Source organism: Schistocerca nitens, chromosome 1 (genome assembly GCF_023898315.1).
Source record: "Schistocerca nitens isolate TAMUIC-IGC-003100 chromosome 1, iqSchNite1.1, whole genome shotgun sequence".
NCBI classification, from domain to species: Eukaryota; Metazoa; Arthropoda; class Insecta; order Orthoptera; family Acrididae; genus Schistocerca; species Schistocerca nitens.
In genome coordinates, this window is record NC_064614.1 from 394,515,192 (window position 1) to 394,659,370 (window position 144,179).

The 144,179-nt window shown below is 39.3% G+C and overlaps 1 protein-coding gene and 1 pseudogene across 1 annotated transcript; both read right to left on the reverse strand.

The window, feature by feature from the left end:
• Nucleotides 1–5,651: 5,651 nt before the first annotated feature.
• LOC126249428 (4-aminobutyrate aminotransferase, mitochondrial) lies at nucleotides 5,652–102,657 on the reverse strand. Its single transcript, XM_049951083.1, has 10 exons — nucleotides 102,472–102,657; nucleotides 96,181–96,314; nucleotides 82,345–82,512; nucleotides 81,211–81,291; nucleotides 75,182–75,380; nucleotides 56,675–56,847; nucleotides 51,038–51,175; nucleotides 44,967–45,124; nucleotides 41,596–41,864; nucleotides 5,652–7,768 (listed from the first exon to the last, which is right to left on the reverse strand). The coding sequence occupies exons 1-10, from the start codon at nucleotides 102,548–102,550 to the stop codon at nucleotides 7,647–7,649; spliced, it is 1,521 nt and encodes a 506-aa protein (XP_049807040.1). The 5' UTR covers nucleotides 102,551–102,657; the 3' UTR covers nucleotides 5,652–7,646.
• LOC126212295 (5S ribosomal RNA) lies at nucleotides 97,920–98,037 on the reverse strand (annotated as a pseudogene).
• Nucleotides 102,658–144,179: the final 41,522 nt, after the last annotated feature.

Below are 144,179 nucleotides of genomic sequence, written 5' to 3' on the forward strand. Positions count from 1 at the left end.
CACAGCTTATTATAGTAGCTGATTTTTTATCCTTTTATGATCTGACACCTGACCTCTGACGCAAGTAGCTGATCGATTCCACTACAAACCTGCACACTCCAAGGGAGCTGTGTTGCATCACTCTGATGACGGTACGTATGCTAGAGGAGATACGCCATACACTGATTACTAAAAGAATTTCCTGAAATGATGCAGCAGTCATCTACTCTCCCACTGGTTAAACACACAATGGTGCATAACATTTTGACCATGCCAGGCCCGCCATCTCACCCTAGGCCTAGACGTTTGATGCCAGAAAAGTTGCGAGTGGTGAATCAGAATTCCACAGTATGCTGTCAATGGGCATTTGCAGAGTTTTGAGTAGCAGTTGGGCAGCCCCAATCCATGTGGTACCAAAGAAGAATGGATGGCATCCGTATGGCGATTACTGACAGCTCAATGCGAGGACCATCCCGGATCAGTACCCAGTGCCACATATAGAAGGCTTCTCTGCCAACGTTCATGGAAAGGCTATTTTTCCACTATTGATCTAGTCTGGGCATATTATCAGATTTGTGTTGCTGTAGAAGATATCCCCAAGACAGCAGTGACAATACCATTTGGTCTGCTCGAGTTCGGTAGGATGCCTTTTGGTCTGTGTAATGCAACACAGATGTTTCAACGTTTCATGGATGAGATCAATAGGGACCTACACTTCTGTTGTGCTTACATAAATGATATTTTGGTGATGTCTGTTACAGAAAAAGAACACTTACATCATATGGTTCAGACATTTTATCATTTACACACACAAGGCTTAATAATTAATCCTTCAAAGTGTACTTTTGGAGCGAGGGAAATGCAATCTCTGGGTTACACAGTAGACACGCATGGTATTCAGTCACCGCAAGATAAAGTGGAAGCCTTAAAAAGGTACCCTCAACCATTTCAATCAGAGAGCTACACTGGTTTTTAGGGGTCATAAATTTTTGCCAAAGATCTGTGTACAATTACACATCGATAACTGCGCCCCTGAATGAATTTATTAAGGGTACACCAAAGCCAAACAACAAGTTTCATTGGACAATCGAAGCAGATGACACTTTTCAAGCTGTAAAAATAGCTACTGCAGAGGCTGCACAATTAGCACACCCTGTGGCACAGGTTCTACTCACACTTATGGTTGATACCTCGTCTAAGGCTGTTGGCGCTGTACTGCAACAAGTCGAGCATTGTTGGCAGCCCACAGCATTCTTCAGTCAGAAGTCGTCACCTTCACAGCAACGTTGGGCAGCTTATGACTGCAAACTGTATACAGCTTATGCCACAGTCAAAAAATTCAGACATTTACTAGAGGGCCAACAGTTCACTATTTATGAAGATCACAAGCCTGTAACATATGCCTTTTCTGTAAAACCAGAGAATGCATCACCGAGGCAACTATGCGATTTAGACTGCATTAGCCAATTCACCACCTGCATTGTTTATATACAAGGGAATCTGAACATATCAGTGGATGCACTATCGAGAGTAGAGGCTATGAAGGCGAAAGCAGACACGTGCTCACATGTTTAAGCTGTGTACAGGATGGCAGCCAGTCAAGGAATATTTTAGGGAATTGGTTTAAGAAATTTATTTCAAAGGTCCAGTGGAATCTTTACAAGTTTTCACCCAGAGTAATTCACGCCGTGTCTACGTGACACAAGTCGCTTGTCTTTCAAAACCGAGGCAGTTCTGTCCAGTTAAAGCTGCTGACAGGAGACGCCCTGAGCCCTCTGCTGAAACTGCTAGCGAATTCACGCCATTGATTTTAGCCAATAGCATGCGCGGGATACCGATCACGTGTGTGGACGCTGGAGCATCCTGCGGTGCAGAACACACATGCTTCACTCTCCTGTAATCCAGACCTCGAGCAGAACAGACGTTTCTTCAGAAGGCAGAACCTCTGGCTCTGCTTTTCATGAACGGCCACCAATGTACGTTAACATGAACCGCTCCCCTTCCATTGCCCATTTCAATTAATTGTTCGACCTCCTAGACTGGCCTAAAACTGGTAACTTCCGACCATAGGCGTGCTCCTTATACACCATACATTGAAATACATCCTCTTTATTGTACCTAATCTCCTATTTTGTTATTTAACGGCAGCCCTGGATGCCCACTCTCTAATCCTGACTGCTCGACCTGCTGCACCCTGTCGTCATGAGGCATATGTAACAACCAGCTCCCCCATTTCCCAAACCCTATATACATTTACATTTGGTGTCAGGTGTGGTATAAACTCTACAGCTAACGGCTACCATTGATTTTGATGGCCTTGCACAGGTTCATCAACGTGATAATGAGTTACAAGATTTGTTGAAACAACCAGGATGAATTAATTTATAATGTGTCATGATGCCTGAAGCGAATGTTGAATTGCATTGTGACCTATCTAGAGTGAAAGCATGTCCATTTGTGCCGCAACACTTTTGAGCACAAGCAATTGCATCACTACACAATCTGGCACATCCAGGAATACAAGCCACTATTAGATGGTCAAAGTTTCACCTGGCCTGGAATATACGCAGACCGCAAAACATTTGTCAAGCAATACATTGCATGTCAGAGGAATACGATTAGACAGCATGTCAGAGCACTGCTAGGCACATTTCTACTGCCGACTCGTTTTGAACATACGCATGTTGACATTGAAGGCCTGCTCACAGTCTCAGAAGGCTACAATTATCATCTTACAGTTGTGAATTGATTTAACAGGTGTCCTGAAGCACTCCCCTTGAAGGATATCACTGTCAAAGCTGTGGCATAGATATTTCTTTATGGTTGGATCACTTGGATCACCTGATTCGGCATACCACTACGGATTACCGCAGACCAGGGACGACAATTTGAAGCCTACCTTTTCAGAGCATTTGCTACATTATTAGGCATGAAGCACATACACACCACAGCCTATCATCCTGCGTCAATGGTATAGTAGAAAGCGTGCATCGCCAACAGAAAGCAGCTGTTACACGATGCAGAATTGGATGGAGGCACTACCTATTGTACTCCTCTGACTATGGGCATCATTCAAAAGCAATTTAAAAACTACGGCAGCAGAGATAGTGTATGGGCAAACATTACGCCTGCCTGGAGAATTCTTGAACAGCATGGCACGCTAGATTACGAGCGCACGTACGCCAACTTACACCAGTGGCACCAAGAAGTCAGGCTGGGAGACACTCCTTGAGAACTGCACACACATTTTCTTATGCTCTTACTGACTCAAGCCTGCATTTTTTGACACATTGGATGCAGCAAGTACTGCAAGAGGTGAATGAGAAGATACGAATGTAGCACCAGAAAATGTCCCCATACCCCACAGCCATCACGAGACACTACAGACGCCAGGCCCCTCGGAGAAGGAAACTACACCGAAGACTGGCACCTCACATCTGTCTCGAACCACTGGTTCCAGTGGTACAATGCCAGGTTTCAAGAAAGCAGTGGTAACGTGTGCAGGATGATGTTTGAAGTTTAACCTGCGATATCGTTAACACTAGGAGGGGAGTCATGTAGCATCTCATTCTGTCCCTGCAAATACTAGTGTACAGTGGTGCATTAACATTCCCTGTAACTAGTATTTGTCATTATAGTTACTCTTTGTCGTTAGTGATATAGACAATTCCATGGCTCTCTTAACAGTTAATTGCTTAACCTTCCACCCTTGCAAGCTATCCTGTATAGAGGTGTTTTATATGGAAATAAATGTTCAATTCTACCACATACCACATATGTATATAACTTTGTGTAATGAATGTGTAATTTCAAAAATGAAACGTTCACTTGTGGGTGTAATTGTGATAATTATCAGTGTACTAAAGTAGGATATTTTCTTTGTTTTCCTTCCATGTGTAATGATGTAGGGTAACCCCCTCCAAGGGCACTAATAAGATCACATAACATAGCCCAACAATTTGGACCTGTGAGAGATGTGGATCAGTTAAAACATGTTGTCTTTCCAATTTTGTTCTCTCTTGCTACATAATTTCTGATTTTCAGAGACAACAAATTAAAATTAACTGAATTTTAAAAGAAATTTTAATAAGGAGATATATTTTCTTATATGGTGTATGATATTTTTTGCGAATATGTTTTGAGCAGTTTGTATTTTTTTGTATTGTAGGTTTAGGGTCAGTTTCAGTAAACTAAAATAATCTTGAATCTGAGTGTGTGATATGTTTTGCAAATAATTTACAGCTAATCGTCTACACAATGGACTACATACTCAGCTATTTGGCAATATCTATTTACATAACACAGTGTGAGGGTGATGTGACAAAGCAGCTAAATTGTTTACATATGTTACATTAACCCCCCCCCCCTCCCAATCCCCCAAATTCTTTTTTTTTTTTTTTAATTTTTACAAATTTTGTGATATCTTCAATATTGTCATTTATAATGCATGTGCACAGTACCTTAAAATTTCAATAATTTCACATTTTGTTATCATTATTCATATGTAAACATATACCCAGTTACTGTCTTCCTGGTAAGGTGGATAAAAAGCTATAGAAATAAGTAACGTATTTATACATTCAGTAAAGAAAATATGTTTGTGACAATTACACTCAATTTCAAGATCATTAATGATTGTAGGTAAAACATTGTTACTGAAATAGAATAACCAGCATAAACCAACCAAATATTATTACTGTATCTGGAAGTTCATTTTGAAGAGATCCATTATTTAGTTACTCAGAAATGTAATTTTGTAAATTATAATTTGTGAAAAATATGCATGCAAGAACTGACACATTCAATTTCTGCTATTGTAAACTTACAAAAGAGGCACTGTTGGTAGCCATTTTAGTTATCTGTGTGGTGAGTTACGGAAAAGCAACATCTGTGTCCAAAAATATGTACACAATTTAGAACAAAAGTAAGCACATGCACTGCATGCTACATAAATTTTGCATCCTTGAGTTTGTTCCATTATTCAATGACTGTTTTTAATGATTGATGGTGAATTTGTGATTATTTTCCTTGACAGTGTTTTAAACTTCAACAATGGCTAGTGAAAATTGTACAATAGGATCAAACTATGAACTGTGTTATTTCCAAATGATAATTACTGTGTACATCATGTTTGTACCAATATGACTGTAACATTTGAAGAATAGTGCTTTAAGAGTTTTATTCAGTGACTGTTAATTATGTGTGTTTACCACTTATGAAGGTCTGTAAATAATTACATCAGTGTTAGGTTACTGCACTCAAACAATATTTCAGGACATCTACGAAGTGCAGTAAATGACTTCTCATTTATCTGTACTGTAATTAAAATAGATTACACTCCGATCGGCCACAAACAGTTGTTCATTCAGCATCCACGAGAAATTAACGTGTTTGAACTTCAGTTTTTGGTGTGAGCTACATTAGTGACAGTAAATTATACCTACCACCAATTTTCAGCCAATTTTGATAGAGGCACTGCTACTGAGGATAACTGTGCAGGTAAAAACAGGTAGGCTACCAGTTTCACCTAAGTATATGAACTTTTAAGTTGAAGTTTTTAGTACCAATACCATAATTCTATGAAAAGTGTATGAGATTGTACTTTAGCTACAGCTTATATTTGTAACAAACATACTTAAATAATTAGGAAATTCAAAATTACTGTTAAATAATTTACCAGCAAAATGTGACCTTTATTTTTCAAATTTTTTTTGTTAAATATACAATGATGTTACTGTATCATATAAATATATGGCTGTGTTTGGAAGACTTGATGAACACAAGCGTTTCATATTCAGTCTACTAAATTACTGACAATGATTGCTGATTAAGCTAACAATATCTTACTTTCTTTAAAAGAAAAATTATAAAAAGCACAGTTAAAATAAATTCAGTCCTATACAGTGAAACTACCTTAGACAAATTAACTCAGCATCATTCAATATACAACCAATCACTAGAATATGAAATCTAAGTTTCAATTAATATACTGACTTCATTAACTGTTTCATGCAGTCTGCATATTATGTGTCAATTCTAACAATTATTTTGATATTTTTCGATAAATACAATACCATAACAGAGAGTAATAAAATCTAGCTATCAGAAGTAATTACAATACTTGGGAGTAAATAAACTTTCTATATAATACAAGGCATTTATGTGTGCTAATTCTCTCTCTCTCTGACAAACAAAACATGACACATGAATTAGTATTGCTGAAACATCAGTATTTTGGAAGACTACCATACTTAATATCTATTGGTGACATATATGTATAGTCAAAACAGCTTATTTTCTTCATTTACACATGGGAAAGCAAATAATGTGCCAATTGACTGCTCCATGGTAACTAAAAAAAAGTTACATTCATTTTGTACTTTTCTCATTCAGCCTTTTCTACTCCTTTCATTATTTTAATTGTTTATATCTCCATAACATCAACATTTGGAGCACCATTGTGAAGTTGGAACAGCTTAATGACACATTCTTGAAACACAGAAGGAAAAGTTATGATATTGATTTTTCCAGCAGTCTATATTAGATATCATTAGCTGCCAATAAATAATAGAGCTACTGTCTCTAGGATGTTTTACTTGAATGTTTAAGACTAGTAATCAGTTTCATAAACAGGTTACAGAGAAGCAAAAAGTGATGATCTTTATTTCAGAATGTGAACTGTGGCAAGGAAATAAAAGAAAATTTTATCTCAGGATTTTGTGAGGCTCCTATATATTTTTCTTTTGTACTTTTACTTCTTCAATTTTGTTACACAGTTCAGCATTCGGCATTGGACAGACCATGTGTAATGACAATAGGAAGGTAAAAAATATAAAAGTGGACCAATGGAAGAACACTAATTCATGCGAAATATATGTACAACATAAATGAACTAAAGCACAACATTAGATGCTAAACAAAAAAATGCATTCATCATAAGAATTTTGTGCAACACACAAAATATGAAAAGTACAATGGGAAAAAATAAAACAAAATCAGTAAATGCAAATTACAGTCTTTAAATTGCAGAATGTTATTTATGATATAAGTGAATTGTCAGTTTTTAAAAGTATTATCAAATGTTACACTATCTTACACCATCTCTGTTTAAACAATCTTCAGGAATATTGGCAACATATCCAGAATTTTTTTTTTTTTATTCATTTTTAGATGGCTTTCACTTTTAGTTGCACTGGTTAATCTCTTTGGTGTCTTCAACAACATACTCTTTGCAAGACTGAACACAACAATCTTGCAGGAGTTAAAATCTCACAATCATAAAAATCAATACAAAAATTTTACAACACAAAGACATTATTATGCCAACAAAGCAGCAAGTGTAAAACAGTTTAAAAAAATTAATAATAAAAATAGTTAAATGTTTGTCGTGCCAGTAAATAAAGCTCTATTAATGTAGTACACATCAACTTCAGTGAATTATTAAAATTTTTACTAATAATATTAGGTAAGTATTAAAAAATTATTTTCAGACATGTTTTTTCTTCTGTTTTCCAAGAAGATAATGTATTACAATTGTTTGCTTCTCCGTGCTGTGTATACAGCTTATTGTTTATGTAAAGAAATTTAAAAATCCAATAAATTTCTGTAGAGAAGTCAACTATTAGGTTTTTAAAATTACGCCCCAGAACTGATCTCCACAACTGGGTTTATTTAGTTTCACGTAGAACTTGTCGGAATTGGTCCAGAAAAATTTCAGCATGTTGGGTCTGGAATATCAGAGCTGGTCGTATACGAATGCTGTACTCTCCGCATCCCCCAGATTGTATTCCTGTTAAAAAGAAATCATACATTTGAAGATAATAGCAGCTTGTACTATCAATGAGCAAGAAGTTCTGATTCTAAGTTAAAAGAAAAGTTTCAATCAAGACCCCTAACAGATTATCCTGGTGTTGAAACCAAAGACAACAGATAGACCCAAATTATTAAATTCCACATTTAGTAACACATTTGTGCATACAAATACTACTACCATACCAATTTTTGAATGCTACATATAATGATGAATGATAGATATTGAAATAATCACTTCTGGCATTGGAAAATGATTAAGAGAATGTTGATGAATGTGGGCCACACAACAGCATGACCACCATCACCCTTACTGTCAGTATGTCATACTTGTGGGTGGAGGGGATGAAGGCTTTCCCCAAAGGCAGAGTTGTGTATCATGTATGATTATTATTATTATTATTATTATTATTATGGGTTTAAAGCGTTTAAACATCTTGGCTATCAGTCCCTAGCTGCCCTGGTATGGGAAAAGCAGAATTTACAGCTCCAGGGTTTGTGGCCTTGCTGTCGTGATTGAAAATTTGCATGGCAGTAGCTCAACTCGCATGGCTAAAAGTGAGGTAAAACCCTGGCAGCTAAAACTGTAGATGCTCCTGAAGGTTACAGTAAGTAGGGTTGTCATAGTCAGTAGAGTTAAAATAGGGTAGGAAATGATTACTGTACTGACTAGAGAACTAATTAGCTTAAACGGACAAAATATGTACATAAATTTTTTAAAACACACGACAGTGCAGACATAGAAAGTAACTGGAGGCTACTCGGGCCATGCACCTCAGCGATATGTGCTACAACCTCCCCCCCCCTCCCCTCCCCCCCATGCCCCTGCCTAACATTGAGATGCTAAAACCCACTTTTTATCAGGAAATGATGTAGGACTTCATTAGCTAATTCTTACTAATAATATTAGGTAAGTGTGGGTAAGTGTGAAAATCATTTGCAGACATATTTCTTCTTCAAACTTCCTGGCAGATTAAAACTGTGTGCCCGACCGAGACTCGAACTCAGGACCTTTGCCTTTCACGGGCAAGTGCTCTACCAACTGAGCTACCGAAGCACGACTCACGCCCGGTACTCACAGCTTTACTTCTGCCAGTACCTCGTCTCCTACCTTCCAAACTTTACAGAAGCTCTCCTGCGAACCTGCAGTTTGGAAGGTAGGAGACGAGGTACTGGCAGAAGTAAAGCTGTGAGTACCGGGCGTGAGTCGTGCTTCGGTAGCTCAGTTGGTAGAGCACTTGCCCGCGAAAGGCAAAGGTCCTGAGTTCGAGTCTTGGTCGGGCACACAGTTTTAATCTGCCAGGAAGTTTCATATCAGCGCACACTCCGCTGCAGAGTGCAAATCTCATTCTGGAGATATTTCTTCTTCTGTTTTCCAAGAAGATAATGTACCTGCTTCTCCTTGCTTTGGGTACAACTTATTTTTTACTTAAAGAAATTTAAAAATCCAATAAATTTCTGCAGAGAATTCATACTGTTAGAAATTTTAAATTAGGCTCCAAAATTGATTTCTGAAAGTGAATTGATTTAGTTTCATGTAGAACTTGATGTAATCTAACCAGAAAAATTTCAGCACGGTGGATCTGGAACGTCATAGTACCTGAGGTAGGGAGGTAGACAGGATGACTGCTCATCTCACACCAGCCAATAGGATACACAGTGAGAATATGGACTATTGGGAAATGACTAGCACAGCTTCACTGATGGAAGTCCTCTTGGTGAAAGAGGAACTTGTGGGAATATCTGGTGTGGCAAATACGCAATTGGCTCTGTACAATGCCGTCTTTCTTGGATGTCTGGAGGGAAGTGTGCCAACCTTGGTGTTCCCCTTGATTAAACTTTGCTAGTTGAGGGTTATGGTAGCCTGCCACTCCATATCCCATGTTTTCAAACATGGGTGTCACAGTTACAGTCTTATGTCTGTGCCAGTTACTATGAGTTCAAGTTTGTCTCCTGCAGATCTTCTTTAGCTAATTTGTCAGCAAGTACATTTCTGCTCCAGATGAACATTACTGCCATTGCAGCACTGAGGAGATCAACTAATAAGTCTGGGCTGTTAGTAATCAAAACATTTTTGTGGAAGGACTGAGATATGCATTTTAAACAGCTCATGGAATCACTACAAAAAAGGAGTTCTTTAAGGTGAGTTTTAATTTACTGCAGAGCCCATGATATGGTGAACGATTTGCAGCATATACACTGCATGCACTTGGCACAGAATACTTCTTGTGCCCCCTTGCATGTTGCATGTGTCATGGACTTTTGTTCATCCAAGTAGTTGCACATCAAATTTGAGTAGTAGTCGAAAAACAAACAGAAGAGGCATCCGAGAATGGTGGGATTGGCATTTTCTTTAGCGCCAAGGAAGAGGTCCATCTGAATCATAAGCCCTGTTGCACTCCATGTGGGTGCCGAGAGGAAACAATGTACCCAGACAAGAGGGAACAGTCTGAGGTCCTTGCATAGAGCTTCCAGTAATATCTCAGGTGGTCTATCCATTTTTGGGTGATTCACAAACTGATTGAATTGTTGGTTGTGGGGCACTGTTGAGTGATATGGATGGGTAGGCATCTGACAGATTGTGACCGCATCATTCGCCAAGAGTTGCTCAGCCTCAGTGGTGGGATACCAGAAGGATGTCTACAGGGCTCTTAAGGAAAGCTCTATTTGCCAACCACATATCACTGTGGTGAACAGGGTATATCAAGATCAATACTGATGGTGCTGCCAATCTGTAAGCAACACATCCATAGTCCAGGAAGGATCAAATTAAAGCTTTGTAGAATTTCAGAAATGTGCCACAGGAGATTTTGTTGATACATCTGTGGGTATTAGGTTTTCTTATGCAATTTGCTTTCAGCTAGCATACATGGGGTGATCACATAAAATTATTGTCCAATAAAAGGCCTAAAAATCTTAAAGTTACAATGACTTTAAGTAACTGTTTACTGAGGTGAAGTATCTACATAAGTGCAAGACCCAAGTTTTGTGGTAGAAAATTGATATCAATGGTTCAGAGCCCACTTATGTACTTTCTGTATGGCCCTCTGAAGTTAACACACTGTGGTGCACAATGATGAAGAGTGGAACACAGGTGAAGGTCATACACATACAGTAATGTAGAGGGGCGGGTTGGGGGGAGAAATAGACCAAAGCACTAGAATTCAGTTTAAATTCTGATTTTTCTTTCTCATCCCTGTATAGTTTCAGTTTCTGTGAGAATTTTCCTTTTTTTGTCTTATGAGATAGAAAAGGCCTGTACTTTTCTACGACTCTCAGATTATGGCTCTATCAGCTAGTCGTTGGTGGCAGACTGTTACTCTGTTTTGTCCTGAAAGGGAGGGCACCTTTGCAGGCGTTCTCTGGTGAAACTGGAAGGAAGAGGATGAGGCATCTCCAGCTGTGCCAAGGAGATGGTCATTAATACTGCCACGTGTCCGGGGGCTGAGGGAGCTGATGTCCCCTTCCCAGATTGAAAAACAAGCACTGACATGTGGCGAAGGTCAGGAGTTTCTGTCTGAGACCTCATCATCATGCTACTCATGGATTTTGGCACAATGTTGGTAAACATATTGACTAGGTGGAGTCATTCTAACTTTTTTTTTAGCATCTTGATATGACAGACAGTAAAGCATTTCACATTCCTTGAGTTTCTTCTCCTTCTTGAAAACTGAACATGTTGGCAAACAAGGGGCACGGTTATCTGAACAGTTTACACAAGTAGGGGTTTGTTCACAAACATATCCTCATATGTCCTACACACCCCATACGTAGCTTCATTAATACAGCAGGATGACTGCGTCCAAATGTGTGCACCTGAAACACCACACAAGAGGAGAAAAATATTGCTCAACATCACATTATAAACCATGACCTTAGCTTTCTCAGTTAAAACATTTACATCAAAGGTTAGAATGAAATCTCCAGTGACCAATCTATTATCCTTAGGTACTCTCTGCATGTGATGAACAAAATAGACTCAATGCCACTAAGCTAAGATGCATTTCTTCACATGTTTGCAGTGTTAGGTTCCAATGAAATATTACACTTTGAATCCTGCTGAGTTCTTTGAGGAGAGAGAGTAATTGATATATTTGTGAGCTTATCAAAGACCTGAAATGCCTGTGGTTGCTTAGCAAAGTTTCGATCAACAGAGATCTATTTCTCATATTCTCTAGTGCACCAACTTATTCTCAGTATTTTCAATGGAAAACAGTGGATTTGCCATTGCAAAAGTTTCTTCATCTGTTCTGCAGCATACCAAGAACTGGGCGAACTCTCTACCTCCATATTCTTGCCCGACCCTCATCCTATAGCATACCCATAGACAAATGCCATGGGATTGTAACCCTTGGCATTAAGAACTTACTTTCTATCTGCTGAGAAGCCAGTGTTGACACAGCCACTAGTATGGGTGAGTTTGATCCTCTTCATTGCTGATCTTCCATCTTGTTGTTATTCGCTGTGCTCAGAGGCTCTCCTATGGGCATCATTGTAGCATGGCAAAGGCTACCTCACTTAGTAGCCATTGCCTGAAGTCTCAGTGCCTCAGACTGGACAGACACCTATTCCTCGGCACACATGGGGAGGTTACAGTTCTGGCATCAGCAGTGCGATCCTTGCATTTCGAGGCAGGTAAAAACTCAGAGGGTACATGATGAACCATCTCCCCCCATCCCCCCCCCCCCCCTCTCTCTCTTATGACAGTGACTACCACAGTGGTTTAAGTAATTAAGACAACAAGGTTTATGGAGAGGTTGTGAAATGAGATAAAATTGATGAAGTGGCTTCATAAAATCAAAATCCTTAATGTAAAAGTTGGTTCAAGTCTCCTTTTAATTACCTCTTGTGACAAGTAAGGAACAACCACAAGTCTGTTCTAGCCCCCCGATATCATTCGTAGTGCTTATAATGTATGGAAGTCGTCCTAACAATTAAATAAAAAAAAACTGTCATCATGATACACTAAACTAAGACACTGAAAAATCATATAATAAAAATGCTAAACTGACTGCACAAGCTATCCATTCAGAGCATACTGACTTTCCCTTCCCAGCACTTAAGGGGTCAGACCTGACAGTTCACAAAATTTGAAAACCCATGACACACTGGTGTCAGCAACAGTGAGGAGCCAAACTGAGGGTTGTCTTTATGTCAGCATATATAACACATGTAACCACAACATGCTGGTCTGAACGTGGCACACCCAGAAACTTCATGGAGGGATGGATCGATGAGGAGAAAACCGTGGGTTAATGGGCAATATCCTGTACACAGTCTTGTGAGCACATCAGTGTGGTTGTCATGAAATCCATCATACCAGCATCGTTGATTTCACTGTCTGTAGTTTGTTGTTTGCCACTGACACATGATTTTTCTGTCCAACAACGAGATGAAGGTAAGCAATAGGACAGCACATCGACATACAACACCACAATTACACACTTCTCTGGCTGCTTTGTCATTTCCCTATGTCTCAATGTGTCCAGGTATTCAGCACAAGTATGTGTTGATCCATAAACCACAACACCATAAGCTAATTGTGACCTGACAAATGCCCTATAAAACATCAGGAGACAGGACCTGTCAATTCCCAACACCTTTCTGCAGAGGAATTTCAAAATATTCAATGATTTGATGCTCTTTGTATGCAGGTGTTTCAGGTGCAGAAGCTACATTAATATTGTGTCAAATAGTAGGCTACAAAAGTGCTCATTGTCCTTAAAATTTGAAAAAATGTTCCCCATCATGGGTTCTGGTTGGTTAAAACTTCAATAAGCACAGATAAAAATCAACACAGATAGTCATTTCTAGTGACAACCTAAAAACCAGTTTTATTGGCCCAACTTTTCAGTCTCATGATAGTCAACTGTAGCTGCCTCATTGCCTTCTTAAGACTGGAGAAAGAGCAGAAGATTGGACAGTCATCCACAAACAAAGAATTTTTAACAGAACTTGTGACTGCTGTGGAGAGGCCACTGATAGTCACTGCAAACAGTTTGAATTGAGTACTCTGCTTTGAGGGATCCCATTCTTCTGAAAGAAGTGGCCAGAGAAGCTATCACCAATGCAATATGAAAAGCATTGAACAAGGAAGGAAGGAAGGACTGAACAAGAAGTGACAGACACCCATGTAGTCCCCATTATGAAGCTGACTAAGGATGTTGTACCTCAAAGAGGTGGTGTACATCTTTTCAAGGTCAAAAAAACACAGACTATGGGTAAATGGTTTCAGCATAAAACACACTACTATGTCACAGTCTCCAGTAGAATTAAGCCCCACAGCAAATTGTGTGCACTGAAGTCATCCATTCCTCCTCATAGGTGGGGAAATGCCTGGAAAAGCTCTGTCAGTGCACCTGCATCCAGCAGTGGAAGATGTAAGAAACCCACTGTTATGTTAGTAGGCATGAGAACTTCCACTGCAACTGTTTGAATGGTCATGACATGAATGACAGGAGAGGATTGGTATCTCTCATTGACAAAAACAGCCACCCCACTCTTAGCCCTATTTAGTAACATTGTCGTCCCTGTAGGGTAGCAACCCCATAATGCAGGTGTGTTGGTGACTTTAAAATGAGTTTACTGTAAGCAGATGCAGAAACAGTCTCTCCTGGATCAAGGGCTACAGTTTTCCAAATGCTACGATAATGATGGAAACTGAATAAATGCATTAAAATCTGTACTGCAGCCAGACATGTGCAACAGAGGAGACATCATTCATGATGAAGCAGCTAGTGCAGTTGTAGTTTTATAGAATAAACATAAACCATCAGAACAGTAGAATAAAGAAACAATTCCATCACAAGCGCAGAAGTATTGATAATAATATAAATAATAATAACAATAATAATAATAATAATAATAATAATGGCAGTGCCACTGCACATCAGATGTGCATGTTGTGACTAGAGTCTCATGTTTGTGCACAAAAAAACCAATAGGTCTGCAGTTACAATCCATTCTGCATGCTACATGTACTGTTGATGTGCGACATGAATCTGCGGAACATTATTGACATTCTCATCAAACTGTTGCATAGTGTCTTGTGTACGTACAACAGAAATAACTAAAGGCAAGAGAAAGTGTGCAGCATTCCTACTGGACATAATTGATCAATGGAATGCATCAAATGCCATCGAAGAGGAAACATTGGATACCGGTGAGCGCACAACAGGTGGGGCAGGATCTTTTGTTTGTGACCAAGTGAATGGACTAGAGTCAATGCCTTCAATATCACTACCAGAAGGGTCCTCAAGCAATAGAAATTATGAAATATCACAGAAGGAGAAAAGGGTAGCATTTTATTCAAGAAAGGAGAATGTCAAAATTATCAAATATTGCCTCAACATCAAAAAACAGCCTAAGCTGACTCAAAAATTTGCACATGACATGATGCCTGCAATGAGAAATAGATTTTGCACTAGATGTCCTGCATGGTGTATGTTGTATGAATGGAAACATCAGTGGGGAAATGGAGAGCTGTCTGTGATGGAGAAGTACAAACATACTACAATGCATATGACTGACACGTTCACGTTCAACACAGTCAACAGGAATGTCTATGTCTACACAATGCAGACATCAAAATGTGGGCAAAAAAAGACAGTTAAATTTCCCAAGATTTGATGCCAGTGACAGATGGGTCCCTGGCTGGAAGCATAAAAACAACACTGTAAGCTGTGAAGTCGAATCAGTGAAAATTTACTGTAACAGAAACGGCATCCAGAAAATGGTAGAGAACTGGCAACAAGCAACTCATACATTCATGACAGCCTACACAGACGCATATATCTGCAATGTCGATGAAAGTGGATTCAACAAGGAGATGACTGAGATGCAGTCTTGTAACTAGAGGTAATAAAGATATTGAAGGAGTTTCACAGTCTGTTCATGCGACAACCCATATATACACAGTTATTCCATTGCTTTCACAGATGGGCAAACTTGCTCCAAAGCTGTTTGTTGTCCTTCAAGAGCCTTGTCCTTTGACTACTCCTACATGTCAGTCCATATTCCCAGAACCAAATTTAATCATCCACTCTCATTTTTCCGGCAAAGTGACCAAAGAACTGTTCAGGACATTTCTACAAGAAGCAGTTGTAGAACGAATCAGTGGAGAGAAACTTCTGCCAATACTGGATTCTTACAGGCCCCATAAAGACTAGTGTTCTTTGTGGCCTGCATGTACAAATAATGTACCAGAAAACCAAATCACAATTCACACAATTCCAGCAAACACTATCTCCATTTGTCTACCACTTGGTCTTCATTTCTTCAGAATGTAGATGCATACGATTCATAAAATGTCCAATGCCACTCAAGATTCTTTGGAAGAGATTAGTCTGCAACAACAGAGTAATCTTCTTAAGCTACAGTCCCTCACATACCATCAGTTGTGTTCTCCAAGTTTCTATAATTTTACCACCACGTGTGGATAATGGCTAAACTCTTTGATGAATCCATATTCTTTGACATTTTGACAAAGTTTCAGACCCAAGCTTTCATGCTGCAATCTACAGGGTGGATGCGCAAATGTGCGATTCATCAAATGTGCCTGGTGTACAGACATAATTTGATTCACACACTTCTTTGTATGCAACCATTATTGTGAAGCCTTTGTTACTGAATGAATGACACTGTGTGTGTGTGTGTGTGTGTGTGTGTGTGTGTCATACTTATTATTGATCTTATTATTTTGTTTATTATTACTACAGTTAGTTTTATCAAGCATATTATTATTATTATTTCTTTACTTTCTCAGATGTTAAGTCTGGTTAAAAATGGAAAGTGACGCGGACCTTGATCAAACGTCACTTCCTTTTAACTGTACGGTATATGTTATATTGCATTTAGGAACTTTCGGGTAATTGAACATGTATCAATAATTACAGATTTCTGTAGTTGTATGTATAAGTTTGGATGTAGCTGTATTGCATTGATGTACTGGTGGATATTGTGTGGTATGACTCCTGTAGTTGATAGTATAATTGGTATAATGTCAACTTTATCCTGATGCCACATGTCCTTGACTTCCTCAGCCAGTTGGATGTATTTTTCAATTTTTTCTCCTGTTTTCTTTTGTGTATTTGTTGTATTGGGTATGGATATTTCGATTAGTTGTGTTAATTTCTTCTTTTTATTGGTGAGTATGATGTCAGGTTTGTTATGTGGTGTTGTTTTATCTGTTATAATGGTTCTGTTCCAGTATAATTTGTATTCATCATTCTCCAGTACATTTTGTGGTGCATACTTGTATGTGGGAACGTGTTGTTTTATAAGTTTATGTTGTAAGGCAAGCTGTTGATGTATTATTTTTGCTACATTGTCATGTCTTCTGGGGTATTCTGTATTTGCTAGTATTGTACATCCGCTTGTGATGTGATCTACTGTTTCTATTTGTTGTTTGCAAAGTCTGCATTTATCTGTTGTGGTAATGGGATCTTTAATAATATGCTTGCTGTAATATCTGGTGTTTATTGTTTGATCCTGTATTGCAATCATGAATCCTTCCGTCTCACTGTATATATTGCCTTTTCTTAGCCATGTAGTGCCTTCCCCTTCCAATTTACTTTCTTCGTATCTGTTGATGTTATGTGGTCTAAAGGGTTGTAGAAGTGGTTATGAAATTGCAGTGGTGTAGCCGATGTATTTATATGAGTGATTGCTTTGTGTATTTTGCTAGTTTCTGCGCGTTCTAGAAAGAATTTTCTTAAATTGTCTACCTGTCCATAATGTAGGTTTTTTATGTCGATAAATCCCCTTCCTCCTTCCTTTCTGCTTAATGTGAATCTTTCTGTTGCTGAATGTATGTGATGTATTCTATATTTGTGGCATTGTGATCATGTAAGTGTATTGAGCGCTTCTAGGTCTGTGTTACTCCACTTCACTACTCCAAATGAGTAGGTCAATATTGGTATAGCATAAGTATTTATAGCTTTTGTCTTGTTTCTTGCTGTCAATTCTGTTTTCAGTATTTTTGTTAGTCTTTGTCTATATTTTTCTTTTAGTTCTTCTTTAATATTTGTATTATCTATTCCTATTTTTTGTCTGTATCCTAGATATTTATAGGCATCTGTTTTTTCCATCACTTCTATGCAGTCGCTGTGGTTATCAAGTATGTAATCTTCTTGTTTAGTGTGTTTTCCCTTGACTATGCTATTTTTCTTACATTTGTCTGTTCCAAAAGCCATATTTATATCATTGCTGAATACTTCTGTTATCTTTAGTAATTGGTTGAGTTGTTGATTTGTTGCTGCCAGTAGTTTTAGATCATTCATGTATAGCAAATGTGTGATTTTGTGTGGGTATGTTCCAGTAATATTGTATTCATAATTTGTATTATTTAGCATGTTCGATAGTGGGTTCAGGGCAAGGCAGAACTAGAAAGGACTTAATGAGTCTCCTTGGTATATTCCACGCTTAATCTGTATTGGCTGTGATGTGATATTATTTGAATTTGTTTGGATATTAAGTGTGATTTTCCATTTTTCATTACTATGTTTAGGAACTGTATCAATTTAGGATCTACTTTGTATATTTCCAATATTTGTAGTAACCATGAGTGGGGTACACCATCAAAAGCTTTTTGGTAATCAATGTATGCATAGTGTAGTGACCTTTGTTTAGTTTTAGCTTGATATGTCACCTCTGCATCTATTATCAGTTGCTCTTTACATCCTCGTGCTCCTTTGCAGCAGCCTTTTTGTTCTTCATTTATAATTTTGTTCTGTGTTGTATGTGTCATTAATTTCTGTGTAATGACTGAAGTTAATATTTTGTATATTATTGGTAGGCATGTTATGGGGCGATATTTTGCTGGGTTTGCTGTGTCTGCTTGATCTTTAGGTTTCAGATAAGTTATTCCATGTGTAAGGGTATCAGGGAATGTGTATGGGTCTGCAATGTAACTGTTAAATAATTTAGTTAGATGTGAATGTGTTGAGGTGAACTTCTTTAGCCAGAAATTTGCTATTTTATCTTTTCCAGGGGCTTTCCAATTGTGAGTAGAATTAATTGCTTGGGTGACTTCATGTTGCAAAATTATCACTTCAGGCATTTGTGGTATCATCTTGTATGTGTGTGTTTCTGCTTGTATCCACTGTGCATGCCTGTTATGTTGTACCGGGTTTGACCATATGTTGCTCCAGAAGTGTTCCATGTCTGTTATGTTTGGTGGATTGTCTATTTTAATGCGTGTGTTATCTATTGTCTGGTAAAATTTCTTTTGGTTTGTGTTGAATGTTTGGTTTTGTTTCCTTCTATTTTCACTTTTTTTGTATCTTCTAAGTCGTTTGGCCAATGCTTGTAATTTCTGTTTCTTTTCATCTAATTGCTCTATCGCTTCTTGTTGTGAGATTTTACCTAACCTTTTTCGTTTTTTTTTCTGACATTTCATTTCTTATAAATTGTGTTAGCTGTCCGATGTCCTTTCTCAGTTTTTCTATTCTGATCTGTAGCCTGTGTTGCCATGCTGGTTTTGTGGGTTTCTTCTGTGTGCTGGTTGGTTCTGATCTCTGCCTAGTGTGTATATTTAGTGTAGTGAATGCTTCTATATAAAGCAGTAGTTGTAACTCTTCCATAGTTGTATTTTCATTTATTTTGTTGTGTATGATTGTGTTGATAGTTTTTATTGTTGTTTCGACTTGTGGGTTATTTGGTGGTCTATGCAAGAATGGTATAATGTCTGTATTTGTGTCTTTGTATTCTATATATGTCAGCTGAAATTTTTCTTCTATATCTAACATGTGTGTCACTTCGTGTTCTATTTGTGCTTGTTCTGGCGGCTGTCTTAAGATTTTTCCTCTGATTGTTTAATTGATGCGTGTTGTTCTTTGTTTGTTTGCTCTGGGATGTTTGAGTCCATTACTGTATTTTCTTCTTCTTCTGTTTGCACATTATTTTGTTCCAGTATTTGTTGTATTTGTTGTTTGATGTTTTCTAATTCTGACTGGGGTATCCTGTTATTTTTGATTATTACACGGATCTGATCAGCTAGTCGTTGTTCTGTTAAAAATTTTAATTCTGGGTATCTGGTAATAAATGTTGTGTATACTTGTGATCTGTATCCAGTTGTGTTGGTTCCTAGGTTTGTTGCTTGGTAATAACAGAACATGAGGTGTCGATTAACTTCATCTGACCATCTCATCCTCTGTCTTTGTTTTCCTTCTAGGGTGGTTGCAGGAAGCATATCCTGCAAAACACCTCTATTTGGATTTAAATCATTTTCCAGTTGGCTAGCAGTGTTTATTATTATTATTATTATTATTATTATTATTACTTTCGCATGTGTGATGCAATTTTTTCTTTATTTTTCTGCACTGACCGTATATTCTGTGAAACCAGGTTTACCATTTTCAAAGAAGCTAAGGGAAAGCAGACTACCAAGAGAACATTGCTATAAACTCCAAATAGTCCTGGTTTGAACTGAGGTCCCTTGATATGATGATCTAACTTCCCCATGGAATCTCTGAGTACTGGTGACTCAGTTATGCTTTTCCTGTGCTCCATAGTTCTGGTGTTACTTTTAGTTAACATTTACGCCAATTCTGCTGGATGATAGCACATAGTACAAACTAAATCAGTTTTAGTTGATACTCGATTGACATACAACATTTGGTACCGCTCTGAGCATCTGACATCTGGAGGTTTGGGTGTTAGAGGGCCTCTGATGGTGTGCTGTAGTATGTGGCTGATGTTCAAAGTCCTTAAATGATGACTTCTAAATGATTTCAAGGTCAAGTGCAGTTTTCTCCCTGCAGGTACACTGACATGTTCATGTGTCTGTACTTGATTCTGAGTTGTCTGTGCAGATGCATCACTTTCAGTGACAGACTTCTTAAAGATGGGGACAGCCCTCTCTTCTCTAAGTTGTGAGACACTGTTCATCAGGTCCCTCCACTGAGGCCTGTCCAGCTTGGATAGCCCTGCTACCACTGGAATAGCCCTCAGTGTCATTGACGTGTGCCTACAATCAAGCAGTTTAAGCAGTGTCCCCCAGGAGGGAATTACGACAACTCAAAGTGAATACTAAGAGCAATGAAGAAATTACTATTAGATTTAACTGAGGACACTGTATAATGATCCCCTTTCTTAGCTTGCATTTATCAGAAACCTCTTGTATAACAAACAGTCCCAGGTGACTGGAAAAGAGCCCAAGTAATTCACGCGAATAGAAAATATAAAGAGATTGTATGCACAGAACAACAGACTGGTATCCTTAATATCAAACTGTTGCAGAAACCCAGAGGACTTCTATGTTTTAATGTTCTGACACTTCTAAGAACTTGCACAATAAGTAAATATTTTTAAGCCAGCTGTTGAGCTCAGTGAAGTCACCTGTGATTTAAGACCTCTGGGGGAAATTCTGCTTCAAGATGATGTTATTGTGATAATAATAATTGGAAGGATATCAGTAACAACTGTATGCTCAATTAAACAATTTAGGAAGACAAAGGGCACAAACCTGAGAATACTTCTGACACTAATGTGTTGAGTGTGTCACTCTGAGTGAGATGACAAGTCCTGAATGATGTATTCTTTTGCAAGTCTAAATGCAGAGCTTCAGGAGTCAGCCAACAGGGTGTTGTACAAATCTGTTTTAGGGTGTAGCACTATAAATAGCTTTCTTCTTAAAATTGTCACTGTAATCACAGTACATCTTCAACCTGGGATGCTGTCAGTAAGCATATAAAAGTGGAATTGTGTGTGTGCATGGAGATATGCTAAAAACACAAATTTTAATAATATGTGAAAGTGAAAACTGGAAAAATGTCAGGGACACAGATCATGCATAATGTATCATCATTTGGAAGTCACATAAACTGAACAGATGCACCTTGTTGGATTCAAGTTAATATTACATTATGGCATGTATAATATAAAAAAGTGGGAGTTGCAACACAAACAGAAAGTAGAATAAAATTCCAGGTCTTAGACCTAAATGAATACTGCATTGATCAGTCTTTGAGTGTTGTGTTTCAGTAACATGCACTGAAACATACAAGATTGCAGACCTAATAGTGTACAAGGACACACTTTAAAAAAATGTTAGTCAGTTTTGAAGTGTTGTATTTCAGATAATTTGATCCCAGATGTTACCCACTCTTACTCTCAAGCTTCCAATGTAGTTGTCCCTCATACAATTGTAAAAGAAAACCAGATTCACAGTGCTGTCTGAATATTTTTATGAAATATTTGAATTTATTATCTACCACGTGTCCTTGATATACTTCCTCCCATTGTTTGTCCAGTAAATTATCCGTGAGCAATGGACAAAGTCAGCATTTATGGTTCTATGAAACAGTTTAAACTTCAGTAAGCAATTAGAGAGAATAAAACTTAATGGAAACAACTGAAAGACATTGTACGTAGAGATATCAATATTTTCTTCATTTCAGATAGTACTTATCAAGAGCACCTACCATAAAGTAACATTTCCAATAAGAATAGGCGAACACAGTGCAACAGTAATTATTAATTTATTTCTAAATACAATTGAGTTTTATGAAAGATGCATGCACCACTTAGTATGTGGTTCTCTGACCATGTTAGTCAAATGGCAAGAATAAAGGATCCGTGTAAACCAATTTTAACTAAAAAGGGGAAGGTACACATTCTTATAATCATAAATGCTGACTTGGTCCACTGTTCAAGGATAATTTACTGGACAGACAATGAGAAGAAATTTATCAAGGACACATGGTAGATGATAAGAAATTTGAATATATTCTAAAAATATTCAGACAACATTATGAATCCTGTTTTCTTTTACAATGGTATCAAGGACAATTATATTGGAAGCTGAGAGCAAGGGTGGCTCACATCCGGCATCAAATTATCTGAAATACAACACTTCAAAACTGACTAACATTTCTGATGTGTGTCCCAAAGATGTGCTGTGATTACAGTGTCAATTTTAAGAAGAAGGCTATTTATAATGCTACATCCTAAAATATATTTGTACAAATTATGAGAAACATTCAATAGTAAAATCTTCTTGTCTGGTCAGCTGAGTGGTGGTTTCATCTTGTCTCAACATTTGACGAGTTTTGCATCCATCATCTTCCAGCAAAGTGTCAGGATGCTGTGTTCTGTGTATCTATATAGTCGCTCGACTGCTGACCTTTTCTGTGTGTGAGCCAATACATGCTTCCAGAAGAGGGTGCCTTGCTGGTGGTTGGGCAACATGGCACAGCTCTGCTGCAGGCAAAGAGTGCTGACGTCTATCCATTCTGTCCAGGGATGCGACTGCCTTCACAAGAGAGCACCCATATTGTATTTTCTGAATGGTGGAATCAAATGTTGTGCTGAGTTGAAATCCTCCACCCCACTTTATTAGGGTGTTGTGCAGGTTTTGACAGTCAAGCCACAGAACCCACTGACACTGCATAGTTTCTTCATTTCTTTAAAATAGAAGGTGTGTTCCTTCTTGAGGCTATGCTCTGGCACTGCATACTTGTCTGTCTGCTATAGTTGAATATTCCCAATGTGTTCTATATGGAGCTGAGAGATGCATTGCTGTGTCTCTCCAATGCACAACATCCCACATTTGCACTCAGTGCTATAAACACTTGGTGTCTGCAGTTTTAACTGGTCTTTGGTTGAGTCAAGCATGTCCTTAAATTTCTTTGTTGAATAGAAAACAATCTGTATTTGATGTTTCTCTCCAGAGAAAACCTGCAGGAGTTCCAATGCCATCTCAGTGGCACATGACAGCATCAAGTTCGTTATGGAGACTTAACACGATGGAAGCCTACCCTTCTTGGATATTTTGACCGAGTGAAATCCAGACACCAGGTCAGGAGACTCAGTTTATGGGAAGAAGACACATATGGACCTTTACCTTAATCTCAGAGATGTCCGAATATATTGCAGTGCAACTTGGTACCAACCACCTTAGCACAAAGAAACAGGACCATCTGCAGTAGGATTAGCCTGCCACATGAGTTACAGCACCTGCGCAGTGCTTTCCACAAAAATGGTTATGATAAGATACACCTTGAAGGCAGATAGGAGGACAGAAGAAGAAGAAGAAGTCAAATGTGTCATATTCCTGCATATGCAGGACCACCAACAGCCAAGATTGCAAGAATATTGGAGAAAACATCAATCAAAAGCGGTTTTCCGTGCAACGCAAAAATTAAGGACATGTTTGGCTAATCAAAAACTGGCTAGGCCTACAGATGCCAACTGTTTGTAGCCCTGAGTGCAAATGTCTGATGAAGTACATCAGAAAGACACAGTGGTGCATCTTAGTGCCATACAGAACATAAGAAACAGTCAGTTAGGGTAAACAGATGAGTCTGCAGTTGCAGAGCATTGAATTAACGAGGAACACACCTTTGATTTTGAACAAATGAAGCTATGCAGTGCCAATGGTTTCTGGAACTTTACTGTCAAAGACACAGTAGAAATACACCTGCACAACAACCCAGTAAACCAGGGGTGACGATTTCAAATCAGCACAGCATTTGATCCTGCAATTATGAAAATAACATAGGGACACTCCATTCTGAATGCAATGACATCCATGGACAGACAACGGTACTGTCTGTCCACAGCAGGGCCATGCAACATTCCCCCACCACTAGCATGGCACCCTCTTCTGGAAGTGTGTTATTGGTTTGCACACAGAAGAGGTTAGCGTTCCAGTGGCTACATAGATATGCAGAACACAGCAAGACAACACTTTGCCTGAAGATGATGGGTACAAAACTCACCTAAATGTTGTGACAAGATGATGCCACCACACTGTTAATCACCTAAGAAGATTTTATCATTGGAATATCCCGAGAAAGTCGACAATCCCAGAGAAACACTCAGTTTCAGACAGTGATTACATTGATCCAATGAATACATTCTCCAAAGTCCAGTCTCTGGGGCAATCATTCAGTGAAAATTTGAAGTAGTTTTAACATGGGCATATAAATTTGTTATTAAATAGGGACAATGACCATATTATGGAATACATTGAACACAGCAGTGTATGCATGGTAACTTTGGTTAGGAGGCTTGGACCTTTGCTCTCATTCTGATTATTTAGAACAGTCAGTTTCATATGCCAACTGAGAACAGGTAATACTATTCCAAGATTTGATGAATTTATTGTCACAGGCCTAGTTAGCCCTCTGGAAGGATAATCAATTTTAATTTTTCTCTGGCAATTTATTTACATGTTTTAATTTATCGTAAAAGCTGAAGGATTCAGTATATAATGGCATTGGTTACTGGGGTAGAGGAAAAGGTGAGGAGGAGTAACAAGACTGAGCGTGCATTGGTGGAATAGAGGACCATGTAGTTCTGGGATGGGAACAGGGAAGGGGCTAGATGGGTAATGACAATGACTAATGAAGGTTGATGCCAGGAAAGTTACGGAAACATAGGATATATTGCAGGGAGAGTTCCTACCTGTGCAATTCAGGAAAGCTGGTGTTGGTGGGAAGGATCCAGATGGCACAGGCTGTGTAGGAGTCACTGAAATGGAGAACGTTGTGTTGGGTGGAATGCTCAGCAATGGGATGGTCCAGCTGTTTCTTGACCACAGTCTGTCACTGGCTATTCATGTGGACAAACAGCTTGTTGGTTGTCAAGCCCACATACAATGCAACACAGTGGCTGCAGCTTAGATTGTAGATCACATGACTGGTTCCACATGTAGCCCTGCCTATGATGGAATAGTTGACGTTTGTGACTGGGTTGGAGTGGATGGTGTAGAAGTATGGGACAGATATTGTGTATAGGTCTATTACAGGGATATGAGCCATAAGGTAAGGATGGATGAGGATATTGTGTAGGTTCAGTGGGTGGTGGAATTCCTCCATGGGAGAGGTGGGAAGGATAGTGTGCAGGACATTTCTCATTTCAGGCCACAACGAGAGGTAGTCAAAACTCTGGCAAAGAATGTAATTCAGTTGCTCCAGTCCTGGATGCTACTGAATCATGAGCGGATTTCTCCTCAGTGGCCAGGCAATGGGACTTCGGGAGGTGGAGAGATAAGGTACGGGAGATATGTTTTATGAACAATGTTGAGAGGGTTATTTCAGTCTGTGAAGGCCTCAGTGAGACCCTTAGTACATTTTGAGAGGGACTGCTCATCATTACAGATGTGATGGCCATGGGTGGCAAGGCTGTATGGAAGGGATTTCTTTGTGTAGAATGGGTGGATTGCTGATGGTTGGTAGGTTTGATATGATCAGGGGTACTGATGTAGCCATCTTTGGAGGTCAACGAGGAAGGTGACTTTCTGGGTTCAGTAGGACTAGGTGAAGCGAATGGGGGAGAAGGTGTTGAGTTTCTGGAGGAATGTGGATAGAGTGTCCTCATTCTCAATCCAGATCACTAAGATGTCATCAATGAATCTGAACCAAGTGAGGGGTTTGGGATTCTGGGTGGTTAGAAAGGATTCCTCTAGATGGCCCATGAATAGGTTGGCATAGGAAGGTGCCACGTGTGTGCCCATAGCCATACCGTGGATCTGTTTGCAGGTGATGCATTCAAAAGAGAATTCATTGTGGGTGAGGATATAGTTGGTCATGGTGACTAGGAAGAAGGCTGTAGGTTTGGAATCCTTTGGGCATTGGGAAAGATTGTGTTTAATAGTGGTAAGCCCATGAGCATTAGGGATCTTGGTGTTGAGGGAGGTGACATCAATAGTGACGAGCAGGGCATGATGTGGCAGAGGAACTGGTACTTTGGTGAGAGTTGGAGGAAATGGTTGGTATCTTTTATGGACTTTAGGAAGCATGTAGAAGGTAGGAGTGCAGGGAGTGGTAAGGGCAAGGAGAGAAATGGATTCCAGGGAGAGGTTCTGCGATGGGCCTAAGGATTTGACGAGAGATGGGAGATCTTGTTGGATTTGTGGAATCGGGTCACTGTTGCTGGATTTGTAGGTGGATGAATCTGACAGCTGGCAGAATCCTTCTGGCAGCTAATCCTTGTGGTCCAAAACAACAGTGGTGGGCCCTTTTTCAGCAGGTGGATTATAAAGTGGTTCTTTCTGTAGATGTAAGGTTAGTTCGAATGTTGAGGAATTTGGGGAATGATGGAGAGGCTAGGTTTTACATTAAGGAACTCTGAAAAGTTAATGGCAGGTGATTTGGGGGCAGTAGGGATGGATCACAGTTGGATGGAGGCGTGAACTGAGTCAGGCAAGGTTCAACATTGGTCTTTGGCTCAATCTGTAGTGTTGGTGGCAAAAAAGTGTTTCTTTAACAAATCCTGCATGATTGAGTTGGGGAGTGGGGCTAAAGATGAGACCTTTGGAAAGGACTGATACATCTGTGGGCCTAAGGTTTTTTGAGGAAATGTTCATGACTGTGTTTTGGGTTTGTTTAGGTTCTGGATTTGTGTAGTGGTGGGACACAATTTTTTAGGGTAAGGTAAATGTAGTAGGTCTACGAGGCAGGGTTTGTCAGCTATGAGGGGACTTGGGGGAGGTTTGGAGGTAGTTGTTGAGCTGGTGGATAGTTGTAGTCCAAGGCAGGAGTAGGTAATGGAGAGGCTGGAGAGTTTTTTGAGGTGGCATTATGCATCTCGCTCTAGTTCCTGGAGGGCAAGAGCTTTAATGTGTTTTATGAGATTGCATAGTAGGTGAATTTTGCGCATGGAGAGAACGTATTGCAAGGAGGTTTGGGCCTCATTGATATGGTTTTGCAGGACTTAAGTTGGCGAGGGTTAAGGACTGGCGGAATCTGAACAGATGGAGGTCACTGTGCAAGGAAGGGTGGCAGCTGGAGATGGTTAATTTGATGGTAAGGCCATTTGGGGGGGGGGGGGATTCCATGAGCCAAGCAACAACACAGGGACAGTATGTGGGACTGCGTTTTGGCTGGGAATCGGGAAACTTTTCTGTATTGACGCAGATGGAAGGAGCAAGGATCCAGGGTGGTGGATAAAAATGCATAAAAGTATATAAATAACATAGCATTACATCCAAAAAGTATTCACAAATGTACACCCTAACACAAAATGAAGAAATGGATGAAATAAGGGGAAATGAAATGAAATCTGAGGGAGTGGTCAATAGTGGAAGGTGAAAACCAACAAATTGGCTTGAAGAGACAATGAGATCAAAGAAAAAATAAAGAAAAAGATTGTACTGTGGGTTGCAGGTCTGTGGGTGGATAAGTGTGAAGAAGCAGATGGCAGATGTGACTAGATTATATGAAGTTAGTAGATGTGAACTGCAATAGAGAGGAGTAGGAGTGAGGTGATGGGGAGGGAGTGGTAGGATGAATTACAAGCTTCTGTGGCACAGGAAAGGTATGGGAAATAACATGCAAAAATATGCAATAGTGATGCACGAAGAGCGATCAATTTGAAGGTACAGGATTAATGTTATAGGCAGGAGTAATGTGGGACATGAGATGCTGTACCAACTCAGCATAGTACTGTAGCTGTCGGTTGTGCACAGCCAACATGGTTTGGAGGTAGTTGTTGAGCTTGTAAGTAGACCGTGCACTGCCCCATTCCCATTCCAACACTACACAGTCTCCTATTCCACTAAGGAACCCTTTCAATGTTTTTGCTTCACTCCTTTCCTGCTATCGCCCCCTGCTCTTGACAGTACCTAGCTGCCCTACCCCTCTCTCCACCTTGTCCCTGTATGCTTCCACAAGCAGCACTTTACCATTCCCACCGCTACTCCACTAACCCTCCCCACCCCAGCTGCCTCCTTATCCCCACCACCTGGTTGTCTCTCCCATAACTCACTGCTTGCAGCCTGGCTTCAGCTGCCAAGGACTGTGGTTGTGTGTGTGAGTTGCGTTTGCGTGAGTGTGTGCATGTGTGTATGTTGTCTATTTTCCATAAAGGCCTTATTGGTCAAAAGCTTACTTTCCAACAGTCTTTTTGTTTTACATATCTGTGACTCAGCATCTCTGCTCTAAGGTGAGTATCAATATTGTTACACTACATGCTGGATTTTACATTGCTTAAATTTTCTAATTGAAATTTTTCATAAATGAAAACACTGTTGAAGTAACATTACACATTTTTGGAAACACAAATTTAGGTCTAGAAGACAATGACACTGAATTTTTGACAGGATTACATTTCAAAATTAGAATGCTCTACAATTTTCAGCACAATGATAACTTACGAATAGGGGTACCTTTCAAAATACAGAATTTCCAATGTTCAATAGAAACAAGAAACTAAGGTTTTCAAGTATGGTGCATCTATCCTAAACCAAACAGTTATTAGTGGGTTGAATTTTCAAGTGCATATGGTTTTGGATGGCTGGTTTAACAATTAAAGGGACTAAGTATGAGACCATTGGTTCCTCCCGCCTGGAACAGCCAAGTCACCAAAACTGCACATCAAAGAAGGGCCTTTTCTGCAAAACTCAAGAAAAGAAAATCCCAAGGTCTACCAGAGGCCCTCAAAGGCAGAAAATGCAATGGGGGTTATACCCCATCAACTTACAAGAGGACAAGAGGCACCCCATCCAACAATACACAGAAAAAACTAGTGACACGAACAGTGTGATAGAAGCGCAGGAAAACACAGGAAGAACACCAAGTAAAACAGAACGTGCAAGAAGGGGAAGAAGAGCAAAAGAATGTATAGTGTTAGGGCTGGGGCAAACCACCAAACCCAGACAGCCGTTACCTGGTTGGGTCAGAGGAGGTAACAAGGCATTCTGCCAACCCCTCAGTGGGCTGACAAGGCTGAGGCGGCCACCCTCAGAGTGATAAAACCCCCTTCATGAATGAACTGTAAAACCAGGTCAGCCACTAATGCATTGTCCGCTAACAGCAGGGGTAGAGTGTCAGGAAGATCAAGAGTCTGCCACACGGCAGCTAGGTTAGGACAGTGCAGCAAGATGCAGACCAACATCATATGGGTGGGCACCACAACAACAGTGGGGTGGATCCTCATGATGGAGGAGGCGACACTGAGTCAACCAAGTATGGCCAATTTGAAGCTGACAAAGGAGGATGGAGTCCTTCCGGGAGGCCCGCATGAAGGACCTCCAAAAATTCGTTGTTTCCTTCATCACTAGTAGTTTGTTTGGCGAAGTCAGAGTATGCTGTTCCATATTTCAGATCTTTAGAACTTTATGACATAATACCAATCAAAGGTCCGATTCTGGAATACTTATCTCAGGAGGTGGTTTGCCGGTAGCCAATTTAGCCAGCCTGTCAGTTAGTTCATTCCCCTGGATCCCAACATAACCCAGGTTCCAGACAAAGAGCACTTGTTTGAGGGGAAAAAGGGAATCACAGATAGTCAGGACCAAAGGATGACAAGGATAACACTGGTCAACAGCTTCTAATCTGCTCAATGAGTCTTTACAAATGAAGGACTCACCAGTACAGGAGCTCAAGAGAACGACAAATGGCTACCAAATCCACAGTGAAAACACTGCATCCGTCTGGCAAGGAGTAGAGTTCATTACCTCCCACATGAATCAAGCGATTAGTGTAAACTACTTCTGTGTCAAGAATAGAGAAGAATTGGCCCAGGAGGACCTTGGGCAGAACAGAGTCTTTCACGCATTGTAATAGGTCAAGACAGAGCTGTGGACAGGGGTGAACCACAGAGGTTTATGTGAGCTGTCCCAGAGAAGAGATGGTAAGAGGGGAAAGATGGAGCTCTGAAAAAGAGGGACCCAATGCGAATGGCATTCATATCCCCAGACCTGGGCCTTTGTTGAGAGATTTAGACCTCTCTATCTGGAAAGAGGAGATAGCAGTTTGGATACTCTGGGAAGCAGTGCATGCATAATGTGCAAGTGTTGGCACAGAACCTACAATGGTTAAACCTCGGCCGCTGCTAGGATGATCATGGGGCTAATCCAAAAGGTGCCAGCTGCCAGTGATACCCCACAATGTTTTATCAGGCCTAGCATCTGTAATGTCAAAAGTGATGCTGAGCCATGTATGAGACTCCCATAATCTGGACAGGACTTGACTAATGATTTGTAGTGCCAGAGCACAGCAGAGTGGTATGTACTCCATTTGGTATTAGTGAGGCATCAGAGAGCATTGAGTTGCAACCAACATGTCTGCTTTAGTTGATGAAGGTGGGGAAATCGTGTCACCTGGGCATCAATGACCAGTCCGAAAAAATAATGAGAGTCCACTGGCCATCAAGGTATCAAACCTGATGGAGATGCACTATATGATGACAACAGAAATGCATAACACAGGTCTTGTCAGCCAAAAATTGGAAGACATGAATGAGAGCCCAAACCTACACTCCATGTATCTGCTCCCTGCAGTCTGTGTTCAGCATTGCCCATTATGGATGAACAGAAATAAATGCAAAAGTCATCATCACACAAAGAGAGAGACACTGTGGGTCCTACAGCCTCCACGACCATTGACAGCCACTAAAAAGAGAATGACATCTCAAAACAGTACCCTACATAACCTCATTCTGCAGTAGGTGGGAGGTGTTATGGAAGGCACCAACCTGTACTTGAAAAGTCCAACAGGAAAAAAGGTCTGGATAAAAATTGGGAGCAGGCCATGAAGGCCCCACTCATGTAAGGTGGCAAGGATGTGGTGATGCCATGCAGCATTATAAGCTTTATGAAGCTCACAGAAAATTTCAACAAGGTGTCGATGTTGGTCAAAAGCCATTCAGATTGCAGACTAAATTACAAGTATCTGCAGCAGAATGGCCTTGGCGAAAACCTCCCTGGGTCAAAGCCAAAAGGTTCAAGGAGTCAAGAATCCAGTACAGCCTTCAATTCACCATAGATTCAAGTAACTTGCAGAGGGCATTGGTTAAACTGATTGGACGATAGCTGTCCATCAGAAGAGCCAGTTTGCCCAATTCCAAAACTGGAATAACGACTCTTTCTTGCCACTGGGATGGAAATTCCCCCTCACTTCAGGGCCAGTTAAAAAGGGGAAGTGTATGACACTGGCTAGCCATTGATAAGTGTTGAAGAATTTGGTTGTGCATCCACTCCAGTCCAAGAGCTGTGTTGGGGCCCAGAACAAGGGTTCTCACAAATTCCCCACTCACTAAATGGGGTGATGTAAGGCTCGGGTGAATGGGAATGAAAGAAATGGAATTGTTCCAGATGGTGTTTGAGAAGACAGAATGTGGACAGATAGTGGACAGATGCTGAGGCCTGGGTGAAATGCCAAGCAAAATGCTCTGTGACAGAGTCTGGGCTGGTGAGGATAACACCATTCAGGAAACTTCCCAGGACACTTGTTGGAGGACAGCTGGCCAAAAATGCACCTGATCTTTGACCATACCTGCAAAGAGGGAGTGTGCGGCCCTATGGCAGCAACATATTATTCCCAACAAATCCATTTCTGGCATTCAATTAGATTATGGGCCCAGGTACAAAACTGTTTAAAGGCAAAATAGGTGGTCGAGAGATGGATGCTGTTTATAGAGTTGGAGGGCATGATGGCAGTTTTTAACACCTGTAGCAATTTTGGGGATCCAACAAGGGACAGTCTTCCATCAGTGAGAACCCGAGGAAGACAGAATCACTGAAGTAGTTGCCAAAAGGACAGCATCAGTCAAAATCTGTACAGACTCACCAATGCTGTCACATGGTGGATTGTGTGGAATGGTGGCAAGGAAAAGGCATCCCAATCTGCATTAGTAAAGGCCCACTTGGAAGGTCTTCCAGGTGACTGACACTGAATAAAAGATAAGAGTCAGAAAATGATAGCTGTCACACAAATCATCATGAATTCCCCATTGAATGGAGGAGAGGAATCCAGGGCTCTAGATGGAAAGATCAAATTAAATAGGTGTGGGAACTCCACTTTTGAGAAGGCAGAGATCAATCCTTGCCAGCAGGCCTTCAACAATCCTGTCACTGTCAGTGGTCACAGCACCACCCTACAAAGGGGTTATGGGCACTAAAATCTCCAAGGAGACGGCAGGGAGGAGGGAGCTGTCTAAGGAGGGCAAGAAGAGCAGAAAGCATAGGAGGCCAATCTGGGGGGAGGGGGGAAGGAGATAAAGATTGCATATTGCAAGTCTAAATGGACCCAGATGGCCTCTACTTCCAGTGGAGTTTGAAGGGAAATCCAGGAACTAACAATGTCCATATGGAATCAATGTACAGACACCACTGGAGGCTTGCAAAGGGCTGACCTAGTTCTGGCAAGAGGCTTAGAAACCACAAATATTCACTGAATGAGTATCTATTAAATGAGAGTCCTGCAATACAACACAAGCTATAGAATAGAGAGAAAGAAGAGTCTGCAATTTCAGAAAGTGACAATAGTAAGAATAGTTCCATCAGAGGAGAGTAGTACAAGAGACAAGATGGCCACCAAACAGGCCAGAATCGACCATTGTGGTAAGTCAGTGTCCATCACTAATAAGGATTGAGTGACATCCATGAATGTAAGATCTAACCTTGATTTATTGAGAGAGAGAGAGAGAGAGAGAGAGAGAGAGAGAGAGAGAGAGAGTGTGTGTGTGTGTGTGTGTGTGTGTGTGTGTATTTTGAGATGTTCAGATGTTCCAAGGTCGCATTGTGCTTAGACCCTAACCAATTTTCCAGTTTTCGATTTTGTGACAAAATCCACAAATTTTGTCAATATATAGGAACATAAAGGGGGAGGGGGGGGGGTACTCTAAGTTAAAAGAAAAAAAATTCATAAAATGAACATTGTTTATTTTAACTGAGAAATAAACATGTCACGGTCTGACAACAGGATTAAGTGTAAAATATAATTTTAACAAAGGAATCACAGGAAAATCTCACAGCCCAGTCACATTAATGTGACCATCATCTACTTATGTTAGATGTCATTGTGCAAAACCATTCACAGGCAGCAGCAATAGCAGTGGGGGGGGGGGGGGGGTATACAAAGCATGTTGGGGGATGCTGAAACACTGCAGTCATCATTGTAATGCAGAAACATAGCGATTTATCTGATGTCCAGAAGGGCACAAGCATTGGCTTTTGGGCCAAGAGTGGAAGTATTTATGGTATGGCTAAGTTTGTACACTGTGCACGTTTTGCTGAGGTTAAATTATACTGTGCATGGCAAATTGGCGCTGTACAAAATTGGCATTGAGGCAACAGTGGTACACCACCAGCCACAGATGAAAGGAATGAACAATGGCTGCAGAGATGTGTATGGGCAGATAGATGTGCAATTGTGGAGCAACTGACCATCCAGATGAACTAGGGGGCTACCAACAGTATCTCATCAATCACCATTCAGCGAACGTTGCTGTGTATCAGCCCCCAAAGCAGGCTCCTAGTGCATGCACCTATGCTGACTGCTGTTTGTCAGCAACTAAGACCACAAGTTTTCATGCCAATACAGCAACTCAACACCCAATAAGTTGTGACAGGTGGCCTTTCCAGATGAATCAAGTTTTATGTTCCATTGGATAGATGGCTGTTGGCATGTACAGCATGAAATGACTGAAAGCAAACACCCCGCAACAATCGCCAGAAGAGTCCAAGCTGGAGGATTGAGTGTTACAGTCTTGGAATTGTTTTCATGGCATTCCCTGGGTGATTTTGTCTTTCATGAAAACACAATGGGCCAACCCAAGTATGCATCTATTCTTGGGGGACATATTCAGTATTTTGACAGGTGGTCACATTAATGTGACTGGGCAGTGTAGAATGAGACTAGGTTGCAAAGGAAGTAAAATATTAATAAACATTTACATTAGGAACAATCAGTTGTTGGAAGCACATGGAAGAACATTGTCTACTTCGGTTAGAAATTACACCTTTTCTAAAGAGATCTAAGAATATAACCCAAATACCATTTGAACACAAGGATTATGGAAAATATAGTAATACACCAATCTGATAAGGATGCATACATGGACATTAAGTGAAGCCACAAGCAGGTAGTTTTTAGTGACAGAACTACTACTTCAATCTTACACACTGCTTTTACCCCATTGAAGAATGTTTAAATTTATGAAATGTGTTGTATAAATACTTTGTATAAAGTGTATTATTGTAATCTTAAATAAGTATGCCCAGTAATGATTTTCAGCTGTATGCTTATAACTCGACTTGTCCAATGTCTTATGCATAACCTGCTTTGTAGACAACAGGACCAATAAATGCAATACAAAATATAATACACTTCTTTCTCAGGACTTTCTATGAATTTTGTTTTCATACTTTGTAGTGCTATTGGCTTTTTTCTGATCACTTTCTTCTTTCTCTCATTTCCTTTTGAGGATGTCTCAGCTGTCCTTTGCTCCAATACTGTTTCATTGTACCTATCTAGTGCATTTCGGAAGCTGTGTATTAACTGCTTCTGTTAGTTGCAGAGCAATTATCCTAGCATCCTTGACTGCATTGTGAACAGCATTAATGGCTATGATAGTAGTGTCAGACAATTTTTTAACTAGAATGAAGTTTTCAGAGAAAACTCTTTCAAGTCTAGCATTGTCATGGAAGAGACTGCAAGCAACCTTGATGAATGTCTTCACATTTTCATGTCCACTCTTGACTCCAGCGACCCTCCTCCAGAACTTATTGATGCAAACACAGTCTCCACCAAAGGCTTTGAGGATTTCCATTACTGACATGATCTCCATTGGGTTTTGGAACTCAGGGCAATAGCATCAGCCTCACAACCACCAAAGAAAATTAAGGCAGTAAGATGTGTCAATGCTATACCTAACTGTCTCTTCTCATGGTCAACATTAATTACCAAGTCTAAGACTAAAAGAAGAATACCCTTCATAAAGAAACAAGCCAAGAGTGATTTATCCAGGATTTTGGATATCCAGCTCTTCATAGATGTAAGGCACTCATTTCGTAAAGCCAATGTATCTTTCCCCAATTCATCAACTGACCCAGACCTATTTAGGTTCTTACCTGGTGTCCACTTCCGGGGGCTGCAACTGCTTTTTGTTGTCATTCAGATCTGTTTTGAAGCTAGTCTGTTTCCACAAACTTTTGATTTGACGAATTTTCTCATTAATTCTCTGTCTATAGACTGGAGACGAGAACAGAGTAAAGGAGTCAAGGGGGCAACTGACTGAAATGACTTAGCCTTAGCACCCACAATCTCAAAAAATGTGAGATAAGCTATCAGCATCTTTCCCCAGAAAGACACACACTACTTGGTAGCTATGTCTCTTAGGAATTCCAGTAGTGACCTTAAGTTTATGGATATACCTACTTCTGTTCCTTCTCTAATCTTTCTATTTCCTTTAGATATTTTTACACAACTATTAATATCTCCTGCACCAAGACTGACACTATTTTATTTTACACCCATCAAACAACACAAAACCTCTGTGGGGAAAACAGAGGTTCTTGTAATACTGTTGAAATCAGCTTGGCAGGAGGGAAATTTTTTTTTAATTACATAAAGCTTTCATAAAATGAACAAGATTCTTATCAACAGAAGTACTGTCAAATCCATCACACACTGTATATAAGCCACATGTCCCAAAGTCCAAAAGCATGGGACCCTCTAGATTACCCTCAAATTTGGGCTTGCTTTTCAGCTCTCTTCAGAATGTGGTATTAAAATTAGGCCATTCATGGACACCTGAACAACTTGTCTTTTCAGATTTACCTCAGACTGGGCTGCAGCTTGAACTAAATCTTGGCAACACTTTTTCTCGAAAACACTGAAGTGAGATATCTGCTCAAAACTTGGCCCAATATACTATTCCAAAAATGTATAAACACATCAAACTAGCATACCACATCACAGGCAGCTACAATCTCCTGTAGTTGTTTAGTGAAAAACAGCTCCAGTCCAAACACACTGCCATAATTTACTTTGACTTCTGAAGCTACATTTTGGAGACAATGTTACTGTCTGTGGACACATCTGGTAAGAGATTAACAACCTGCCAATATCCCAAAATCATCAGTGCCTCACAGCAGCCAACAGACACAAATGGATCTCTGCATTCCTCATGACATCCCTCTTTGTGTAACTGAGCATAATTGGCCATCATCCAGAAGTTCCTGCAGTAGGTGCTTGGCATGATAGGCTTGGCATAACACCTTGTTTCTGGAACACACTGCAACTGCATGATACATTCAGCAGACTAAAAATACACAGAGGCTAATTAGAAATGCTACTTTTTTCACTGAAACTGGTAATTGCATTTTCCAGTGCTCTTGTGGAATTGAAGACACCATCAAGATTGTCCTCTCCATTTTCGGAGTTGACGATCAGCTGAGTGTGTCCAAAGGTGGTGGGTGGCAACCACATTGGCTATTCCTGATGCAACAGCACTGGAGCTGTGGCCACTTGCAGTGGTTAGCATGGATATAGACACTGTAACTTTCCTAGTATCCTTGAGCAAAGCATGCTTTATCCCTCGTATGACTGGCAAAAGCCAGCATTCTTATATTTCTGAGCGAGAAGTTGGTTGTACACAGCACGAATCAGATAATTTCTCAGACGTGTTCTCTCCAATCCACAAAAATTCTGGACCCTCAATCCTGGGAGGGATTGAATGCAAACTTCCAGTTCATCATGTAAGCCCTGAGGTAATATGAGCTTAGAAAGAATTTCATCTAAACAATGAAGTGGGATGTGGCCAAGAGTTCACAAAGATGGGAAGTCACAAAAAATTTTTGTGACCCATGCTATTTTTCTTTCTTATGAGTAACTTCCACCCCACTCCCTCACCTACATCTCTCCCTGAAAGCAGTTTATGTTGACTAAGACCCGCAGCAGTATCGGAAATGTTAGCCCAGCCCCCCCCCCCCCCCCCCCCCCATGCACCAGGCACTGACTCCCACAGTGCCTACTGACCCTCCAGTGACCTGCGTTGCATTGTAGGTTGCAGCTCGATGTTAATTAAAGCAACAGCTGCACTCCAAAACTCAATGAGACTGATAGCTGTTGGCACATAAAAATTACTGTTGTATGTGCCAACAGCTATCAGTCTCAAATGCACTGTATGCAAACGTATGTCCTAATATCCCTGGTTCAAAATAAATGGATTCAAATAGGCCACAAACTTCGCTAAAAGCACCCATCTTTGTGATAACACTCTGTTAGCAAACAAGGCAGAACATTTAGACAAATGTAAATGTAAAACACATCAAGTACTCACCACAGATTCTTGCTGCTCCTGTGTAAAAAAACACACAAGATCATGACAACAACAAACCAGTGCAGCACAGCCAGGCTGAAGTGACAGGCAGACATGCCATTCCACGCCAACAACAACAACAACAACAACAACAACAATAATCCTTGACAAAGCTTGTCTGGACTCGGCCAGGCTGGGCTAGCAGCTGTATTGGACTAAGTGAGGGAAAAGATTGGGGGATGCCAAAACCTTGGTGGAGGGTAGTTGCACAGTATGGCGTTGAGGGTGAACAGGGAGTGCTGCACTGCATCAAGCCAAGCAGAAGGCAACCAAATGTGTCTGCCCAAAATCAAATGAGACACCATGACTTTTCCAGAATTTTTAGGCAAACTGCAAAAATTCCTCAAGTTTTCCCACAATAAAAAAAAAAATCCCCTAGTTTTCCCTCCCTTCCCAGTTTTTCCAGGACACTGAACACTCCAAGAAGGTTACTTCTCTGGCTGAGGAGAAGGAGCAGTTCTGTGAAGGGAGGGGATGTAAAATGCCACAGAAGAGGAAAGGGAATGGGGACAGGATGGAGGTAAGGAGGAAGGAGGAGGAATAGTAAAGGACACTACAAAAGCAGAGATAACAGGTGGAGATGGTCAAATTCCTTTCGGGCCTCAGAGTCAGACTGTCGAGAGTTCTGAATAGCTGAATCCTCTTTTTCTTTTTATAGATTAGGCAATTTGGCAAGCAAGGAGAATGCAGGCTGAAACAGTTCAGGCACTTGGGGATTGGGGTGCAAGGACTCCCCACATGGAGAGGGCGGCCACAGTCACCGCACATAGGAGTTGTCTCACACTGCAGAAACGTGATCAAAATGGAGACACCAGAAATAGTACATGGCAGTTGGAATAAAAGGCTTCATGTTGCAATGGTAAACCATAACGTTTACTTTCTGAAAGGGTAACCCTCTCAAAAGTCAGGATGAAAGTGCTGGTATCAACACAATTATCCTTAAGTCCTCTCTGGACTTGTCAGACAAAATGGACGCTGCTCCATGCTAGGTTAGTCCTGAGTTTCTCATTAGATTGAAAGAGGAGGTCATATGGAAAATAATGACTTGTGTCATATTTAAGGACTGGGGAGGAGTAATGCTCACCAGGATGTCTCCTAAGCACTCAAAAGCCCAAAGGGAAGTCGACCGATTAGCACAAGAGTTTTTGATCAGTAAGGAATCAGATCACATCTTCAACAAACTTATCTTCAATATTTTCTACAAAAGGGAGTGGTTTGATAGTGGCAAAAGTCCTCCTGACTGTCCTGGAACAAACTAAGTAATAGGGAGTAACCAGGGAGGGGAAGGCTGAGGAAGCAAAAGAAGGAGCAGAGAGAGAACCGTTTCTGTCTGAAGAGATAGCTGTGGAAGAGTGGCCAGAAGTGTGGAGCTTAGCACGTTTCATGTATACAGTGTCTGCCCTGGTACCACTCACTCTGATAAGGAACTAACCCTGTGGGCGCCACCCAGCAGCAGCAAGGGCCGCCTGGTACAGCGGTCATTTCCAGGAGTTCTCATGTCCCAAAAAGATGAGCAACCACTCCTAGGCGTACATGAGGCAGTGACAGCTGAGCTAGGATACACAACAGCTCTACCACACGGACTAGATATTGTGCTGGTGACCTTGTGTGTGTGTGTGTGTGTGTGTGTGTGTGTGTGTGTGTGTGTGTGTGTGTGTGTGTGTGTGAGAGAGAGAGAGAGAGAGAGAGAGAGAGAGAGAGAGAGAGGTGGGGGGGGGGGGAAGATGGTGGTTGCCACGGCAGGGAGGTAGGGGGAAGGAGGGAACGGCAGTGAATCCCACAATGAAGACACTAGAGAGGGGGTTCTTCCACAAACAATTTTGAAAGGGATTTCAAACTCCAAGAGAGACTAGCAAAACCCCAAAGAAAACAAAAGGGAGAGTGGGAAAGCAAGACAAGACAGTAAAGAGATAGCAGGATTGAGTGAACAACCAATTTGTCGTAAAGGGAAACCCCGAGGGAGAAGAAAAGGGGGGGGGGGGTTGCAGGATGGGCAGGAGCTACACTGGGAAGAAGTGGATAAGGAGAAGGGAATGCATCCTAGGAGGGAAGAGAGGTTGCAATAGCTCAGGGGCTCATGCACACCACAGGTGTACCCATGAAAGAGCTGTGGGCCCCATGGGGGTTGCCTACGATTTTCTGAATGGTAAATTTTGAATATTTCTTTCAATAATATTTTTTGTTGAAACTATTTCTACTCTCACCAATACCATGAGGTAAATAATAATCTGAATAATAAGGCTCAGAAAAATATGGTTTGGGGGAAGAAGGTTTAAACCTCCATCATCAGGGGGATTCATGTGAATTAATATGGCGTGTATGTGTTATATTACAACTTTGGAGTAACCTGTGACACTGTCTCTAGTGGTCACAGGCTCCTTTCATTGTCATGATACACCACAACACCATCACACTTTGTTTTCAGTTGCTAATGCTTGCACACACCCAAGAAATTCCCTGGTTCACATTATGAAAGGTATTTAACAAGTAAACTATGTTACAGTAAGTGAAAATTTGTTACAGTTATCAGAATATTTAGAGGTACTGAGAGTATGTTTTGATTGTTTCCATGGAAGATAATGATTTTATGAGTGATCACAAGTTGTTGTAACTCTTCAGACAATGATAGAAGTCAGGAATCCTGTGAGTGAAAGGGTGAAAGAATAATCAGTACATGCTTGTTAACTTGCTGAGTCTATTGAATGAAAATTCAGGTCTGATGCTGTTCCAATTAATTTTACGGGTAATAATAACCCTTAGAGATTCAAGCCCACATGGATGTTTACTGGCAACCGTTCTTTACACATACTATTCATGACTGGAACAGGAAATGGGGAAATGAACAGTGGTACACAAAGTACCACACATTGCAAGTTGCTTGCAGAATATTTATGTAGATTTAGAATAACCAGAGAAAAATTCAGGTACAAAAACAAAGAGGAGGAGAAGAAGAAGAAGAAGAAGAAGAAGAAGAAGAAGTGGAAAATAGTTCAGGTATATCTTATAAGCTTTGAAACACATTTTGGAAATAAATAAACAGTGACTGCTACCAGTGAACTGGTTGCTTCATTTGATATCTACAATAGTCACAGTAAAGCCTTGCCAAAAATATTTGTATTTAAAGGCATTGTGGATAATGCCACATTCAATTACTCCCAAGTTGCGGTAATGTACAGTCACTTGTGGAAAGTTCTAATCATTTCTTTGTCTATGGATTATGAATTGCAGGCATTTGTTCATATAAATTATACTCCTCAAAGTCTGTGTAGCTCACTGATATTTTTTAACTGCCAGTATGTAGTTTACTATCTACAAGTTGATTGTCATCAGTATGTATAGTGGTCCTAAATTTGTATCAAATGAAAATAAAATTCAATGGTGCTATTTGAATTATCTAAAAACTGCTTGCAAAGTTTCTCAGGCATTGTGTTGAATGTTGTCACTGAAGCTACACTACTTCAATGAGGTAACTGCTTGTCATCTACAGATGAGACTGGAGGAGGAGGAGGAGGAGGAGGAAGAGGAGGAGGAGGGGGGGGGGTGGGGGAAGTGGGCTGACTGGTTCCTTCATTGAACTGTATTGTTTCACGGGACACATGGGAACCTTATAAGCAGTTATTGTGCTGGGAAAGTTTCATATAGCATATTTAAACAGTTTTGAAGGAAATAGCAGTCCTTGATTGGACACAATGATAAGATGACTTATGAGACATCAAACTCTGATTACTACCAAACACTTTAAACACAGTTAATTACCTTTCTGTTTTAACCTGTTCACCAAGTCATCACGCAGCTTTGTTGATGTGCAGCTGATAGCAAGAAATGTCCCCCGGCCTCTTGCTGCAAAAAGCAGAGCAGGAAATTCTTTCTGCAAATCATATAATCCATTGAGAAGTTTCTCTCCTGACTTCTGGACAACTGAGAGAAGTGAATCTCTCTTTATAACTGAAAGAACTCCTTGAAGCAGCAGTAGTTTACCAGGGTCACCCATCCACGTATTAAATACTCTGTATGGTTGTGAAGGCCTGTTAAGGAATGAAAACAACAGCATTAGGCACACAGTGAACATTTTCTCAGGGGAAAATGTAAGAAATTATAGAAACAAAAAATATATACAAATATAAAATCATATTAAATAATGAAAATATTGACAACAATGTAAGAGAGAATTCGAAGGACAGTCTTGGAAGTAAAAAAAAAAAAAGTATCATTCCACGTGGGAAAAATATATCTAAAAATGAAGATGCTGTAACTTACCAAACGAAAGCATTGGTATGTTGATAGGAGACAATAAAAAAAAACACACAAACACACACACAAATTTCGAGCTTTCGAGACCCAAGGTTGCTTCATCAGGAAAGAGGGAGGAGAGGGAAAGACGAAAGGATGTGGGTTTTAAGGGAGAGGGTAAGGAGTCATTCCAATCCTGGGAGTGGAAAAACTTACCTTAGGGGGAAAAAAGGACAGGTATACACTCGCTCGCACGCACACACACACACACACACACACACACACACACACACACACACACACACACCCATCCGCACATATACATAAGGTATAGGATCCAGGTGAAGGATGCTGACAATGATAGAATTTGGCTGTGGAGACTAAAGGTGAAACCATGGGGACAAACTTCAGTAGGATTGTTCCGTTGTGATGACACAATGACCACAGTGGTAGTTGTGCATGGTTTCTGGTCTGCTGAGGAGGGGGATCTAGCTCTTCAGCTGCACCACGGTAGTCAGGTAGGGGATGGTGGCTCTGACAAGTTTGTGTAGTAGTCTGATGGAGGTATTTTATGGTCGTGGTGAGCAGGCACAATGGTTTTTGTAGTAGTACACTCAACTGTATTCCTGCCCCCACTGAAGGTGCTATCCTCCTCCTTTCCCACAAACTGACACGTTCCAAGCCAGCATGATGTTTCCTAGCTCTGTCCCCAAATGTTTCTCCTGTACCCTATTTCCTGTCTCTTCCATAATCTTCCCACTCATCTGAGCCAAGACAGTTAACCACCCCCTTGGTAGTTGGTATTCTTGTAGGGGACATTGTGGCACAAGATGAACTTTATGGTAATTCACCAGTTATTGGTTAACCAACAGAAGCAAGAATTTAGGAGTATTGCAGTTTAACATTCCATCAGTGCTAATAGAATACTATGAAACTATACATCACTCCAAAAAGTCATTTACAACTTAGTGGATATATAGGCCACAGTCTGTCAAATCAGCACAAATTCAATACTGGACAACAGTACAACAGCTGGTGAGCAGCATCAACATCTAGCTGCTGATCTACAAGTTGTCAGCTAGCACTGATGGTTCTGGGCTTCAAACTGGATCTGTCAAGGTGAGGCTGCCCAGCAAATTCCATAATCTGAGACTGCAGTTAGTCTCCAAGGGTACTGGGTTCGATGTGGGATCTACACTGCACCAGCTGTCACATGCCACAGGCGATGCACACTGGCTCAGCCACCCAGCATAACTGTGTCACCAAACTGACAAGGTTGGATCAGAAAGATCACTGCCCACTATGTATGTTACTCACTGCCCGCTAACCACAAGTGGCATCTGGCCCACTGTCCTAGAAGTATTGTACGGAAGGTATAGAGTAATGAATATTCCTACTGATTAGGCATTTTTGACTCTGCAGTTGCCACAGTGCTGGCAAACACACCCACAGCTTTGTGTACACACAGCTCCACAGACAAAGTGGTCATCCCATAACACTGGAGTCCAAAGTGGCTGCACTGCAATAGGTCACAGTAATCAATTTGTATGCAATAAAACTGCCACTGGACACTGCAAGCTTAGAAAAATATCACCTGTACTGTTTAGTCATGATTCGCATTGGGACATGTTGATGGCAGGATACAAGTAAGACAAAAACTTCACAAGATTATGGATATTGCTTCTCAAAGGGTCACTATCTGAGTACGTGGTTGAGTTTCTCTCATATGTGGGATGTTTAAATGGGGTAAAATAGGGCTTCTGCTATATGTGCCACTGGTGAACGATTCTAGAACTTTCTGTTCAACCACCTGCATCTGTCTGTTAACCCACAGAACACTGCGATGGCCTGCACACTGAAAGTCAATGCACTATCCACAATGGTTTGAGGAACACTCCACACACAAAACAAAAATGATTTTGTGGTCCTCCAGTCACTTAACCTCAATCCTATAAACCTACTGAGCATGTTTGGAACAGCACCAAGCAATATATATATACCTTGGACACCCTTAACAACCATTTTCCATGAGTTGTGGGTGGCAGGGGAGCAGCTATTAAGTAGGGCGGATCCTCAATACTTTAGATATCTTTGTAATCCATTTCATATTTCATGACATGTTGGCACTGCCGTGTGTGTGTGTGTGTGTGTGTGTGTGTGTGTGAGAGAGAGAGAGAGAGAGAGAGAGAGAGAGAGAGAGAGAGAGAGAGAGAGAGTGTGCACTCCACTCTTCTTAAATTGTGCCTCTGATTCAATTGCAGATTCTATAATTATTCTGTTCCAACCATTACTGGACCAAGACAAATATTTGTGATATCACTGGTGTCATGGTATGATAATCTTGGTGGTGACCATGGGTTGTAAAATGGGTCACTCAACCCTGAATGTTGCATCTGTACGACATGTGTAAGACAGTCAAGAAATACGATTTTTTAAGATTCTAAGTGGAGAGATACGTTTGGTTTTATTAGCTCTAAGAGTCGATTGTGACATTAGGCTTGTTAATGGAACACAAAGAGGTTTCATTTTCTTTACTAGTATTGTGCAGTGGGTTCCGTGGCAATCTAAGACACTATTGCTTTCAATGTATCTAACATGCAGGCATTCTTTCCCACATTTATTTAAAATATCCATGTTTGAAAAATCTCCATTTACTGGAATTGAGAGGTGTATTCCACTTTTCCCGTCCTGTGTCCGGCCAAGTGAATGGAAGAGTGCTTAATACAAACATAGTGCACGGCAGACAAACTTACTTCACTACAATAATGGTGAAATAAAAGCACAAATAATTAGTGTTACAAACTCTCAATTATTCTATTTTTCAGAAAATAGAAGTTATCATTATTGCCTACAAGTTACAATTAAAAATAAAGGGAAACCACTATTCTATTACTTGCCTAAACTCTTCCTTCATGTAGTACCCTCCAAGCTGCATCTTTTTGCTGAAACTCACAATATCAGGTGGGGAATCCAGATTGAAATGTTCATGGCACCACATTTTGCCTGTTGGACCACCACCTGTTTGTACTTCATCCACGAAAAATGCACAGCCATACTGAAAGAGAAGCAGACTGAAATCTAATGGCAGTAATTATATTTGTTCAGAGCACAGAAATGCTTGACAAGAAAATATCAAGTGACAGCCAATGCAGTACTGTAGTCCCAGTTAATTTATAATCTTTAGCGTGTCAGTGAACCAGTGAATCCATCAACACAATGTGAACTTTATTTCTTTTGATAATATACACCACAAAATTCATTCAATTGCTAGTATCTATTAAACAGCCTACATAATCTGTTAAACATGTTTTACTGCCTGGAAAATAATGCATAAAGAAAAGGGGAAACAGAATTCCTATGAACACAGCAACATAACATTAAAGAAAATGGTGAAGAAATAAATGACCAAAAAGAAGTGTGTGAAAAATTTATACAAAAGTTCAGTACAGTTGGTACAAATGAAGTTCACGTCAAGCCACAAAATTTTAGTCTTGGAAAATCTAGCCAGTCCTTTTATATCCACGGTATTACTGACAAGGGAACCTCCCCATCGCACCCCCCTCAGATTGAGTTGTAAGTTGGCACAGTGGATAGGCCTTGAAAAACTGATCACAGATCAATTGAGAAAACAGGAAGAAGTTGTGTGGAACTATGAAGAAAAAGCAAAATATAAAAACTGAGTAGTCCATGTGCAGGATAGGCAACATCAAGTAATATGTGAGCTCAGGAGCGCCATGGTCCCGTGGTTAGCGTGAGTACTTGCGAAACGAGAGGTCCTTGGTTCAAGTCTACCCTCGAGTGAAAAGTTTAATTTTTTATTTTCACACAATTATCAAAGTTCAGGCACTCACACATAATCAACTTCGCTCTCCAAAATTCCAGGACATGTTCAGATTTGCTTGGACATATGCAGGATTTGACGGTCTACACACGGAAAAATTTGAAAACGTTAAAAACATATGTTTTGACAGAGCACAGGGAAAACTGTGCGACTGTGAAACTGTTGCATTCATTTGTTGCAGTTTATGTGACAAACACTTATGTTTTCATCACTTTTTTGGGAGTGATTATCACATCCACAAGAAAACCTAAATCGGGAAAGGTAGAAGAATCTTTTTACCCATTCGCCAAGTGTACAAGTTAGGTGGGTCGACAACATATTCCTGTCATGTGGAGCACATGCCGTCACCAGTGTCGTATAGAATATATCAGACGTGTTTTCCTGTGAAGGAATCGGTTGACCTATGACCTTGCGATCAAATGTTTTCGGTTCCCATTGGAGAGGCATGTCCTTTCGTCTACTAATAGCACGGTTTTGCGGTGCGGTCGCAAAACACAGACACTAAACTTATTACAGTGAACAGAGACGTCAATGAACGAACGGACCGATCATAACTTTGCGAAAATAAAGAAATTAAAATTTTCACTTGAGGGAAGACTTGAACCAAGGACCTCTCGTTCCACAGGTGCTCACGCTAACCACGGGACCACGGCGCTCCCGAGTTCAGAGTAACCTTCATGTTGCCTATCCTTCGCATGAACTACTCAGTTTGTATATTTTGCTTATTTTTTCATAGTTCCACACAACTTCTTCCTGTTTTCTCGATTGATCTGTGTTCAGTTTTTCAAGGCCTATCCACTGTGCCAACTTATAACTAAATCTGAGGGGGGTGCGATGGGGAGGTTCCCTTGTGAGAGGGACGTCCTAGCAATCATATCAGCACTTCAACCAAAAATGTCTTGTGGCTGGGATGACATTTCACCTAAACTGCTAAAGGAGTGCAGGGATGAATTAGTGAAACCCCTGACTCACTTGATAAATACCTCCCTCAGAAATGGAGTATTCCCTGACCTTTTGAAAATTACTGAAATTATACCAGTGCATAAAAAGGGATTAAAAACTGACACTAAAAACTACAGGTCAATATCATTAACCTCAGAACTAGGCAAATTGTTAGAGAGAGTAATACTAAATCAAGCTGAATCATATTTCACCAAACACAATCTGTTAAACAACCTACAACATGGATTTAGAAAAGGGAGATCTACTACAACAGCAGTAGCATCTTTTATACATGAAATATTAAATAAGCTGGACAAAAGTGACAAGGTAATAGGCACTTTCCTAAATATGAGTAAAGCCTTTAATACTGTGAGTCATACCATTCTTCTGTGTAAGCTAGAAGAGTACCGGTTGAGAGGACTAGCCTTGAAACTACTTACCTCACATTTGAAAGACAGGAAACAGTGTGTAAAGCTAACATATCAAAATAATGAGCAGCTCCTAACAACCAAATCAAACTTCAGGACACTTCAATGTGGCGTGCCTCAAGGAAGCATACTAGGGCTTTTTCTGTTCCTTGTTTATGTAAATAACTTATTTGCACCCCAAAATTGCAAGGATGTAACCTATGCCGATGACATATCCTTCATCAGCTGTGGCAGTGATAAGCAGTCTGCAGCTAACAGTACCGAAATCAGTTTCAATACTCTGTCCGCATACCTTACAGCAAACACGCTTCTTGTAAATAAAGACAAAACGGTAATAATGAAGTTCATCCACAGTTATAATGCTGCCATAACTGATACTGTACTTGCATCCCCATTGGGTCTTGCATATGCAAATTCACATAAATTTTTGGGCATCGTTGTTGATGAACTCTTATCATGGAAAGAACATGTAGATAATATTTGCACGAAAATCAGTAGAAATGTGTATCTACTGAAAAGGGTCTCAGCCTTCTTGGACCATGATACTTTAAGGCAAATATATTTTGGGTTAATTCATCCGCACCTTCAGTATGGTATTGAGATATGGAGTGGGGCATCAGCAGTTCATATAGATAGACTTTTTAGATTACAAAAAAAGGCAGTAAGAATGGTAGCCAAGGTAAAGAAGAGAGCCTTGTAGAGACATCTTTAGAAAATATAAAATTCTTATGGTGTACTCCATGTATATACTGCAGACAGTCATGTTCGTGAAACAAAATCCTGAATTTAATATGAGAAACAGTAATGTACACAACTATGATACACGGGGAAGGGAAAATTTTCATAGAATTGTGACCAATAAAAAGTCAACGGACCACAGCCCACACAGAATGGGAGCAATTTTCTTCGATGCACTGCCCTGTGAACTCAAGAAAGTAAATCTAAATATGCTAAAGAGTAGACTGAAGCAATTATTAATAGAGAAGTGTTGTTACTCTACAGAGGACTTTAAGCTGTAGTGCCATCTTGGAAAACAGTGTATATAGACAATGTCTCCGATCTATCAGTGGTCTGAAAGAATGTGTACTGTACTATTATAAATATAAGCTAAATTGTGTTACACTATAGAGGAATCTACTTGTAGTGTACAGGCATTTGTAGTGTACAGACATTTGTCTTGTTATGAAAGAATGTAAATATTTTACTATATATGTGTAATGTAATCTAAATTTTTCTGACAATGTCCGGAAACTTTTTGTTACATGGACAGAAAATAAATAAATAAATACTTAGCTGCCTGTATGATGTTCCACTTCTACACCTCATTCAACTTCTGAGTTCACTATTCTTGCATGTTACAGCCCATCTCACTACAGTGTCCCTTCTTTGGTAAGGGTTTTCCACAGACTACTTTTCTGTTTCCTTTCTAGTGATTCTACATTTCATACCTTAGCTGTCACATTAATTTTCAGCATTTTTCTGTCCACCGTTTCCACTTCTACCTTCTACAAACTTCCTAAGACTGTATCTACATTTCCTTCCCCTTTCAACAGGTTTTTGATATCATCCTAAATTCACCCACCTTGTGTACTTACTTCCAACATTGCAGAATACTTTCTTTCACTTTCTTCACTGCTTATTCAACATATATACAACAGTGCTGAGACTTGTTAACCGTTCTCTTCATGACCAGATGTTGGCTTTCTTGATTTTTCACCTATTACCCTCACGTGGTTTGTGTTGATTTTCTCTCACCTAGACTTCAAGCTAATTATTCTAAAAACTAGCTCCACCTTAAACATTGCTAGGCTTTCTTCAGCCTTTCTCTGCAACAGCTTTATCTTCTTTATTCAGTACAATGTCAGAATTGCTTCTCTACTATCTTACTACTAATTTTATTAGATGCCAGCAAAGGACCACATCTCAGCCACTAAGTTAGCAACTTACTTTCTCCATTGCTCCATATGTTCACTTTTTTTCCTCTTCTCTCTTCTACTGTCCACTTTCTTTCCTTTCTTCTTGAAGCTGTGTTATCTTGAAAACTTTTCAACTTCTAATTTTTTTCTGTCTCCAGTTTATTGCCTCTTTATGCCAGTCCTGTCCAGTCATTCATTCATTCACTTTGATTAGCCAATGTAGTTTGAATTTTAGTGTTTCAAAATTTTTTTACAATATTTTCCTCACCAACCAGGTAGGACTCCCCTAGATCTGCTCATTTCTAGTATATTTCTTGTTTATTGTCAGAAGAAACAGATACTTATCCAATACCTATCCATGTTTTGTCTTATTCATCTGTGTATTACTCTAATCAGTAATTTACAAACGATGCATCAGACAGTATCTGACAGTCCTCACATTTATTCACTCATAAAATAATAAAAATCCCACAGGAGAAACTATTTACATTTGTTGTAAATTTAACTTTTCTATTTGTCAGGTAGTTTATAGATTTTGATAGCAGCATTAGTCATCCATATTTGAACTAAAGTCAACATTAGTAAAGGGTAGTAAACACTACTGCAATATCTCCCCATATTTAGCTCAGTTTATATTACATTGACTCTCTTGGCAGCATTCACATGTGTTGTTTTAAGAAGTATCATAATACACCTTTCATTGATCATCTTTCAATTCCATGCCCTCTCTAAATAAATACATCCTAATTTCAAACAGTTTTTCAAAGAAACCCAGTTCACATTAGAGAGTAAACATGTGTTGAATAACTTAATGAATCCACTTTCTCTGTGCTAAGAGATTATCTTTGAAGTGACATAGTATAATCCAGAAACTGCAGGCGTCAAGAGAAAAACAGATTCTTTATAAATTGATCGTGTAAACTGAAGAGTGTTCTGAAGCAAAGTTCAATGTTATGGTAGAAATTGGCTTCAAACCAAACACCTTTTGTACCCCACATTAAAGTATTGTGGCTCATCGATAGTCTTATCCTCACAACTGTAACAAGATACTATACACAATACATTTTATTTTTGCTTCAGGTAACCTACAACACTATCTTCACAAGTCATTTACACTGAAACAAGCTTCCTATCTGTCTGAATTACACCAATTTTCTAACATAACATTTTCTGTGCCACTTGTACAAAAATCAGTCCAACATTGGATGACAAACTAAAGTGTCAAGCCAGTAGTATCAGTTATTCAGGCTGTCAGGATAAATGCCTTACTTTGCTTCATATATGTTTATGCTACGCCTACTTTTGACTTGTTAATATAGTCTTCATATTGTCATTCCCTGGATGTCTGTTATAGCATGCACATGACTCAAAATTTTGTGTATTAGAGTAGCATCTTACAATGACCATCTGAGGATAAGTTTAAACTGGCCACAGTACATAAAATTTTCCTTGCTGGTATGTCATTCTGCACTTATGCTTGTACCTCAGTAAAACACATGGAAACATTATATTTGTGGAGTTGCAATAGATTATAGTCAAACTTCAGTCACACTACTTTCCATTCAATATTTCATCATTTTCAATGCATACACAAGTTTATAGTATAGGTAATAAACAGAATCAGCATCAAATTGTAAATAATGAGATTCAAGTCAAAACTTGAATCATTTGGCAATGAACAAATCTAATACTTTACAGAGATGCAAGCAACAAGTGCAAAATGACATAACTGCAACTTATTACGAAAAACTATTTTTTTAATGAATAAACATATGAGTTCAGGTACATGTTAATAATTTCTAGATGGTCTGATACTTCTCTGTAAGCTATCTGATACCAACCTTTTTACAAATTCTCTGCAACTGCTGAAAGAATTCTGGAGAGGCAGCATTGTCTCCACCTTCTGCTTGTATTGGCTCAACTATTACTCCTGCTACATTCTTCCCAAGTTTATTATATTCAGTGATACGATCCTCAACCTGTGGTTCATAAAACATTTTTTCACATTGGGGGCAACAATAATACTTTACAGAAATGGCACATACTATGTGGTTACAATTTTTCACATCATACACACCATGGATGTGGAGTTCATGAACACAATCTGGTCCTTCATTTCTAAAGCAGAGAAGATGTGGTGCTGGTACATATAAGGGTCACCACATATTTAACAACAGATGGTGAATCAACCATCTCAGCAGTACCATATCACCACACTTGTTATCATTTATCTAAGTATACTAATTTGTAGATCTCCTACACTACATTGAGCTTTTTGTAAACTAATAACAGACATAGAACACTGTGTTTCTGTATTATCATTCTGTGATACTACAAGAACAATAGAATTCTCCCAAAATGTAATGACTGCCCAGATCTCTCAACTTTTCTCAGATATCCTCCTTCAATGACAGCAATGGTATTTCATGAATTGGGGGGGGGGGTCTTCAGTAAGAACGTCATTAGTACACACAAATTAAGATACAATGATTGTTAACACCCTACATTTGCATGGTTACTATGGGTTTTTGAATTAGAATTAATTGGCACATACACCATGTGATCAAAAGTATCTGGACACCCCCAACAACATACGTTTTTCATATTAGGTGCACTGTGCTGCCCCCTACTGCCAGATACTCCATATCAGCGACCTCAGTAGTCATTAGACATCATGAAAGAGCAGAATGGGGCACTCTGCAGAACTCACGGACTTCGAATGTGGTCAGGAGATTGGATGTCACTTGTGTCATACGTCTGTACGCGAGATTTCCACACTCCTAAACATCCCTAGGTCCACTGTTTCCAATGTGATAGTGAAGTGGAAACATGAAGGGACATGTTCAGCACAAAAGCGTACAGGCCAACCTTGTCTGTTGACTGACAGAGACCGCCAACAGTTGAAGAGTGTCATAATGCATAATAGGCAGACACCTATCCAGATCATCACACAGGAATTCCAAACTGCTTCTGGAGTCACTGCAAGTACTACGACAGTTAGGTGGGAGGTGAGAAACTTGGATTACATGGTCGAGCGGCTAGTCATAAGCTACAAATCATGCTGGTAAATGCTAAACGATGCCTCGCTTGGTGTAAGGAGCATAAACATTGGACGATTGAACAGTGGAAAAACATTGTGTGGAGTAACGAATCACAGTGCACATTGTGGCAATCCGATGGCAGGGTGTGGGTATGGTGAATGCCCAGTGAACGTCATCTACCAGTGTGTGTAGTGCCAACAGTAAAATTTGGAGGCGGTGGGGTTACGGTGAGGTCATGTTTTTTTTGGAGGGGGTTTGCACCCCTTGTTGTTTTGTGTGGCACTATCACAGAACAGGCCTACACTGATGTTTTAAGCACCTTCTTGCTTCCCACTGTTGAAGAGCAATTCGGGTATGGTGATTGCATCTTTAAACACGATCAAGCATCTGTTCATAATGCACGACCTATGGCGGAGTGGTTATACGAGAATAACATCCCTGTGATGGACTGGCCTGCACAGTCCTGACCTGCATCCTATAGAACACCTTTGGGATGTTTTGAAATGCTGACTTTGTGCCAGGCCTCACCGACTGACATCAATACCTGTGCAGCACTTCATGAATAATGGGCTGCCATTCCCCAAGAAACCTTTCAGCACCTGGTTGAATGTATGCCTGTGAGAACGGAAGCTGCCATTAAGGCTAAGAGTGGGCCAACACCGTATTGAATTCCAGCATTACTGATGAAGGGGCACCATGAACTTTTAAGTCATTTAGGTGTTCGGGTACTTTTGATCACCTAGTGTAGGTATAATTCACAGTGACAAGGGCATAATATTTTATTTTAACAAGCGCTATACAAAACAGTTTTAGTTGAACTGATTTTAACCAAAAAGGTAATTTGAGTACCTCCTGTTGTTTTTGTTGTCTCATTACACTCAACACAGGAAATTTCTCTCCCATTTCTTATCATCATCATCATCATCATCATCATCATCATCATCTGTATCACAGACTTAATTAAATGGTAATATAACTCTCACATATTCAAAAACTGATTAGGCTATACAGAACTCAATTGTGAAATCCTGCTTGGACCAAGAATATTTTTTTTCCTAGAACTTTCAAAACAGGTGACATTTTATGCTCTTGAAATAAAAAGTTTGTATTATGCTTTCGAGCCCACATGGAGGTTTACCAGTAATCATTCTTCCCATGAACCATATACAAATGGAACAGGAAAAGGGCAAAGTGACAGTAGTACACAAGGTGCCTTCCACCAGACATCACAGGATGGCTTGTGGAGTATACAAGTAGGTGTATCTCTAATACTGCAATATTGTCACATTGAAAGCAGCACTCTGGCTGAAAACGGATTTAATAACTCAATACTCAAAAAGTGAGGGCATTATGTAAAAGATCAGTTAAGGAGGTTAACTGCATCAATCGATGCAACAACCCTTAGTTCACTTAGGACATGTAATCACCAATATTCCACTTAAGAGTACAATTACAATGTAAATAAACGCTCATACCAGTAATCCCTACCTTTTGAATGATATGAAATGTGTATTATTTTGAATCAGCAATGCACCAAACCTATAGAACTCAATTGATTGGTAGGAATAACTGAAATTACCACATTATGATCTAATAATAGTACAATGAAATCTTAAAATGCAGTGTTTCTTAATTTTCATCCATTGGCATTGTGATAGTATCTTCTTGTGGAATTTCAATCACCAACTTTCTCCTCAGAATATTAAAAAAAAAAAAAATTGTCGTCTCCCACCTACACAGGAAGAAATGATGATCATAATAAAAAAGAAAGACAGAGTTCACACAGAAAGATTTAAGGGTTATTTATTTATTTTTTTTCACATGCACCATCCAAGAGAGGAATGGTAGAGAAATAGCTTGAAGGTGTGTAATGATCCTTCTACCAGGCACTCAATTGTGAATTACAGAGTAATCATGTAGATGTAGATAAGTGTAATAACAGACCATTGAACAGTCATGAAGTTTCACATGGAACTTGGAAAAACTGGTACTGAAACCTATCTTTTATGAAGAAAAGTGTATGGCAAAGACTGGCTATCACATACACGAGCTTTTGAGTGGGTTAAGTATATCAAGATGGTCGAGAAGATGTTGAAGATGACACACACCCAGGATGCCCTTCATCATCATAAATGGATGAAAATATTGAAAGAAGTAGGTAATCTGATTCAATCTGACCCTCTATTGAGTTTTTGATCTACTGCTCGAACTATGTCATTCAACAAAGCATGCGTAAGGCAAATTTTAAATAACCGTTTAACATGAGAAAATGTTATACCGAAAATTCTCACCATCAAACATAAAGAAGCTTGTGAAAATGTTTGCACTGACACTTTGAATGCCATTGGAAAGAGTGATAATATGTGAAAAATTTTGGGTTTTTGCTTATGATCCAGAACCTAAGTGCCAGTCCATGCACTGGAATGGCCTAATTTCACTGACAGCGAAAAAAGCTCTAATGGGCAAATCAAGATACACAGTTTGCTTTTTCAATATTCATTCAACTGTGTATCTTCAATTGGTTCCTGAAGGTCAAAATATTAATCACATTACTACCCTGAGAAAACTATCACCTGAGCTGTGGAAGAACAAGTAAGGCCGGTATTACACTATCATAAGTTGATATGTCAAATATTTATTTCAAAGACATTTGATGGTGTAATAGGGAACTTTGTCAAATCTCACCCATCATCAAATAAATTTATCAAATCTACGGCCTCACTGTCGATTTGATCATAAAAGTCACTTGTCTTCTCTTCACTGCAATGTGAAATGTTACCACTTGGAGCACTAGCATGGCTGCAGCATTCTGTCACCAGTAGTGTCTTTGTGAACAAGGCTGCGAAGTTTAATTCCTGTGTGCCGTCAACTACAAAATTAATAGAAATGTATAAATCTGATGAGGTGCTTTACAGCAAGGCACCCTGAGAACAAAAATAGATTACGAAGAGTTGCCTTCCTCCGACCGTAATGGGAATGAATGATGATGATGAAGACGACACAATAACACCCAGTCATCTCGAGGGAGGAAAAATTCCTGACCCCGCCGGGAATTGAACCCGGGACCCCGTGCTCGGGAAGCGAGAACGCTACCGCGAGACCACGAGGGGCGGACATAAAATGTAATACACAATAAAAATAAAGTGTATTGAACATGGCCCTTTAGTGCTTTATAAATTGCTTCACATGTTTCAGGTATTATTTTAGTTACCGTAATGTGCACTGTGGAATTCGAGTTCTGTACTGTAGGCTAGACTAACTCCCTCCTGTAGCAAGAAATCTGAGTGTTGCTGTGAGCCTGTCTTCTGCAGGTATAGCATTTCTTCTGTGAGTATTGTCCTTTGTGATATGACGAGACCTTCACTGAGCAAATACTGAAATGTATGCTCATCCATTCTTAAGTCATTTATGTACAACTTTACATTCTCCACTAGAAGCTCACGTAACAAATTTTATTGAATGCTTTTATTGTCTCGTCATAAAACCCATGGCTTCACACGGATACATTACTTTTTTGTTCCCTGCTTCTCTTCCAAATGTGCAGACAGTACAATTTGTGAAACAAATTTGATGAATATGTGATCATATCTTTGATCAAATCTTTCTCAAAGAAATATGGTAGTGTAATATCGGCCTAAGGGGTTCTGCATCAACACAACGAATAAACTCATATTGCGCGCACGCACGCACACATACATACATACATACATACATACATTTTCATTTGACTTATGTATTCCCAAAGGTCAAATCTGCATTAAAAGGAACAAGATTTCAGTCTGCTAAACCAGCAAAAGAAAGAGCAACATGTGTCATCAAGGAGCTCACAGAGGAAGAATTCCAACACTGTTTCCATCAATGAAAAATCTGCATGGAGCATTGTAGGGATAGAAGAGGGAACTATGTTGAGGGTGACAATAATTAAATATGTATGTTTTATAAATAAAATGTTTTACAGCAATAGTCCTGTTAGTTTATAGTTACACCTCTTATGTTCTGCTCAAAGCATAAGTAATTTTGTGTGCTTTAACTCATTAAAGAATCTGTATGAAGGCTAGCAAAGTTTTCATTCTTTTTGTGTGTGCCTGTTAACAGCTCAATGCTCCTTCTATGTAGTGGGTTTTTCTTATTTTTATTTTCCCAGAACATATTTTAATCTTCTCCTTCTTCTTCTTTTGTAGGCAGCAATGAGCTAAAGTTTGTAATGTAATTTCTCTTTTTCAGAGGATTCATAATGGTGGAAAGGTGAAAAGTAGTAACACAACACTGAGAAGGAACACTGTTTTGGAACCCATGTTAAGAGAACAGCATTGAAAGCATCTTTCAAAACATGCCAACTGATGATGTCAGACCATTTACAATTTGTTTCCTCAGCAAACACGAGTCCATTACATGTTTCTAATGTAGTATGTATTGTTTAAATTTCAATATATTTACCTCAGCCAGACATCTTCTGTCCTCAGCTTCATTTTCTGACTTGTGTTCTTCTAAAGGATATTTGTACTCCGGAAATGATGCAATTGGCCAGTCAAATGCTGGCACATCAATTTTGTGAATATATTTTGAATGTGTGGTAGATAGTGCACCAAGGGTGCGTCCATGAAATGCACCTGCAGGTAAAAAATGAACAAAAAGTTTAGACATGAGAATGAATATAAGAAAATAGAAACTGTTGCGACACTTAAATGTATTATGAGAATTCTCCAAGTGATCAGCATTAATTGCAGCTTCAGACAGAAACATGATAATGCATCATTATTGCTTGGGCAGCTAGGTTAATGACATTACTTACTAACAGTCCATATCAAACCTTTAAGATTATGGTTTACTGAACAACAGGAAGGGGAAGGGGAAGGGGACAGGGAAGGGGAAGGGGAAGGGGAAGGGGAAGGGGAAGGGGAAGGGGAAGGGGAGAGGGAGGGGAAGGGGGGGAGGGAGAGAGAGAGACAGAGACAGAGAGAGAGAGAGAGAGAGAGAGAGAGAGAGAGAGAGACCAAGCTATCACTTGACAACAACACACTATTATAATTCAAATCATAATTAATTACATTCAGTTACCTAGAACTGTTTAAACTAGATATTCAATGAGAAAATTGATGATGCAACAAAGCAGTATGGCAAAGCCAATAAAATTTTAAGATATGTATAAAGGGACAGGGTGATGGGGCATCTACTATGGCATCTAGGATTAGTAAACTTTATGCTGGAAGGAGTGATAGATGCGGAATAATAGTAGGGGCAAATCAACACTAGAATGTTCAAAATAGACTACAGAAGAGATTGAGTGAGACACATTTATTTTTAATGATTTGATAATTAATTAAAATTTACTGCCAACCGTATCCCTTGTCCAGATATGTCATGCTTCTCTCTGAAAATAAATAAATGGCTTGCTCTGGTAGTAACACTTCTGCCTTTACTTTCATTAGATGGTGCTAATGATTAATCATATTACATCAACACAACACAACCGAAACTGTTATTACCCATCCCTACATAGGGTTCCCACAACATTTTCAAGCAAAGTATTGACTTAAAATATTATATGAAAAGGCTAGAAAAAATGAGTAAAAAATCTGAATGTCATAATTTCCATTAATATAGATATACCATTAATTTATTTTGATGAAATCTTACGTATCACCAGTGAAAGTTAATAATATTACTGAGCATACAGTCTAGATATAAAAACAAATAATGTAGGCTCATTTAGTAACTGAACAGTCAATGCATACACTCTAAAAGCTTATTTTATTGTCATTTTTCAGGGAAACTAACTTGTGTTTTGCTATTGCAATCCAGCTGTTAAGCTTAGCAATAGCATCCAGCAAAAAATTCCCCTGTATCTAAACCAAAGTTGGAGGCACTAGAGTTATCACAGTAGAAAATACTGGACTCAATTAGAAAACTGCTACATTTCATACTATAGGGACTACCCTCTTCATGCCCACAACAGGACTTCCACAGGACACACTACATGTTATGTTATTTGGGAGATGATGATGACAACATTTAAATTAAAAAGTACTCAATATAAGATGACGATACCTTTTAATTTTGGTGTGAGGGGTCAACATGGTCTACATTCTCAAAGTTATGCAATAATTGAAACAATGTAAAGGAATGGGGTACTGTGTTCAGAGACAAAGTATCTTAATAGGATTGTTGACTGGTTTCAAAGTAAAAGATAAGCTACATAGTAAGAAAACTCACAATATTTTATTGTGTTTTATTTCTTGTACTGCAGCCTTCTCTCCATTAAGGGTTTCTGAACATATTATTTTAATATACCCACTGTCCACAGATTTATGCAAGCAAATCTCATGTACCCATTGATTTTTCTGTTCAATCCCTTCCACTGTGAATACCTTACTACAGATTTTCCCCTTGGGTAACAAATAGTCCTCAATTTTAATGTCTCTAGTTAATGCTTTTCTCAAAACATGTAATGTCCTACGCTTCATCTGAAATCTAACACTGTCATATGATTTTCAGTTTGTACTTCTACGATGCACACTTGTGACCATATCTATTTCTGGCATCAGTGCCTTTACGCAAATAAAAATTGTTCTGTGGTTAGAGATACCAGGTGAGGATAGCGGTTCTAAGCGTGCATGGGGTGAGCCTTAGGGGGAGGGGGGGGGGCAAGGGGGGGGTCTAAATGACAGGGGGGAGAGTAAGCCATGTAGGGAGTGCAGGCCACATGCTAGTTGTGTCTGGAAGCATGGCAAGAGTTACAAGGTCGTCTGAATGATGGGTCAAGGGCCCGGAGATTGCTGTTTAGTCAGCAGATGGTGGGAAGTGCATCACATTGGAATTAGTGCCTCACACTCCTACTGAATTGGGCGAGTGTTGGCATTCAGTTTGGAATTTGAACTGAGTCATTCATCTTGGCTGGAACAGTAATTAATCCATCTGTGATCTGACACAGGTCACGAGAAGGGTCATCCTGTAAATTACACTGTTTTCAGTTAGCAAGTCTCGGGAGTATTTTTATTATTTCTTCTGGGACACATCACATTGGACATAGTGCCAAAGAGGAGGTTGGGATCATCATTGACTGTAGTGCCATGATATTTTACGCTGACAGTGTTCTGCAAATTTCTATGTTATGTGTGGCTAATCTGATGCCTTTCCATTGTAGACTTTCTGGGCTGTGCAAATCATGTTCAACTATGTGCAATGTATCATAGAGAAGCAATGTCAGCTTCAGGGCACTTTGTAATTGTGGAGACATGTTCTCAGGTTCAACTGGCCAAAATTTTGCATGAAAGGGGAGTTAATTAATTTTTGTGATTGCAAAGCTGCTTTTAAATGTCCTGCTTCTAAATCACCTCATGTTCAAGAGGCAGGGTGAAAGTAAAGTGCTTAAGATCAATAGTGATAATTTGTTGTTTGCCATTTTTGTTCTTAGCTTGGGACTTTAGTAAAGAGCCATGTACTAATGTATCCGATACTGACAAAACGTTGATTTGTGTGTGACTGCATTAGTGCATAACTTTAAATGCGAACATTTTAGGATAGGTTTTACCATGACAGTTACTGACATTAAATGAAACAACACGTTTACTGTTACCAGTCACTGTTTATTTATCTCCACGACGTGTTTCAAAAGATTAAACCTCCATCATCAGGTGGATTTACATTTGTTAGTATGACATTTGTGTGTGTGTGGTGTTACCATTTTTTGGAGGAACTTGTGGCACTGTCTAGTGGAGAAAACAAAACACAATTTCAGAACATGGATTTGGGTTTCTTTTGACAAATAATTAAATGTATATCTAACGGTAAACTTAAAATAAAAAAAATAGAGTACCTCCAGTGGCCACAGGTAGCTGTCTTAACGCATTATGTGTATACTGTCATACTTTGTAAAGAAATATGGTGTCTGGAAACTATTGGGTGCAAGGATTGTATAGCAGAAGAGAAAACATTATCACAAAGTACAAAGAATATACATCGTAACAACATTATTATAGAATATTTTTAAGGATTTGGAGGTGCTTGTTTTGAGGTGTCGAATACATGCATTGGAATAAATACTTCAGGTGGTATATAAATCCAATTTTGAAAAGTTAAAATAGCTTAAAATTCATACTCATTTATACAATCAGGTGAAATGTTACAAACTTTCAGTACAATAATCATATTGACTACACCGGTAAAATTATACATAAATAACAATTTCGACTGGGATTAATAGATAGATATAGGAGGTGGAGGCAGAGGGAGAGAGAGGAAAGATTGATTGCAAGAAAGAAAACTTTACGTGGCACGTAGTATTAAGATTATATCTGTTACATGTAAGAACTGCCTAAAGGTTGGGGTAATACATTGGTTAATGCTTTAAAATATGCAGATGGATGTACAATTTGTGCCAGTAGTTGATGTACATATAGTTTCAAGCTGACAAGGGGTACAAGCTGTTGGTGTGATGATATATATGTAAATGAGGTCAATCTCTTGTACTCTTGGCGGCTGTCATGGTAACATAACTATTTATGGTAAATATTAAGGTGTGTGTGTGTGTGTGTGTGTGTGTGTGTGTGTGTGTGTGTGTGTGTGTGTGTGTGTGTGTTTGGAGTATTTCAAGGATGTCTAGTTTTCTGCCTCTTGGTTGGATGTGTAGGATGCTGATACTTGTGTTGTTAACATGGTGTTTTGTTTGTTTGATGCAGGTGGGTGGCTATTGCTGATGTGTGGTATTTATTGTTTTTTAGTGCTGCCATGCATTCTTTGAATCTAATTTCAAATGATCTACCTGTCTGGCCTATGTAGAAGCAGTCACAGTCCAAACATTAAATTTTGTACACACCTGTGTGATGAAGTGGGTTTCGTGTGCTGATGTAAGATAGCTTCTGTCCAATCTTGTTGTCCGTGGTAAAGCATATGCTTATGCATTTTTGTTTGAACACATTGGCAATCTGATATGAAATGTTACCTAGAACGGGGATTGTGTGGAAGATGTTATTTTCTCTTTTTTTGTGTTGTGATTGCTTTGCCATTATTGAGTGTTTTAGAATGTCTACTGTGGAGCTGTTATAATCATTTGCAATAGCTGTTTGTTTTATTATTTCAAGTTCTTGATCACATTTGTCTTCAGAGAGTTTTAGTTGGATAGCTCTATTGATCATGTACTGGAATGCTGCCATTTTGTGGGCTGTGGGGTGACAAGAGGAGTTGTGGATTGTAGTGTGTGTTGTGGTAGTCTTCCGATTAATTTCAAACTGATGTCTGTTATTCTTTATTCTAAAGGTATGGTCTAAGAAATTTATAAAGCCATCTGTTTGCTGTTCAACTGTGAATTTTATGTTTTCATGGGAGTTGTTGAATAACTGGTTCAACTCACTGATGTCATCTTTAGTGCCTTTAATTAAAATGATGGTATCATCTATGTATCTGTAGTAGTAGATAATATTTTTGAGAAGGTGGTGATTGGAATTCAGGATTTTGTCTTCTAAGTTACTTAAAAATATTCTTGCTATCAATTGAGAAAGATTCGAGCCCATTGCCAGACCATCTGTTTGTTTGTAGACTTTATTGTTAAATTTAAAATAGTTGTGTGAAAGTGTGAATTCAAGCAGGTCCATTAGTTCAGTAATGTGAGTTGAAGGGATTTTTTTGTGCTTTTGCAGGTTGGCATTGATTATATGTAGTGTGTGATCTACTGGCACAGAGGAATAAAGTTTTTGTATGTCAAATGAGGCAAGTGTGGCTCTATCAGGTACTTCTATGTTTTTGACATGTTGTGTAAATTCTGTTGTATTTTTGCGTGTTCTATCATTATTGAATGTGTATGCTTCTTTGAGAATTCTGAAGAGCATTTTGTTGAGTTTGAATGTTGGGCTGTTCCTACAGTTCACTTAGGCCTCATGGGGGTCCCATTTTTATGTATCTTTGGTTGTGATATAAGGCAAGGTGCTTGTGGGCTCAACCATCTCCTTTAAGAAGCAAAATGACAGAATAGCAGCATGCCACAAAATTAACGAAATCATTGAAATGGAAATTGCAAAACCATTCCCAGCATACAAGAAAAAAAGAAGATGCCCTTACACATACCATTAAGACTAAATGAAACATCAATAATGCAATAATTGTAAAAGCTCACAAGGGTAACACAACTGTTGTAATGAACAGAGCAACATATGTAGAAAACACTTTAGACTTCTTCCAAACCAACAACATAATAGAAATACATAAAGATGCAACAGCCAGAATACAAAGAGAGATTAAACACATTTCAAACAACATCAACTTTCTTCTCACCATCCAACAAGCAAGAAACATTGTAATAATGAGCCCGCAAGCACCTTGCATCAGATCACAACCAAAGATACACAAAAATTGGGACCCCCAACAGGCCTATAGCGTCATTTTAAATAGGTACCCCACTCATACAATTATAGTTGGTGACGACTTCAATCTACCCTCGATATGTTGGTAAAAATACGTGTTCAAAGTAGGTGGTAGTAATACAAGGTCATCCAGAATCATACCGAATACCTTCTCAAAAAATTATTTTGAAAAGTTAGTTCAGGAACCTTCTCAAAGTGTAAATGGTTTTGAAAACATGTTTGACTTTTCAGCAACAAATAATCTCACCAAATAGTGAACATCGAGAGAGAGATACAGGGATTAATGACCACCATAAAATCCAAACTTACCAAAAATTGACACAAAATACATCTATTTAAAAAAGTAGATAAAAATTCTTCTTGACACTTTCCTAAGAGACAGTCTCCACTTCTTCCAACATTACTATTTTAGCATAGACTAGATGTGGTTTAAATTCAAAGAAATAGTATTAATGGGAACTGAGAGATACATACCAAATAAATTAATAAGGGACGGTAGTGGACCTCCATAGTACACAAAACAGGTCAGAACACTATTGCAAAAGCAATGAAAAAAGCATGCAAAAAATATCAAGATTGGCAAAGTTCTACAGAAGCTCCAAATTCAGTGTGAACTTCAACGTGAAATGCTTTAATAGTTTCTCTGTTTTCAAAACTGGCAGAAAACCCACAGAAACTCTGGTCATATGTGAAGTATGCCAGTGGCAAAATGCAGTCAATACCTTCAATGTGCAACGGGTAAAGCAGAATTACTAAACATGGTTTTCTGAAATTCCTTCACACACAAATAACTTAGAAATAGATATGGTCAAGTGTAGCGAAGCAGTTTAAAACACTTAAGAAAGGCAAGGCTTCCAGTCCAGATAGTATACCAGTCAGTTTCCTTTCAGAGTACGGCTGATACAGTAGCTCCATATTTAGCAATCATACCAGGTGTACCGGTATGAAATGAGCGTTTTTTTGTGAAAATGAAACACTAATTTTGAATTGAAAAGTAAAAACATTTTATTCAAAGCACTGACCATTGCTTTCTATACATTTTGACCACCTTTCTGGCAATTTGTGGACACCATGCCAAAGAAATGTTTGTCTTTTGAAGCAAACCAATTAGACACCCAATTTTCGACTTCTTCGTAGGAATCGAAGTGTTCCTCAGCCAATGCGTGTCCCATTGATGAAAAAAATGGTAGTCGGAAGGTGTCAAGTCTGGTGAATACGGCGAGTGGGGCAGCAGCTCCCAGCCAAGTGTTTTGATTGTATCTTGAACCAGTTTTGCTTTGTGTGCAGGTGCATTGTCGTGTGAAGAAATTACTTTGCCATGTCTTCCAGCCCATTCTGGTCTTTTTTTGATCAATGCGTAGTTCAAATTGATCATTTGTTGTCTGTAGCAATTGGCATTCACAGTTTCATCAGGTTTTAGAAGCTCATGATACACCACACCTTTCTGATTCCACCAAACACAGAGCATTGTCTTCTTGCCAAATCGATCTGGTTTTGCAGTCGATGTTGATGGTTGTCCCGGATTAACCCATGATTTTTCCCATTTAGGATTCTTAAAATAAATCCATTTTTCATCCCCAGTAACAATTTGATGCAAAACTGATTTTCTTTCGTGTCTTTGAAGCAAAATTTGACAAATGGTTTTTCAGTTTTCATCTGTCTTTCATTCAATTCATGTGGCACCCATTTTCCACACTTTTGGATCTTTCCCATAGCTTTCAAACGGCCAGAAATTGTTTGTTGTGCAACATTTAGCATTGCTGCCATTTGCTTCTGACTCAAAGTATCATCTACATCCAATATTGCTTGCAATTCAGCGTCTTCGAACTTTTTTTGGTGGTCTTCCACGTTCTTCATTTCTTACATCAAAATCATTATTTCTGAACCATTGAAACCATCTTTTGCATGTTGCTTCTGATAGAGCATGATCACCATATGCGTCGACAAGCATTCGATGCGACTCTGCAGCATTTTTTTTTTTTTTAAATGAAAACAAAAAATTAATGCTTTCCGCAAATCATCACTTTCTGGTACAAAATTCGAGATTGTTAACACGATGAAAACATATGGTGATGTTCGTTCCATGACTTGATGTATACTAAATATCTTTGACAGATGTCATACCAACCAAACAAAAAAAGTTCAAGGCTCGTTCAGAACAAATGTTCCCTATCGACACATTTGTATCTTAACGCTCATTTCATTGGTGGTGGTGGTGGTGGTGGTGGTTAGTGTTTAACGTCCCGTCGACAACGAGGTCATTAGAGACGGAGCGCAGGCTCGGGGTAGGGAAGGATTGGGAAGGAAATCGGCCGTGCCCTTTGAAAGGAACCATCCCGGCATTTGCCTGAAACGATTTAGGGAAATCACGGAAAACCTAAATCAGGATGGCCGGAGACGGGATTGGACCGTCGTCCTCCCGAATGCGAGTCCAGTGTGCTAACCACTGCGCCACCTCGCTCGGTTGCTCATTTCATGCCGGTACTGTTATACAACCACTCAATCATAGAAGGATCAGTATCTAACTCTCTAATGACCTCGTTGTCGACGGCACGATAAACACTAAAAAAGTATCTAACAACTGGAAAGTTGTACAATTCACACGAATACCCAAGAAAGGAAATAGGAGTAATCTGCTTGAATTACAGACCTATATCACCAACATTGATTTGCAGTAGGATTTTGGAACATATTTTGCACTTTAACATTATCACCTCGAAGAAAACAATTTACTGACAAATAGCCAACAAGGATTCAAGAAACATAGATCTTGTGAAACAGAACCAGTTCTTTATTCTCATGAAGCAGTGAGTGTTGCTGATGGGGGGGGGGGGGGGGGCATCAAATTGATTCCGTATTTTTAGATTTCCAGAAAGATTTTGACACCATTCCTCACGAGCAACTTGTATTAAATTGCATGACTATGAAGTATCGTCTCAGTTGTGTGACTGGATTCACAATTTCCTGTCAGAAGGGTCACAGTTCACAGTAACCAATGAAAAGTTATTGAGAATAACAGAAGTAACATCTGGTATTCCCCCAAGGAAGTGTTATAGACTCTCTGTTTTTCCCAATCTACATAAACAGTTTAGGAGATAATCTGAGCAGTCCTAGTAGATTGTTTGCAGATGGTGCTGTCATTTACCATCATGTAAACTTCACCAAATGATCAAAACAAAATGATTTAGACAAGACATCTGTATGGTGCAAAAAGTGGCAACTGACTCAGTCATGTAAAGTGTGAAGGCATCCACATGAGCATTAACAAGAATTCACTAAATTTCAGTTACACAATAGATCACACAAATCTGAAGACTGCAAACTCAACTAAATACTTAGGGATTACAATTCTGAGTAACTTAAATTGGAATGGTCACACAGATTATGTTGTGGGGAAAGCAAATCACATACTGCAATTTATTGGCAGAACACTTAGAAAATGTAAAGAGTCTGCTGAAGTGATTGCTTACAGTACACTTATCCGCCCTCTTCTGGTGTACTGTTGTGGGGTGTGGGATCCACATCTGATAGGGTTGACAGGGGACATTGAAAAAGTTCAAAGAGCAGCAGCTTGTTATGTATTATTGCACAATGAAGCAGAGAGTGCCACAGGCATTCTAACGGTTTGGATGGCTTAAAGTTTTGAAGTATGTATGCAAACTTCCATAGTCATGGGGACACTATTATCACAGAGTTACATAAGTGCACTCGATAAACATCCATGGACTGCTCGACAGGTACTTGTCAGTGCCGTTCGACCACCGCATCTTCATTCTTCTCGCAACCGATATCAAACCTACATAAACACACAAACATGTGATACGCTGCAGGTAGGATTCTATCATCCCACACTCACATCTAAAACATCGTGTGTTCGAGATGGTAGAATGCCAAGTGGTTCTAGAATTTACACTGAAATTCTCGAATCACTACAGTATGATACATGAACTAGGGTGGCAGTCATTAAAACAAGGCAATTTTCAGTGTGACAGGACCTATTCATGAAATTTCAATCACTAATTTTCTCCTCAGTGGGTGAAAATATTTTGTTAGCACTCGCCTACATAGAGAGAAATGATCATCATAATAAAATAAGATAAATCAGAGCTCACATGGAAAGATTGAAGAGTTTGTTTTTCCTGCACGCTGTTTGAGAATGGAACAGTAGAGGAGTACCTTAAAGGTGGATCGATGAACCCTCTTCCAGGGATTTAATTGTGAATTGCAGATTAATCATGTAGATAAAACTTTGTTCGGCTCTTCTTCAATTTCTCTCTTCAGTCTGGGGGTTTAGAAGTATCACTTAATTGATCAATAGCAAGTGGTCAAGTGCAACAATTACAGTATAAGGATAATGGTTTCTTCGAAACCCAAGAAGAATGCATCTCTTTTTGATTGTACTGTATTTTATCAAAAACTAATTTCTACATCTTTAATTGCCTCTAAACTACATTAATCAATTTTTGTGTTTAGTCAGATTTTCCATATTATATAGCAGACTTTAAATGTAAAGTCTCCCACAGTCTTAATTTCTCTTCCGCCATACTACTGGATAACAGTTTTGCTCTGCCACTACTTCTTGATTTGCATTTGGGAAGCTGTTGCTACACTGGGTGATTCACAAAGATATGCAAATATTTTAATATGTTATTCTACAAGTAAAACTAAAGAAAAAAGTTCATATAAACATAGGGCCGCAAATGTTTAGTTATGGACTTATTGCTAATAAAATGTTTTGCCTGAAATTTAGCAACTTCGCTAATATGAAGGCATTGTAAAACTCTATGAGGTTAAAGTAAAGCACGATTTCCATTTATTTTTTTGTTATTGATCTGGTGAATCTAATAGAACATGTCCCAGATGTGTAACTGAAGTAGTTTTCCACAACATCCAGAGAAGCAAAGGCATAATTTTGGAATATTTTTAATTTATTAACTACTTGGTCCAATTTGTTTTTTAAATTCCAGACAATCACACAAAGTTTTCAACAGAAGTTGCCGAGAATTTAATTTTGGAAAACGATGGTAATAACATTAACTGAAACTTTATGAATGTGTCAGATACTCTGCTTTTATTAATACCATAGCACACGTGAATTCATGTTAAACTGGAAAATACAAAGCTTTCGATGAACAATACAGGAAACGAATTCATTTCAAGGTCAGGAAACAACCAAAACAACTCACTAATGGTTACCAACAATGACAAATTTTTCTACATTCTTAATGGAAAGTAAGCAAATTTACTTGTATAATAATCTTTGTTTCTCTGGATGTTCTGGAAAACTACTGCAGATACACACCTGGGAGATGTTTTATTAGATTCACCAGATCAGTAACAACAAAATAAATGGAAATCATGCTTTACTTTAACCTTGTACAGTTTTGTGATGGCTTCATAGTAGCAAAGTTGCTAAATTTCAGGCAAAATCTTTCATTAGCCACCTCCGTAACTAAACATTTGCGGACCTATGTTTATATGAACTTTTTCTTTAATTTTACTAGTAGAATAACATATTACAATATTTACCTATCTTCTTGAATCACCCTGTATACACACTAGCAGAAGAGAAAAGTTAAGCACACAGAAGGACAGGAGGAAATTAAATGAAATTTCTCATGTTGAGAGGATGTGTGATGTTACTTTGGTGATAACAAATCTGAGTTGAACTTAGAAAGAACTTATCAGAATGACATTGCACCAGCTCTGTCCTTGATGCATGCACTGATTTGATAGGGAAAGATGTCAAATCTGTTGCATCCTCTTCTAGACAAGCTGCTCCACACCTGTTGTAACTGGTATTTGATATTCTAGATACTGGCATTGGGATGGGGTTGACGTCAGAGCCGGTCCCACACACAGTCTATCAGGGACAGATATGATGATCTTGTCGTCCATGATAGTATCTCAAGATCATGCATATAGTTCATAGAGGCATATGCCAGTTGAGCACGAGTATTGTTCTGTTGAGAAAAGGCACCACGATCCTGTCACATGACAAATGTCTGCACGAGAATGCAGGAAGTCCATGACATACTGCTGCATCAGATTTTCCTCTGCCACTATCAGCCATGAACTGACGTCACACCCAATGGCTCCCTGCTCCTTGATGCCAGGAGTAACATTGTTGTGCCTCTACAAAACATTGGATAAATAGGGTATCTCCCAAAGTCACAGCCATACTCACCAATTATGGTCATCCAATGTAGTGCAGAACCTTGATTCATCACAGATGCCATTTGCCAGGCATCCATGCTTCCTGGACATGGCATCACTCCAAACACAGCCATTTGTGTGGCAGTGTTAATGGCAGCCTACACATGGGACAATGATTCCCTAGTCCAGCTGTTACTAGCCTCTGACAAATGGTGCTTGATACAACAGAATATTGCAGGGAGTCCATTACTCGTTCACAGATATGGCACACCCAGATGTGAACTGGGTTACAATGTGCTCGGTGCACAATATGGGATCCCCTCTTATGGTGATCAGATGCGGTTGACAGGAACATGTTTGGCTGTCAAGAGGACAATGTGTGAGCCCTTCAACGACTACTGTAGCAGAATATTGTCAAATGATCTTTCACAAAATCTGAAAACATTTGGGTCAACCCTTGAACAAGAAGCCATGCCCAGCAGTTGGAAGAAAGCACCAACATCCTTAATGATTTGTTGTAAAATCTTAAAACATATTTGGAGTTGAAACATAATGAGGTATCTCTGAACAGAATGACTTCCTCCATGGCAACCAAAATGGGTTCTGAAAACATTGATCATGTGAAACACAACTCACACTTTCTTCACATGATGTAATGAAAGCTTTGGATGAAGGTAGTCAGGTAGATGCAATATTTCCTGATTTCTGAAAAGTGTTTGACTCAACACCATATCCACCCTTATTGTCAAAAGTACAATGATATGGGGTATCAAATAAAATTTGTGACTGAATTATTTTTTGTAGGAAGGGCACAGCATGTTATCTTGGATGGAGACTGATCTTCAGATGTAAAAGAAACTTTACGTGTACCCCAGGGAAGTGTGTTCGGACCCTTGCTATTCATTCTGTATATTAATGACCTTGAAGACAATATTAATAGTACCTCAAACTTTTTGCGAATGGTGCAGTTACTTATAGTGAAGCACTGTCTGAAAGAAGATGCATAAATATTCCATCATATCTTGAAAAGATTTCAAAGTTGTAAAAAAAAAAAAAACCATAGTAATCCTGTGACTATAATATCAGTGAGTCGCAGTTGTACCCAGCCAACTCCTACAAATACATGGATGTAACACTTTGTAGGGATATGAAATGGGATGACCACATAGACTCAGTCATGGGTAAAACAGGTGACAGACTTTGGTTTATTGGTAGAGATCTAGGGTAATGAAATCAAGTCTACAAAAGAGATTGGTTACAAATCACTTGTGGCATCCACATTAAAATATTGTGGAAGGATGTGGGACTAAATAGGACAAACAGGGGATGATGAATGTATACAGAGAAGGGCAGCATTAATGGTTACAGGTTTGTTTGAATCGTGGGAGTGTCAGATGCTGAAGAAACTGAAATGACAGTCTCTTGAAGACAGATGGAAACTGTCCCAAGAAAGCCTACTTCAGGAACTGCCTTTAAAAGATGACTCTAGGAATATACTACAAGCACCTACATACCACTCCCGCAGGAACTGTGAGGCCAACTTTAGATTAATTCCAGCACACACAAAGGCATTTAAACAATCATTCTTCCCACACTCCATATGTGAATAGAATGAGGAAAAGCCTCAATAACTGGTGCAGTGCGACATATCCTCTGCCATGCACTTCGCAGTGGTTCATAGAGTAGGGTGTAGATATACAACCTTGACAGTGAGTATGCCTGCCCTCACATTCCTACGTAATCCAACATCAGCACACAGTCATAATATCTGAATGGTCCACAAATCTGCATATTGCATGATCCTACAAATGAAGACCCAGAATGAGGCCCTTTTGAAACTTTGTAATGTTAGGATAATTGCTGTCTCACATGAGTATGCTGCATCTCTGAGAGCTTCACAGTGATAACTCAGCTGGTGCTGTTCAAGTCCTTAATAGGCTCTATCAGGCCCTCTAAGAACACTAAACCTGAATGACACTAATGCACTCTGGTGGCCGGTCTACCTATCAGAGAGAACTGCATCTCTAATCGTTTACACATATGGCCAGTGATGTGTACATGTAAGAAGCAATACTGGCATATGACCATGTCTTCTGGATGCAATATATTCTTTTTTCCCATGCAGTGTATTTTATGTGCATTTCACCCCCCCCCCCCTCCCAGGAACCAATGACTTTGAAAAGATAACCATTCTTCAATACTACATTTGACATGATGTAAACCCTGGTTAGAATCTTTTGCTGACATTGGAAGTGACAGCCATAGGTAAATAATGAAATGAAATGCATAGAATAAATGTTAAAAAAAAATAAAAAAATGAAACAATCTTCGGCTCTGTCTTTTGTGGTAGATTGAACTAAATGCTTCATGTGTGTGTATCTGTATTAATATCCATGACATTAATGTCTATATATATGGGTAATGTGACACTTTCTTCCCTGGCATAGAGCAGTGTCAGTATCAATGAAATTTTATGCACTTTGTTGTTAAATTCACCCAAAGGCAATATCTGTAACTGAGCTGTCTTTTCCTACATTTTGAACACTTAATAAATGGGTAGCAGATGTCAAGCATGACTGTACTTTTATTTATTTTTTTTTTATTTATTTACATTTTCTTTGCATGGAGCCATCGTAATGATGGCTTTTGCAAACATCATCAGACTTAATACTATGGTTATATTTATACTTATAAAATACACTATATTCTGTAGCTGTTTTTTCTTATGTCTATTTTTTACATTTATCACATTACAACTGATATGCTAATGCCTCATGTTACAATCACTATCTTAAAATTCATTGAAAGAATATAAACATTTTTCTATTACATAAGATTTTAATTTTGTTTTAAAAACATTTCCAGTGTATGTTCTTAGAGAGTTTGGTAGCTTGTTATACCAAATCAGACCACTGATATATGGACTTCTATCAGTCATTTTTAATGTTGTTCTGTTACGGAAATAGTTGCACTTTGTTCTAGTGTTGTGATCGTATACATCACTGCCCTCGATTGCTTCTGTTGGCTGACTTATAAAAAATACAACAATTTTGAAGATGTACAGAGAATATATTGTCAGATATTCATGCTGCACAAACACTTCACGACATGAATCTCTATGTCCCATCCCATATATAAATCTTGTTGCTCTTTTCTGTAGTAGTAGTATTCTTTTTAAATGTACATCAGCTGCACAGCCCCATAGTTCAATTCCGTAATTGAGAAAGGGGTAAAGTGTTCCATAATATACTAATTTCAGTGCTTGGTTAGGAACTATCTTTGCAAGCAGCTGAGGAGATATACGGCACTACTGACTTTTCCGCATACGAAATTAATGTGGTATGTCCACCGCAAATTTTCATCAACAAATACACCCAGGAATTTACAGTTACCATTTTCTGTTGCAGAGATATTACACACACTATTCATATTGTTGTGATGAGAACTGCCTGTTTTAAATGTCAGTAGTTAAGATTTGGTGACATTCACCTTGAGTCCCTGATCATTGAAGTATTTTGTTACTTCTGTTACACCACTAGTAGCAAGAAATTGTAGCTCTTTAGATTCGCTCCCATAGAATAAGATTGAGGTGTCATCTCTATAGCTTACAATATGGAAGTTAATGGGTTGTGCAATGTCGTTAATATATATAAGGAAGAGAAAGGGTCCAAGGATTGAGCCCTGTGGTACACCTTGTAATACAGGTTCACTGGTGGACTGGGAGTTCATGATTTTATTATCTAGTTTGTATGACAATTTAGTGCGTTGCTTACGATTCAACAGGTACGTGGTTAAAAGATTCATGGCTTGATCCCCAATACTATAAGATTTTAGCTTTTTAAGAAGTACCCTATGGTTTACTGTATCAAATGCTCTTGTCAGGTCCAAAAATATACCTGCAGTCTGCATCTTCTGGTCGAACAGACGGTAAACTTCATGGATGAACTGTGTAACTGCTGTGCTTGTACTTTGCTCTTTTCTGAAGCCATGCTGTGAATCTACAAGCAGTTTATGTTTTGTGAAAAAGGCACTTAGCTGAGAAAGGATTATGCTTTCGAATATCTTGCTAAAAGTGGGAATTAATGATATTGGTCTATAGTTGGAGACTTCTTCCTTACTTCCCTTTCTATACACTGGTTTCACTACACTCATTTTTAGAACCATTGGATACATGTTTTCTCTAATGCTGCAATTAATAAGGTGAGTAAGAGGTTTAGAAATTTCTTTTAAGCATGCTTTAGTAATAGCACTGGATATGCCATCCCATCCAGATGAAATTTTTTTCTTTAGCATGTATATTGCCCTGCGAATCTCCTGCTCATCCACTTCCACAAATTCAAATTCGGTACACTGGGTGAGATGGCACCAGATCTCTATCTGGGAATCTGTAATATGCGTTGATTGTTCAGCAGAAATGTAGTAGTTACTAAAAATATTACATATAGTATCTGGGTTTTTTATAATGTTACCATCATGTCTTATGCTGAGTGGTTCCATGTTCATCTTGTTGGGACCTTTTCGGTATTTGTCAATCAGCTTCCAAGAGGCTTTGCTTATGTTGTCAGACTGTTCTATTGTTTTGCTGTTAATCTGCTTCCTTAGATTGACAATTTCAGTTTTAAAAGTTTGCTTGGCCCTATTGTATTTTTCCTTGAAAACCTGCATAGTAGTAGCTTTATAAAGCTGGTTTAGATCATGTACTTGCTGCCTGAGCCTAATCAGATTTGTTGGGAGTTTTAGTCTAGGATTACTTCCATTTTGACAGTGTTTAACAACCCTCTGGATTTCTCTGACTGGACAACTATATTCATAATGATGCAATAGGGTTGAGTAGAATTCATTCCATTTCTCATCCGACCCTTTTACCTGGTACACAGAATCCCATTTCTCATTCGCTAGTTTGTCTTTAAGAGCATTAATATTTGAGGTATTCAGCATTAATTTCTGTAGCACAATTTTTGTTATTTTAGGCACAACTGAATTTTTGTATCTATCACCTGACAGAAGTGGTCAGAATAAAGAAAATCTAAGTAACTGTAATTTACCTTATCTATAACATCTTTGCTGATTATAGCATAATCTATTCTAGTGGAACATGTGTCCGTCACTCTGGTGTCAGAGTTCACTATATTTACAAGGTTGTATGAGGTCAGTACATCACTGAGTTTCAAATTTACTATACTATTTGAGTTTGCATCTATATTAAAGTCACCTAATGTAGTAAGGTCATTAGAACCAGCCTGACCAGCAACACTACTAAGTTTATCCATAAACAGCATTACATCAGCATTTGGTGGCCTATACACTCCAACCACTTTATGCTTTGGTAACTTAAGATCATTACTGTGGAGTACAATGCCTGTCATTTCAATTGATCCTTCTTTGGTGTGGTGTTCAAGAAAGGAAACCGTTTTTAGCTTCTACATCCTTATTAACATAAATTGCCACACCACCACCTTTATGGTTTTGCCTACAATAACTACTTGCTAGTAAGTAACCTTCTAATCTATAGTATATTATTTAACTGCATTTTAGCCCATGTTCCATTATTACTAGTACATGTGGCAAGTGTTCCTCTATGAATATTTGTAGAATGTCTAGTTTGTTTCTGAGATATTGCACATTTAAGTGCATTAACTTTAAGGGTGTTATCCCTTCTAGTTTATTTACCATTTTGCACCAATCAAAATTGTTTGAGTTACACTTTTTACGACATTTTGCACACACTGGTTTTTTGGAACTGACATGCAATGACTGAGCACTTACTTCTCAGCCTGGCTTTTCTTTGCGTGCACAGGACTCAGTCATATCCGTAATACATCCCTGAAAACTATTATTATGGTCCTTTATTCTAAAAAAGTCTCGCTGTTGTAGCCCAGAGCAATTGGAGCTTTCTCCACACTGTCTCTCGCACAGTTTGCTTATGTGGGAAACTAGCTTGGCCTTCCCTTTCCTGTTTAAGTGGAATCCGTGTTTTGTATGTTCATCACAACTCATCTTACTTAAGTACATGGCTAAATTTATCACACAGTTTCTTTAGCTCGGAATTGTAGTGTCGAATCTCTTTGTTTACACACGACCACAGTGGTAAATCATGTCGCACTGGCACGTTTGTGATGACAATGTTTGTTTGAAATAGTTTTGGTAATATGTTACGGAAGCCTCACAGGGCTGTCTTGCTTTCGTTTTTGTATACTTCTCCACAGGATCCATGTAATGGATGTCTTAAAACTGCAACCTCTGAAGAAAATGTTGAGAAAAGTATTCAATGTGATAATGGATAATCAGCTATCAAAAAGTTGTGTGAATTAACTTGTACCACATGCATAAGAAGAAAGCTGTATTCTGTTTGCTTTATACATACGCTTGTGTTTGCAGGAGGTATTACTGCTAATTTTCAAATATATTTGTGAAGATATCAAATACCACAAACCTTTGAATGATAGAATGCTCAGAGGTGGAGAGCCAGGTGATTGATTTATCATGCAAGATGACCTTTCATCTTCAGTGAAATCTATATTTTCACCTCTCTGAGTTTTGCGATACCAGAAGAAGATGTTCTTGAATGCATTTTCATTTGAACATGAACCACACATCATTGTAGTGACATGGCTCAGTCCCTTGGGGCCAACCTAAAATTAACACACAGTTTCTGTTAAACCACAAAAATAGGCAGTTTTAAAATAAAGCATCCAACTAATATATAGTAATCTGTAAATATAAGAACAATGCTTAAATGTCCAAATAAATATGATAGCTCTATGAAATGGTGGGAAAATATTAACAGTTAAAATGAAAAACAACTATATATTCATTTTCTGACCAAGGGGATGTTCTAACTTCAACCTCTTGCTAGTTGTGCATAAACCAAATGGTGAAGTACCAGTAGTGTTACATGCTTGGACCCGTAACCAACTAATAGGAGAGGAAAGAGACCAATCAATACCAATGGAAGAAATTTAATGTAGATTACAGAACACTAAGTTTATCAGCAGGTCGTTCTAATGGACAGATACTGGTAAGTATCATTACACCCGGAATCAAGGAAGCTGCAATTTTTATTTCTGAAGGAAGATCTTACCAATTTCAAGCCTTCCTTTTTGCCTTAAATATATCAGTCTCTGTATTTATGAGAGCTCTTGATATGGCACTTGCTAAAGAATTGTTGTGCAAGGTGATTTTTTATGTTGATGATACGCTAACACTTAATGAAAGATGGGAAGCACACAAATGTTTATTACAAAGAGTCTTAGAAATGTTCCATGAAAAAGAATTGACAGTAAAACTGTTGAAGTAGGCCTTTAAGACAAAAGAAATAAAATTTTAGGACATATTCACATGACCTGACCCAAACAATGTCGAAGCAATCGTGCTGTCTACTGCCTCAAAACTGAAAACAGTCAAAAGTCCTTCCTGGCTTTGGTCGGATTTTATAGAAGATTTATACCAGGCAGAAGTATATCAAACGATCACACATTAAATTTCTTAAAAGAAAAGACTAAGTAGGACTGGTGTCCCAGAGGAATCAGCACCTTCAATAAGGTCAAAGAGAAAATGAGTTGAGTGAAAAGTCTGAGCCACCTTAATTTTGAGGAAGCATTTAAAATGTGTACTGATGCATTGGATTTTGGATTAGGCTGCAACATCTTTCAGGGAGGCTTCAATAATGAAGACAAACATTACAACATCACATTTTAAAGTAGATGTCCATAATAAATATTAATGTAATAATACAGTAGCTGAAAAAAGATGGCTTTGGCTGTAGTATGTGGCTTCAAACACTTCCAGTATCTTTTAGCAGGGCACAAAATAACTTTCAACACAGATTATCAAGCGCTGGCATTTCTAAATCAATGTGGTGAGTTTTGTCCTGCAAGAATTTAATTCTGAGATTCTAATACATCAAAGGTCCACAAAATGTACTACTTCCAACAGAACTGACTGACGAGGAAAGGTCAAGAGAAGAAATGAGAGTTTACTATCCGAAAACAGAAGAGCATAAAAAGGGAGTAAAGGTAGTTGGAAATAAGATTATGAATTTGCAAACAAAAAGAGTCCAAATTCAAATTAATCATTAAGAAAAGCTGGGTGATATCAGGGGGAAAAAATAGGTAAGGAAATTTTAAAACAGTGTGTTGTAGTGGAATGGAACTATTAACACCGAGCTTGGTGTAGCAGACGAAATTGTCCAAGCCCTAATTGTATACGTACTAGAAGGACATGGTCACTTTGGAATTAGGAAATGTATATAGCTTATGAGCAAAATTTACTATTTTAAAAAACTGGGAAGAAAGGTAAGGAACAGCATCTGGACCTGTCTATTATGCTAAGAAGTTAAAATTATGCTGATGTTTCCAAATATAAAAGTGTATACTATTATACCAAAGGGATTGCAGGGTCTCCTAGATGCGGACTTTTTTGGTACTCTACCCAGGTGCATGGAAAAAGTAAGCTATGCATCTGTGGCACTAGAATGCTGGTCCAAGTTGGTAGCGCCATATCTAGTACAAACCACAACTACATAGAGAGTTATTAGATGCCTAAATAAGGATTATTTTGTTGAACTGCAATACTCACCACATACTATTGGATAAAGGACCATAATTTGTAAGCTTTGAGTTTAAAATGGCTCTGAGCACTATGGGACTTAACATCTGAGGTCATCAGTCCCTTAGAACTTAGAACTACTTAAACCTAACTAACCTAAGGTCATCACACACATCCATGCCCCAGGCATGATTCGAACCTGCGACCGTAGCGGTCACGCGGTTCCAGACTGAAGCACCTAGAACCACACGGCCACATCGGCCGGCCTTTGAGTTTAAAGAATTCCTCAGCAGTCAGGGCATAAAACAACTGCTAACCTCTAAGTACCATCCATAGGGTAATCCTACTGCATGCACAATGTAAGTACTTGGAAGATTGTGTCATGCCTGTTGTACAAGTAAACATACAAGGTTAGCAAAGATCAGGCGCAAGAATTAAAAAAAAAAAATCCTCATTGCGTTACCTAGTATGAATAATGACTTGACTCCTTTAGAGATTGTAGGCAAGGGAGCAGTATGCGAGACATTACCCACTTTATTGTTACGGTCATCAGAAAATAATTGTAAATATGAGTGAAGCCCTCAAGCAGTAAATGCTGATCTGATTACAAGTTCAGAGCAGCGACTAACAAGGCTAAATAAAAATGTTATGGAATCTCATTATAAGAAAGGAGAATTATTTGTGGTCAACAAGTATTTAGAGTTCCAGGGTGGGAAAATGAACTGGAAGTTCTTTCACCTATATAGAGGAACTTACCAGATAATAAAAAAGCATTGGTGCAAGATTCCATGACTGTGCTGCACAGGGCAGATGAAGAGGTATACTGGAGGAATTCAGCCAGCACCCAGTGTCACAAAAGAGCTGACAGCTATAAATCACAATGATTACACTAATTTTTATATTTTTGTAAACTCTGTATTGGTTCTAGTTTCACTTTTAGTTACAGGGAAGGGTTTCCATAATTTCTGTAAGTCTTTTACTGACATTAGTTAAGAAACTGGGGTTGTTAGTGCCTCAGTGGGGCAAAGTACTTCCAAACTATGGACATGCAGAAAGGCTACTAGCAAATCAAGGCTGACTGGAAAAAGACTGCCTCCACAACACCCGATGACCTCTACAAGTTCAAAGTTATGCCGTTTGGATAATGTAATGTTCCAACAACGTGTAAATGTATGGTGGGCGACCAGCTTTGACACCTTAAATGGACGACGTAGTTTTGCTATCTGGATGAGATTGTCAAATGCCATCAAAAAATTTGAAACTTGTAAGCTGCTTGACAATCACGCAGAGGTGTGTTCAGTCTGCAGGCATTCATATGAATTTGAAGAAATGCCTCATCACCCAAGAAATACCAATTTTGGAGCACCTAGTTAATGGTGATGGACACCGTCCTCGTCCACACAAAATAAAAGTAGTCACAGATTTTCTAACTCCTCGGCCCATTTGTGATGAGTGAAATTTTCTGAAAATGTGCTCGTACTAATGGCAATTCACAAAGGAGTTCTATACCAAGAATTACCACACTGAGATGCCAAATTTTCTTGGAACAAGGAGCCTCTAAGATCTTTCCTTGTCTTTAAGGAGGTCTTTACATCTTCTGCAGCCGAGCAGTGTATGATGAGAATGCCGAGATAGAACTTCTCCTCAGACAAGTGGATATGGGGCACAAGCAGTCCGAGTGCAAATTCAAGAAAGCACAGAAAAGTGTCTTGCAGCTGCCTGGATTATTGACGAGCTCCAACCATATTTACTTGGCAAACCATTCACCACTGTGACAGGCCACCATTCTCTACACCTACTGACTATCTTATAAAATCCATTGAGCTGGATGATGGCAAGGGCACTGAGACTTCCGGAGTACATCATCACATTGGTATACAAAAGTGGATACAAATACAAGGACACCAAACAGCCTTTCAAGGAATCTTTTGGTGGAACACAGCAGCATAGATGAAAGCTCATCAAATGATACTGCTACTTAGCAGACAGAAGATCCAGCACTGCTGAAAACAATAGAAGTCTTAAAGAAGGAAGAAATCACTGAATGGGAATTAAAATTAATAAATGGAACATTTATAAGAGGAATTATGATCCAGTAGGGCAGAAATGGCTGCTTGTCATTCCAAATCATCTTTAGCCACTTATCCTGAAGTAATTCAACAATGCTCCATCATCTGGCCACCTGGGATTCATGAAGGCTCTAGATAGAACTAGATGCAGTTATCACTGCCAAGGCCTCCACCAATCCATTAAGACCATGTGAGTCACTGTAAGGAATGCTAGTGATGAAAGAATTTGCTGCAATTAGTTCCAGGGCATCTGGTGGCATTCTGCCTGCAACAGCGGTATTGCACCAGATGAGATCAACCTAGTGGTGAGATTCCACAGTTTGACAAAGAGGTACCAGTGGTTAAACATCTGCACTGATTACGTATTCCACTGCACATCACTAACTTGTGCCAATTTCTGAAGCTCTGGAAATTGCAAGGTGCCTTCTAAAAGATATCATTTTGAAGGATAGAGTCCCCCATATGATGAACTCTGATCATTTAATACTTTTCCAGTCAGGACTAGTATCATATATAATTTCTCATAGTGACATCACCCACAGAATGAAAACTATCCACCATCACCAGAAGAATGGCCTCACAGAATACTTTAACAAGACATTGTAAGAAATGCTCTTGATGTATGTTGATGTCTAACAGAGATTTGGATACAATACTGCCTATTGTGACAGATTTAACATATTGAGGCAATTATCTACAGGCTTCACACCATTCTTCATGCTTCATGCTCCACAGTTGCGAGCCCAAAACAACAATGGATACACTGTTTCTGTTTCAAGGATGATTGTATGAATCACCTCATCACAAGGAACAATGAAGGAAGACACACACTCCTTGGGCACTTCAGAGGAAGACCGAGTGTGCTATGATTCTGAGCTCTGGACAGTGAAATACAGCCCCGGGAGATTTGGTATGTATTATTATGACTGTGCAGGGATATAAGAAAAATTACTAAAATGTTACTTTGGGTTACATTACATGCTCTGTCGTACATCAGACTTCACATACAAAGTCGATGATTTTGACTTGAGATCAAGAAGATAAAAGCACAGACACATTCTCCACGTCCTGCATATGAGATCCTACTACTGTAAAGGGGCATAAATCAATGATGGGGGCTTCTTGGTTAATGGAACTGAAGGTTTACTGTATGACTGCGAAGCTTTGATGGAAGGAGCTATCTTCGATATTTATCTTAGTGAAGAATATGTGACAGCACAACCCAAACAAGAGGATCCTCAGTACTGCTATACAGAGGACCATTATCTAGGATGCTGTAGTTGGCGCCAATGAGAACTTCTGAAGAAGTCAGTCATTGTTTCTCCAGGAGAGGGAGCAATGCAACGAGCTGTGCTGCATGCAATATGGAGTAGCGATTAGCACTACCGGCTGGCATGCTGTGGGCCCCTACTTCAAATATCACCACAAGAAAGTATTAATTTTTTAACATTTATTATTTCTAGAGGGTCCTCAAAATTTCTTATGTATGTTAAGTTTGCATTTTCTGGAATATTCAATGTCTGTATAAATTGCAGCATTCTCCATCCAGGAGAAAGTTCTATTGTGTCTTTATATTGGTCTCCATAACAAATATGGTTTCAGTGGTAAATGTTTTATTTCACTGACAACCCTGCTCCCAGTTTCAGACTTGATTGTGGTTACAATGTGTATTAGTCAGGATAATTAAATGAGATATAGCAGTCCATGGGAAGTCTCCTTAGGATGGTGAAAACAGAGACTGGCTGCAAAAATGGAAAGAAAGGCAAATCCTAAAATCACTATGAAATTAAACAAAAATTAACTTCACTGATTAACACACCCAACAATGAAGTATAGTTTCACTTACATCAAGAAGGATATTTTTAACTTTTTTTGGCCAATCAGATCCTGGGAATACTCCAAGTGCAGGTCGATTTACAATTGCTTTCTGAAAAAGAAATAGAACAATGTCAAAGAAATCTAAAAAAAGAACCAGACTGTTAGCACAGTTTCTGAATGTGTCACTCTAAACACTAAGTCTCCAATTCACACAAGTTTTCAATGCATTCTCTCCCTTCCTCCCACTCCCTTTATTTTTCCTGACTCACATTCACATGTTCTTGATAACCATCAATTTTGCTCTCTTTAGAGTTTCATTTAACTCAGCTTCTGATAGAAATTGAATCCTGGGTAAAATTCAGTATTCTTCCTTTATGCATTCAGTTCTTTTAATCCTGGGAATAAGACTTTTTGTTTCATGGATCAAAATAAAGTGTATATTTTGCAGACTATCTGTACGGCTGTATTACACTCTTGTATTCCATTAATAATGCGAATTCTCCTTTCAGTTTCTGCATACTTAGAATTATGAGCACACAAGAAACACAAAGGGATAATGGGGAGAGAACAGGAATCCAATGACGCACTCCAGACAGGTCCACAATACAAGAGGCAATGAGCTCTACATTTAGCACCAGACTCTAGCATTTTGTGTAAGCCTGTCCCTATTATTAGTTACTTTAAAACCAAAAGAAAATCTAAATTATGAATACTTTTAATACGCAATAACAACAATGCAAGTGCTGAGAAATGACATTTAATAAGTAGTTGTGGAAATGAAAGCTTCAACTGTGTGAGGAGAGAACTTGCTGAGGTGTCTACAAAGTTGAGGATAACTATTGTTAAGCCCACAACCATCATATTATGAATATTAAGTTAAAGCAGCGAGGTCAATCTACTGATACTAAGTAGCAAATCTTGTAACTCGAGGTTTTCTCTATGCAAAAAAACCCTACCATTTTATCAGTTATAGCTTGATAGATTAGAAAGAACTAGTCCCTACACATGATGTCCTCACCAAGTGGCCTCATTCTTCTCACACCATCAGTATTATTTTTTCCCCCCTTGCTGCCTGGAATGAATATTTTAATGCATCAAAAATCACAATTCATTAATCACTTCTTCATTAATTTATTAATGTTTATAAAATTTGATGACTTACCACATTAAAAGGGTTATCAAGCAATTTCAAAAGATCTGGATGATTGTACCCAAGAGGCAGTGACGATATCTGAGTGTACACATCAAGCAGAACATTTCCATCAACATCTGCTATATAATTACCAATGGAGCGGTCATAATCAACAAAAAGTTGTACTGATCCAGATTGCTGTGAAAAGAAAATGGTGGCTGCAATAAATTCAATGCAGATACTCTCTTAACATACAGGGTGGAGAAAAACTGTGTCACGGAATTTTAACCTTGGATAGTTGATGCCAATAGGAACCAAAATTACTAACGTTGTGTAGTCGACAACACACCATTTTTAAACTACAGAAACCTGGTGCCGCACGCTCAGATTGGCTGTGGGATTGCCCCTTGCTGTTCATCAGTTGACGAGCAGTGCTATGGTTGTCAGTTCACACATATAAACTCCCTCGCCCCATCACTGCCCCAACGTGATACGCACATGGCAGGTAAAGCATTCGCGGTCACGCACTGTCCAGAGCACCCAGCAACAGGGCAATCCCGTAACCAACTGGAGCACATGGCACCAAGTTTCCATAGTTCAAAAATGGTGCACTGTTTATCTACACAACATTAATAATTTTGGTACCTACTGGCATCAGCTAACCAGGTTTAAAATTTTGTGGCAATTTTTCTCCACCCTGTATAGTGGACATAAATATGTGCATGTATATGGGTGACCATGTACATTCCTTTGTGCTGTCAGTGTTATACATTCTGCGAAAAATGTGGTGCATATTCATTTAACTACTTAGGCTATGCAATGGAGCTATTAAAATCAATCTCTCCTTTGGCTGAAAAAATGCTTTACAAGGTAATCCACATGAAGCTGCAATGCCAGGAACAGCAGTACTGTATTTTAATACATATCCAAAAGGCAACCCTATTTCTGTTTAGTATAAGAAATAAGGCTTGTTTACAACACTTTTGGATAGTTACACCACAAGTTTCACTCACTGTATAAATACAGATTTGGTCAGCTCTCCTACAATGTAAACTACTGTAAAGCAGTCAAAAATTAAGTAGTACAGGTGTATTATGAGATCTAATTCCTTTTCCTCAACTTATAAGAGCCCCACTAAGAATAGCATACTGAGTATATTTGTTAAGATTTTTCTAGCTGCCAAAATCCAAGCTGATGATGTCCACATACAGACGTTATCAAATGTGACCTAGTAACTAGTGTGTGTCTAAGAAGCAAGGCACCAAGCCGGTATGCACAATAGTCAATAACATAAAGGTTTTCTTGGTGTTACTGATTAAGTGTGCTTCCAGATTTTTCTTCAGAGTTCATTTCAATGTTATGTAAAATATTTCAATGACCAAGCCATCCAGTTTCTTCAGGTGCTGCAAGATTTGCCATTATGTGCACATGCTACCTGTGCCACTACCAGACTGAGCCATTGTTGGTTTCACAGAACTACTCATAGCCAAATTGACCCCAACACCCGCTACACTGTTTGATGCTCTTCTTTCTCAGTGCTTGCATCAATATTCTGTGAAATGCAAAGTCACTCAGCAGTTTACAGCTCTGGTGGACATGATGACTGACAAGATTTAATAACTTGTGTGGCAGACCAAAGCCCAGTTTAAATTGAAATGTCCAGCCCTGTTAATTAGGATTTCTGACATCTTTATTTCGAAAGATTCCTTAATTACATTGCCCCAGAAACTTGGCATTTGTATCACAGTAATGATATTATCACATTTCATTTCTTGATTACATTTGTGGCAGTGGTCAGCAGCAATTGAGTTGTTTGGTTGTTTTAATCTGATGTGTCACTGATGTTCCTTGCACCTCAAAACATGCCTCATTCGCATGGAATGTGATACACACCCAACTTTTGGAAACCTAGAGCATCTTTAACATTACAAAGAATACTTTCTATCTTAGCTGAAGGAAGTAAAATACAGTGGATGATGGCTCTTCTTAATAAGTGCGGCTTGCCACATATCATTAAGGGTCTTAGGAACCAAGCCCTCATGCCACCAAACCTATATGACTTTTCTAAGGTACACAAGAAAGAAAGTTCTCTAAGACCCATACTTAGTAATACTGGCAGACTTGCATACCAGCTGGTAATTTCCCTCTTTATGAGAGTTCCACTTTCTGATTCCTTTGAACCAATCAGGAAAGTTCAATGATTTTCTTTTATCTGACAATTTATTTCCTATTCAGCAGAAAATATTTTGAACAAACTGATGGCATGGCAGTGGGTAGTCTGTTATTGTCTGTTATGGTGACTCTAAAAATGGAACACTTTGAAACAAAGGCACTACAATTCGCCAAGTGGAAACCAATGTGTTTCTCTCAGTACATGGGCCATGCATTGTTGGCAAGGCTTAATGGAACATAAAAACTTGAAAAGTTCCTAGAACATTTAAATTCTATCCATAGTTAAAAAGAGAGAGAGAGAGAGAGAGAGAGAGAAATAAAGAAAGAAAGAAAGAAAAACAAGGCCAACTACCTTACCTTGACATGTTCATTAGCAGAAGAACAGACAGATCCCCATGTCACAGTGTACATAGGAACCCTACATACAATGACCTCCATCTATATGGCTTGAGCCATGATCATCCATTACAAATACATTACTAAAGACCAGTCCCTAAAGCTGAAGATAAGGAGAGGCTCACCAAAGAATTACAGCACCTATGAATAGTGTTCTGAAGGAATAGGTACTCAGGTCAGCAAATTGAATGAACAATGTAACCAAAATTAAGAACACCTAGGAAAGAGGTTGAGACAGACCATGGACAAAAATCAGAAAAATTGCTAATCTACCTTACACTGGCCCAATATCCCAAAAGATCAGTAGACTCCTACTGAAACACAGCAACCATTTTATGTTGTTCCCTTCAACTAGGATAAAAAGTATTTTTTGTAATGTTAAAGACGACATAGGTCTCCAAGGTCACATGTGTATCGCATTTCATGCATATGTGGCATGTTTTATGTGAGTCAGATTACCAAACAATTGAGGAATTCAGATCAAGTCAGCCATCACCGAGCACTGCAATCAGCATAACCAAAAAATGAAACAATACAATGATGCTGGTATCATGGCGTGAATTTAAACAAGGTTTGGCATCCAGTATTAATTTATTAAGATCTCACTGGCCATCACATCTACCAGAGCTGGATAATGCTGAAAGGATTTCCATTTTATGGAATAGTAATTAGGCTCAGAAAAATAATAGATCATTCAAGAGTTGTAGCGAGTGTCAGAAGTCAAACTTTGCTCTAAATAGCAGAGCGAGATCAATAATAATTTACAGTCTGGTTGGCATCCAAGCAGTGACTACACTTAACAGCAAAACACTCAGCAGCTGAAGAAGGCAGATGGCTGGTCATCAAAATACTGTGGATAGAATGCAACATAGCAGGATACCTGGAAGTACATCATTTATCCTTTTAATTGTTTATTTTCCATATGGACTTCCATAATCATTACAAAAGCCAATGACCGAATGTGATTACAGATTCTTTTGCTGCAGCACTCACTCACTGATGCACTATTGTTACAATAGCAGTGTGACTTCACCTAACACCATTACTGTATGAAAGGTGTGTTATTAATTTTGTAAAATATAAATGTGAATAATGATGATAAATTTCCTTCAAAATGCTTACGAGGTGTGCATATATGTTAAGTATATATTCTTTCCAGAAAGAAGGAGAAATGAATGACTGAAGGAAGGGCAGTTGCCAATACCTACAATACTTTTTTTCTAATTTTTAACAAGCTTCCCTCAATTTACTAAAAAGATGCTGTATTCATGGATAATCATATTCCATTGTCACTTTTGATTAGAAGTGACAAGTTTGGAACAAACATACTTTATTTTCCTGATCATCTAACTGCAGGTCATTGTCTGTAAGCAAAATTTTGGTAAGTATCCAGCAATTAGGTGGTGTCATTTAGTTTAGCAGCATTCTATGTACAAATCAAAAGTACAGGTTATGTGCTTGCAATTAGATTTGTCCTCTCCCTCCCTTCCACAACAACACAACATAGCACAAGCACTTCTTCCAAGAATGTGTAAACAAAAGAAAATTTTGCACTAGGGATAAATCAAATGAGGAAGTGCAGTTGTTAAGATATTGACCCCATTCTGTCATGGTTTCTGAAATCATTTGAGACAAATTGCAGGATTGTTCCTTCATCAGGGCCATGGCTGACCACCTGCTCTATTTTTATTAAACACAACTGTACATATTTATATGACTGCATGTATGATTTAAATTTTTCCTTGTATTGTGCTGACAAATCTTGTAATTCTACATACAGAAACCTGTTGCTGCTGCTTAAATATGTGTACAAATTTTTAGACTAATTATGCACGCACTCCCCGAGGTTTGACAAACATTTGTCCTGTCCATCAGATATTAACAGGATGTGAAAAATGTGCTTTCTTTGGTTATAATTGAGAAAGTGATCCCAATTCAAAAGGTGTCCTAAGGAAAAACTATCAATGGTGCTTATTATTCACATTTTTTGGAACAAGGCAAGTATGAAGCTACATGAAAGAAATGGCATTATCTTTTAATGGCACCATCTTACTTTTAAGACAATATCTGTTGCCAAAGGGCAGAAATTCTTAAAAACTGGCCCACATGATTAGTTATTGAATAGTTGTATCATTTATTTAGTCATCCATCCAAGGATCAGTCCATAGTAATACAGAAATTTTCATGGTAATATATATTAAGTATGAGGATAGGATAAGTGGTCAGCCATGACCTTGAGCTTTCCCTATCTGCTTGAGGTGGCCCAGCATTTATCTCTTTGTTGTTGTTGTGGTCTTCAGTCCCGAGACTGGTTTGATGCAGCTCTCCATGCTACTCTATCCTGTGCAAGCTTCTTCATCTCCCAGTACCTACTGCAACCTACATCCTTCTGAATCTGCTTAGTGTATTGATCTCTTGGTCTCCCTCTACGATTTTTACCCTCCACGCTGCCCTCCAATGCTAAATTTGTGATCCCTTGATGCCTCAAAACATGTCCTACCAACCGATCCCTTCTTCTAGTCAAGTTGTGCCACAAACTTCTCTTCTCCCCAATCCTATTCAATACCTCCTCATTAGTTACGTGATCTACCCACCTTATCTTCAGCATTCTTCTGTAGCACCACATTTCGAAAGCTTCTATTCTCTTCTTGTCCAAACTGGTTATCGTCCATGTTTCACTTCCATACATGGCTACACTCCATACAAATACTTTCAGAAACGACTTCCTGACACTTAAATCTATACTCGATGTTAACAAATTTCTCTTCTTCAGAAACGATTTCCTTGCCATTACCAGTCTACATTTTATATCCTCTCTACTTCGACCATCATCAGTTATTTTACTCCCTAAATAACAAAACTCCTTTACTACTTTAAGTGTCTCATTTCCTAATCTAATCCCCTCAGCATCACCCGATTTAATTTGACTACATTCCATTATCCTCGTTTTGCTTTTGTTGATGTTCATCTTATAAACTCCTTCCAAGACACTGTCCATTCCGTTCAACTGCTCTTCCAAGTCCTTTGCTGTCTCTGACAGAATTACAATGTCATCGGCGAACCTCAAAGTTTTTACTTCTTCTCCATGAATTTTAATACCTACTCCAAATTTTTCTTTTGTTTCCTTTACTGCTTGCTCAATATACAGATTGAATAACACCGGGGAGAGGCTACAACCCTGTCTCACTCCTTTCCCAACCACTGCTTCCCTTTCATGCCCTTCGACTCTTGTAACTGCCATCTGGTTTCTGTACAAATTGTTAAATAGCCTTTCGCTCCCTGTATTTTACCCCTGCCACCTTCAGAATTTGAAAGAGAGTATTCCAGTTAACGTTGTCAAAAGCTTTCTCTAAGTCTACAAATGCTAGAATCGTAGGTTTGCCTTTCCTTAATCTTTTTTCTAAGATAAGTCGTAAGGTTAGTATTGCCTCACGTGTTCCAACATTTCTACGGAATCCAAACTGATCTTCCCCGAGGTCCGCTTCTACCAGTTTTTCCATTCGTCTGTAAAGAATTCGCGATAGTATTTTGCAGCTGTGACTTATTAAACTGATAGTTTGGTAATTTTCACATCTGTCAACACCTGCTTTCTTTGGTAATGGAATTATTATATTCTTCTTGAAGTCTGTGGGTATTTCGCCTGTCTCATACATCTTGCTCACCAGATGGTAGAGTTTTGTCATGACTGGCTCTCCCAAGGCCATCAGTAGTTCTAATGGAATGTTGTCTACTCCCGGGGCCTTGTTTCGACTCAGGTCTTTCTTCAGTGCTCTGTCAAACTCTTCACGCAGTATCTTATCTCCCATTTCATCTTCCATCTACATCCTCTTCCATTTCCATAATACTGTCCTCAAGTACATCGCCCTTGTATAAACCCTCTATATACTCCTTCCACCTTTCTGCCTTTCCTTCTTTGCTTAGAACTGGGTTGCCATCTGAGCTCTTGATATTCATACAAGTGGTTCTCTTCTCTCCAAAGGTCTCTTTAATTTTCCTGTAGGCAGTATCTATCTTACCCTTAGTGAGACAAGCCTCTACATCCTTACATTTGTCCTCTAGCCATACCTGCTTAGCCATTTTGCACTTTCTGTCGATCTCATTTTTGAGACGTTTGTATTCCCTTTTGCCTGCTTCATTTACTGCATTTTTATATTTTCTCCTTTCATCAGTTAAATTCAATATTTCTTCTGTTACCCAAGGATTTCTATTAGCCCTCGTCTTTTTACCTACTTGATCCTCTGCTGCCTTCACTACTTCATCCATCAGAGCTACCCATTCTTCTTCTACTGTATTTCTTTCCCCCATTCCTGTCAATTGTTCCCTTATGCTCTCCCTGAAACTCTGTACAACCTTTGGTTCTTTCAGTTTATCCAGGTCCCATCTCCTTAAATTCCCACCTTTTTGCAGTTTCTTCAGTTTCAATCTGCAGTTCATAACCAATAGATTGTGGTCAGAATCCACATCTGCCCCTGGAAATGGCTTACAATTTAAAACCTGGTTCCTAAATCTCTGTCTTACCATTATATAATCTATCTGATACCTATTAGTATCTCCAGGATTCTTCCAGGTATACAACCTTCTTTTATGATTCTTGAACCAAGTGTTAGCCATATTTATCTCTTATTATCAAAATTTAAAAAGACATTTGCTTGTGCATATATCTTGGCATTATGCACAAAATAAAATGGTTCATCTGTAACATCAATATATCTGTGGCTGTGAACAGCATTACCAAGCCACCATAAAAAAAGTAATGGAAAATATTGGTGGTTATATGATGTAAAATATCCTGTTCTAGGTTTTACCACAGCCAAAGTTAACCTTCATACCATCATTAAATTTCCAATCCTCGTGCTCCCTGTGGATAATAATTAGTTCGAAATGTGTATACAAATCCAGTATTGCTATACAATACAAATAGCCTTCTAATAACATGTATTCAATACATAGTGCAACATTTCCTTTTTACTCAGGCAATTCAAGTTGAAAAAATGGAATCTGTTGTGGGACACAGTGGAATACTCCCACCACAGCCCCCATAATTTCATGAAGTTCCAAAGGTGGCGGTGCTATATGTAGCTTTCAAAATGGCAACTGCAATGGAAGTGCATTCCAAGCAGAGAGCTGTCATTGAGTTTCTTTTCATGGAAAACCAGAGTGTAGCAAATATTCATAGGCACTTGCAGAATGCCTGTGGAGACTTGACAGTAAGTGAAAGCATGATGAGTTGTTGGGCAAAAAAAAGTGAGTTCATCACTTTGAACCAGAAACAAAATGACCACCCGTCAAGTGGTGCCACACCACCTCTCCCTCAAGAAAAAGTCCAAAGCCGCTCCATCAGCAGGTAGAGTCACAGCGATGCTCTTAAGGGACTCTGAAGGGGCTATTCTGCTTGATGTCCTCCCTCAGGAAATCGAAGAAATGACTTCAGCATATTTGTAAAATTTGAAATTTTCCTGGCGAATCAACTGTTCAAAAAGATTTCAGGCTTGCAGCCAGTTGTTGTAAACTTCATTGCACAATATTTCAGCTGGACAACTGCCAGCCATCTTCAAGTGAGCCAAGCGAGGACTGATGAAGACATTCTCCGCTCTGTCTTACATAGTGCGCTGCTAGTACTGCAACCCATGTGTTGCAGTCGTGGAGACAGAAGGACCTCACTGCCCAGTGACAGTGCCCTCACTGGTGGAACTGCAAGACTCATCTACCGTCTGTGTTGTCGCTGGCTGCACATATCGAAGTCTTCTGACATCTTCGTCTCTAGCAAATTTTGGAGATGACGGGATCCTTGTACAGAACATCAACATTGCACTCGCCTATTGCAACCTAGTAAGTCTGCAGTTGCGGAACATTGTATTTTTAACGGACATTCAATGGAGCACAAGAAAACTTCGATTTAGGCCAAAGCAACAACTTTTTGGGATTCCGTTGAAATACACAAAGTGGGAAATCTAAAGAGCCGTGACAATGGTTACCAATTTAATAATGCATGGAATCCCATCATCTCCGAAATTTTCTCGAGACAAAGATGCCTGAAGACTTTGACAGCTGCGGCCAGTGACAATACCAACGGCAGCTGAGTCTTGCAGTTCCACCGGCGAGGGTGCTGTTGCTAGGCAGTGTGGTCCTTCTGTCTCCACGACTGCAACGCATGCGCGACAGTACTATCAGTGCATTATATAAGACAGAGCGGAGAATGCCTCTGTCAGTCCTCGCTCAGCTCAGCTGAAGATGTCTGGCAGATGCCCAGCTGAAATATCGTGTAATGAAGTTTATGACGACCAACTGCAAGCCCAAAATCTTTTTCCAGCATATTTGTCACCACAAAAATGCAAACAAATTTCTCCATCTCCATGAGAATGGAAGGCCCCACACAAGATGGTGCACTCTAGAGGAGCTCATGAAACTCCACTGTACTGTTCTTCCTCAATCACCCTACAGCCCAAATCTTGTACCTTCCAAATTCCATCTGTTTGGCTAAATGAAGAATTCACCCTGTGGGAAGCAGTATATGGATGAGGAGCAGGTTGTAGATGCAGCAAGATGTTGGCTTTGATGTCAATCAGGATAGTTGTACCAAGCAGACTTACAGGATCTTCCAGTGATGTGGCATAAGGCCATCATACTGAACAGAGATTACATTGAAAAACAGAGTTTTGTAGCCAAAAGAGTAAGGAATAATATGATGTATTGCAATCCTGAATAAAAGCAACCTGCTTTCAGAAAAATTTGTTTCATTACTTATTGAGCTCCTGTCACAAAAGTGAGGACACTGCTGAAGTATGGACTTAAAGGTGTCTGAATTCACTGTTAGAAATCACTTTTCATTTGAGTAAATTTGTGCAGTGCTTCAGCAACACTGATTTTTTTCAGAACTTATGTCAAGATGAGACATTGTCACAACATGAGGTGGCTAATGCCATTTCTTGACACTGTTTCCACTTTCAACCAAAAGAAGATATTTAAATGACACAAGAGCAAAGTTGTCAAAACACAACTGCAGCCAGGGATGACTATTCATAGTAGGAAGAGATGATGCAATGGAAATCTACCACAGAGCCTTGCAAAAGGCTACTTGGTACAGAACATCAAATATAACTATTTTCAATTTTTTATTTGGTGAAGATGACATCTATGCACATACACTTCACACATGCAGTGTGTGCGGGCCATGGGTGGGCCAAGGCAGCCTGTCACTTAGCTTTGCTCACTGCTTCTCACAAGTACCTGGAACAATGCCACATTTCATTTAGCATTGCGATGCGGCCATTTTTCAGTCGGCACAACTGTCAGAGTTCACCAGGATTGTGCTATCACCACTGTTAACCTTCACTATTTGTTCGTACTATGAAAGATATACACAGGTCCAGTGGCTGTTTCCACAAGAAGAGGCAGTCTAGCGATCTATCATCGCAATCCTTTAAAATGAATGGGAATGACAGACAAGAGAGGGATGAGGATTCTCTATTACCCAAGCGATTATTTGCTACAAAATGACACTACAGTACCATGCAGAAAAAATTTAAACTTTTATATGACAATGAAAGAGCAAAAAATTACAATGATTGACAGACTGGATTCATTTTTCTGTACACCAAGAAGCATTTTGTGCTTAATTCGCAGGCATGGAGCACTTTAAGAAATTGGAGGTATGAAGAGTAAAATTCCTGAAGTCGCAACCATTATTCCATTCTCAGTTGCAACAGTTTTTAATGGAAATGAACAAAGATTATGGACACTTCATATATTACTGAAGCGTGAGTTGACTAAGGCGAGGGACATGCCTGGAATGATTTTTTTATTTAAATCTCGCTATTGTTGAATTTCTGAAGGAAAAAGGAGTGAAGGGACAAAAATCAGACTCTGAATTTTAAGTAGACTTGATTGCACATTGCTCACAGTAAGAGATTGCATTGTAACGTCTTTCTGATTTGATGGGGATGCATTTTAAAAAGAAAATTGCATTGTAGAAGGGACACATTCTGACAAAGACAATCCAGTACACTGCAAGAATTACAACAATAGTTTTAAAAATGTTTTGAGGACACTGTCAATCTTAAATATATTTTCAAGCTATTTTCACAATTGTTTGCCATTTCAGTTGAGAGCACCTATTTCCATGTGTGGACATAACTGATTGACCTGCAAGGTAATTCCAGTTTTAATTACAAATTTTCTTAAGTTAAAACTGTCCAGGCTGTCTACATTGGTTCTCAGGTAGATTTTCCAAGTCTCCATAATGAGGTTGCAAAAGTGTTACAATATTTCAATTTGTGTGAAAGGCTGTTTTTCCAATTATGAAATAAATAAGTCACGACTACATGGCAACTTGAGCACAAAACTCTAAACTGTCTGTGTATGTCCTTAAGCTGACAGTTGGTACCAGATAAAAATTATGTCTAAGTGCACCAAAAATAATTAATACTTAAAACTTGTTTTGTTTGTGATCTACGTTGTTGGGAAATGTGAAATATAAAACCAAATCATAAGCAGTACAACTGTACTGCCATTCAAATACAGTGCATTTGCCATTTTACCCTTTTCCCCCTCCTTGCACTCAGACAGCATGGCACGGCAGTGGGTAAATGTGAAGCAATGCTGAGCACTTTGGCACTTGGGCCTGGGTGTGGCCTGCATGCTGAAATCTTGGCCATTCCTGACAGACACATCAGTTATGTCTCAGTAACAACATGATAATATATTAACATATGGGGGAAGAGGGGATGGGGGGAGAAACACACACACACACACACACACACACACACACACACACACACACACACACACACACACACACACAGAGAGAGAGAGAGAGAGAGAGAGAGAGAGAGAGAGAGAGAGGGGGGGGGGGGAGGGGGGGGGAGATGGAAGGGCAAGTAAGATGTAAAAAATATCCTACATTTGTCAGTGAAACATCCCAATATCATGATGGCAAACTAATGACATGAGGATAAATCAGCAATGGCCATTATATGCTCATTCAAATAAATTAGAACAGCCCTCTGACAAAGCTGACGTACAGGAATTGAATATTCATCTAGTTGTTTGGTGAAGATTGCCATGAAGCTTAATCAGGGAACTACAAGATACAATGGAAACATTGCTCCTCAGACTTTAATCCTGAACATGCCTACTAATCAAACTCCAGACATGTTGCAGTTAACCAGCAGTCCCATGACTATTTCAGAGTTGAGGATAGCTCTTCCTGAGGAGCAGTAAACTACCCCAAAGGAACTCATCAACTGTCTTACAGAAATCTGTAGGTGTTGAGCAGTATGGGCCATTTGAACAGAACAATCACTGTATCAAGAGACATTAACAAACAGCACTTTGCCTGTTTCTGAGTTAATCCACAGGGACAAAACCATCTCCTGTCTGCAATAATTCTTGTTGTGATGGTTCTCAATCTAAAGCAGCTCTCCACTCTAGTCTATCCTGTGAAAGATTTTTCATCTCTGCACAACATGTCCATTTGAAGCTACTTTCTGTATTATTCAAGCCTTGGTATACTTCTACAATTTTTACCCCATCCTCCCTCCCTCTCTCTCACACACTTCCTCCCATTATGAAATTGACTATACCAGATGTCTCAAGATGTGTCCTAGCAACAAGTTCCTTCTTTTAATCAAGTTGTGTCATAAATTTCTTTTTTCCCCAATTCGGTTCTGTATTTCCTCAGCTGTTCTTTGATCTACCCAACCAATCTTCAGTATCCTTCTGCAGCACCACATTTCAACACCTATTCTTTCCTTGTCTGAACCACTTCCTGTCCACCTTTCACTTTCATGTAAAGCTCCATTTCAGACAAATACTGTTGGAAAAGGCTTCCTAACAATCAAATTTACATTTGATGATAATTTAATCCTCCTTTTCAGAAATGCTTCACTTGGTTATGCCAGTCTTCATTTTATATCCTCTCCTCTTTAGTCATCATCAGTTACTGAGCTGCCCAAATAGCAGACAGTGTCTACTACTTTTAGTGAGTTATTTCCTAATTCCCTCAGCATCACCTGATTTAATTTGGCTACATTCTGTTGCCCTTGTTTTGTTTTTGTTGATATCCACTTTCAAAGCTCTTTGCAACACACATTTATTCTATTCAACTGCTCTGCTCAGTGTTCTACCAATGTCATCATCAGCAAACCTCAAAGTTTTTATTTCTTCTCACTGAACATTAATTCCCTTTTGAAAGTTTTTCTTGGTTTCCTTCACAGCTTACTGAATGTACCGAGTGAACAACATCGGAGATAGGTTACAACCATCTCAGTGCCTTCTCAACTGTGGCTTTCCTTTTGTACCCTTCAAAACTTATAACTGAAATCTGGTTTCTATAAAAGTTATAAATAACCTTTTGCTTCCTGTATTTTATTCCCACCACCTTCAAATTTTCAAAGAATGTAATCCAGTCAATGTTATCAAAAAGTCTCTCTAAATCTGCAAATGTTATAAATGTAGGTTGCCTTTTTCAACTTACCTTCTAAAACAAGTTACAGGGTCAGTATTACATTGTGTGTTTCTACACTGTGCCAGAAGCCAAACTGACTTCCTTTGAGGTTGGTTTCCAATTTCTGTAAATAATTTGTGTCAATATTTTGCAATGTAACTTAGTAAAATGATTGTTCAGCAGTATTCACACCTGTCAGCATCTGCTTTCTCTTGAATTGGAATTATCTGATTCTTCCTGGAGTCTGAAGGTATTTTGCCCATCTCGTACATCCTGCACACAATATGGAATAATTTAGTTATGGCTGGTTCTTACAAGGATCTCTATAATTCTGAGGAAAAATGATCTGCTCCAGGAGGATGGCTTGCACTTACATCTGTCTGGGCTCTGGAAATTTTTTTCCACAGTATTGCATCCACTATGTCATCTTCACTGATTTTCTATTCTCTGGCTTCAAGTATGTTTCCCTTATATAGACCCTCCTTCCACCTTCTGGCCTTCCCTTTTTGCTTAGTAAAAGTTTGTTGTCTGCACTTCTTGTATTCATTGAGCTGCTTCCTTTTTCTCCAAAACCTCTAATTTTTCCCATCTTTCCCTAGTTCACTAGTTCATTGTGTTTCTAAAGCCTTGCAGCTATCTTCTAACCATCTCCACTTTGACATTTTTCACTTTCTGTCAATCTCATTTGTTTTTTAGATGTCTGTACTTCTTTTTGCTTGCTTCATTTGCTGCATTTCTCATTTTGTCAGTTAAATTCAGCACACACACACACACACACACACACACACACACACACACACACACCACTAAATATTTTAGTGGAAAGGTTTGAAATTGTGTAACTGTAAAAATACCTGTATAGCGCTTAGTTCATCTAGTAGCTGCTTTGACTTTGGACCTGGAATGGATGTTTTTACACTTGGTCCATCAGGTTCTCCAACAACCAGGCTTGAAACATTCCTTATATAAATGTTTTGGCAAATGGAACCTATGAAAACATACATCACATGACACACACTTTCAGGGCACTAACAACATAATACAATGATATTTTTATGCATTTCTCAGCTGGCTCTTCCTTTTTCTGTAATCCACACATATTATAAAAATGTACGTATGTATGCATGCATGTATTATGTATATATGTATTTTCCACGTGTTGTCCTAAAGCACTGGACCAATTTCAATCAAACTTGCTACACATACCCCTATTATCAAGCAACAATTGCTTCCAAGGTAAGAACCACCTACCTACCTACCATATTAAGTCAAATATCAAGATGTGTGAAAAAATTAAGCATTATGCATTAATTTTTAATACTTATAGTTTTTACTATTAAGAAACTGCTACAGCCGACTCAAAAAGGAAATCCTCAACACCTGGCAGCACTTTTGACAGCTTTCAACTGTGAACTGCAAATGGCTGCAGGCAAAAACAATAGAGAAAATGTGTTGGTACAGAGACATTTACAAAATTGCATTGTAGATATGTGAAGCAGCTGCAGCCATTGTACAAAAATTCTCCCGGATCACCTTACAGCAAGTCTACAGCGCAATTACATATAATATATATAAGATTTTGTTTTTAATTGAAAACTGACAAAATTAATACCCAGGCAATGTCGGGTTTGTCAGCTAGTAACATGGTAAGAGTGTTGTTAATAGTTATCATGTTTAAAGTTCTCTTCAGTTCATAGTTTTTTCAAATTGTGTCTACTCAGATTGCATTAATTTGTTTGGAGGCTTTTGTTCTAGTGCATTATAGATTGCTGAGCAAGAAGAGCTTACTTGTGGTGAACATAGTAAGTAATTCTCTGTTGTTCTTCCACTTTAAGAAATCAGAAGTATAAAATAATATATATATTGGTATCAGTTGCAATCACAGCAATATCACTGTGATAATTTCATGACAATTTGCACCAAAACTTACAATTTAAAACTTTATTCATGAGCAATGGAAATAAAATCAATCTCATACAGGACACTTACAGTGCTAAAAAGGACAAAAGTAGTTGTTCTCCCACCTAGCAACACATCTAACAGCCTGTTGGAATTTCAGTTCTGCACTGATGTATCTTCTATTTCGTCTGACAAAATATCTTCTTTCTCCTCAGTTGTAATGGAGCATTCTGTAACTTTTAATTTGACATACTTTATGACAATTCCATCATTTGTTTCTATACTCTACAATTTTTTTCTAAAGCACTAAATGTTCACATGTTTCCATTAGCCCACATTTCTTATTCTCTTTCCTTTTGCGACGTCTACAACCATAAAGCATGCTAATGATCAAACCATGTTGTTCCATGAAAATGTCATAAGGAAAGATTTCAGTACAAGTAAAATATTTCACGTAGTTCAGAAGTTTAAAATAAACTCCTCCCGAACAGGTCATGAAGGCCCAACGGTATCGACAGTAACAACTGGCGGCCATGTCATCCTCAGCCCATAGGCGTCACTGGATGCGGATATGGAGGGGCATGTGGTCAGCACACAGCTCTCCCCGCCGTATGTCAGTTTCAGAGAGCGGAGCCACTACTTCTCAATCAAGTAGCTCCTCAGTTTGCCTCACAAGGGCTGAGTGCACCCCACTTGCCAACAGCGCTTGGTAGACCGGATGGTCACCCATCCAAGTACTAGCCCAGCCCGACAGCGCGTAACTTCGGTGATCTGATAGGAACCGGTGTTACCACTGTGGCAAGGCGGTTGGCAGTTAAAAAGTTTGTTGATGGAAAATTGAAGCTGTGAAGAGGAAGTAAGAAGTACATCTATGCAGGAAATGAGCTTTTGTAAAGGTGAAATGTTTGTCATCTGCAAACATAATTCTGAAAGAACTAAGAAAAAGATTTGCCAAGTGTTTTTTTCTGAAATTATATGTCAGTGAATCAGGGGCAGTCGAATAGAAACAGGAAAAATGCTTGGATAGTTTGAAATATGATTTTGGAGAAAAATGCCAAATGTGAAATGAACCAAGAGGATTTTGAATTAAGTACTTCCAAGAAAAAGAGAGGAAAGAAAACCAATGGAAATCCCTTAAGTACTTCCATAACACAATTCAACACTACAAAAATCTTTCGGATCTAAATAAAGATTTTGGAGAAAAATGCCAAATGTGAAATGGACCAAGAGGATTTTGAATTAAGTACTTCCAAGAAAAGGAGAGGAAAGAAAACCAATGGAAATAAGAAACAGAATATCTTAGCTGAGACGTGTACTGCAAAGAAATTGCCTGCAACAATCATAAAATGAAAGACTGCTGGGAAGAGATGAAAAGAAGGAAGAGAATTTGTTGTTAAACATGGACAAAGTTACCAGCAGGTTAAGGGAGAGGCATAGTACAGGAAAGTGAAGTGCATGCAGATGATATCTGTTGTAAGGAAGGAACACAGCAGGAGGTGGTTTTCAACCACTGGATATTACACTGTGTAGTATAGTAGCATAAGTCATGACATTTATTGTATCAATAGAAAGTTGTTAGGTTTAATTCCACCAAGCCTAAGTCCACATTGTAAGTGATGGTCAAAGAGGACTGTGCAAATATAACCTTGAGACAAAGTGCTAGTCTTGTAATTAGATCTCCTCCAATTATGATCAGTCAACAAAAGTGATATGAGCAAGGAATGGGAACAAAACATTGGTGTACACTTTCTTCCTACAAGGAAAAAAGAAAATAACCATATTGAAAGAAAGGATGGTATTAACAACCTGATATACTGGAAAATTTTTTCTTGTGTTTTTTAAGACTCAAGGAGAAGTGTTCAAAGAAGTCCTGCAAGTACATAGTCCTATTGACATCACAAATCCTCACAGAAAAAAGTAACTTATAATGAGAAGAGCCTCCCACTTATATATGTAAATATACATAGTTCAATTGCTCTTTTTAATTAAAACAGAAATCAGCTGAAAATGTATGCTATGAAATAATGCCAATTTTTCTGGATGACAGACAATGACTTCATCACAACATAAAATTGTACCTCTAACTCGTGCTAAATAGATCCATATGTTCCTTTCACACTAGAAAATATTACCAACAAATTTCATGAAATAGTCTGTGCATTTGCACTGTCATGTAAAAACCTTCAGCATTTTAAATAGTGACCATTATACAGTTTATGAATTAATGGAACACATGGCCTGGTTTGCACACTTTTGGAATAAAAATATTCTTTCTACTTGCACCCAATAAATTGTGCAACACATGGTCAATGAATGACAATTTGGAAGAGAATTCAGCTTGGGTATAACTGAAGACATCAACTGACTGTTGAGGTAGTTGAATTGACCTATCAGATTAAAACTATATTTGGGACCAGAACTCTAACCCACAAACTATTCTTACTGACTGTGTTATCCAGACATGACTCATTGTCTGTAGTTATTCTTAGTTTCCGGAGTGATCATGAATACACGCTGTCTTCTTTAAAGGTTCTCAACCATCCACAGTCACAGAAATCTAATCTCTTATTGTTAACTATTGGAAGGGGTCATAATGTTAACCTTAACAGAATTACTTGCACTTGTTAAAGATTGAGTGTATTGCATTTATTGTCAGTCTACTACGTCCAACCCATTATCTACTTTCTTACTCAGTTCCTGACCCAAATTTGCAACAGTTGTGCTGGTATCGTTGCCTGCAATAATTTTGGAGTGATTTGATTCACTCTATAGGAAGTGTATTAGAGGCCAAATAGGATCATGTATGAAAACTCAAGAAATGCTATCTCATTTTCTATTATGTAACAAGGCAAATCATCTTATTGTGCTTTGTGACACAAATCAGACTGAGCCATAACAGATACTCAATGAGCACAATTATGTTTATCAAAATCTTCCATTGTTTTATGCAAAGACTTAAATGGCTCACAGATGAGGTCTCCCTGATACCAAATCATGGGGCTGTCAGTAAGCTATTTAATACTGTTTTCTCAGCTAAAAAAATCCAGAATATATACATAACTATTTTGATCTTTAATTGTCAACTTTATATAGTTTGCTTTTTTTATAAAGTTATATCATTACTGATTATTTAAGTCTTTCTGGTAAAAGATACTGAAAGAACATGTTACATGAGTAACTAGGTACACTGCAAATGTGTGTCACATCAACATTCTTTATCATGTTGCCACACTTTTTCTTGGTGGTCTGTTGAATATATAGTTGTTGGATCTGCCACTAGAGCATGTTGCGCAAAGCCCACAATATTTCATTCAGACAACTGTGTAACATCTTCAGGATGTTGATGCTGACCGTTGTTAAGTGGCAACTACTGGTTCTTCACTAAAGCACTATTCTTAGTGAGCCCATGTTGGAAGGGGCTTATACAGCAGATCCTACTTCCCAGCAGTCACCAGCAGCAAGCACCTGATGTTGCCCTGATGAAATACTGTGGGATTTACACAACATGCTTCAGATGCAGATGTAAGAACCATTTTGATTGCATCCATATTCAGCAACTGTTCATACGAGCCTTAACACCAATGACTTAATATTTACTTGCAGTGAATTTCTTAATCTTTGCTTTTCCTTTCCCATGATGAAATTATTGATAATTTGCTAACCAGATATCCAAATATATTTCTCTGTGTGTCTGATTTGTTCCAAATGTTATGAATACCTCGTAAGTCCCAGAATCGTACATTGGTTCATGTGTGAATAACAATTGATACTTTTAACTGAGTTTGAATTTTTAAAGCTTTTCAATTTCCTGTCATTTATGTGGGCGGCTTCTAAAGTCAAAGTCAGACTACTCGCATCTACTGTGAACCATAGTCCGCAACACTAAGTCTATACGGAAATTATTTTTGTATCATTTGGTTGTCTATGCCACAGATCAGCTGCATATGTGCAAAAATATTAAATAATTTCAACAACTAATTTCTTAGCATGTAAATAAATGCTGCAAGAGGTTCTATTACTGACTTTAAAAAAACATTCATAATGCTAATTTCTGGAGCATACAATAGTAAAATACAGATGTCTGCACAATTTCCCCTGAAAAATAGTTCATTAAATGATATTAATGACAGTATGAAAAATACAAAATTATTTTTATATGAGGCCCAGAGAATAAGAGCATTTGTAAGTACAAAGCTAGATGGACTCTTTGCTATTATTCTATGAAAGGGTGTATTCCATTTAAACTCATCAATTACTGAACACCAACAAGTATTACAATTTCAGTTTTAGAGATTATTAATTTCACAGATATCCAGGTCAGTAACATTTTCACACTTGCAGACCATAACCAAAAATCAAGAATTAAGGGTATGATAAAAAAAAATCCTATAAATGAGAAAATCTTATAGCATATGTTTCCAGACAAGTCAAGGTGGGAACAAGAAAACCAACTAAAGCAATAGGCTAGTAAGCCAACAATATTATCTACTGAACACTGTTGTAGCAAAAATCAAAATCGGTTACATACAGATGATATAAAGGATTAATATTACAATGATAATGAGTGCAGGAAAAAAGACTACTGTAACTTTAATTTTGATAGCCATATGGGAAGTACAGAATGTGGCCTTCTTTCAAAATCATTTGTGTAGCCAACTAAAGCGTACAGAATACTGTAACTTTTCATATAGTCAGTACATCACAGCAAAGCCGGAAAAATCTGCAAAGTATTTACAGTTTATGATTGGATGTAAATTGATATCATTTACAATATTTTCCAACATACATGAAACTACAATAGCCGAACTTTTTGGTGACACAGTCACAAATCTTTCCAGCTATTACACAATAAAATAAACAACACAATAATTCAACAGTAGAGGTAATATATGTTCCAAATGTTATAAAATTCGCTACAAAAAATTTGTGTGCCGCGGCAAACAGCTTTTCTGTATGTGTGTGTGTGTCTTCAGAGTTACTGTATTTGCAACGGTAACTTGCATTAACACATTGAAATATCAAGATGCTGAACGACTAACGCCGGAACTAATCTTCAGTCGATGTACATGTTAAAACAGTTCAAAAGATCTGTATGCATAAAGCGTTAACAAATTATAAGATGCTTTTCATCTCCCAGTCTTCGGACGACTTGAAAATGCAGTCTCACTGTATTTTTTTTTTTTTCTCAAAAGACTCATATTGTCATTTAGGAAAAATCTTTAAAAGAACAAATGTCTAGTCTTTACCTGATTTCCACCCTTGCTTAAGACACAATCTACCAAAATTAATTGCGGGCGTTACGCCTCCGCCGCATAGCTGTGCCATCTTCCCTAAACCTTCAGGTGAGCGTCGCACACTGAATACGCAAACGCCGAAGCAGACTGATTTTACTCGGGCGTGCGTACTGATACGGTGCACGGCGGATACTGGCGCTGTGTTTGAGCGACCCGCGTAACGTGACGCTACTGAAGGGGAACATAATTCAATTGCCATAAATTACTGTGTTTATGAATTTGACCTCGGTTTAACTTACGGCGCTCGATTGTGTGCTGCTCAACTTTAAGTGGACGTAGCAGCATTACTTGATATATTTATCTTGAAGCAAACGTTCTCAAGCTGGCATCGGAATTAAGGTCTTTCAATGGTCACATAAGGGTTGAATTTACAACTGTGCTTCGACATGTACATTAGCTAGTAAAATACGGTATTTTAATTTAGTAGAAGAATTTTCATTCTGAAATAGAGAGAAATAAATTGCAGCTTGCAAGATAGTAATGTTGTAGAGTATAGACCTATTGCATCCAATAGGAGGACATCGTAAGTTTGCGCACAATGTACAACACGTGGAAATCAGTGTAGTAGAAGGTAAGTTTTTCGGAAAATAATGAAAGATTTGATTTTTTAAAAATGAAAAGCTCTCCTCATGTACGTTTCTGCAAAAAAATATTTATCCCTGTATTGAACTCACGACACATAGCAGTCGCACGCCCAATGAAGAAGTGTAGTAAACAGTAATTCGTATTGCAGGTATTTAAGTTTTTGTGTCCTACAAATATACATTTTATATCCAAACATGTCTACTGAAGTGTGTATTAATTTACGAAATTCGTAATAATTGACAAGTAACAGAAAAATGAAGACGCAAAAATCTCGAAGCAATTTAGAAAAGAAGAAATTCATACTCTAACCACGGAACTATTTTAATTTCTTTGGTTTCAATTAGGAACAATATATTTAGCAACTCAAAACCAAACACTCAAAATGTGAGCAGGTGAAGATTGTACATGACAATCAAGATATAGAAGAAGTTGACTCAGTCAAATTCTTAGGTTAAAATGTAGATAAAAATTTGAGCTGGCAGGCACACACGGAATACCTATTTATTTATTTATTTATTTATTATCATCCCAATGATCACATTTGTGATATAGGATTTGTCAGGGTACATTTTAAAAACTATATAATATCTTTACAAAATTTGTATCTGTGCTGAATTCATATTAATCTATCTTATGTTTAATACAATATACAACTAATAAGTGTTTTTATAACATAATTTATTATGCACTGATGTAATTTCATTTGTTACATTAACTTAAACATATATTTTATACAGTTGTGCAGAGATATTCGCTTATGCTGTAATAGCATTTGTCAAGCATGTGGTTCTTTAGAACAGTTTTAAATTTATCCTCATTTTCCAGCTCTTTGATATGTTTCGATAGTGCATTAAAAAGTTTGATGCCTTGATTACATACATGTTTCTGGCTTCGGGTCCTTGTTACAGCTTGTATGTGGAGATCTTTACATTGCCGTGTATCGTAATTATGGAAGTCTGTATTGGTTTTCATTTTGTCCTGATTTCTTTTGATCACCAACAGACATTTCAGAATGTATAATGATGGAATTGTTAAAATTTTCAATGCTTTAAAAAGGGGCCTACAATGTGTTTGAGGTGGGCTGTGGGTCATTATCCGAATAGCACGTTTTTGTAATTTGAAAATCTCATTTAGACGACAATTTGTTTTTCCCCAGAATACTATCCCATAGGATGCAATGGACTGAAAATAGCCAAAATATACTAATCTGGTACAGTCATTACTACAAACTCTTGAAATTATTCTAAGCACAAAACATGCAGAATTTAGTTTTAGTGCTAAGTTCACCACATGGTCCTTCCAATTAATCTTCTCATCAATGTGCATACCCAGGAATTTTGCACACTGTACTCTTTCAAGTTGTTTGCCCTCCATGGTGGGATTTAGGTCGTCCTGTTCACTTATTTTTCCATATTGCACATAATTAGTTTTTTTTGCATTCAGTGTTAGCTTGTTAGCACTAAACCATTTTTGTATATCTTGTAGGACATAGTTCACAGTACTGTGCAATGACTGCTTCGTATCACTAACTATTAAACTAGTATTATCAGCAAATAACATGATTCTAGCTTTTCTCTCTGACACCTGAATATCATTAATGTAAATGAGGAACAGCAAGGGGCCTAATACACTTCCTTGGGGTACTCCTACTGTGACCTCCCTCGGATCTGATCTTAGTTTAATTTTTTGATTAATATTTAGTGCTGTAATTTCAACCACCTGCATCCTCTTTTCCAGATAAGACTCAAACCACTTTTTTTCCGGTCCTCTGATACCTATAGCTTCAAGCTTTTTCAAAAGTATGCTGTGGTCAACAGTGTCAAAGGCTTTTGACAAATCTAGATTTATCCCAACTACACTGTTTCCCTCTTCCAATTTAGTGATTATTTCTTTTGTGTATTCTAGTACAGCTGTTTCGGTACTTCTCCCAGCTTGAAATCCATGCTGATTACCGTTTATCAGGTTGTGCATATTAAGATAATGTGTGACTCTATATTTCATTAGTATTTCTAAAACTTTGGAGAAAGTTGAGCGGAGTGAGACAGGTCTGTAGTTTTCTATTTTAAGTTTATCACCCTTTTTTAACAGGGGAATTACTTTAGAAATTTTCAGTTTTTGTGGAAACACGCCCTCAGCCATCGACAAGTTTGCTATGTGCGCTAATGGTTTCGCTATCTGATTAGCTGTTTTCTTTACTAATATTATTGGCACCTCATCTACTCCAGCTGACATCTTGGACTTCAGACTTTTAATCACTTTTAAAACTTCCTTTTCGTTTGTTGGAACTGCCATCATACTGCTGGCTGCCTTGGGTGCTTCCATCTTAATCTGCTCCCCAAGATTCCTGCTTAAAGTCTGCGGTACATTTAAAAAGTAATTATTTATATAATTAGGCATGGCATATTTATCTACCATTTTATTCTCCTCATCTTTTAGAATAATTTCCTTGTGTTTGGTAGGTACCCCGGTTTCTTTTCTCACAATTTCCCATGCTATTTTAGTTTTATTTCTGGACTGTTTTATTTCCATATTATTACTTAATAACTTTGCATTTGCAATTACTCTGCGGTATATTTTCCTATACCTCTTTACATATTCTATAAAATCAATATTTGTACACTCCCTCAACTCTGAATTCAGTTTTTTCATGTTTTCACATGATTTCTTAATTCCAAGAGTCATCCAAGAACTTGATTGTGACAAACAAACTGTATCTTTCCAGCAACCTGAATACATGTGAATGAAAATCTATAATAAGTTAAAAGGGAACGAGTTAATTCAGATGAATTTAGGTCCACTTAAAGAAAGCTATATGAGACACTGACACTGGAATGTTATTACTCAGTGGATGAATTCATGCAAGACAAACTGGAAATTTGAGCTGGATACAATGTGTTACATATTTGAAGAAATATCATTATAGTGTTATGGCAGAGGAGAAAAGAAGGAAACTACAGTAAGTATGAAATAACTACCCCCATCCTATACCAAAGTGTTCTCAAGTGATTCAGACCAGTCAGCCCACTTAAAAAACACAGTACATGAAAGAAACATGAAAATGAGCAAGAAAATGTCACTTCTGTTAACAGATAAGAAGAAACAATCTCAGTAAGTAATGAGTGATCTCCTCCAGCCCACAGTCAAGTATTGTCAACTGCATCGAATCAGTCATCCCACAACAACATGTTATCAAGTGTATCAAATCATCTATGCCAGATAAATTGTTTAGAAAGTGAAACAAAAAATCTGCCATCCAAGTTTCAAACAGCGCCAAAAAATTCTATAGAGAAATGATGATTTTTTCTTGCTTGCTTCAAGATAGCCCATCTTCTACTAAACTGTAAACTTTTTTCGGCTTTTTATATTAAACAATTATATATGCACATGTTAGGCACTGTTGTTATGCTGAGACATTTAAAATAATTCGTGCAGAACTCTCTGGGTGCAAACCCTAATCAACATGTTCTGTTGAAAGTCTGAAATAGACTGAGCTGTTAACTTTTATGAAGCTCATTGTATGAGAAATGCTGAAAGACAAATAAAGAGTCTGTTCTACTCTATTCTATTCTGGCCACGTTGATACCGACTCTCCACTATAATGAGCATGAAACATAGCCACTCTTGTACAAAATTTGCGATCGTTGAGTGGGTTCTCATTTTTGTTGAAACTTCCATCATCAATCTGCACCTTTAGACTGTAGTGGGGTTTCATACACAGGACATTGACGATGTCTCCATACTTTTGCCTTCTTGATACATGGTCATGCTCCTCGACTTCATTTGTGACCTCTGATAAGCAGCAAAGGGAATGATAATCACAAAGTAGCATTGTAGTAACTTTTCCAGTAGTCCTTCACAGGCATAAAAACCATATCAAGTCTCCCGAGTTGTACTTCAGTTGCCAGTGTTTGGTGTTATAGCACTCCCAGTCTGTCTCCCGGATATCTAAGGACGATATGAGAGCCAGCTGTCTTGCTTCTTCAATCCTGGGGATGAGATGTCATTGTGAATATTGTCCAGTTGAAATGCGAGGATTTTATCCATGGTCATTTCAGTCTCACCTCCATGGAGCAGATTAAACAGTGTGAAGCCTGTAGTGTCTTACTTCACTGTGTTATAAATGAATGTCACAATGGGCAATATTGTATCCCAATCTCTCTGTTCAACATCAATGAACATTGAGAGCATATCTGCCAACTTCTTATTAAGCCATTCTGTTGGGTCTTTCGTCTGAGAGTCTGAGAATGATAAGCAGTTTTCATCCTGTGGGTGATCACAAAGTGTAGAATTACCTCTGATACTTGTCTCAACGGGAAAAATTTTGTAGGCTCAGAGATCATGATATGAAGTGCCCCTTGCCTCAAAATAATCTCTTCTACATTGCAGATTCTGGAGGTTTGGCAGACAGCAGGGTCTTGGTGACAACGTTTCAGGTGGGTAGACAGTGCAGATTATAATCCAGCTATTCCCATTTGTTGCTTTTGGGAACTTCCCCAAAAGGTCGATTACAGTTCCAGGCAGGATTGGTATCAGATGCCCCAGAGCTAATTGCGGCTTCTGACGTTCCTTAGTGTTGGCTCACATAGTGTCTAACAGATTGGTCTCTGCCCAAGGGTTGCACAGAGCTGTCTAGTGATAACTGCTTCTGATTCTGTCCAGAGACTTCACGAATATAAGGCTACCAGACGCTGGAGCGCCATGGTAGTACTTGGATGATAAGCAAGCATTGCCACCCCTATGGATCATACTTCCTCTTACACATTGCTCCACTTATTAACTGGAATTCTTCTTTGGTTGGTCCCTCGTTCTTCAATGCTTCTGTAATTTTCTGTAGTGTTGGTACCAATGTCATTTAATGCAGCTATGACTCAGATTTCATCCATGCTGTGGTGTTCTGCCAAAGGATGTCTTGAAAGACTGTCGACATCCTTGTGTCCACTTTTGTCTACTATGTAATGTCATACTCCTGAATCTTCAGAGCCCATATCTTTTGTTGGCCCAAAGGATCCTTCAGGCTAGTCAGCCAGCACACAGAACAGCAGTCCATCACAATGGTGAATGGTTTGCCAAATAAATGCGTCGTGAACTTGTTGGACCCAAACAACTTCAAGGCACTGTATTTCGCTTGTAGAGCAGTTCCTTTCGGCTTTTACTCTGAAAGCATGAGCTATCACTTGCATTTATCCTATAACCGCTAGCATCACTGTGAAGCTCTGTCTCAGCATTTTCTTTATACAATGCTAGGACTGGAGACGATGCCAGCGCCTCCTTAGGGACACTGAAAGATCTTTCTTGCTCTTTGTTCCAGGAAAATTTGTCTCCCTGTAGTAGTTCTTGCAAGGGATGTGCCTTGGGCATCATCATCGTCGTCATCATCATCATCATCACCAGTTTTCTGCTATATCAGCAGGTCCTTTGCCTCTCCATTTTCTGCGATCCATTGCTTCCTTCTCAAGGCTGCTGTATGTTGTACCGTCCATCACGTCATACAGTATCTGAACTCTCTTCCTTCCTCGCTTCCTTTTCTCTTCTATGTAACCTCCTAAAATTGTTTTTATCAGTCCGCCATTCTTTCTTAATATAGGCCCAATCCAATTTCTTTTTACTTTCTTAGTATGGAACTCCTTTTTGAATCGCCAGCAATACAAACACATTCCAAAAAAATTCATATTTCAAATATGCCTAGGCATCGAAAATTTTGTGACTACTCATATTCTTTCTGGAATAGGACGAGCTATAATACCATTAACTATGTGCCCTAGGATATTTATTTCTTGGGTGGCAAAGAGACACTTTATCAGATGCAGGTGGATGCATGCAGTCTGAAAACACTTCAACATGGTTATGAAACAGCTTAGGTGTTCTTCAAATGTCTTCAAAAACTGTAAACTGTTATCCAGTTAGCAAAGGTACGTCATCCATTTGAGGTTTTGCAGCATGTTGTCCATCATATGTTCGAAGGTGGTTGGAGCTGTTACCAAGTTCAATTGGCATAACGTTAAACTCATAGTGGTTATCTGGAGTTATGAAGGCAGTCTTTTTCTAGTCATCCTCATTAATCTTGATTTGCCAGCAGCCCATCTGTAAGTCAGTAGTTGAGAAATACTTTGCTCCTTTCAAGCAGTGTGGGGTATCATCAGTGCACAGCAATGGACCGATTTCTATCTTCGTGATTTAATTCGGTCGTTGGTAGTCGATGCAGGAACGCCATGTGACGCCTTTCTTCTTCACTAGGACCACAGGAGTGGACCACGGGCTCTCTGAAGGTTCAACGATTTCATCTTGCAACATCTCCACTTCCTCTCGAATTATCAGTCGTTCACCTAGCGACACTCTGTATGGGCTCTGGGAAATTCGTTGATGATCCCCAGTGTTGATATGGTGCTTATCATGGACTACTTGGCCCATTTTTACTCCACTCTAGATTTAAAAGGATCCAAAAAATGATGCAGAACGGCTATCACTCTTAAACACTGTTCCTCAATCAGACCAGATCCTACAGGCAGTTCAGTAGCTCGTTCCTTCCCCCATACAATATCTCTATTGATAGTGGAGCACAATTCTTCGTCAGTCACACTAACCTGCTCTTCGTGGACTGGTATGGCTGTCCCTACACGTATACCTTTAGGGACGAGCTATGGCTGGTCTTGGATATTAGTAATCAAGCGTTCTGTTTGACCACCTACAATGCTTATGAACATCGCTAGCATGTAGATTTCTTTTGTGAGCCTGAGTACCATTCTGCAAACGACAAGAGCTTCAAACATAATGGGGCATCTCGGCTGATGACTTGAACTCGTCTCATTGATGATGGCAGGATAACAGCGGTGTCAAAGGCAAACAACTGCCCAGAGCACTCTTTGTTATGTATGCTTGTTCGAATAGATTCCTCAATCAGGAACTCTGATCCTCTACAGCCTACGATTGCTTCTGATGCAGCAACAAGTTCCATCTGAGAATAGCCTTATGACTACATTACGTTAAAACGTGAGATTCGAATGGTTGTGTTCGGTTGCTGATAGTTATTCTTGGAAAACGAGTTCATATCTGCTGGACATATTTTCCATTTTCGACTTTTAGCACAGTCGCTTTTGTTTCACAGACTATAGTGTTCCTTAGCTGACAATAATAAGGATCAGAAAAAGAAGCCCCTGACTTTGTTAGCATCCATGCATGTTGGCCATCGAAGCTGACGTCAGTGAGATTTCCTGAGATGCTGATGGCTGTCGTCCATGGAGGATTTTTATCTGTGGCAGACTTTCCTCCATAGATCGTTCCTCATTTAGTTTTCCTTAAGTTGGTGGCTAGGCGAGAGGCTGTTAACCCTGCATGGAGATAGGGAATGGCTACATCATGTTGGGGAGCGACCTAGTCCAGTGTATGGAGATGGGATTGTCCTGCAGGTCGACTATAATTGTCTGCAGTTGAATGACAGGAATAGGAATGTTGTGATGGTTGGTGTCTGATGGCACAGTAATCATCAAAAACTTGCATGATTTCCCTGCAGCAGTGTACAATGCGTCCAGGGAATCCACAGTGGGAACACATCAGTGTATTGTCCTCTTTCCTCCAAATGTTTGTTCATTTCCAGCTTAGTTTTGACGTAGGAGTTAGTTTTACCTGCATTGGCCAACTGGTTGGTTATCATTTTTTTGCACAGACATAGGTTCAAATCGGCCAAGTCAGTTCTTTCTGGTGCATTTGGCTGGTGGTGGAAACTGCTAAAGATTGATACACCTCTTTTTCAAGATTCTCTATTACCTTCAGGCTTTCTGAGTCTACATTCATGGCTGCTATCTCTTGCCTTCTCGTTCCAACAGTTCTGTTACTATAAAACAATGTACCTCTTCTCTCTCTACCTGGTGTGTGATACAGGTGAGGTCATAGTGGTCTTCCACAACTGCAACAGGGACTACACTGTAGAGTCTGTCATAATTCTTTCATCCAATTCTTTTTTTTTTGTATTTCCTCAATGCACTGGCGCCACTTCATAAGCTCCTCTACTGTTGTGACATCCTTTACCAGAAGAGACTGGTTCAACACTTCTGTGCCTGCTTTCATCAAGTATGAGATTTTGTCAGCTTCTGTCATGTTTGGATTCAGAATGTGGCATAGGGCCGAAAAATTATGTATGTAGGACTGTATTGTTTTCCCATTATGCTGGGCCCTGTTTTTCAATTGTTCTTCCACTAAGCAAGCTTGCTGTTGATTGTCATCAAATGTTTTCTTCAGTTTGGCCTGAAATTTATCTTATCTGCTGTTCTTTTCATTGTTTTCGAACCACTATTGGGCTGTATCGTCCAAGTAAAAGTAAAAGCACACAACATCAGCCTAGCTGTTGTGTTTGGCGACTTCGTCGAATCCTTTAAACCATTTTTCCAGATCCTGGCCAGCACTACTGGGAAATGCTGATGGATGCCTGATGTGCAGCTGACTTACTACTGTTAAGAAAATAATTTGTCTTCTGAGCAAACAGATCGTTGGAACGATGTACTACTTGTATTCCGGTTCCTGTCCATGTAGGCAACGGGTTTTAAGTTGCCTAATGGAGCCATGATGATGTGAATGTTTTGAAGTTCCTGACATCCACCAAACAATGTCACGCCATAACCACACTTAAGTACAAATCTGAAAGATGGTCGACAACGAAATTCAACACTCAGCTCTGAAAGTATCATTACTATGAACGCTAATGTATAGCCAGAAGAACAGAGCTGAACTGCTGCACAGAGAGTGCAGTATGCTATATCAACATCGAATATTCCAGAATGCAGATATTTATACAAACAGAATAAACAAACATTATAAACATAAGATATTTTAAGAACCTTACAGAAATGATATATGACAAATAATTACTGCTGGTTAAGTTTGAACTGGCAACCGGAGCACACCAGCCAGTGTTGCCCACCACTACGCCACACTGCATACAGCAGAGCTGACAGAAATATTGAATGGAAGTGAATTTGTATCTTAATTATGTACAATAACAAAGAAAATCCTCTGTTCTAATTCCTACCCATATCACAACACAAACTGAAAACATATGCATGAGAGGAGTGGTGTCAAAGAGGCAGAGCGTATGACAGACACTAGAAACATGTTTTCATTGTTTTTGTCATAGTTAGGATATAAAAAATGTATATATAATAAAGAAGTAACAAAATGAAATTAATATGGAAAATATTAATAATAATGTTGACAGAATAAAATAAGATTATAATCGTCATAAGAACTGAAGGAAGAACTGTAGAATAGCCCAACTGTTGAACAGCCCAAGTGCTAACATATTTAATGAACATTATACAAACATAGCACAAAATTTAATTAAAATCCCCCTAAATAAAGATAAGGTATTTGTGTATGAACTGACTTTAACAGAAGTGAAAAATACAATGATTATATCGAAAAATAAATGTCATACATGGAAAAATTAACTAACTTTTTGAATCAAAATAAAATGCTAGTTGACACTCAGAATGTTTTAACAAAATACGATCTCCCAAAACAGTTGTTTTTGACTTTTTGAAGTAATTCGTGAGTGCAATAGACTAAAATGACTTAAATTGTCCATGGTTTCTATTTCTATCGGATGCCTTTTATCTGATGAATCATGAGACGTTGCTGAGGAAACTGTACAAATCAGAGAATAGGCTAATTAGGTATGGAGTTCTACAAGGGTCTGTGTTTAACCCTTTGTTATTCTGGAATTTTATGGATGATTACCACATCACTCGTCAATAGCAGAGTTGGTGTTGTTCACAGCTGATACTAGCATTTTTATTAAAGGTATTATAGTGTGAAAAGGAGCACAGCACAGAATACAAAGAGTGTGAGAATATGAAGGACATAGCACATTTCATTGCATTTACGTTAATTTTACAGATTTGGGATGTGCTCGACTACCTTTGTAATACTTACGAACATGTCTGAAAAGAGAGATACTGTTCATGATCCACAGCTATACAAAATAATTGGAAATTTCACTGGAAATTCTGCCACCAAATTCAACACCTAATACTCGCAGCATTACTTGGATTCACGCAACAGGGAGAATGAGACAACTTGGAATCGAGACCAATGTTGCTATCACCATCAGCAGCCAACAATTAATTTCTAATTATTTCGTACCGCTGGGGATCGTCAACAGTGTCTGTTCTTACAGACATACATGTAAGTATTACAAGTCTTGCCAGGCACATTACAACACTGGTATCGATTCCTCTGTTTCATTCTCCCTGTTACAAGAATCCAAATAACGTTACAAACAGTAGGTGTTGAATTTTGTGGACTACGATATAAGGATGTAAACAGTGTTACATATTGCAGTTTGGGTCTATCCGGGATGCGCGCATGGACAGCCAAAATCGTTAAGGCGATCTCTCGCGATAAGCGGGAAATTCGAGTTCAAATCCCAGTCTGGCGCAAATTTTCCTTTACATCTACATCTATACTCTGCAAACCAAGGTGAAGAGCATGGAAGAGGCTACATCCCACTTACCAGTTATTACGGTTTCTTCCGTTCCATTCACGTAGGCAGTGTGGGAAAAATGATTGTTTGAATGCCTCTGCGTGTGCTGTAGTTATACTAATCTTGTCCTCACCATCACTATGTGACCGATACATAAGAGGTTTTAGTACATTCCAAGAGGCAAAATTTAAAGCCGGTTCTTGAAACTTCGTTAGTAGATTTTTTCGGGATAGTTTACATCTACCCTCAAGAGTATACAGTTCAGTTTTTTCAGCATCTGTGTGACAATTTTTCATGGGTATAACAAACCTGTGACCATTCGTACTGCCCTTCTCTGTATACGTTCAATATCCCCTGTTAGTCCTATTTGGAATGGGTCCACACAGTGACTGTGACTTGTAGACTGATTGCACTTCCCCAGTATTCCACCAATAAACCGGTCTATCACCTGATTTACCCACGACAGAACCTATGTGATCCTTCCATTTCATATCCCTACAAAATGTAACACCCAGATAATAGCTGCAATGGTAGCTTTAATTTTGACACTAATAAGAAACAATTTATTGCCACTTAATCCCCACATTTACTGTTGTCTATTCCCATTTATTTACTGAAATAGTCTGTAAGTTTCATATATGTTCATATGTGTGTGAAATCTTATGGTCATCAGTCCCTAAACTTACACATCACTTAACCTAAATTATCCTAAGGACAAACACACACACACATGCCAGAGGGAGGACTCGAACCTCCGCTGGGACCAGCCACACAGTCTATGACTGCAGCGCCTTAGACTGCTTGGCGAATCCCCTGCTGCTCTGTAAGTTTCTTTTGTTTCGACCATGGGTTGTGATTGAGAGAAACACGATCGTATAGATGTTTTACCAACATCAGTTTGGCTCTCGGTTCCAGGTAAACAATCAGTTTTTCAGATGTCCCATTGTTGCCTCATGCTTTCTTTTCTGACTGAACCAAGCGAATAATAATTAATCCAGTGTTTCATTTCTTGCTTTGTTTATTGTAACATGCTTCCGCAAACAGACTTCAGTCATCATTTTGAAGCAGATGTCTTCAGTTTCTTTTCCATTCTTCTTCCAGTCTCACACAGTTTATATTCCTACATGTCTTCCTGCAGATATGTTTCTGCAGTTCTCCTTTGTCCTATTCTGTTTAGTGCTTCGAAATATTTGTCCTTTGAAACAATCACTTTGCTTCACTTCAAAGCCATTTCACTCATGCACACTCAAAACACTAGAAGAAAAGAACAATATCAGTAAACTTCTTAACTCAGTAAGGAGTAGATCCTCACTGACCATAGCAATAACTGGAAGCTTGGGATCCGTGATGTCTATGTTACCTGCATTGCCAACATAACAACTCTTCATATACCATACCGTGCCATCTGTATACCGTACCGCACATTTTCACGTCCAGAAAAGGGAAAAGGAAACAAAAAATGAATCCAGATGAATCGAAAATCCAGATTAATAAGGGCCAGTTCGCCGAGGTTTCTTGTGTACTATCTGTTTGAAAATACAATTTATTTACACTAACACTAATAAAGAATCTATATCACTACATTTCGCACTGAATCATTATAAAATGCATTTTTCTCTCTATATTCTGTTATTATACAATATTAGCTGACAACCCCAGCATTGTCTGGTATTCATTTTGCCAATTGTCTATTAGAAACATATAGTTTCTGTATGGTGAAAACAGGTTTTTCGTGTATCTATAACACGATTTTGTAAACGTCTCTGTATCAATGCCTCTTCATAGCTCTATAGACCGCTATTGCTTTCGCCCAGAGTCATTTGTGGTTGAAAGTTGTCAAAAGTGCTGGCAGATGTTAAGATTTCCTTGAGTTGACTCCACTGTAGAAGTGCCTCCGTAGTAAAGAAGAAATGTATTAAAACTTCATGCATGATGCGGATTTTTCTATGCATTTCAGAGTTTATGATGGTATCTCTCCTGAACTATGCATGTTACCATGATATAATTTTTAGTTTCATTTAGCAGAACATGGGGAAACTGTCTGCAAAATTTATTGTGAATGGAATTAGTAGCACAGAAGTAATAAAATTAAACATTATGCATGATGCAGCATATTTTCATGCATCTCATTGTTTATTACATCTTATCTTGATAGGTGGGTGGTTATTACCCTCACAGCAATTGTTCCCTGACAGTGGGGGTATGCCTACCAAGTTTGGTTGAAATCAGTCCAGAACTTTAGGAGGCGATCTGCAATATACATACAAACTTACATTTTCATAATATGTATGAATTTATAATACACAGAAGATGAGTGCACAAGTAGCAGGAGGTGAAGAAAAAACACACACATACATATATACAAGCACACATAATGTGCACACATGTACACAGTACACACAATATTCATACAAGTGTAGTGTATATTCATTCACATATAATCACATACATTGATGACATATGGTTCATTCAACTATTCCAGATACATTCGAACTCACATCCACTACCTATAAATAAATACACATCCAGACAGTCAGTCACTCAAGCGAATAGTTTGAGAACAGGAGGGTCCCAATCCTACCCACATAGATGAAGTGTTTGTCGTCATGATGCAACAGGCCATCTTTCTGCTGTACTGCGCTATTTATCACATGACCACAAAATTGAGAGACTATTTAGTGGACCATATGGGCAGCACCACCAATGCCCTTAGGAAGACACCTCTTGCAATCTTTCATCGTTGAGAGGCTTTTAGGCTAAATGATGCACACCCATAGGCCTCCTTTCTGTGGAACCTGCGTCTATATGGTATATGTACAATTTAGATCTTAGCCCCTCAAACTCCACAATCTGTGACCCATTCACCTCATCTTTCATCAGGCCAATAACCTTCTTGTTCTGCAGTGTTATGCCATAAGGATTATCGACTACATATCCAGACATGCCGAATATGTTGGGATTGTACCTGATTAGATTACATGAATCACAGCCTTTCACCCAGTAGATGAAACTGTCCGTATACATATAAAATAACTTAAGATCAGCAATGTTTTGTTGTGCAAACTCATAGTAGAATCAGTACATGTGGAATTTGGAGTAGGATTGGAAAAAAATGAATGGTTAAAACCGAAACCGGTATTTTAGTTTTGAATAACTGGTATTTTTCGGTATTTGCTTGGTCTCAGCTATAACAGGTTTCTTTAATCTCTTACTAATAATCAGGTAAAAAAAACTAGTACTGCATATCAATTTGCCATAACAGCAGTGCTAAAACTTTTGGTTTTTAAAGAAAATTGTTTTCAAATGAGCAATGCTTATTCATAAAATTTCCATTGCTTCAAAATGTTGGGCTATAACCGAAAATGGGAAAGACGATGAGCGCTATTTTAATAACAACGCCTTAAGTCAGAAACATGCAACAAACACAAGACACAAGAATTGGTACAACACTGCTGAGACGATAAAGTTACTGTTGCAGTATGGCGTGGCCTATTAGATGGTACGGCTGCATTTGCAGTGTTCAAGACTTGCCCATCACCTGATCTATATGTAGTTTCTCGCTGTTGCCCTGGGACTTCAGTTGTATTGGATAATGGCACCATCCATAGTCAGGAAGTAATTCACAAAGTGCTCTCTCGCCTTAAAAGATTAAGAATGGGAGCAGGTACAACAAATCTGAGACATCATACAAGGATAAAACAACCACAATTTTCCTTGAAGAGAAGGTAAATTTGATTGATAAACCCATAATTTTATTGGCGTGCAATAAACTTGGGGTAATAAGTGGACCTATGATTTTATGATTGCTTCAGGGTGAACAATTGATAACATCCAAAAGTGACGATTCCAGGAAGTCAGCAGATTGTAACTGTTCGTTCTGACTGCTGCCTCGCTCTTCTCCCTCGCTTTCACAATGTTTGATGCAGACAAGGAGACTGGTTTCTGCTGCAGCTTTAACCCCATGTTGATCTCTTACATATTCACCTTCTTTAGAATTTTCGTTGTTTGTCCGAAGACTACATTTCCTACTGGATGTAACAGTAATAAAAAACCGAAAATCGGTTATCTCAGAAACACGTGATTTATGAGCAGTTTTAACAGTCAGGTTAGACTGGAGACGAAAAGAACAGGTGTAACCAAAAATCGGTTGTTTCAACGATAACCACCATCCCTAGTTTGGAAAGTTCCAGAATACACATATAATGCAGACAGCCTTCATGAATTGCACCTTAACCTTAGTGATCTTCACATGATTAGCCTTTCATTGAAGATCGTTGTCAGCTTAAAATTTGGTCTGGCAATGTAATCTCTTGTGTCACAACGCCCCTCCCATCGGTAAACTAAGCAAATTTCGGTAGTTTATACCATTTCCTATGGATTTGCCAGAAATTGAATTATTCTTTAATTTATAAATATCTTTTCAAAACCGCACATCGCAAGGACCCTCTTTTCGGTATTTACATCAATATACTCCTTCAGCCAGCGACACTACTTGAAGGAGATGACACAGGTAATTCTGATAAGTTCCATACATAAACTAATACACTGCTGGAGTTTTCTGTAGTGCAGAATGTATCGGTGCTTATACACCAGTATGAATTTGGGGGATGGGACTGTTGCGCGGAACTAGGCACTCCAGGCATCAGTGGCAAGTTGCTGTGCATGTCACGAAAATGAGTAAGATATTTAAGTCTGCCTCCAAGACACATCCTTCACCAGCATCTGCATCTGTATGTTGAATCTTTTTCTCCAATCTATCGATTTCCCTTTGGACAACCATTAGAACTTTCCAGACAGCATGGATTGTTGTATGACTTGTCCATCAAGGTTGTTTACATACATGTAAAGAATGAGCTAAAATTGTCAGATGGCCTGTACTCCTGCCTGCTCAGTAGCAGGTTGTTCACCTTGGCGTACCTACCCCAGGCAAATTAATAAGAAAATCAGAGAAAGAGGGAAAAATCTACAAAAGTTTTAAAACTTCGGGAAAATACTCATGTGGAGTATAGTAATAAGAAACAGAAAAGTTCCCCTTCGTAGGGGGGATGCGCCCCCTTTTATCCCCTCCAAAAGTCAATTTGTACCATATTTTAAATTTATACACAAAAGGCCCATTTTTCGAATAGAGCTCTTATTAGTAAATATAGTCCTCGCAAAATTTTACACGGAAAAGATCTTTTCAGCTTTTCATTTATACAGATGGTATGTGAGGTATAAGAACTGGAACCGAATTCTGTTAACGTAATAGTTTCCAGTTTTTATTGCTTAGCAAATTGTTTAAATGAATAATGTAATTAATTGCATGGAAATATTTCGTAGCCGATATATTCTACTTGATATTTCTTTTCCCATCAGTATTTTTGAAATCAGGAGTATGTGCCAGCAATGAAAACGTCAAGTTCCCGTTCCCATTCACTCAGCGCTCCACTACCACTATTGTCGCCGCCGTTTCTTCCTCTGCAGTGTCCAGTTCAGTTGAGTTAATGTTGTGAACTGCCAAAATAGTGCCAGAGAGTTCTGTTTTTGTGACAGTATTCATCAGTTTGTGGTGTTATGAAGTGTTTCTTCTTAATCTCAATTCTTTTGTCTGGACTGAGAAAACAATAATGCTGGAGCCTACAATCTGTTTTGTTTGTGGTAAATCTGTTTCGGAAGGAGAAACATCAATAGTGATGAAGGGCTTGGAAGCTCTGATACGCATCAGCAAGGAACGGAAGGATTGGACTCATAATCTTCTACAGAACGCTGCGCTGATTGAAGTTCGTAAGGCATGTCGACATGAATATGTTAAGGAACGTAATACAAGGAAATTATTTAATCATAATGTTGCACAAGCAGATGATAAAAGTTTGAGAACCTTTTCCTGTTATCCATTCAATTTCAAAAAAGACTGTTTCATGTGTGTGCTGAAAAGTGTGACATAGAGGCGGAAACAAGTTCGCTCTTTAACTGTGAAACATAGGCTGCTTGAGAAAGCAGAGGAACGTGATGATGATTTTGATAGAAAAGTTGTCGAACGCGTCAACAGTGTTTTGTGTTTAGTAGCTGGAAAAGCCCGTTTTCATCAAGATTGCTATACTAAATTAGTGTCGAACTCCTCCTTTTGATTGTGTAAATCATGGAATACTTCTAGATAAGCTCAAGTACTGTTGTATGAATGGGACAGTGCTCCAATGGTTTAAATCATACCTAACTGGAAGAGTTCAGAAAGTTGAAATAAGCAGTTCACATAATATGCAAAAAACTGGTGATTTCTCAAACTGGGGAACAATCAAGAATGGGCTGCTGCAAGGTTTGGTCTTGGGTCCTTTGCTGTTCTTAATATATATTAATGACTTGCCATTCTATATTCACGAAGATGCAAAGCTGGTACTTTTTGCCGATGATACAAGTATAGCTATCACACCCAACAGACAAAAATTAACTGGTTAAATTGTAAACGATGTTTTTCAGAAAATCATTATGTGGTTCTCTGCAAGTGGGCTCTCATTAAACTTTGACAAAACACAGTATGTACAGTTCCACACAGTAAATGGAATGACACCATTGATAAATATAGACTTCGATCAGAAATCGGTAGCTAAGGTAGAATATTCAAAATTTCTAGGTGTATGCATTGATGAGGGGTTGAACTGGAAAAAAACACACTGAGGATCTGATGAAACGTTTGAGTTCAGCTACTTATGCTATTAGGGTCATTGCAAGTTTTGGCGGTATACATCTGAGTAAATTAGCTTACCATGCCTATTTTCATTCTCTGCTTTCCTATGGCATCATATTCTGGGGTAACTCATCATTGAGTAAAAGAGTGTTCATTGCACAAAAGCATGTAATCAGAATAATTGGTGGAGCTCATCCAAGATCATCCTGCAGACACTTATTTAAAGAGGAAGAAATCTCCACTGTAGCCTCATAATATATATATTCACTTATGAAATTTGTTATTAACAATCCGAACGAGTTCAAAAGTAATAGAAGTGTACACAGCTACAACACTAGGAGAAAGGATGATCTTCACTACTCAAGGTTAAATCTAACTTTGGCTCAGAAGGGGGTAAATTATGCTGCCACAAAAGTCTTTGGTCACTTACCTAATAGCATCAAAAGTCTGACAGATAGCCATATAGCATTTAAAAGGAAATTAAAAGTATTTCTTAATGGCAACTCCTTCTACTCATTAGATGAATTTTTGGATATAATAAGTGGGTAATTTCCCCAACCCCCACAAAAAAGATTAAAAATATTAAGTGTCATGTAATATTTTGTGTAATGTAATATCTTGTATAGACACCTTTTATTAACCTGACACATTCCACATCATTACAAAGTGTCGTATTCATGATCTATGGAACAAGTACTAATCTAATCTAACCTAATCTCTAATCTCCTCTGTTCGAAAAAGAGGCCGCCGTCAAGATACCAACTTAGATGCCACTTTTTAAGAATTATGCAAATTTATAGATAGCTCAGAGGAATGTCAATTTTCACTGCTCGATTTGTTGCAGAAAGTTAATGAATGTGTCCCAGAAGGAGAGACAATGATTATAAAAACTCTGAAAAATAAACTGACTGAACTCTTCGGTGATGGGGTCTTGTTTGCCACAATGCCAAAAAATCCTCCAGTTGCATTGTAATTTTTCCTCCTATCTATGTAGTCCTCAATTCGTCCGAACAATCAATCACTCATGATAGGAAACACAGTCATAGCTCATTCACTCAAAATGATTCAGAAATTTTACTTGTTAGAATGAAATCAGGCGATGATTCTTCTTCTCTGGAGGCTCATGCTTTGCGGCAGTCTGCTAATCTGTAAAAATAAAATGCCTCGTAATTTTCGGGAGCGTTGTATAATCAGTTGGGAAACCTCAGATCAAGCGGATATTTGGCTTTAATGTAGTTTAACCTTCCGAAGAAGTAATGGAGCTCTTGGATTATTAAATGCAGGTTCGTATCCAGTCTTTCGGAAGTTCCCTTCTGATTAACAACTATGCAATATATCGATGAATATCATTAATTCTCAAATGTCAACTACACACCTTTTGTATGAAGGAGCAATATATATATATTTCCCTTTTAATCGTACAATTTCGTCTCAGTTATCTTCTGTCATAGATCTCAATAATCAGATTACAATTCTTCAAACCAAGCTCAGGCTAATCGGCACGATGACAATCTCGGAAGCCTTTTTTCTTCTAACAACCACCAGAGAGAGTACTACAAAGAATAATTATGCGCTCATGGCAGAGCTATTGTATGAAACTATTTTGCGCATGGATTCTGCGAGTATGAAGATAGAAAATTTGTAAAAGTCATTCAAGGGTAGGATTGTATCAGAATAATTCATCGAATATAAAGAGATATTACAGCATGTTTTCGTGGTAGTGGCCACAAACTTTTGAATCAATGGTACAATGAATGAGCTGTCTATGAAAAAGATGAGAGAAAGAGAATAGTAGAGGCAGCAGCAGCTATCAATTGTGAAGATGTAAGACTGACTCCTTACAGTATTGTCAATTATCCAGATATCAGTGACTTGACAGAGAACGCTGAAGTTATGGTTCCTGACACTTAACACGAATTTGTGAAGGGTGTGGTTTTGTCAAAAAAGAAAGTCAGTGAACAGTCCCATTTAAAAAAAAAATGTACAGCCATATCCCATGCGACTGTGTCAGCTACTAGGCCTCGTTCATTAATTTCACCACTCCAACCTGGTCTTCCAGTGTACTTGTTTTGTAAAGTAGGATCAAAAAACATTGATCATACTGTCTCGAATATTGGTTTCTGCTCTTCATAGACCACTGTGGCTTTATTTGAGGCTTCTGCCGTTGAGTTCTGCAAACCAAACATATTTCAAATGATTCGTTCTCACAGTGCGTTTTCGATAATGCTGACTTCAATATTGCAACAATGACGGGCAAAGGTACATTCCATGCTATGGGTGGAATCAGGTGTGTGACTCCAGGGAGAGCAATGGAACATCAGAAAGTAACAAAACTCTCCGTCATGCAGAGCTCTGTTGAAACAGCAAGTTCCCAAAAAATTAGACTGCTAACATTCCGAAGGCAGAATAGAGTTGGAATTGAAGAAATTATTCTGCAAAATGTCTACTCAGAACAATCATTCACTAAAGCAACAGTGCCTACCAATCACGATTTTACTTGGATGATAGGAAAGTTTTTACAGCTTTCTATTGCTGCATGGCAAGGTTTTATTGGGAAAATCACAATTGGAGGACCTTATACACAATCAAATGTATTAGCGCTTCCATTCATAAACAACCCGCCCACAGCTTATAACACTATTTTAACTACTTTAACTTATGCCATCACAGGGAGTAAGAAGACCACACAGCAAACATGTATCGTGACGTTCGATCAACCACTCTACATGAAAGCTAAAGATATAGCTGCGTGAAGGCTAATTGAGGGAATGAGCTATTCACTAATGTAGTTATTCGATTAGGAGGCTTTCACTTGATAAAGTCTTTTCTAGGAGCAATAGGATTCTTAATGACAGACAGTGGACTGTCTCAACTTTTAGAGACTGTATGTGCGGCAGCTTCTGTTCCCCATATATTTTCTGGTAGTGCATACACGACAGCAATTCAAGCTCACTCTGCTGTCATGTGTGCTCTTTCCATCAAAATGCTGGCGGAAATGGCAGTCATAGAGGAGGAGAAGCTACATATTAAAGACTGTATTTCTAATGTGAATGGAAACGGTGCATCTTTCGGCGATTTGGAAAAATATTAAGTTATTGAAAAGCTGAAAAATAAATTTGTCAACACAGTGGATGATATTAGGCAAAGAGGGAAAACTTCCCAGTTATGGATACAATACATTCAGCTTGCCATCTTGGCATTGCATTTCATCCAAGCGGAGCATATGGGGAATTGAGAGCACCACATAGAATGTGTGAGAGCTATGCTTCCAACATTCTATGCAACTGGACACTTTCCTTATGCTAAGGCGAGTCATTTGTACCTCCAGGACACGGAAAAACTGAAAGAAACCATGAAACCCGTGTAGTTCGATAAATTCACAAAGGGCAGCTTCTTCACGGTTCGACGCTCTTAATAAGTATTGATGTGGACTACGGACCGACATGACGATAGAACAAACGCTTATGAAGAAGCTGAAGAGTATTGGAGGTGTTTCACTCGGAAGAGGTTTCACCTCTGTCGTGTTGAACCGATGGATTTGCGGTATACCAATAGCCCATCACAAATGTGAAGCTATGGAACAATTCTGCAATTTACATTCGGTTTGGAGTGATCAGCATGTCGAACTGAGGAGTGGGAGGATAGAAATTGACGTGAAAATTCACAGAGATTTCAGCTATGGTTGCAACAACACACTCCATTTGCTTATAATGAGCAATTGTATTCATTAGGATCTGGATTAGTAGCTTCTCAGGAAGTAAACTGCTACAAAGCGGTGTCTGTCTGTGAAGAAGCTTCTTCGAACAGTAGTTACTGTCTCGCCACAATTTGGTTCTCTGAAGCTTAAGCAATCCAGCATGATTACGACAATGCGCATGTCAACTGTTAGGCTTGAAACAAATATAACTGAAGTAGATACAATTCATTTATTTCAGAGAATACTGTGCACGTTTCATTCACCTGATGATTTAAAGGATTGCTTCACGCACGAATTCTCGAGTGTACCAACGTGCCTGTTTGACAGCAATGGATTGATGAGGAAAACAAAAAAGTCGTCGCTGTACAATCTTTTCAATCAAGTGCCTGAAAAGGATGTTGACAATAACGAATCGAAGTTCGCTGTTATAGATGGAGGGTTTCTTATCCACCACGTCGTGTGGTCTGAGAATGCAACTTTTGGTGACATTTATAAAACCTTAATAGCCTATATTCAGAGACATTACAAAGATGATATTCGAAAAGATTTCAGAATATAAAAACTATTGAACGCCAAAGGCGAAAGATGAAAAATTTTCTTTAATGACGAGACGTTATGTGTTGAATCACAGTCTGCCTTTCTTAGTAACCTCAACAATAAGGAAATGTTTATTACACAGCTTGTGCAAAAACTAGACAGTTTTGGTACTGAAACCAGGATTGCGGATGACGATGCAGATGTTGAAATTGTTGCAAAAGCAATAAGTGCCTCAAAATTTTACTAGCAAGTAATTATAGGGTATATCAAACTAAGGAGCTCTTCATCTCACAACGCGTATCATTAATATTTGTGTGAGGGGAGACTCGTAGGGGCATAAATACGCACTCCTGTATTTGTTGTATTATGGTATAAAAAAGCCTGCGAATATTGATGATGGAGTCGCATACTCTGTAACAGAGCGTAGGGGACGATGTGGGAGACCCGCACCGCTGTGCTAGGCAAGGTCCTAGTGGAGGTGGTTTGCCATTGCCTTCCTCCAACCGTAGTGGGGATGAATGATGATGAAGACGACACAACAACACCCAGTCATATCGAGGCAGGTGAAAATACCTGACCCCGTCGGGAATCGAACCCGGGCCCCCGTGCTCGGGAAGTGAGAACGCTACCGCGGGACCATGAGCTCCGAATATTATCCTGACAAGGGAACCTCCCCATCGCAAGCCCCTCAGATTTAGTTATAACTTGGCACAGTGGATAGGCCTTGGTAAACTGAACACAGATCAATTGAGAAAACAGGAAGAAGTTGTGTGGAACTGTGAAAAAATAAGCAAAATATACAAACTGAGTAGTTCATGCGAAGGATAGGCAACATCAAGGAAAACCTGAGCTCAGTAGCGCCGTGGTCCCGTGGTAGCGTGAGCAGCTGCAGAAGGAGAGGCCATTGGTTCAAGTCTTCCCACGAGTGAAAATTTTACTTTCTTTATTTTTGCATAGTTATTATCTGTCCGTTCGTTCATTGACGTCTCTGTTCACTGTAATAAGTTTAGTGTCTGTGTTTTGCGACCGCATCGCAAAACCGTGCGATTAGTAGGAGAAAGGACGTGCCTCTCCAATCGGAACCGAAAACATTTGATCGCAAGGTCATAGGTCAACCGATTCCTCCACAGGAAAACACATCTGATATATTCTATGCGACAGCTGGTGACGGCATGTGCGTCACATGACAGGAATATGTTGTCGACCCACCTAACTTGTGCACTTGGCGAATGGGTAAAAAGATTCTTCTACCTTGCCCGATTTAGGTTTTCTTGTGGATGTGATAATCACTCCCTAAAAAGTGATGAAAACATAAGAGTTTTGTCACATAAACTGAAAATAAAAAATTAAAGTTTTCACTCGATGGAAGATTTGAAGCAAGGACCTTTCGTTCCACAGCTGCTCACGTTACCACAAGACCACGGCGCTCCTGCGCTCATACTGTTCTTGATGTTTCCTATCTTGCCACGAACTACTCAGTTTGTATATTTTGCTTATTTTTTCACAGTTCTACACAACTTCTTCCTGTTTTCTCGATTGGTCTGTGTTCAGTTTTTCAAGGCCTATCCACTGTGCCAACTTATAACTAAATCTGAGGGGGGTGCGATGGGGAGGTTCCCTTGTAAGGAATTTCTGCTCATGTACACTTCCTGACAAAAAAGGTGAAGCACACAGAAGATGTAGTTGGATTTCAATGTTACTTCATCCAAGTAAACGCCATCGGAAAGTATGTAACTGATGCTTTGTGCTACAGCCACCAGAGTGCGATAGTACTGTTCATGCTTGGGCTTGTTGCTGATCCTGGTAAGGTATGTAAGATGTTTCTGTAAGAGTGTGCAAAAATGTAATAGGACATAAAGAACGCTCCACTGAAAAATTTGAGGTAGGGAATCTGGGGCCAGGGAAGTCAGCTTAAGGAGATATGGAAGTAAACTTGTCTACCACTTTGTCTAACATTGCTGTTTTCCGGCTTTTTTACAACAAGTTTACACGTATTATGATGTTTAGTTACATGTACATTATTTATTTCCTGCAAGGAAACAAGGAGGACGAGCCTGATTAATGGGAAGTCATGGTGCTGATTTTGTTTACTTTAGTTGTCCATAAGATGCCTCCGTTCCATTGTATTTACGTTGTCCCATGACAGTACGTGCTATGCGTCAACGACTGGCCAATTCATTAGTCAGTGCTGTTCAGAGACGTACAGTACAATAAAATGGAGCAGTATCGGTACAGTTTTGCATAAGTCACTGATATGCACATTGTGTATGGGGAAGTACGTTGCAATGCTCTCAATGCTAAAAGGCCGTACAGGGAATGACTTTCTAACAGGCATCATTCGTCACGAAGTTATTTCTCTCGATCGACGAATGTGAGAGACTGGTTAATCGGAAAGAAAAAACAAGGGACGTGTCAACATGAGGACCACTCGCACACTCTGTTTTGAAGAGGAGGTGCTGGAACATGTTGCAGCAATCCCCACTCGTCACTGCACGTGAAATGGGCGCTGCGCATACTAACGTGTGGCAAGTACTCCACGAACAACAATTACACCCCTATCACCCACAATGAGTCCATGCAATACGTGCACCAAGGGTCGCATTGTGTCAGTGGTTGCTCCAACAATGGATTGATCGACCGAATTTCCTCCGAATAGTGCTGTTTATGACGAGGCCCCATTTGGTCGTGATGATATTTCGAACAGCAGAATTAGCCACGTGTGGGATGAGAAAAACCCTCATGTTGTTGTAGTCACACCATCAAGTACGTTTTGCCGTGAATATCTGAGCCAGCATTGTAGGCGACAATCTCATTGGGGCGTATCTTCTACCTGGCCGTCTGAATCGCCACATGTAATTGAGGTTTGTGCAAAGAGTTCTACATGATTTGTTGGAGAATGTACCCTTGGCTGTTCGTGAGAGGATGTGGGTACAACATGACGGTGCGCCACTGCACTTCAGTGTGGATGTCTGCAATCATCTCAGTGTTGTATTTCATGGTCACTGGATTGGAAGCGGAGGTCCTATTCCAGGGCTTGCGAAGTCACCTGACCTGAACCCCCTCGGTTATTTGCTATGGGGATATCTAAAGTCACTTGAGTATGAGACCCCAGTGGATATGGAAATGGAATTAGTTGCCGGAATTGTAGCTGCCTGTGATGTGATTCTAAACACACCAGGGATATTTGTCAGGGTGCTTCAGAATCTTGTTCACCAATGTCATGCTTGCATTGAGGCTGATGGCCGTCAGTTTCAGCACATTTTGTAAGATTCAGTACAAATGGTACGTTCATTGTATCAGTGATGGTGTTTGCAGTTAACTTTAACAAATGTGAATAAAAAAGTACACAGTAATGTGATTTTATTCCTATTATCTCCTTAAGCTGGCTTCTCCAACCCCAGGTTCCCTACCTCAAATTGTCCAGTAGAGCATACTCTATCTCGTGTTAAATTTTTGCACGCTCTTACAGAAACACTCTCTATAAAATTCATGAAAGTATTTGGACAACCTGTGTTCTCGCACACTCTGAATTGTTGCTAGATCTATCCAAATGGTTCAAATGGTTCTGAGCTGCCGGCCGCGGTGGCCATGCGGTTCTGGCGCTGCTGTCCGGAACCGCGGGACTGCTACGGTCGCAGGTTCGAATCCTGCCTCGGGCATGGGTGTGTGTGATGTCCTTAGGTTAGTTAGGTTTAAGTAGTTCTAAGTTCTAGGGGACTTATGACCTAAGATGTTGAGTCCCATAGTGCTCAGAGCCATTTGAACCATTTTTTTTTTTTTTGGCTCTGAGCTCTAGGGGACTTAACAGCTGTGGTCATCAGTCCCCTAGAACTTACAACTACTTAAACATAACTAACCTAAGGACAACACACACATCCATGCCCGAGGCAGGATTCGAACCTGCGACCGTAGCGGTCGCGCGGTTCCGGACTAAGGCGCCTAGAACCGCTCGTCCACCCAGGCCGGCGATGTATCCGAGATGGCGACGATGAGGTCATCCAAGATGATGGCGGCGCGTAGACTTGGCAACAGTGCACGATGTCATCCAAGATGATCCAAGAAGGTGGATATTGGTGGGAACAAGGTCAATTGGGCTACCTCCACTAAGCTAACCCCCCCCCTTCCCTCTCCCACAAAAACGGAGGGAAGTTCAAATTCCAACAGGATAATGCATCACACTACGGTTATCTCTACTAACCTACGAAAATGGCAGGAAAATAGTTCAACTGGGCTACCCCCACTAACCTAAGTCATCCGATCGCCACCTCAAGCTAGGAACTGCGCCAAGTTTGAATTTTGGCGGGAAGATAGGTCAATTGGTGTATCTCTACCAACCTAAGAAAATGGCGGGAAAGAAAGGGCAGTTGGGCTACTTCCAGTAACCTAAGTCACCTGACCTCCACCTCTTCCTAGGATTGGTAGGGAGAGGACTCGACCTGTGCTTGACATAAGTTTTTGTTATTTTGCATGCGCTTTTTTATTTTAACAATTAGAGACACTACCACCATCCAGTGTAGTCACCAAGGGGTTGGGTCTCCAACTGACCTAGTACGCAGTACACCGCCAGAGGGCGCTGTCATCCCTCATGTGATGTAATCCATGATGGTGGGGGGGGGGGGGAAGTTGCGGAAAACAGTGGTTGCCATGGGTCCAGACTCCAACTAACCTAGTACACAGTACGACCACCAGAGAGCCCTCTAATCCGTGACGTAAAGCAAGATGCCCGCCATGACGTCAGCTGACGACACAAGTACCATTATCCAAGATGGCGGGAAACGGTGTGTTCGCCACGAGGTCAGAATCTAGTACACAGTACCACCAGAGAGCGCTGTCGTCCATTCTGTGACGTAATCCAAGATGGCGGTCCAGGGTGGCGGAAAAGAGCAGGAATAGGACTCTGCTTATACTGGGCATAAGTCTTTATTTTGCAGGCAGTGTCTCCACCATGAGACCTATAGTCCAACTGACCAAGTACTCAGTAATGCCACCAGAGGGGTGCTGTCATCCCTCCTGTGACGTAATCCAAGAGGGTGGTCTGGAGGGGGAAATGGCGTGAAAATGACTCAGCCTGCGCTGACTGCTGGAGAGAGTAAGGAAAGAGTGTACTTTATTTATTATGGAACAATTTATTTAGGGACCGATTTTGAGAGATAGTATATTTATCACACTGACACAAAACACTCTTCCTGACATGCTTGGGGTCACAATACACAGTCTGCAGAACTGCAAACTACTCGTAAATAATGCAACAGACACGCTTGATAATTGTAGACTGTCGAAATAATGCATTCCACAGCCTACACACATGCAAACTACTACACCGAAATAATTTCAGTACACAGCACACAGACCTGCAAACTGCTCCTAAATAATGTGTCACATTGATGTGTAGACACGTTTAGTACTCGTAAACTGTCCAAATAACGCATAGCGCAGCCTACAGACCTGCTCGCAAAATAGTGCAACAGACACGACACGCACAGGCATCACCCACCGCCCCCTGTCCACTGGACCGCATGCACTCCCAGAAGTCGAGATGCACCGGCACCCCCAGGAAATGACGCACAGATCCCGCAAGCATGAGGCGGTGGCACCCCTTTCATATTCGACACCTGAGAAATTCCTCTCGAAATACGTGATCACCTAGGCACCGTTGCTGAAGCGACCTCTTGCGAGCGAAGACCCATTTGCAGATGCAGTGTATAAAGCGTGTTAGAAAACAATGTTTCAAACAACAACACAGGCTCACAGGGACCGTCTCTTGCGACTCACAGTATACTCTGTCGAATACGGCCATCCTTTTACAATACGGGTCATGAAACAAGCTGCTCTCTGCAATGGATCAAAAGCTGTTTATTTAATAGGATCATCCCACATAGGCAGCAGCAGCAGCAGTTTGACAGATAAATTCGATGATGGACGAGGTGTTCCGTTAGGAATGCTATTCTGGGTAGCATTGCAACAACTCTCTCTTTGCGACGGACCCACATCGGAGCTAAGCATTATCGCGCCAGTAACGACACCTAGGTGAATTCTACACCGGATGAAGTTAGAGGAGCTTTTATAGTTCGTAACTTACTCTGTTGTGTGGTACAGAATAACGATGATAGCATGTTGGGTAGATAGATGTGAATGGACGCGGATCTGCTTTGGATTGTAGTATCTGTATCTAGTTTGGAGATGTACCAAAATGCGCTCATTTCCACCGAATATTAAAAAGACGGTCCTGTTGCACTAACTCAGGTTGTTCAGTTTCTGCACGGGTTGCAAAGGGTGCTGGATATGGCTTTCTTCAACTTCTGCTCAGTTCTGACTGAAATTGGAATGATTACATGTGCAAAGCTGCAGAAATGGGGGCAGTTGCAGGATGCGTAGGGACTGACTAAAACCACATTGGAATTTTACTGTAGCAGATAGGTTCGAGAAAGGCGACTCTTTTCGAGATATGAGAGTGCCATAAATATGACTCACTTGCGGCTGTGATCCAACGCAGGTATGTGGTTGAATAGAATTACTTGATTCCAAACCATAGACATCATTTCCAACGGATAGCGTAACACTAGAGATCTGAAAAGCTAGTGTACATTTCTTGCGATCTCAATCAGCACACCATCTACTACTGTTTGTGATCCTTCTCAATCAGTCATCGCCTATAACTCAGTGGATATATCGCAGAACTTCTCACATGGCATTGAGACAGAATATGTTACAATTACTATAGAAATATCTAGCGGTTTGAAGGAGTTGAACATACCGGCTTCATACCACGTTCCTTTGCCAAATCACCCTCAAAATTCAGCGATTTTATCACTAGGTTGCATCTTGGGTTACATGTAACCCGACTGTTTGATAATATACGCTCCTCTTATCACTGTCGTGGTGTTTGTTTGGGAAAAAACCAATTCATTCAGAGGTAATGCCATACCTCGGTTTATAAAGCCAGTATAGCTTTTAACATGGATACTTGTATGCATCTGTAGAACCAAGACTGCTTGTGACAGTAGGTGTTGGGATCGGGTTTTTTTAACATCTGGCTGTTTGTAAGACGATTATGCCTGTCTTTCTAGTATACAGTGGTATCAGTCGCAAGAAAACTTATTAGATATGTCTACCCATCGCTGATTTTCGGTCAGTATTATTTTGTATTGTCTGCAGTCATTTATTCACGGAGTGTTATACTTAGTAGTAGGAGAGGATGCGTGATAGATTCACCTTCAACATGAGGCTTATAAAGTATGTGTTTGTGTTCCAAAATATCCAAAGGGACGAGTATCTAAAGTGATAACGATGGTCCAGATGTTTCTATTTCCAGAACCACTGCCCTCAGTAGAGAGTATTTCCAATACTTCGCTCATTGTCGAATGTCGTTCAATTGTGACCGTAATACTAACATTTAGTTGCAAATACAGGCATAAAACATATATGAGGGTGGTTTCTTAGGATGATTATTCTTTCTATGCGTGTAGTGCAGGTGACCCGTGCGCGAATGATTCACGTATCTCGTTAATGGTAGGAGTCGTGCGAATGTAGATGACTTAACTGTGTTATCCTCTAGCCACCAAAGAGCGAACTAATAGTTAGTATGTGTTGGATAGCTTTGGTGATCGCGCAGAAACTTGAGAGAAGTGTATATGGAGATGTGTTTGCGCTGGACCTTTATTTCCTCCCATGTAAATTGTTCAGTTGAATGCCTCCACACATTTTCCGTCTTTATTTAGTTGAGAGAATATCGATTGTGGCGTGTGCATCTAGCAGGTGGAAGATACGTATTCTGATTCTCTAGACATGAAAAATACCGTAGTTGAGTTCGTAAATCATAGGGATGATTTGGAATCTATTACATCACCGACACCGGTATTCGCCAGTGGAAATATCAGTTTTCTTTATTTGTTTCGAGTTCTCACGTAAAGGTCTTTGCAGGCGGCATAAGCGCTAATGTTTCTGGTTTTTAGAGAAATAATTTTCAGTCTATATGTTAGGAATTACGTTGCGCGAGCGATCGGTAGGATACTGCTGTGCGCTTGATATCGAGAAGTACCGCGAAAATGGTGTGATATTCTAGCAAGCCATGCGAGATTAGATATGTTCTTGTAATCCAGAGTCTGGAGGTGGATGTAGAAAAGCGAGAAAGCTAACAAGCACGTCCAGACCAGAAACAGTAACGTGTTTGTGCCGAGGGGAAACGAGCCCGAATTTGTAGAAGCGTTCTGAGAGTGACTTCGATTCACTGAGGGCTCTGTGGTCAGGCGTTAGGGGTGGGTGCCCGCCCGACCTCGCGGTAAATATCTGGTGCCACGAGTATACGTACTGTGCTGTCTGTCTTCGCGGTATATGTACGAATGATGTAAAAGGGCTGACTTTGTACGGTGCAGCATACGAATTGCGTGCTGACTAGATCGATATGTACGTGGCGATATACTGATGGGTCAGAGGTCAGTTTCACGTTGTAATATTGAAGGTCCTGTCCTCGGTGGGAGAGCAGTGTAATTGAGTAGGAGCCTTTCCGTATTCGACAATATGTAGGGTACGCGGTGATATAGTGATGAGTAGGAGACTGGTTACACGTTCTAATATTCTAGCTTTTGTCCTCAGTGGGCGAGCAGTGTAATTGAGTAATAGTCTTTCTGTATTTGACGACACGTTGCAGGGTTTAATTGTCGGTGCAATATGGTGGTCTGTGTAAAATAGTTTTTTGCTGCTGAAAGTCTTGTCTGCAGAAAGAAGAAATAAGATGGATGGTGCTTCCACACTGGTGGCATCAGTAATTCAGTGGGTAAATTCGATAAGAACCAATCATAATGCTAGATTCATTCGCAAGACATCCTTTGTGCTGGGGAGTAGGAGCATTTACAAACTGATTCGAACATGATGGAAGCAAGGTATGTACAGAAAGTTCTGAGAAAGCAAGTGTTCAAAGACAAGTTATAGCATATCATCCATCTCTGGCGGGGATGACGTCACTCATCTGCCACTGTGGCATTAGGGCATCTCCAGAGCTGTAGCTGTAGAATACCGAAAATTCATGACATTTTTTTCTCTTCTGTGTGACAGTGCTTCGAATTCTGTTTGCGTAATTGTTCTGAATCGCCCCTGTCTGCTTAGACAGTGCTCTATTTCCAAACAAAGAGATGATAGTTAAGAAGCGTTTTTTACATGCACTGCGTGTTTTGTTTGTGCATTGGATTTTTTCCATGCTGTTTAAGCACTGTGAACGTTAGACATGCAATATGATTTCAGAATTTAGTAGTTGTTTTGGTGTTTGTGGTATTATTTTTTGAACGGGTGTGCAGTGCATGATTTCTAAAGTTGACGATTAACAAGTGTGTTTGGAGAGTCTTTTAGATCTAGTTGCTGCGTGCACCCTTGGAGTGTCTGCAGTCTGTAAATGGGTCTTCGCTCGCGTGAGGTTGTGTTAGCAACAGTGCCTAGGTGACCACATATATCGAGAGGAATTTATCAGGTGTTGGATGTGAAAGGGGTACCACCGCCTCATGCTTGCAGGATCTGGGCGTCATTTCGCTGGGGGCGCCGGTGCATCTCGACTTGTGGGAGCACACGCGGTCCAGTGGACAGGGGGTGGTGGGTGATGCCTGTGCGTGTCTGTTGCACTATTTTGCGAGCAGGTCTGTAAGCTGTGCTATGTGTTATTTGGACAGTTTACGAGTACTAAACGTGTTTACACATCTGAGTGCTGCATTATTTAGAAGCAGTTTGCAGGTCTGTGTGCTGTGTACTGAAATTATTTCGGTGTAGTAGTTGGCATGTGTGTAGGCTGTCAAATGTATTATTTCGACAGCCTACAATTAGTAAGCGCGTCTGTTGCATTATTTACGAGTAGTTTGCAGGTCTGCAGACTGTGTATTGTGACCCCAAGCATATCAGGGAGAGTGTTTTGTTCCCTAAATAAATTGTTCCAAAATAAATAAAGTACACTCCTTCCTTACTCTCTCCAGTAGCCAGCCCAGGCTGAGTCATTTTCGCGCCACTTTTCCCCTCCAGACCACCATCTTGGATTACGTCACATAATGGACGACAGCGCTCTCTGGTGGTGGTACTGTGTACTAGACCCAGATCTCGTGGCGAACACACTGTTTCCCGCCATCTTGGATAATGGTACTTGCGTCATCAGCTGACGTCATGGCGGCCATCTTGCATTATGTCACAGCGCTCTCTGGTGGTTGTACTGTGTACTAGGTCAGTTGGAGTCCAGACCCCTTGGCGACCACACTGGATGGTGGTATTGCCTCTATTTGTTTAAATAAAATAGTTTATGCAAAATAATAAAGACTTATGTCAAGCACAGGTCGAGTCCTCTCCCCGCCAATCCCTATGAAGAGGTGGCGGTTGGGTGACTTAGGTTACTGGAGGTAGGCCAACTGCCCTTTCTTTCCTGCCATATTCTTAGGGTGGTGAGATACTCCACTAAAATTCAAACTTGGCGCCAGTGTTAAGTATAATGCTGTGGTCGGATGACTTAGGTTAGTGAGGGTAGCCCAATTGAACTATTTTTCCGCCATTTTCGTAGGTTAGTAGAGATAATCGTAGTGTGATGCAGTATCCTGTTGGAATTTGAAGTTCCCACCAATTTTCTGGGGGCAGGGAGGGGAGGGGGTTAGGTTAGATGTGGAAGCCCAATTGACCTTCTGCCCGCCAAAATCCATCTTGGATGACGTCACGGCCGCCACCTTGGAGCCAGTCCATTCGCCCAGGCCAGAGTGAGTACAACGTCATACTGAAAAGTTGGTTCATACTGCGCAGTTCTTTGTAAATTTGACTCGATTTTGTAATGACCGAAATAACGCCACGTACCTTGTCCACCCATGATGTTCCATTTCATTTCCTTCTGCCCTTCTCTGTGCTTCGCGGTTTTTATCAGGCAGTGTACAAGCTGTGTCAGTTCATGAAGATACACTCAGTCAACTCAGTACGACAAAAGGGCCCTCATTTACTATTGAGACGTAAATTTTCATACGTAGTTATTTGTGCTACATTTGATCCTAGAAATAGAAACTTCTCAAAATGCAAAAATGTTAAGTGCGAGAGTCCTATAGTTATTATTCTCGAAATACGGTTTTTTCTTTTTTTTTGCGTGGCTGCTGTTTAAGGGAGCTAGAGGACATACTATCTTCGAAAGATAGCTTTCCACTTCTAAGTTCACGGTAGTACACTGCTCGCCATTAAAACTGCACCATCATGAATACGGGATGCAACAAACCTCACATTGGCATGAAGTGTCCTCCGTGCTTGGATATGCAAATAATTAGCGTTTCAGCACAACCGCAAATAGTAGAAAGGAATAACAACATCTACATCAGCACATGTTATCGACAAACTGTGAAATACGGCATTTTATGGAATGCCTAGGCGATATGTAGAAAACCAAAAATCATTAGGTAGGGTATGAACGGCTTCTTATTTAATATTTTGCCTCAGCATTAAGTAGAATGCTGGCTACGTTTAACGCAAAGTGTGAGAGAAAGATAATTTAAATATTTCAACCTTTGCAAGCTCCACAGCCATCATTGTTGTAACACTTTCAGTCCAGTTCGGTTGGAGTTATTTGTGTTTCACTTCCACTAAAATGGAGGCTCCAGGCGATGACTGTGAAAATGTAGTGGTTGATCATTGTTCAGATCCAATGAAAAAAAAGATGTTCGGGAGAGTCATAAATAATGAGGAATAATTCTTCTACAGTGTTTTTCTAACAGACGATCGCTATCAGGAAACAACAAGGGGCGTGAATACGATTAAGGCTGTGAAAAAAAAGCATTCTCATCGTTATTATTTAATGTAGAAGTACAGTTTCATGACCGTCCAGAGAACGCAGAATGTGGTATAACTGCCGAATGAAATATGTGGTACAAGTAGAGCTTCGAAGTACATGGTGATTATAAATAAAGTTCAACTTTCAAAACACTGTAGAAATTACACCACTGATCAAAATGAACTCAAATTGCAACAGAGTATTATCGGAGGAGGGGGAAAATGTATGGCAGAAGAAAAAAGAATAGTGTGAAAATTTATCAATAGATGGCGCTGTATGTGTCAGAATACGTAAATTAAAACACCTGTCATACGCACGATCCATTGAAGTTAAGCACGCCGGGTACACGGCTTTTCCTCTTTCACCTCTGCGAGTTCGCCATGACTGTCTCAATGCAGGATCGCGTTCTGCTTGTAAGGCTGTATTACAAGAATAATGACAGCGCACACGTCGCTCTGCAGAAGTTCCGGACACTGAAGGGTTTGAAAAAAGGCGCTGGTCCGATGACTGCCTCGCATCTGGAGAAAATTATACGGAAATTCGAAAATACGGGTTCTTGTGGTGTGCAACCAGGTAGAGGGAGGAAACGAATTAATTCGACACAAAGGAAGCAGTGACCACAGCAGTGCAGGAGACGAGTGGTGGTGTGCAAAGGTGTAGTGCACGGAGACCTGCCCGAACATGGAACATACCGGTGAGCACGGCGCGTAAAATCCTATGAAACATCCTTCTTTGCTATCCATTCAGAATTACCAATGTGTTCACCTGCCAGCAGGAGAGGCCTTTGCTTTAGAATTTCTTGCTCGCATGGAAGTGGACTATGATTGGCCATGGAAGATTTTATGGACAGACGAAGCCCACTTCTATCTGATAAGATACGCCAGTACACAAAATTGTCGAATATAGGCAGTGGAAAATCCACACGCAAATCAGCTAGTACCAATTGATCCGGAAAAGGTCACTGCGTGGTGCGGGTTTTCGGCATCATTTATCATAGGGCCATATGTTTTCGAAGAGACAGGTGCTTCTGGTACTGTTACCTGTACCGTCACTGGTAAGCGCTATGAGTGTCGTTTGCGTAACCCCGTCATTCCAGCTCTCCAACAGCGTGGATGTGTGGATGGGATCATTTTTATGAAAGATGGCGCGCCTCCGCACATTGCAAATCCAGTTAAGCAGCTTCTGGAAATGCTAGAATTATCAGCCGCCATTTCCCTACAGCCTGGCCGTCCCGATCACCTGATCTTAATCCGTGTGACTCCTGGTTATGGGGCTATCTAAAAGATGTTGTGTTCAGTGTTCCGATTGCAAACTTAGCTGCATTGAGTGCGCGCATTGCATAACCCACTCTGAACGTGACCCCGGAAACATTTCGATCAGTTGTCGAATATCCTGTTTCTCGATTTCAACTTGTTGCAAAAAACAGTGGATAGCATATTGAACATGTTTTGCACCACTCTTACGGAAATTAATAATCCGATTTGGTTTTGATTGATGCTTTTTATGCGGTTTTTGGCTTCAGGACAATTAAAAACCGATTTTCCCATCCGATGTGATATGATCTTGCCGTGGGGGTAACACAGTATCACACCTGTACACCCATGCACATTGAGTAGTACAGTTTGTTTAGCGTCAAACGTACACCTTAGGCATTGTTGTATGATTCATTTGTCATTTGTGTTCGACCACTATTAAATTAAGATGCTTACAGCGCCATCTGTTGTTACATTTTGTAACTATTTATTTTTCTTCTGCCACACGTTTCCTCCCTTCTTCGATAATATTCCGTTGCAATTTGACGTCATTGTGACCAGTGGTGTTATTTCTACAACGGTTTGAAAGTTTAACTTTAATTATAATCACTCTATACATAAGAACTGAATGTTTAGATTCAGTTATTGTTTATTATACATTTGCAATAATTGGTAATAACAGTTCTTTTTCAGTTGTTTATTACAGATAAGTTGTTAAAAAACTATTAAAACACTTGTACTTCTGGATAAGCCAGTCTTCAGACACACACAGAGGTGATAATTTGATGGCCTGAAAAGGAGAAAGCCAGTTCGGAAGAAAATAAATACAATTTTGCAGAATATTAGGAAGTGTTTTCCTCTTTAATATTATATTATTTTCCACCAAGCTACGACGGAAAGTTCAGTAAATGTTAATACAGCGTTCATTAACTATATAATTGAATAACTTTTCACTACAAGGGGATAATTCCTCAAAAATGGAAAATGCAGTTTTTATCGGTTTAGTTTTCTTGAATCATAGGTGCAACTGTTGATATTAAAGAAGGAAGCCGTCTTTGTTTTGCTGCTGGCAGAGAGCGGACTTAAATCTGCAATTGATTCTAACGGGGAACGACTCGAGGGTTGTAACGTTTTAGAAATAAACTTGTGGCAGGTCTGGAATCATGCTGAACCAATCGGTGAGTTTTGTTGAAAACTTTGATGAACTATGTCATTCATAATATTATGAAGAGCGGATAAAAGTTTGAAGCTACAAACATGGTGAAAAAAAACCAAGAAAACGAAAGAATAGTAAGCTTGACTACTTTTAAGTATTCTATGACTATCTAATATACACAGTTTGAAAACAGTTGGAGGTACGTTTTGTTGTTGTTATGAGGGCCAACGTAAGAAAGGTCCTAATGAAGTGTGTACCTGTCTATACGAGTACAATGAATACTTTGTCCCCGAAAGAGAACTCCTATTGGTCAGCAATATCGCAGTCATACAGTTATAAGTGTGTTATTATTCTTAACAGACACTGGCAGATTTGAAAAAATCTACCGCTCTTTCCCCATTGGAGGACACTCTTATCTACCATCTGACCGCGACTTGGTTGTCATGGAAAGGAAGTCGAACGTGCGATCGCATACTCATTCCAGATCAGTATATGCCACTTATCACCGAATTCAACTGCCTTGGTCGGTTTAAAGTCTACGCAGCGAAAACAAGAGAGACAAAGAAATTTTATAAAGTGATTGATTTATACAAAGAGGTCATCATCTTAACGGAAGCAATGGGAAGAGGTACTAGATAACAGTAAAAATTATCCTTTGCTTCCCATTAAGTTCTGCACTATGAGTAGCTTCTCATTAGCTTGTGTATTGTGAGTAGAGTTCAAAAAAGAAAAGGCAGGTAGTTTCTAAGTCCTATATCGGATGACTCGAAGTCTATATATTTACATTGGTGAATACCAGAACAAATTTTCCCAACAAGAATACAGGGTTTCGTCAAACAGAAGCATATAATGGAAAAGTTTCCATAAAAGTGGATGAAGCTGACTGAAAAGTGACTACAACCAATCATTTTTGTATCATGTTTTGTATTCATTTTTGTATAAACTTAATATAGTTTTGTGAACAAGTAGCTAGTCATCATTTGTAACATATTTTATATTCATTTTGGTGTAAACTTACGACAGTTTTGTGAACAGCTAGGGTTACAAAGATAATGGTAAACATATTCATCGGTTAGGTTCAAAGGCATTGGCAAACAGCAAGTTATTTGGTTATGATTTAAATGTACTTCACACCATGATTACGGACGGTAATTTTTCTGTATAGTAGCACTGTAGAGACAGACACATATATCTTAAATTACACTTATTGCATTCGAAATACTGTCATTGAGTAAATATATATTTTTACTTTTCATGTAATTTAAATAAGTGGCTTAAAATATGTTTACTTCCTCATTTATTGCTACAAAGGGATAACTACAAGTGATAAAAATCACCACAACAGCTACAAATATTTTTCAAAGTAGATAATATTAGCCTTACACACTCCAGCAACTGAAATGTTTCATACAGCAGAAAGAAATTCGCCGTTAAATTGTTAAACAAGGTTGTGGGAAGATTTTTCTTCCTCCTGAATATTTTATCACAAGTGAGTTGTTCCCTTCCAGAAATAAGCGATTAAATATCTGGTTTGATCATGTTATTTCATTATAATTTTATAATTTGCCTTTGTTTATTTCGCATTTTATTAAATACTTCACCATTTTATACATCTCCTAGGAAAAGCATTAAATTAAAGTTAAATTAAACGCCTTGTCAAAAGGTTCTAGGAATTCTATATATTTCCTATGCATTCTGTACAGTGTCTTGGATTCGGCACTTTGCCGGTAAGGTGTATAAGTAAATATTATGAATCCGGTTCTCAATCGGAATCGCATTTGAATGTTGGTTGTTTCTGAGAAAATCGTGTCACGGCTCGTGTACGGAGAAAAAAGTCCACCAGTACAGTCGGAATCGGTTTGTGGTTCCACGGCATTGCTGCTCGCGTTGCTTGAGTTCCACGGCTGTCTTGCAAATATGGGACCATTGGGTTCAGGAGGGCCATACTGAAAGACATGGAGGATCTCAGTGGTCCTGTGCTGCTAATACCCGAGACGACTGACACACAGTTCGCCCTGCCCTTTGCCGCGAGCGTTTACGACGAGAGAGAGTTAGAGCATTGTATGAGCGCCGTTACTGAGAAGAATACAAAGTATTTCGTGGCACTGCTGTGGTAGGAGCTGATCGGCCAAAGCGTGAGCAAACAAATATCACTATAGAGATGTTTTGGAACGCTATAATCGGCTATGAGCGTTCCATTGCGTGACCCATAACTGACAAGCTGCAGCTCGCAACTGGAACCCAATTTTAAACATTTATGTGAAGAGTAGTGCGAGTACTAATTCCTTGGAAGTAAACGAAAATATACGACTTGGTTTCTAACGTGGTTTGCCAGTTCAGTTTAATTATGCGAGGGGCGTTTAACATGTAATGCAACGCATTTTTTTCTCGGCCAGTTTCTATTGAAAAAATGCGGAATTTGCTGTGGGACATCGTGAAACAAACCGCTTCAGCCCCTATAGTTTCATGATATTCCGTTAGGTAGTGGCGCCATACGTAACCCTCAGAATGGAGTCAGTAATGGAGGTGCGCTCCAAGCAGAAAACTATCATTGAGTTTCTTTTGTGGTAAACCAAAGGTTCCCAGGTATTCATAGACGCTTGCAGAATGTCTACGGAGACCTGTCAGTCAGCAAAAGCACGGTGAGTCGTTGCTCACGGCGTCTGTCATCATCGCAACAAGACCGCGCAAATCTGTCCGATCTACCGTGTGCCGTCCAACCGCACACTGCCGTGACTCCTGCGGGCGCTATCGTTAGAGGCGAACGAAGGATCAGAATTAAACACCTCGCTGCTCAACTGGACGTCACTGTTGGTAGTGCTGATACGCTGATCCACCAGTTAGGGAACCGAAAGGTGTGTGCCCGCTGTATTCCTCGCTGTATAACAGGAGACCATTGAAACTTCTTTATTTAAATGAGTGTGGTTGTACTTAAATTGCTGAACGACTGAGGCCCACAATATCCTAGCGCAACGCAATCTGACTGCTCAAAAAAAAGATAACCTGACTTCAAATAATTAATTCAAAAGAATGGCTCTTACTAAAAAGAAATCCTAACAATAACCTATACATTTCATTAAGCACTTACCTCACAAAAATCTTCATTACGCGAACTACTGTAATACAGCGAGCGTCAATACTGCCAGCTAAATAAAAGATTCTAACTACTAGAGCCATTAACTACTAATAGGCATGTGGTTAGCAAAGGAAAGATTTTGTTGCAAACCAAATAATGTATTTTATTTATCTTAATAATGTGACATCCAGTTCAGACTCGAATATAAATCGTCATTGACATCTAGTACAAAGGTATATAATCATGGGTAATATTCAATCTCCAAGTCGAACATGTACAGATCGTTGGCCTATGCTAACACTTCAGACCTCTATCCTCCATCAATGCTAACTTCTCACATCTAACATCCATTACTGCTGGTTGTTCACCTCCAACTGCCCAACAGTACATCCATCACTGCTGGCGACTAACTTCCAACTGCCCAACACTACTGGCTATCAACTTCCGCCGGCCGATGTGGCCGAGCAGTTCTAGGCGCTTCAGCCTGGAACCGCGCTGCTGCTACGCTCGCAGGTTAGAATTCTGCCTCGGACATGGAAGTGTGTGAAGTCCTTAGGTTAGTTAGGTTTAAGTAGTTCTAAGTCTAGGAGACTGATGACCTCAGATGTTAAGTCCCATAGTGCTTAGATTCATTTGAACCATTTGATTAACTTCCAACAAGTTCAACCAGCACAAAGTTTCTTACAAAGAAAGCGCAGTCAGAGATCCAATGCAAAGAGTTACACAGCGCTGCCAGGACAGAAGCAGCACACTTACAACATAAAGACCAACGAAGGACCATCTGTGCGGAATTGCTTGCGCGTTACGAGGCTGATGGTGACAATTTTTGTCGAAATTGTCACAGGCAATGAAAAACGGGTTCATCACTTCGATTCGGAAACAAGACGGCAATCCATGGAGTGGTCCACACCACCTCTCTTTCGTAGAATAAGTTCAAAGCTGCACCCTCAGCTGTTAAAGTCTTGGCGACGGTCTTCTGGGACTCTGAAGGGGTTGTCCTGTTTAATGTCCTCCCTAGTGGTGCGATGATCAACTCTGATATGTATTGTGCTGCCCTCGGGAAATTAAAGAAACGGTTTCAGCGTGTTCGTCGCCACTAAAACGCAAACCAACTTCTCCTCCTCCATGACACACCCGAGAGGAGCTAACAAAACTTCATTGGACTCTACTTCCTCATCCATCCTACAATCGGGATCTCGCACCTTCCGACTTCCATCTGTTTCGCCCAATGAAGGATGTGCTCCATGGTAAGCAGTACGTGGATGACGCGTAGGTTATTGATGCAGCGAAACGTTGTCTCCGACGTCGACCAATAGAGTGGTACCATGTGAGCATACAGGCCCTTTCAGTAAGGTGGCGTAAGGCGGTCTGTTGAAAAATAAGGTTTTGTAGCCAAAAGAATGGGAAGAATATGATGCATTGGAATCACGAATAAAACCAATCTGCTTCCAGAAAAAATGTGTTGATTACTTACTTAACGCCCCTCGCACATCGATGACCCCCATTTATCAATATTTCTGTTAAGATAGGGCGATAAATTTAGTTTAGGGCTCACACCCACTGCATCGATGTATGAAACTTTGCTCGAATCTAAGTAACTTATTGATTAAACAAATGTGTTTAACTTCAGTCGAACATATACTGCCATCCGGTTCTGGAAATAATGTGAGTGAATTTATAATGTTTTTTATAATTATAAAAAACTTTTTTAAAAACTTGTTTTTAATAATTCGCAAACATCGCGATAACGAAAGTTGATATTGACTGTGTAACGAAGATGATTTCCGCTTTTGAGCACTCATCATCGGGGTGAAACGCTTATCAGGGACCTGCCTGAAGTATAGATAGAGCACCTGTAGGCTACCGTTAGGAGCGACCTGCGCTGTGGAGCAGATAAGAGATTATGAAACACGGCGGTTCACGGTCGGCGCTGGCTGGCGCAAACCGGCGGGAGCCCGCGGCGCGCCCCAGTCGCCTCGCAGTGCCCTGTTGCTAAGGCCCCAGTGCCAGCTTACAGAGTCAACCTCATCAACTCAAGACCAGCCTTGTTTTCCATTTCACATATGTTTTTGTAGTTGAATGCCTTGTCTTTTATCCATCTACTTTAAAGTACATATCCTCCCGGGGACTGGGTGTTTATGTTGTCCTCATCCTTTCATCATCATTCATGAAACTGACGAGATTGGACTGTATAAAGATTGGGAATTTGTACGTGCGCTGATAATCGCGCAGTTGAGCGCCCCACAAACCATACATCATCATCATCATCATCAAAGTACATCAGCAACATTAAAAAGAAAACCGTCCTAACAATGAATCTATGGCCGAGCGGTTCTAGGCACTTCAGTCTGGAACCGCGCTGCTGCTACGGTCGCAGGTTCGAATCCTTCCTCGGGAATGGATGTGTGTGATGTCCATAGGTTAGTTAGGTTCAAGTAGTTCTAAGTCTAGGGGACTGAG

Bases quoted from the DNA above. Each gene is read 5' to 3' on its own strand.
- LOC126249428 (XM_049951083.1), bottom strand. From the start codon at position 102,550: ATGGCACAGCTATGCGGCGGAGGCGTAACGCCCGCAATTAATTTTGGT. The intron at 51,176-56,674 runs GTAAATATATTG...TATGAACCACAG, and splicing joins ACAGAAGATGTCTGGCTGAG to GTTGAGGATCGTATCACTGA. The intron at 45,125-51,037 runs GTTGGTATCAGA...CTTCTCTTTCAG, and splicing joins TGCAGAGAATTTGTAAAAAG to TATGGCTGTGCATTTTTCGT.